Source organism: Tamandua tetradactyla, chromosome 1 (genome assembly GCF_023851605.1).
Source record: "Tamandua tetradactyla isolate mTamTet1 chromosome 1, mTamTet1.pri, whole genome shotgun sequence".
NCBI lineage: Eukaryota > Metazoa > Chordata > Mammalia > Pilosa > Myrmecophagidae > Tamandua > Tamandua tetradactyla.
The window spans coordinates 26615445-26758160 of record NC_135327.1 but is presented as its reverse complement, the minus strand read 5'-3'; the positions used below and the strand labels follow the sequence as shown (position 1 = coordinate 26758160).

The 142716-nt window shown below is 48.0% G+C and overlaps 2 protein-coding genes across 9 annotated transcripts; both read left to right on the top strand.

Moving 5' to 3' along the window:
- Positions 1-63784: 63784 nt before the first annotated feature.
- Positions 63785-94786, top strand: STX16 (syntaxin 16). 8 transcript variants are annotated; one of them, XM_077112925.1, is made up of 9 exons: positions 63785-63889; positions 64665-64730; positions 79138-79245; positions 79673-79813; positions 80829-80994; positions 82170-82261; positions 82796-82939; positions 84169-84249; positions 88844-94786. In XM_077112925.1, exons 3-9 carry the CDS (start codon positions 79153-79155, stop codon positions 88946-88948), a joined length of 822 nt encoding a protein of 273 aa, XP_076969040.1. In that variant the 5' UTR covers positions 63785-63889; positions 64665-64730; positions 79138-79152; the 3' UTR covers positions 88949-94786. The 8 variants fall into 8 exon arrangements, with proteins under 8 accessions (XP_076969040.1, XP_076969088.1, XP_076969071.1 ...); XM_077112973.1 differs by adding an exon at positions 78896-79013 and having other exon boundaries at positions 63787-64679; XM_077112956.1 differs by adding an exon at positions 72252-72263 and having other exon boundaries at positions 63787-64679.
- Positions 94787-102451: 7665 nt separating this feature from the next.
- Positions 102452-134391, top strand: NPEPL1 (aminopeptidase like 1). Its single transcript, XM_077112914.1, has 12 exons — positions 102452-102683; positions 103544-103729; positions 104306-104476; positions 106640-106729; positions 107101-107182; positions 108918-109060; positions 120032-120109; positions 127325-127425; positions 131759-131882; positions 132237-132413; positions 132969-133079; positions 133672-134391. The coding sequence occupies exons 1-12, from the start codon at positions 102534-102536 to the stop codon at positions 133828-133830; spliced, it is 1572 nt and encodes a 523-aa protein (XP_076969029.1). The 5' UTR covers positions 102452-102533; the 3' UTR covers positions 133831-134391.
- The last annotated feature ends 8325 nt before the right edge of the window (positions 134392-142716 follow it).

Sequence of the window (142716 nt, the reverse complement as noted above, 5' to 3'; positions counted from 1 at the left end):
GACTAGGTAAGGTTGGATAGCTGTCCATTCTGCAGGCCTTGTCAGAGCCTTGAGTTTGTTCATGTGCAGATGCTGCCTGTGGTCTGCTCATACGCCCTTCACCCTTTTCATGGTGGTTCCTAGAGAGCTTTCACTCTCTTTCTGGAAGGCTGCCTTCAGGCTTCCAGAGCCCACTTCATCTTCCAACATGGCAAGCAGGACGTGTCTGGAATTCATCCTCCACCCTGGGGTGCAGCCCTTTACCAGTGGCTGGAGTGTATGGGGAAGAGAGGATTACTACCCCAGCTCCCGCATCCCCAGGAGAACAAACAACTCAGAGGCAGGAACATATTGTTTCCAGAATCCACTGCAGGATTGAGTCAAAGTTACCCCCCTAGGACTTGGCTTGACGCAGCCTCTTCGCTTGTCCACTTCCCCTTCCTAGGCTTGCCCCCCACTTCCCTTCTCATCTTTCCTGCAAGTGCTGCCTAACAAATCGCTCTCCTGCCAGCCTCACATCAGGGCTTGCTTCTCATGGACTCAAACCGAGACAGCGATGTTTCACAAAGATTAAAGGTGGCATTAAGCAAAGTTGGAGGGCCGCCCACCCTGCAGGACTTGTCAGAGCCTCAATTCTATCTTGGCACATGATATGCCCCAAGAAGATGACGTCAGAGGCAGCGCGTTATTCACGTTTCTTTGTCCAGACACTGCTGTTATCCTGAAGCATCTTTAAGTAAAGGCCCCCTGACCCCCCATACCCATAGAAGATACTCTGGATTCTGCACTACAGAGAGGTAGGCGTGGACTCCACGGCACGAGGTCACAGGAACGTAAGCAGAAAGGCAGCATTTGATCGTGGGTCTCTGGACTCCTCAACAATCCTAGCTCCCTGCCCCCACCCAGCCCGCTGTCTGCGTCAGGTGTGCCCCGGGCTCCCTATACACCCTCCCACCATGGGATTTGACAGGAGGTTTTTCTCTTGACCGTTCAGAGCTGGGCTTGGTCTCCTGTCTCTCCAGGTCAGAAGCACCTGCTGGGTGAGGCTGGAAGGTTCGAGGGACCACACCCTCCCCCGAAGGTGGCGTCTGGAAGTGGCCCGGCCCCAGCATCCTTTGGCTTGCAGAGTGGATGGGGGTCTCTTGCCAGCAGTCTAGGTGCGGCCCCCTTGCCTCCCTCCAGCTCCCCACTGGACCCCAGGCCAGCCGCGCCTCCCAGCATGCGGTGGGGGTGGGCCTGGGAGGACAGAGGATCTGGGACCTCTTTTCCCTCCCAGACACGTGTTGCTCATCCATGCTACCCACCCCGGACCCGCACCCCTGCCGTCACTGACGGAACCAGTGCAGGTGCAAGCCAACAAATCATAATCCCCTGGCTCCTGGCGGGCGTGCCCCTCTGCATTGCCAGGCCCCCCGTAAGGGACTCATCTCAGAGTGTCCCCTCCGCCACCTGCCCCCGGCTCAGAGGGCCACCCCCCACCTCTGGCAGGGGAAGGAGGTCCACACTCACCCAGCCCACAGACCCAGAGCGTGTGCTGGCATGTTCGGAACCCAGACAGCCTCACTGCGGAGGCCGTGCCGCCCCCAACACCTGTCCCGATGTGACTTTCAGAAAATTTCAAACACACACAAGAGAGAGGAGGCAGGGCGAGGAGCCTCCCGAATGGGTCAGCTACCGGGGACCATCACCAACGCCCACCTTCTCTACCCCTCTACCCCATCCGGATTATTCAAAGCCCATCCCAGATATCAAATCACTTCGTCTGTACAATAGTTGGATGTGTCCCAGAGCCTGTGTTCTTAAGACTGCTCTATCCGACTCTCAGAGATCTCTCCCTCTCTTTCCAAAATCTCCCCACCAGAATAAAAGTACCATGAGGGCAGGTACTTTACTTTGCTCATCACTGTCTCTCCAATACATAGGGCAGTGCCTGGTGCACAGTAGGGCTCCATAAATATTTGTTGTTTATCTATTTTTTTAATGAAAAAAAAAATGAGATCCTCCTAAACATATTGCTTTGTGCCTTGCTGCTTTCCCTCAGCAATTTATTATAACCGCCTCTCCACATCGATAAATATGGCTCTCCTCTACCCCCATTTTTACTGCCTGCAGAGTCCTGTGGTGTGTGAATGTACTGTCATTTGTTTAACCGATTTTCTTTGGGACATGTAGGTTGTTTCCAATTTTTCATTATTGTAAACGATGCTGCGATGAATATCCTGGTTTAAGGGCCTTTGGGAATGTCCACGATGATTTCTTTAGAACCAATTCTTGGACGTGGAGGAGCTGGGTCAAAGAGTACGTACCTTAGAAAGATTGTTTTAGTATTTTTAAAAACATTCTTGATGTAGCTTAATGATGGATGGTAACCTTCATCAATAAAAGATGACCCCGCTGCAGAACCCCTCAGGTTCTGCTGGAAGAAATGGAAGTGAAAACAGGGGCCCCTGCAGAGGGCAGTGGTGAGGATGGCATGAGCTGTCAGAAACGCCCTGGGCAGCTCAGAGCCTGGCACAGAGGACACTTCCAACAGACATGGCTGCTTGGTCATCGGAGTCTTTGTGGTGGACATCTGGGAGGACGCTGCTGCCCCAGCCCCACCTCGGGCTTGCCTGGCAGGTCTTCACCCACCTTTGACTTTGAACCTTTGGGAGTCTCTTTGTTTGGCTTCAAGTCTGTGTGTGGGCCATGAGGTCCCCCTCTATGGGTCTGCTGGAATTGTAGCCTAGAGGCTAAGACTGGAAGCTTCTGGAAGCAGGCAGCATGGGTAGGAGTCCTGACTTTACCACTTCCTAGCTGTGTGGCTTTGGGCAAGTTACTAAAGCTCTCTGAACTTCAGGAATACAGCTGTAAGCCAGGATCATCCATACATGTGCTGGGGTTGCTGGGAGGGTCCGTGGATGAGGTCTGGGCGTGCTACCCACGGGGGGCCCTTGCTACCAGGCAGGACATCATGGAACCACGTGCTAGCCCTGCTGTGGTGCCAAGGGCAGTGGCATCTGTCTTCCTCCCTGGAATCTTAGACTCTCCGGGGCCAGGATTCTGTCTGTTTTGTTGTCCATGTACCCCCAATGCCTCCCAGGTCTGGGCACCAGGCTGGAGCACAAGAAGTATCGATCGGATGAATGGATGGATGAGAAACAGCCTGTGATCCTGGGGACGGACACCTCTGTCTGACAGCATCTACTCGGGGGAGATGAGAGGCGGCTATCTCATGGCAATCCTGGGAGGGTCTGAGCCTTGGGGAGAAAAGGATGACTCTTGTTTCCAAGTAGATACCGGTGGAGACAAATGGGCCAGGGAGAGCCGACGTAGTGTGCAAGCGTGTGTGTGTGTGTCGGAGCGGGGTGGGGGGGCACCCATCTGCCTGGGTTGCTAGGCAAAGGCTGTGGAGGAGAATCGATGGGTCTTTAGGGGCTGCAGTGTTTATGCGGCTCAAGGCTGGAGAGTGGCAGCCTGGCTGCAGAGCTGCCTGCGGCGTCCGTGGGAAGCTCACACCAAGGCAGGGTGGGAAACAGGAGGGGCCGGGGCTGAGTGGAAATACTTGCTCTCCCAGCTCGACCAGAGGATAACACCGGGCAGGCCACCTCCCACCAGGATCTCTGTGTCCCCAGACACATTTCTGTCCTTATTTATAAAGCAGGGCAGTGACCCGGGCTCTCGAACCCGATACCCACAGGAGATGGAACCTCAGGGCCCACCAAGACCTTAGCAGACCCTTCTTGAGTTTTAACAGTCACACCCTCTTCTCCACCAAGCGCGGCTGCCTAAGCTGCAAACCCAGTGCCCAACACAGGGCTTGGCACATAGTGTTCAAAAGTATGTGTGGAATGAGTGAATGAATGAACGAGGTGTAACCTCCTCAGTCCAACATCTTCCAGTAAGACTGACCCCGTGGCCTTCAAGATTTGGATTGTGCAAACCTGTACCTGTGCTGAACTGCTGGGGGTCACCGCACACACACAGGCACTAGCTGTGTGTTCAAAAAAGGCTCTGGAGGTGTGATGGTGGCTCATTGGCAGAATTCTCACTTGCCATGCTGGAGACCTGGATTCGATTCCCGGTGCCTGCCTATGCAAACAAAACAAAACAAAACAAAACAAGGGCTTGGAAGCCTGGGCGGTCTGGTCTGAATCCCAGCGGGGCCAGGGCTCTGCAGCGAGCCCCTGTGCTTGAGTGGAATGACCTGCCTCTTTCCCAGGGAGCCAAGGGCTGAGCCAGCCCCACCTGGTGAAGCGCGTAGCAGAGTGCCTGGCCCAGGTAAGTGCTCCAGCGGGGTTAGCTGGGCTGCTGGTAAATTACTGTGGGTAAACCAAGAGTGGGCCATGATTGTGGTCTGGGAAATGACACAGCTTGGGCTGTGCCATAATAGCCAGCATTAATGTTTCCAGCTCACCACAAAGTCATTCTCAGTTCTTCCTTAGCTCTGTGATATCAACCTCTAAAAGAAGGCCTGTGATAGATGCCCCATTTTACAGATGAGGACGTACAGGCTCACAGGGGAAGTGCTTTGCCCCAGCATTGATCAATCAGTTTGCAGCAGAACGATTCAGTCATTCGACCAACGTTCTTGCTCGAGCTCATGGCCTTCTATCCTCTCGACAGTTGCGGTTGTAGCTTTTAAGATCCCCACTTACAGATGGGGAGCTGCGTCCAAAGTGAGCAGAAGCAAGTAGCCCGATTCAGCCTGACCAGGGAGAGGGTCCCCCTGCACTCTGGGGGAGCCCCAAGGGCAAAGAGCAAACGGTTTTCTTGCTGTCTGGAGCATCCGACCACCAACCTGTGGCCTCGGACCCCCAGGCTCTGACAAGTAGCCACAGCAGTAGACACGGGGACTCCAGACATCTGAAGTGGCAGGGTTGAGCCCGATGCAGGGACTCTGTGGTGTTCAGAATAATGGTCCCCAAAGACGCCCACGCCCTCATCTCCAGAAACTGTGAGTCTGTCACCTTCCATGGCAAAAGGGACTTCCCAGATGGGATTAAGTTAAGGGCTTTGAGATGGGAGATTCTTCTGGATTATCCCTGTAGGCCCAGTGTAATCACCAGAGAGAGGCAGGAGGGTCCGAGGCAGAGAGGGAGACGGGGCGAGGGGAGCAGAGGTTGGAGTGGTGTGCTTTGATGGGGAAGGAAGAGGACATGAGCCAAGGACTGCAGGCAGTCCCGAGATGGAAAAGGCACAGAAATGGATTCTTCCTTAGAGTTTCCAGAAGGAATATGTCCTTGCTGATCCATTATCCTGAAAGACCCCTTTTGGACTTATGACCTCCAGAAGTATAAGATGACAAATGTGTGTTGCTTTAAACCACTAAGTTTGTGGCAATTTGTTACAGCAACTGGGGGAAACTCATGCAGACTCTCGTAGAGAAGACCATTTTCCACCGGTGTCCGGGGGTCCTGGAGGACATTGGAGGCATGGGGACGCAGATTTCCAACAGCCGAGCTGAGCTGTCACCTCTGGGCCATGCTTGAGTGGCCATCCATGGGGCTCTTGGCCACACCTTCCCTGGATCTCCAGCAGCAGCCAACTGCTAGTAGAGCCAGAGCTGCTCCAAGCAGTCTGCTAATTTCCCGTGTACTTCCAGTGAGGAAGCTACTTTCTGAAAAGTGAGGGAGAAGACTCAAAGGATAATAAGGGTCTCACCTAGAGCTACTAAAAACCTCTCTCTGAAAAGCTGTGAGAACATGGGGGCTGATGGCGTGCACTGTGCTCATTAGTGGTCAGCCTTTGGGAAGGGAGTGGACCAAGCTGGAATTAGCTGACTCTGGGGGTGAGGGCTCGGGAGCAGGCACTGCTGTTCCAAGAAGAGTCAGCATCACTGCAGCCTGCTCTGTCCTTGTCGTACCCTTTTTCCACCTTCGTATCCATCACTAGCATTTAGCGTGCTCTCTGCCAACTTCATTCTCTCTCAGACATGTCATCAATTCCCTAATTGAATTGGTTAGGCTTTAAACATATTGTCACTTTGCCTACTGGTTTGGTGGACAGAGCAGGGGCCCAGGAGTCAGGAGGGCCTGAGTGGGACTCTCAGCTTTGTCTTTTTCCAGCTTTGTGCTTTTGAGCAAGGCTCCGGGTCTCCGAAGCAGCCATATGCCCTTCTCAGGTTACTGGGGAGGTTCTGACACTGGCATGGGGCCTGGTTCACAGAAGGTGTCTTGTAGCTGTTTGTTGAATGAATAAGGGGGACAAGTATGTGCAGCCCTTTGCACATTGCCTGGTCCAGTGCATCATCATGAAGATGGCTGGTATGTAGCTCCCAGCTCATCTGCTGTTTGTTCTTTCCTTCCAACTCCATCCTTGACACTACTTCTTGACTGCCTACATTTTGCCGCTTGTTAGTAGGCTTTTAAAATCACCTGTGCCATCATTATTTTCAAGAAGCATCTTCAGAAGTTGGGCCTTTAATGCCAGGGAGCATTCTGTGGGCACCTCTCTTTTATATGCCAGTAACTCATGGGCATTGCTTATCTTCCTTGCCATCCAGTAGACTTGGCAGGAGCAGAGACACAGTCAAGGTTTGCCTCTGCCCCTTCAGGCATCTGGCCCTGAGCCATGGAAGCCTTTGTTGAGTGACTGAATAATGTATGGATGAGGAAGTGATGGATGGTGGAGGCAGGAATGCATGACAAATGAATGGACGAAGGAAAGAATGAAGAGTGAGCTCTGCTGTTCTCTGTAGCCCAAGTGATCTTGAAGAAGATGTGTTCTGCTATCCACAAGTTCTAAGGCATGCTCCTGGATTAGAAGTGGTGTGTGTATGTGTATCCTAAGGCCAAAATAGTTTGGAATATGCTGGTGTTCAACAAATTTAAACAGGTTTCTATCTGGAAGGGCTTCTCCGAGTTCTCCCTACACTAACAGGCTTTGTGAATCTTCCAAACGAGGGTCAGAAATAGACTATGGGGTCTATTTCTGAAGGATTGGGTTTGGGGTGCAGACTGGGGATGTGGAGGTGGGGAGGGGAGTGCTTCCCCAGGAGCAGGTAGCCAGGTAGAAGGAGCCATCCCTTCTGGCCTGGTAGAAGCAGATTGTGTTCATTCCCCAATGCTGCCATTGTAGCAAATAAGCTCCTGGCAGCAAGCAGGCCCCTACCCCTGTAACCACTCAACAGCTTCTGTAAACTCAGCTTTTGCAAACCTCCCTGGTTCTGGCCACCAGGGAGCAGCCAATCACCTCCCTCCAGCAACCAGCCAATCACCTCCCACCAGCAAGTAGCCAATCACCTCCCTCCAGTATAGCCAGTTACCTTATTAGGAAACTGCTGCCAGCAGCCAATCACCTCCCTCCAGTTTAGCCAGTTACCATATTAGGAAGACACTAGCAGCCATTTTGACTATAAATACCTTTTATCAGGTGCTGATAGGGCTCAGACTTTCAGAGACTAGTCAGCTGAGGTCTGTGGTCATAGACTAATAAAACCTACATCCTGAAACTTCAGAGCCTCTATCATAGTTCATCCTGGTTCCATGTAAGGTTCCTGGAGATTTGTATACTCATTCTTGGTTACATGTTCCAGTTCTGTTTTCATGTAACATTCCTGGAGGCTCTTGCAGAGCCTCGTTCCTCATTTCACGCTATACCATGACCAAGTGCCACAAGCTGGTGGCTTAAAGCAACACAGATTTATTCTCTCACATTTCTGGAGCTCAGAAGTTCACAGTCAAGTTTGGGCAGGGCTGCAGTCCCTCCAAAGCCTCTTCCAATTGCAGGTGATGCTTGGCATTCCTCAGCTTGTGGCCACATCACCCCAATCCGTGCATCCACCTTCACGTGGCCTCCTCCACATACCATTCCTTTCTTAGTTCTCTCCTCTTCCGGTAAGGACATCAGTCACTGGACTAGGGCCATCCTAAGCGAGTATCAGCTCATCTTAACTTGCTACATCTGCAAAGACCCTATTTCCAAGTAAGATTCCAGATGGACATGAATTTGGGGGAGGAACTACCAGCCCAATTTAGAGCTTTCAGAGAAGCAGGGGGCAAAGGCTCCTGCTGGCCTGAGCCGTGTTACCTGTGCAGCCCCAAGAGGGTCAGCAGCATGTCCTATCCCGACCTCCTAGTTCCATAACATCCTTGGTGGCTCTCAGGGGTGAGGACTGTTGTCGTTAAAACAAGTGTTGTCAGTCAACAATGATCGAGCAAAGTGATTCTGCAGGTTTTTATTTTTCTTCATCTTTTGTCCCTGCTGGGTCCCTGCCATGGGCCTTAGTTCCTTCTAAGAAAGTGTTCATCAAGGGTTAATCCATGAAGTCACTTGAAGACAAAGCCACTATTCCCTTCTTAAAGGTTAATGTGTTTTTTCCAGGAGTGTGTGAGTGGAAATTTCAAGTATTCCACATTCTTCATTTAGCTGGGCAATGTCCTGAGCTCCTCTGGAAAAATGAGCCTTTGAAAAGCCAAACTGAGAGCCCCAAGCAGGAGGAAGGAGTGCAGTGGGGTGGCCAACTGCCCTGCAGGAGAAACCAGCTGACTCACTTAAGCCCACCCAGTGGGACCTCATGAAATCCACAGTATATGCCTCCAGGAAGAGGGAAGCGATTTGGTCAAGGACACAGGGTGAATCATAGGCTCAGGGGTGGGAGCACCTTGGGCCCCCCAGTCCCTGCCTCTGCTTCCCTCCATGCACCAGCTGCTTTGGGCTCTCTCTGCAGCCAATCACCTCTGCTTGCCCATCTCCCAGAGTCCTTGATTTGAGATGAAGCAGAGGCACCGTGCACAATTCCAAACCCCAGCTCGGGCCAGCCCTAGTGTCAGAGGGTGGTGTTGCATGAGCCACCATTGCTCTAGGGGTGCCTCCCCTGTGGTTGGGAGAGAAAGCAGTTCTTGGAGGCAGAGGGCTGAGCAGGCAAGCACCCCGGAAGGGGCATCGTTCAGGCCTGGCATAGGTTTTCCAGCACCATGTTCCCTGCTCAGTCTGCCATGTCCCCTAGTCTTAGCTTTGCAGAACTCCTGCAGGTCACTTCCACCCCTGGCCCAGGACTTCCTTTTTGGTTTAGGATTAGCAGACTATGACCCACTGGCCAAATCAGGCCAGTACTTGCTTTTACAATCAAAGTTTTACTGGAGCACAGCCAGGTTCACTTGCTTGTGTATTGTTTGTGGTTGCTTCCACACGGCGATGACAGAATTGAGTTGTTGTGACAAAAATCTTCTGAGCCACAAATCTGAAAATATTTGCTCTCTGGCTCTTTGGAAAACAAGCGTGTTCACTCCTTAGATGGCTGTTGTGTAGTCATCATTAGTTCACAGGAGTCCTCAATCAGTATCAGCTGTAATGATGACTGTTATTATTATCCTGTAAGGTCTTTGGGCAGTTAGAATACACTTACTCGAGTGCCTCTGTGGGATAAACCAGTGAGCAAGGCCAGGGCCCTGCCCTCAGAGAGTTGTCTGCTGCACCTCCTTCTCAGAAATGACCAGGGCACAGAACCTGGCACTTACAGCGTGGGGGTGCAGGTGTGGGGCTGGGGGCTGTAGATTGGGTATACACCAATGAGAAAAGGGGTTCCCTATCTCACAAAACAGAATCTATTAAGGATGCTGAGGCAGATTTGACAGAAACAACCAGTATCCCAAATAGTCAAGGGTACTGGTAGAGGGAAGGTCAGGTCAGAAGTGGTATTGACCAATTTGATCAGGAGATGCTGTGTAATTAATCCCAGAAGCCTGCCTAGAGGAGGTGGACTTTTAATAATGCCATGAACACAAGGAAGAGGGGTCTCCTCCCTAAGCCTAGTGGTGCATCCAAGAGAGGCTCGGGGTAGGACTTTGGTTCTCCCCCAACCTCCATCACTCTCTCTGTGGAACTGCCTGCTGGTTTTGCCTTCTTCTATAGTAACAGAATTTTAGCTGGCCGCATGGTCAACCAGAATAAAGACCTCAGCTGTCACATGACTGATTTTGGCCAATGGAAAGGGAGCAGGAGTTGTGTGAACCATTTCCAAAGCACATCTTTAAAGGCAAGGGGCAGGCCTACTTCTTGCCTTTTTATTCCTTCCTGCTCGTTGGAATGCAGATGTAATAGCAGAAACAGGAGCAGCCATCTTGGATCATAAAATGGAAGCTGTGGGGACTGGGGAATACAGAGAAATGAGGTAGAAGGGACCTGGGTATCTGATGATTGTGGCACTATCCTACCAAGGCTGGACATTTCTTACCTAAGCAAGAAATGAATTTCTGTGTTAAGACACTATTATTTTGGGTCTCTCTATTGTAGCAACCAAACTATAATCTGAGATACCCCCAAAGAAACCCAAATAAACATGCACTCTAGATAAAAACAGTAGGCTCTTTATGCAGACAAAGCTCCAAGAGAAGAGCCCTAGCCCTGCAGCTTCTAGTACTTTGAAATTCTGGGGTCTCATTGCTACAGCTCTGCTTTCTTAGCTGAGTGTCCCAACAACCACCCCCCTCTGACTGTGAGTCCTTCTGCATCATGCCGGCTGTGAGCTCCTTCACCGCTGACAGATCTCAACATGCATTTGTGGATGGAAGAAAGATTGAAGGATAATACAGGGGGTATTCGGCCAATGAAGGCCATTGGAGACTTCCAGTTCTCGGCATCCCCTGACCTTCATCTTGGCCTCCCTCCCCCGTCTGCGAATAGGGGCAGTCCGTAGAGAACTCAGGGTCAGCTGTGCCAAGGGGCCACTGGGAACAAAAGACTGTAAGGGATTGCAGATGGAACTGCCACGATGTCAGAATAATAATTCGAGTCCCTGTTCGCCTGGTCTCTGTCGGGTGAGGCTGGCTTTTCTCAGTGATCTCAGCTTTCCCTCTCCCAGCCCCATTCCCATAAAGTCACAGGAGCACTACCAGCTAGAGGCCGGCCAGCCAAGGACCCTCTGAAGGTAATCGACTGTAATAAAGCAATGGCCTTAAGTTTGGAAAGCGTCATTTGAAGCTTAGAGTCTTCATCCCCGGTAGTCCGGTTAATCCAGAAAAGCCTCTGACTTGCCCCAGCCATACCAATTATCTCTTTACTCCTGTGCTCCTGTTCTCTGGGGCCTGTCTTGCTGTTTAACTTGCAGCCATGCATATGCTTCAGACTCCATGACTTTACTTCCAGCCAGCATGCCAGCGAAGGTTCCTGAGAGCAAACAAAGTGCAAAATACAAAAGATTTGGCTTAAACCACGCACGTCCATACACAACAAGAGAAATCAAAGAAAGTCCCCATTGAATGCCAAAGATCATTCGAGAAGGAGGAGAACTATAATCAGGGAGAAAATTTAATATGCAATACTTCATGTTGGATTAAGTGTACCAAGCAGCTGAAAAATGAGGCAGTAGATAGAAAACAAATGTTCAAACGTCTCCGTGGGTGACCTCCAAGTCTCCACCAGCTCCTGATTCTTCAGTCATAATTCAAGTAGGTTGGCCTGGATATAATGGCTTGGCTGGTGGAATTCCATGATCTATCAGCGGTACTTCCAAGGCGGTCAGTGGTTCCTTCTATGGAGCCCAGCAGACTGACATGTTTCTCTAGCAGGATGGACGCCCACATCTCTGTTTGGCTGGGCAGAAAACTACCTCTAAGCTCATCTTTCCAAGAGCTCAACTCCATGTGGGCAGAGATGGGGGGCAGGTCGGGGGAAGGCAGGGAGAGTCAACAAAGAGCAGATGCTCTGAAGGAGCTTATCCTGGAATGGGAAGGGGCTGCCATCTAGGTGACTTTGGCATAACCGGCCTTCAGCAAGGGACCTTGTGTCTGTCTGCTCATTAGTCCCTCTATTCATCTCATTCATCCAACTTTCAACTACCTACCCACCATTCAGCCAAGCTACCGCCTTGATCAGTTGTTTGGAAACTTCTAAAACTCTTTAGGTCCTAAAGAAAACTTTTGGTTTTCCTCCCTGGTAGACACCTTCTAAAATGACTGCCAATGACCTCGCCCCTCACCCCTGCTGTTCGTGGCCTTGCAGGATCCCTTCCTCCCCTTGAGTTTAGACCTAGTGATTCACTTCTAACCAATAGAATACAGCAAAAGTGGTGGGAAGTCTCCTCCGAGATGAGGTTACAAAAGACTGTGATTGCCATCTTGCCCTCTCTCTAGCACTTCGCTCACTGGGAAACCAGCTCTCATATAGTGAGCTGACCTCTGGAGAGGCTCAGGGGACAGGGAACCCTCAGTCTCACAGCTGCCAAGGAGTTGAATCCTGCTGACACTCAGGATTGGTCCTGAGTGGTCCTGAAAGTGGAGCCTCCTCCAGTAGAGCCTGGAGGTGACAATGGCCCCAGGTGACAACACCACTTGCAGACTCATCAGAGACCCCGAGCCAGATGCACCCAACTAAGCCACACCCAGACTTCTGAGCCACAGGAAGTATGAGATAATAATATGTGTTGTTTTGGTCCTTACAGTTTGGGGTCATTTGCTATGCAACAATAAATAACTAACACACCTAGTCTTTCCCATGTCATAAAGCAGTACCCTGGCTACCCAGTTCCTGGAGCTGATCCATCAGTGTGAACTATTGGCTTTATCTCTAAAACATATGCCCGGCCTGTCTCCTTCTTCCCACTTACCCTGCTGCCGTCTGAATCCAAGCCAGACTCACCTCTCACCTGCACGCCTTTATCAGCCTCCTGACTGGTCTCCCAACTTCCACTCCCTCCTGCCCCAATTCATTCTCACCAATGGCTGGGATGCACTTCCCTGCTTCTAACCCGCCCAGGGTTCCATGCCCATGGGATGAAAGCCAAGCTCCTCCCATAGCCCTTATTTTTTCCCCATCTGCTATCCCCCACCCCTGCCACCTCCTGGCTCACCCACTCCAGTCCCCCAGGACTTCCTTCTGTTCTTGCCTGTGCCAAGCTTGTCTTCACAAAGGTATCTGCAACTCCTTGACCTAGAACAGCTCCTCGCAGCTGTGTGAGCTGCTGCTCGCCCTCCAATTCTCAGCTCAGCGTCCCCTTTTCCATTTCTCTCTAGCACACGAGCCTGTTTTAGTGTCATGGTAGAACTCTCACTATGTGGGATTACCTTGACTGTTTGTGTACATATCCTCTCCCTCTATAAGGTCACGTGGCTCCCGCAGAACTTTATTTTCTCACTGTTCTGGAGACCAGAAGTCAGAAACCAAGGCGTCTGCTCCCTCCAGCGGCTCTAGGGGACAATCTGTTTTCTTGCTTCTTCCAGCTCCTGGTGGCTCTGGGTGTCCCTTGGTCTGTGACCACGTCCCTCCATTCTCTCATTCCTGTGGCTGCACGACCTCCGCTTCTTCCCCCTCTCTCTCTTATGAGGACACTCACCACTGGATTTAGGGCCAACCTGTGTAATCCAGGATGGTCTCCTTCTAATATCGTTAATTACAGCTGCAAAGACCGTTTTGCCAAATAAAGTCACATTCACAGATTCTGGGGAACGTATCTTTTGGGGCTCACCATACCACACACCACATCTTATTGACCACTTCCAACTGTTCCAGATCTTTCCGGGAGTTCTTTATAAGTGTTTGTTGAACGAATGAGTGAGTGAATCCACCAATTAGTTCGATGGTTCAATGCTTTTCCTCCTGGAGGCCCCACCCCCAGACTTTCTGATCCAGTGGGTCTGGGGTAGGGCCTGAGAATTTGCATTGCTAACAGGTCCGCAGCCATCACACCTGCTGCTGGCGGGGGGCCAGGCTCTGAGCACCCCTGCTCTGGGAGATCTATTCTTCCATGCAGCCATTAGCAGGACCTAAGTTATAATTCAGATTTCACTTTTCCCCTTAAAGAGCTCATAGGCCTCCAGCTTCTCCCAGCTGTCCCTGGTCATCCTTGTCAAAGCAAAAAATGGATCTGATTAGCAAATTCTTCATCAAACAGCTATGTACCTTATGTCCTCCCTGGGAATAATTGAGTTAAAACAGCTGTCTGGAAAAGACTGTATAGAACCTCGGCCAGGAGGAGCAGTGCCAGGTGGGAGGTGGGTGTCTTCCCAGGTTCTCTGAACTCACATCTCTGAGGCCACACCTGGGAGGTGTGGCTGACCCCATGGGCTGGCCCACTACTACTCCAAAATATAGAATGTCTGCTTTCTGAGGCCTGTTTTCTACAGAAGAAAAAAGTGCAGGCTATCTCAAAAACAGCATCTAAAATATGAGTTTTTAGCCAAGAAGACTCGAGGTGATGTGGGGCTCTCCCAGGGAGACCAGCTACCTTACCTGGGCTTTTGCTCAGTGATTCTCACTTCCAGCCCAGCAGTGGATCATTTTAAAGTCAGGTTTATCAAGGGCTAATTACCTAGATTCAAGTTCATTGCTTTTTAAGTATACAGTTCCATGAATTGTGTACAAAGGCACATGAACTGGCAAGCACTGCATGATCAAAATACAGAACAGCGTCATCACCCCTGAGTCCCCAGCAGCCCCTTTGGAGTTAAGCCCTTCCCCCACCCCACTCCACTGATACGTTTACTGTCTCTAGGGCTTTGCCTTTTCCAGAAGTTTCCATAAACAGAATCATACTGTATGCTGCTTTTGAGATTCATCCTTGTTGTGTGAATCTACAGTTTGCTCCTTTTTGTTGCTGAGTAGTATTCCATTGTACACATGTACCACAGTTTGTTTATCCATTCCTTGGCTCAGCGACACTCAGTCACCTCCAGTTTCGGGGGTTATAAATAAAGTTGGTACAACTATTTGTGTGCAGGTTTTTGTGTGGGCAGTTTTCATTTCTTTGGGATAAATGCCTAGTGGGATTGCTGGATCATGTGGTAAATATGTGTTTAACTATATAAGGAACTGCTGAATTGGTTTTCAAAGTGGCTGCACAGTTTTGCATTTCTATTTGGAGTAAATGAGAGTTTGGTTGCTCAATATCCCCACCTGCTCTTTGTTCTGCAAGAATTTAAAATTCTATCTAGTCTGTTGGAAGCGTAGCTGTATCTCCTTGTGGTTTCCATGTGGATTTCTCTGGTGACTGATGGTGTTCAGCTTCTTTTCTTCTGTCTATTAGCTACTCACACATCTTTTGTGAAGTGTCTGTTAAAAGCTTTTGCCCATTTTCTTAATTGAGTGTTTTTTTCATTGTATTATAACAACTATTCATACATTCTGGATAAATGTATTACCAGATGTGGGTTTGGCAAACATTTTGTCCCAATCTGTGGCTTGTTGTATTAGTTATCCATTGCTGTGTAACAAATTATCCCCAAACTGTGATTACAATGATAAACATATATTAACTCCCAGAGTTCCTGGGCGTCGTGGATCAGACTCAGCCTGGCTGGCTGGTACTGGCTTCGGGTCTCATTGAGGGTTGTGATTAAGATTTCATCAGAGACTGCTATCACCTGGAGGCCAGGATGGGGCCACAAGGGCTGCTTTCAAGATGGCACATCACGGGGTGCTGCTTCTCAACAGGAAACCTCAGTTTCTCCCCATGCGGCCGTTCCCAGCTGCAGCTCGAGCTCCTCGGAATGTGGCTGCTGGCTTCTCCCGGAGCGAGCATTCCAAAAGAAGGCAAGGCGCGGGCAGAAGTCTGTCCCACAAAATCCTATTAGGGTCACTCAGGTCAGCCCTATCCCACGGAGGAGGGCCCCACTCGGGGGCATGAGTGGCAGGAGGTGAGGTTCTTTGGCAACCACAGTTGTGTGTTTATTTTCTTAACAGCATCTTTCAAAAAGCAGCCTGGGAGCAGTTGATTCTCCCTTCTGAGCCTGGCGATAACAATCCCACCCTCAGCGGGTTCCGTCTGGGAAAGCACGTTGTGAACTCACCCCTTCCCTCAACCCCACTGTCTTTCAAAGTTGCCATTCGGCTCTTAGAAGCTAAACTTCAGCTTCTCCCAGACCCCAAGGTTTTCATTCTCTGACTTCTTTATTTACTGAGATGCTCCCACAGCCCCAAGCTGTTCCCGGTGCTAAGTGCAAATGATCCAACAGAGGACAAAATAAAGTTCCTGCCCTCATAGAGCTTCTCCGGGGGGGAAATGGATGAGAAGGAGTCACAATAGGATCTGTAGCCCAGGTCGGAAGCAGGGCCAGGCACTACACTTCTCATATAATCCTACAGCATTCCGGGTGGTGACCACCCCTTGTTCTGTAGATTTATAGAGGCCCAGAAAGGTTAAGTGACTTGCCCAAGGTCACACAGCTCATTAAGGGAAGTCAAACACTGGGTGGTCTGATTCTCACCTCTAGGAAGAAAGTCAATTTCTGAAAAGTCCTTAAAAGCCAGAGAGGGAGTGTGGAGTGGCCTGGGGTGGGTTCGGTGCTGTATCCCAGCGGGCAGGAAGACCAGCCTACAAGCTCTAGCATTGCTGAAGGGGACCCCTTGGTGCCCCCACAGCTTCCTCCTGACACACACACACACACACACACACACACGCACACACACACACACACACACACACAAGCCCTGGCAGGGCCTCTGACCCCTTGGCCTCCAGGCAGGGAATTGACCAAGTCTCATGAGCAATTACATTTCATACAAGATAAGAACTGTCCAGGAGATGCTTAACAAGATTCTTTCTAAAGCTTGGATTTCTTTGAGTTGGAACAGCCAAGGGGCTGTGTTGGGTGTGTTTTCCCGTTCCCAGGAACAGGCTGATCTCCGTGAGTGGAAGGAAAACAGAGCAGCTGCTGCTTGTGCCCCTGTGAAGGCATCTGGCAGGCTTGGTGGATTCTGAGCTCACAGTTTCCTCTGCTTGCTTCCCCCCAGCCCCTCAGCTTTGCCAGGCCAGCTGCAAGGTGCTGCTTCTCCCTTAGGAGATGCCCTGTATTGGAATCTGAGCCCAGATGGGCCCTGTCCACCAGGAAGGCCTGCCTGGGGCACATTCCAGCCAGCTTCCAGGCCTCCTCTGCCAGCCCTCCCAGAGGACCCTCCACCAAGCGTGCCCTCTCTGAGCCTCAGTCTCCTCACGTGTGCAAGCCGGAGGTGGCCTGAATAGGGGACCTAGAGCCAGGGCCTCTGCCGTGTGCCTTCCTTGGATGCCCTAAGGACCCGCCCATTTGGGTCCTGAAGGGCTGTCATTGGGAGCGTCCTTTCTTGTCCCTTGGGCCCCAGTGCCTGCGGGTAGACCTGCCAGGGCCCACACCGGACCGAATTTCAGAGAAACAATGAACAGTCTTTTAGTATAAGCACATTTCAGGAAATATACTGAAAAGTAATCTGCTATTTCTCTGAAATTTGGACTTAACTGGGTGTCCTGCATTTTCATTTGCTAAATGTGGGCATCCAATTGGGGAGAGTACAGCCACCAGGAGGGTCAGGGTCGTGGGGGTGGGGCGAGGCCTCGGTATCTGCTGACCTCAGTTCCCAGGCATCTTGGTGCCTGGCGTCCTTCACCTATGCTTGGAGAAGTGTGGTCTGCGGGCCTAGGCCGGGAGCTGAGAATGGAAGGAGGAGCAGGCCTTCCCCTCAGCTCCTCTGCTGGCCAGGAGCTTCCCCCCCACCCCCCGTCTCTGCACACCAGGGGGAGGGGAGGTCACTGGAGGTGGGCAACGCAAGTGTCCTGGTTTAAAGCCCTGGGGTATTGAGTCAGGCAGCCCTGTGTTCGAATCCTGTTTCTCACTGACAGCGTGACTTTGATCAAGTCACTTTACCTCTCTGCCCTTCGGTTTCTTATAGAGAGATGAAAATAGGAGCACTTCACAGGCTCTCGGGGACAGATTGAGACTGCATGTGGAATGTGCTGAGCTCAGCACTGCACACGCAATGATTGATCATTTGCCCACAGTAATAGCAGCCACACTACTTGCTAATGCACATGGAGCCTGGCATTACTACAAGCTCCCTGCTTGCCTTAGCTCAGAGAGTCCCCCTCCCGGCTCTTGGCAAGGCACGGTCCAGGGGTGTGCAGTGCCCAGCCCCAGCAGCTGTCTGTAGCAGCCCTAGGGCAAGGCTTCATGCCGATCCATTTTGCCGATAGTGAGCCTGGGTTACAGAGAGGTGCGGGGTGCTCACAAAGCCACAGTCCTGGGGACAGCCATGCCCACACTTGGGCTTGGATATGGCCGCGGCCCCACAGCTTACCACCACATGAGCTGCTTGGGATTTGGTGGCTGTGAGAATCAGGGCGCCAACAGATTCTGCTCCTGAGAGCTAAGATATAAGCAAGACGACTCAGCCTCAGTCCAGTGGGGGACACGGGGGACAACAAAAAACAAAACAAAACCAGGAAAATGGCAGCGCACATTGTGTGTGTGGGGGGGGGACTGGGACTTAAGGCGCCAACTGGTCTGACTGCCCCACGCGGGGATGCCAGCCCAGGAGGGGGCCCAGCAAGGTTGGGGGAGGGGAGGGGACTTGTGCTGCAGCACTGGGTCTGTAGGTTGGACCTCAGGTGAGGCTTATTAAGGGACCAGGTGGCCAGCCCCTCACCTTGTGATTTTACAGGATTGCATGTGGTCTGCGGAAATGTGGGCACCCAAAACCTAATATGGTTGGGGTGTGATCGAGGAAGTGGCCCCTGGGATCCCTGCAAGCCCTCACCTGCTCTGTGTCTTATGGAAAGGGGGTGCAGGGAGCTGACATCCTTCGGACCTGGTGTCAAGCCCTGGCTTCCTTGCCAGCTGGCTCTGTGACCCTGGGCAAAGCCTTTACCCTCTCTGATCCTCAATTTATAGGATGTGACAAGTGACGATCTTAAAACCTATGTCACAGGACTGTCGTGGGCATTAACATGGGCACAGAATCTGCAAAAGACACCAAGAGCACCTGGGATCTGCCTGTTTCCTCGCCAATCTGCCCTCTGTGTTGACTCCAGGGTGATTATAAAAACAAGCCAAGGTCCTCCTTCTTGTCTCACCATACTCGCTCGTGCCTCGGGGTCTTTGCATGTGCTGTCTCCTCTGCTTCTAATGCCCTTCCTTCTCTCAGCTATCTCCTCTTCATCCTGCAGGCTCAAGGTCACACATCCCTCTACCATCCGCACAAGTGGCTCCCTGCACCTGGGTGCCACTGAACTTGTTGGAGCTGTGGTTTAATGTCTTTACTGCTAGGGATTTGACTCCTGTGTCCTCCCCACCAGTCCATGAGCCCAGAGAGGCAGGGATGATGTCAGCTTCTGCTCATCACCATCCCCAGCCCTTCACACTGGGATGTCCCTGGCAGGCACAGGGCTGGAAGGAAGCAGAGGGATGGATGCTCAGGAATTCCACGCTAAACCCTCTAGTTGCCTCTGCTTTCCTTTATTTTGTTTCCTTCCATAGAAGGCCAAGAGATTCCAAGTCAGAGGGAGGAAGGAAAGGAGGCCATTTGCTGCGTGGGTCTCTTGCAGGTTTGTGGGGAAATGTTCTCTGTGGCTTCTCTGGGCATGGCTTGTGCCAAAATAGACAGGCTCCTCGTCTCGTCCGCTTCCCGCGCCCTCCTCTCCCCGCAGTGGAGCCCTCCACGCTGCAGCCGCGCTGGCCCCAGCTCCTGGCACAGGGTTCCAGCCAAAAGAGGAGCAACCAGTGTGCCAGCCCAGGCTGACCGCGGGTGCCAGTCCAAGTGGGCTCTGTGCCGGCCTCCGCGCTCTGGGCACCTGGGGAGAACTCTGCTCAGCGGCAGGAAAGGGGATTCCCTCTCCCGCCGCCCCCCTCCTGCTTCCCCACGCGCACCCAGGCTGGGGGGGCGTGACGAAGGCACAGGGGGCAGAGGGAAAGACAAAGGGCAAAGCCCGCTGACACACGCAGTCGGCTCCCAGCTTCCTGAAACAACAGAAGTGGGCTTTCTCCCAGTGCTGGAGGCCAGCAGTCTGCATCCAAGGCGTCGTCAGGGCCGGTTCCCGCGGGAGGCTCCCGGGACGCTCCTTCCTGGCCGCTTCCAGCTTCCGGCAGTTGGCAACCTCCTCGGCCTTCCTGGGCTTGGGGCAGCCTGACGCCACCCTCTGCCTCTGTGCTCCCACGGCCTTCTCCTCTCGGGGCTTCTGTGCCTGTGTCCAAATGTCCCTCTTCTTATAAGGACACCATTCATTGGGTTAGCGCCCCCTGATCTTCTGTGATCTCTCTTAACTGGATTCCATTTGCAAAGACCCTATGTCCCAGTAAGGTCCTATCGCAGGTCCCGGGGAGACTTGGATATGTCTCTTTGGGTGACATGACATGAACCAATACAGCCATGGACTGACTGCAAGCTTCTCACCCACCAGCAGGTTTGGAAATGCCAAGGCAGGCAAAAGAGCATGCCTGGCTACGAGTATAACACGAGGAACTAAAAAAAGAGGAGGGAGTCAGAGAACAAGTATTTGTCAACATTAGCCAACGCTGGCCAAGACAGTGTTGCTAAATCTGGAGCTGTGATTTCTGGTGGGTTCTGTTATGAATCAAATTGTTCATCGGACTCTTCCAGGGCCTGGACAATTGTCACTCAGGTGCTTCTGTCTCCTGGGTGCTATGTCTCTGACTCCTGCTCACCCTTCAGCCTTCTGAAAGCCCATTTTCTTAACCCACTCCTTCAGGAACCCAAGCACAGGGCATGAGGAACAGGCCCAAGGATGTCAATCTAGGTGAGAGTTGCATTTTCCTTTCAAATGGATAAGCAGGCCTAAGGGGGATTTATACATCAGTCTTCTGCAAATTTGGTTGATGTGAGTCCATCCCAAGAGTTGACAAAATCCAGGACACCTATGAGACCTTAATTTCTGTGCCTGAAAAGATATTATCCATCCTGGGGACTTGATCTGGATATACAAATTCTCATTCCTGCATGACCACAGAAAATTGCCAATATTTAGCTTTTTCTAGCTGCATAAAACAGCAGCTTCTCATGGTTCAATCTTCCAGTGGCATCGCCTGGCATTGCTGTTGTCATCATTCCATGAGTTTCAGAGGTTAAGTGTCCCACAACACAACTTTAGGAATCAGCATTTGAACCGAGGGGGCTCCAAGGAGGTCCTGGACAACACTGGACTCCTTCTGTCCCCTCTCCAAAGCTCTGCCACTCCCGTGGTCTGGGCCACCTTCATCTCTTACCTGTCATACCCGATAGCTTCCCAGCTGGTCCTGGTCCATGTGGTTGCTTTGCTGCTCTGCAAGCCAAGAAATGCCCCTGCTTAGAAGTCTCTGTAAGGCTTTCCACCAGCCCAGAGAAAAAGCATTGCTCCAGCTCATGGTTCACAGGGTTCTCCCCACTACTCGCCCACTGCTCCCTGAGCTCAAGCCCCCTATCATGGCATAAGCTTACTCATCCCCAAAACAGGATGAAAGCAACAATCACACAAACTGCACCTATTCACTAATCCGTTCACTAGACAAATGCCCACTGGGCACCTCCTCTGTGCCCGGAATATGATAATGAGACGTCAGCAAAACCCCTACCCTCACAGAGCTTCGATTCTAGTGAGGGAGGCAGAAGCCAACCAGTAAACAAACACCACCATCTGTGTTATGCAGAGAAAGAAAAGCAATTCCAAGGGGTAGAGAGAGCCAGGGTGCTCAGGGAAGCTTCTTGGGGGAGGTAGTATTGAGTAGAACCAAAACATATCTAGAAGAGCATTCCAGGAATGAGAACAGGAAGTGCAAAGGCCCTGGGGCACACATGTGCATGGTGCACTCAAGAAATGGCAAGGCAACCAGTGCAGATGGAGCAAGGGGTGCAAGTGGAAGGGGAGTGAGTTCTGAGAGGGGACATTGGATACTCATGAGGCACAGTCCTTGGCACCAGGGAAAAACTTGAGAACTGTGGGCCTATATGATGGGTATTGTCCCCATCTTCCTAGAAGTTTTGCAGCCAAGGTGCGCCGGTTTGAAACTGTTATGTAAAGTCATGCTCTTTAGATCCAATCTCGTGAGTGCAGACATATTGTGGGTGGGACCTTTTGGTTAAATTATTTCCATGGAGATGTGGCCCTGCCCCATTCGAGGTGGATCTTAGTTAGTTTCCTGGAGTCCTTAAAATTGCTTACAGAGAGAGAGTTCAGAGTAGACACAGAGGGCAGAGAGATGAAACCAAGAGACAGTTGATTGGAGAAGCAGAAGAAGGACACCTTGGGAGATGCCAGAAACTGAGAGCCGTTTGAAACCAGAAGCCAGAGACAAGGACAGCTGACATTGCCTTGTGCCTTCCCACGTGATGGAGAAACCCTGGATACAATCAGCCTTTCTAGAGTGAAGTTATCCTCTTGCTGATGCCTTAATCTGAACAGTTTCATGGCCTTAGAACTGTAAATTTGTAACCTAATAAATACCCTTTGTAGAAGCCAGTCCATTTCTGGTATATTTTATTCTGGCAATATTAGCAAACTGGAACACAAGGTGAGGGCTCTGAATGATCCCCTGTCTGTCTGTCTGTCTGTGTGTTCGTTCATTCCTCCATTTGTTCAGTGGTCCTCCAAGCATCCACCCAGGCCCTGCCAAAGCAGGGAGAGTCAGCTGCCTGGAGCTTCCTGTCCTCCCTCTTCTTGCATGCTCCCACTGAAGGCAGCCGCGCTGCACCTGGCATTGAGGCCGCACGTGTTGGCCCAGGGTGGCGGGATCAGTATCAGGATGGGTTTGCTGGACCCTGCTTCCTTCTGGGTGGCCCAGGCTGCACAATGCCCCATTGTTCCCTGGCAGTCCCCAGGAGCTTCCTCAGGACGTGGTGGCTATTTTGGGTGCCGGCTAAAGGCCTGGATTCGCTCACTGCAAGCATTTTTCTCAGGAGGAAGGTCAGTGGGCCCCTGGCTGGGAGGTAAACCAGCCTTGCCTGGCTCCAGGTTCCCACTGAATTTCCAACTTCCTCCTTGAAGCAGAGGTGGGGACATCTATACAGCGCCGGGCAGGGGCCTGCTGGAGGCAGCGGTGCTTTCTGTTTGCAAAGGCCACCGCCAGGGCCTCCCTGTTTTGGGAAGCGCCTGTCCTCTCCGGGAGCTTCTCAGACCTCAGGGAGCCCAACCTCACACCTCCAAGAATCCAGAAACCTGGAGTCAGGAGCCGCTGAGTTAGGAACCATGCTCCAGCACACATGGCCAGGCCAAGGGGCTCAGAGCATCCAAATTCCATCCCAGACTCAGAAAACTACTTTCTTCTGGAAAATGCAAGCACGCACACATTTGCATTCAATTTCAGGCAGGCTCTAGAGCCCAGGTCAGCACAACTGTTTCGATAGGAAGTCTTGGGTGAGGGGGTGGCAGGCCCTGATTCTGCCATTTATGAGCTGTGTGTCCTAGGACGAGTTCATGAACCTCTCTGAGCCTCAGGTTCATCACAAAGGGTTCACAATAATTGTGTTTCTACCTTGTAACATTGTTGTGAGGAATAAATAGACTGTGTCATCTCAACTGGGACAGTACTGCGCCCAATGGGCCCAAAATTGGTTGGGGTGGGGGTGCCACAAAAAAAAAATCATACTCTCTGTATAAAGCACAAATATACACACAATACATAAACAGCTATACAGTCTATCTCTGGTGTTAAAATTTCAGGAGATGGGGGCTATTAGGACAAGTGTCTAAAAAGGCTCCTTAGTGGTGCAATAATTTAGAAGTTTACAAACTGATGAGGGAGTGAAAGGTGGTGCTGGAACACAGTAAGTGCCCCATGAACCTCTGCTACTTTATTAGAGGGTGCAAGTCATAGAGTCAAGGGCAAGAGCTTGGGCTAAAGAGCCATGCTGCTGGGATAGAATACATGCCCTGCCCCTTTCCGGCTGTGTGACCCTGGGCAAATTGCTTGACCTCTCTATGCCTCATATTTCTTATCTCTAAAGCAGAGATGACAAGAGAACCCTGGTTCCCATGTAGAGTGAATGGGTTAATGTGTGTTGCACTCAAGAAGCACTCAATAAACACGAGCCATTGCCATCATTTATATTTGAAACTGTTATCACTATGATTATAACATGGGAAGACTCTTGGGAGTCAGTGGTTCTCAGGGAAGGGGAGCCCTACAGGATGGCATCTGGACAAGGGCTTTCCATCCAGGACGGCGGGGTTCAAGGTTAGCCCTAATAGGGCGTGCTCCTTCTTGCTTCTGTTGGGGACTGGATTCAGTTCCCCACTCGGGGCAGAGGCTGGTGGGCAGGTGAGTGGGGGTGGGGGGCGGGGAGTGGGCAGTAGCTCAGCAGACCACTCTGAGATGAAATAAGGGGAAGCACTTTGCACATGGATGCACACTTGTGACAGCTGCAGGTATCCAGGGAATCCTGGCTTTGGAGCAAGGTGTTCTTGGTGCATAAATCTGTTCCAAATCTCAGCCTTGATCCACCCTATCTCAGCTGTCATGGGTGGGGGTGCCAGGGGTCACTTTTCAGCCACTGCACTCAGCTGCTCCCTCTCCCCTCTCCCTGAGGCAGGGAGGGGCTGGTACCTTTCACAAGGCTTCTTAGGTGGATGGTGAGCCCCTCGTTTTCCAGGTCTGGGTCCCTAGATCATGGCCTTAGGAGATGAAGGAGGTCTCTGCAAGGCTCCACATGACCCACCTGCCTCCTTTCCCACCTCCCCTTCTGTCCCAGCTGTCCCTGTTCCGCTGGGCCTTTGCACATTCTGCCCATTGCCTAGAGCGCTCTCCCCATGCCTGTGTCCGTCTCAGCCTCCACGCCACAGCTGAAATGTCGCCTCTCCTTAGGGACCTTCCATAACACCCCTACCCCCATCTAATCCCCCTCGATTCCATATCCCTGTCTCACATCCCAGGAGGCCCTGGTACCCTTGGACTGTGGGAACGAGGCCAGGATCTTTCACAGCCCTGGACATTTTTTCAGTCATCTCCATTTTTCAGCTGTGAACCCTAAGGGGGTCCCTCAAAAGTATGAGAGTGCAGGGAATCTTCTGGAACCCCACCCAAGGCTCAGGGAAAGGGCTGGCTGGAAGGGAGGCCTCAAGGTCACAAGAGGATGGCTGTCCAGGCTCCTGCTTATACATTTCTCTTCAAGGAGCATTTTCTTAAAATTTCTATTGCCTCTGGACATGGAAGCAGGGTTATGTGGGACCCAGAATTCCATTAGGCAGGATAAGCAGACTGCGTGGAAAGATCCAGATAAACACCACTGGAGGCACTAATGGGAGCTGATGCTTAGGTAGGGCCTGGAGGCCCTGGGCTCCTTGAGCACAAAGCTCTCCCACGGAAACTTCCTTCTTGCCGGCCCCAAATGACAGGTCCCTTGGAAAGGCAGCTGCCCACCGCACCCTCCTCTGGCCGGGGTCTGTGGCTGGACCGCAAATGGGTTTTTGAGACTCACCAAGGGTCAGCCCCTGTACCAGACCCCCTGCAAAGAAGCGAAGGTGAGGCCGCGCGGGTGCGTCTGGGCCCAGCCAGCGTAGGGGTGTTGAGCTTGAGCCGGCAGAGTGACTTCACCTCTCTGGGCCTCGGCTTTCCCAGCTCCAAAGGGGACAGGTGCAGGAGCTCCCAGGCCCTGCAGCAGAGGCTCCTCCATGGCCCTGGGCGATCCCAGTCCCAAGCATCAGGGGCAGGGCCAGGCAAGGCTGGGGCAGAACTCACCACGGGTGTGGAGGGGAACGTGCCGGTCTGTCGGGTGCCCTGCCGTTGTCCCCCCTGAAACCACCCGCCTGCCTGCCATGCCCACCCGGGAAGGCCCTGGTTAGCGTCTGCCAGCCAATCAGGTTAGAAACCCTCCAGACCTCCTTCCCTCATATTAAAACAGCCATGCTGAGACCCTGGGCCTGGCGCGTAGCTAGATCTGTGTTTTACAGGCAATCATCGCCGTAATCCTTCCAAAAACTTCATAACATACTTACTGTCATTGGCTCTCATTTTATAGGTGTGAAACTGAGGCCCAGCCCGGCTAGAGACTCACACAAGATCCTGCCGCTAGAAAAGGCAGTGCCAGGATTCCCACGCACGGCTTGTGCCGAGTTCTTGTTCTTTTCCCAGTGCCTCCTGCTATTTCCTTCCTTTGCTGGACACATCCAGGAGACTCCAGAGGGGCATACCTTCCTTTCTCCTCCTCCTGCTTCCATCCATCTGGGAGCCAATCTTTCCATCTCTCCCTCCAGCCCTCCCTTCCTTCCTCTCCTTTATTTCCTTCTCTTCTCCAGTGATGAGGTAACACCCTCGGCTGACACCTATCGCTAGCTCCCCGAGGGTCAGTGTGCCCCCGAGTCCCAGCCCTGACAGCAGGACCAGCCCAGGCCTGACCCCGCCTCTCCTCCAGGCAGGGGAGCCCAGAACACCTTGCAGCCCCCTCACCTGATGCCTGGCAGAGGGCATTTCCCCACACGGCTTCTTCAATCTGTGAATTAAACAATCAACAAATGAAGACACCCAAGAAGAAGGGCCCTGGGCAGCGGGAGGGGGTGCCCTCTTCTCCCAAGCCAGTCGCCCCGGGGTGTGTTTATTCTGGCGTCTGGTGAATAGATTTGCCCTGGCGAAGACGCCACCTTCTCCGCTTCCTAGGGGGAGGGCACCTTGTCTCTTTAAAGTCAGCCCGTTGTGGCCACCGTGCCTATTCTTTCCACGGGGCATCTGCCAAGGTAAATGTTTGGATTGTTTTAAAAACTGACAATATATCACTGTGGGAACTTGAGGGTACAGAAACTTTTTTTTTTTCCTTTGAGGGAGGTGGGGGAGGCGAAGGTGGAAAGGTTTTCTCCCTTTTTCTCTGTTTCTTTAGCACAAAACACCATTGGGATCGGTGCTTGGCCCCTCGGACCCAAATAAATGAAGCCATAGTAATTACATCTCAGAGCTTGTCCCCCTTCCCAGCTTCTGAGGATAGAACAGCCACCTGTTATTTCCTAGCAGAGAAACAAAAAGGAAAAGGAGGCGAGGGACGAAGGGAAGGGTAGGTGGGGACTTCCCGCAGCACACCCCTCATGTTCTCGGGTGGGCAGTTTGAAATGTGTGATCAGAAAAGAAAGTGGGGAAAAAACCCATCTCGGAATGAAATCTACTTGCTCGGAACTCAACCTGCAGAAGGGGGAAAGGGGTGGTTTTAATTGAAGAGAACAAAATGGAGTAAGGCCTGGGCTTCAGGTACTTAGGGCCCTAACGGACTTGTTCCCTGGTGCAGTGGCCGCTGCCGCCACCTCATGCCAATTATGCTGCCGACCCCTCGCCATCAGCCTCCCCAAGTTAGATGCCGAGCCCCTGGGCCGCTGCCTACGGCCCCTAGAGAAGTCCTCAGATGAGGCAGTGAGGTAGGATACTGTGGTAGTTAGATTCAGTTGTCAACTTGGCCAGGTGAACGTACCTAGTTTTGTTGCTACGGACGTGAGCCAATGGTACGTGAACCTCATCTGTTGCTGATTACATCTGCAGTCGACTAGGAGGCGTGTCTGCTGCAATGAAGGATGTTTGACTTAATTGGCTGAGGCTTAAATGAGAGAGCGCAACGTAGCACAGCCCAAGCAGCTCGGCATACCTCATCTCAGCACTCACAGCTCAGCCCAGGCCTTTGGAAATGCAGAAAGGAATCACCCCAGGGAAAGTTGTTGGAACCCAGGGGCCTGGAGAGAAGGCCAGCAGAGACCATTCTGTGCCTTCCACGTAAGAAAGAACCTCAGTGGAAAGTTAGCTGCCTTTCCTCTGAAGAACTAACAATATAAATCCCCTTTTATTAAAAGCCAATCTGTCTCTGGTGTGTTGCATTCCGACATCTAGCAAACTAGAACAGATACCCAGGCCGAGGCTGGGCCCCATTCTCCGGGGTCACTGTGGCCCAGGATGACGTTGGAGATGACTAGAAAGTTCCATGACACAAGGCTCATCAGTGTTTCTGCTGCTTACAGGATGTTTTTGTGGTCTAGACAGAGCTCCACAAAACAAGCAGAGAAGGGCTGTGAGGCTTGGCCCTAGCTCCTCCAGCCTTTATTAGCCACCTCCTCCAGGGAGGACCCCCTGATCGACACTAGGGCTGTTTCAGGACTTACCACAACTGGTACAAGAGGAAGTTCTCCTTCCTCCTGCCTGTCTCTCGTCCTCCCGGGAAGCTGGGGGCACAGCAGACACCAGGACAAACAAGCCTTTTGCCTTCCTGGAGCTCATGGTCTGGTGGGGAGAGGGACAGGAAACCAGCACCCCCAAGTTTCTCTGTGCTGTGAACCAAAGTGCAGCATGCCTTAGGGCCAAAGAACAGGGGCATCTAAAATAGTCTGGGGCGTCCGGGAAGGCCTCTCTGTGAGCCCAGAAGAAGGCCGAGCAGGGGTGAGCCAGGCAGGAAGGGGGACGGGGCTTTTAAGCAGAGGAGGGTGTGCGCAGCATTGGGGGGGCGGGGAGGAGGCCTCAGGGAGTGGGGGGGCAACCAAGAGGACAAGCTGGTATTGTCTGCTGGTGCAAAAGGGGTCTCAGGGAGATCTGCTGGGGTCCCCTGGGCTCCCCACATTCACAAACACACACAGGGAGTGTCTGAGGGCTCTGGGATGCTGGGGCTCTGGGCTGGGCCGGGCGATCCCACCTGGGCAGCAGCGTCCCTGACTGCCTCGTGGGCAAGACTGCCCTTTCTTCGAGACCAACCTGCCAGGCTCTCCCTGCCACAGGGGGCTGCTCAGGTCCTCATGTCCATACACTGGCCCCTTCTGAGACCACCCGTTCCCCTGCCGCACTCCACCCAAGCTCTCAGCGCCTGTGGGGTCGAACTGTGACCCCACATCCATCACTTGTTAATTTGAGCAGCCTTATTGAGATATTTATACATCATCTGAAGTGTATAGCTTAATGATTTTTAGTACATTTGTGGAGTTGTGCAACTGTACCACAGCTCTACTCCCTCCTTGGTACAGCCCCATCTCTGGTGCCCATTCCAGCCCAAGGCCAGGCTACATGGGCTGTTCATGGCCCTACTGTGCTCCCTCAATGTTCCCATGGCACTAGGGTGCAGCCAGGTCGCCCCCTCCAGCTGCTGGCCATGCAACCGCACACCCCCGTGGGCCCCTCTCGTCCTCCCTCCTGGGGGCTCAGCAGGGGCTGGGCCTGCACATTCGCTCTGGGGTCCTCAGGCATATGGGGGCTGAGGGCTCCCTCGAAGGCACCAAGACCATTAGTGGGAGGCCCCAGCCAGGAGGTCACACCCTCTGGGATTGCTTTCAGTTAGAGAACAGTTTCCATTACTCTCTGACACTTCCTGGCTGAGCTCCTTTGGGCAAGCTACTTGCTCTTTCTGAGCCTCAGTTTCCTTGCCTTTCAAATGGGGCTGACAGCAGGTCCTGCCCTATAGAGCCACCTTGGGGACTTGGGGGAAAGGTAACTGCACATAAAGCACTCAGCACGGTGCCCGCCACCAACGAAGCCCCTCTTGCTCTTTGCCTTTGTTTTGTGGTCCCCGGGCATGTCTGACTCCAGGCTCACCCTTGGGGCCCAGCTGGAGCTAGACCCTTAGTGTGCAGTGTTCCATTTCATCTCCTGACAGGCCTGTGGGCGAGGTATCGCTGTGGTGGCCGGGGTAAAGAGACCAAGGGTCCGAGGGGAGCAGCCAAGGCCACCGAACTGGGACATAGTGGGGTTGAACTGTGAACCTACATCCACCACTTTTATTTTTGAGCAGCATTATTGAGATATTTATACACCATTTGAAGTATATAGCTTAACTTTTTTAGCTAATTTGTGCAGTTGTGCAACTGTACCACAATCTAATTTGAGAACATTTTTATCATCCTCAAAAGAAAGCCCAAAGCCATTAGCAGTCACTTCCATCCCCCTCCCTGCCCCCCACCCTCATCCCCATCTCTGGAAACCACTAACTATTTTCTGTCTCTGGACATTTCCTATAAACAGAATCATACAGTACGTGGTCTTTTATAACTGGCTTCTTTCACTTGGCATAATGCTTTCGAGGTGCCTTCATGTTACAGCAGGTATTGGAGCTCACTTCTTTTTATGACTGAAAAACATCCAATTCTGTGTGTAGATTATATACTTTTATCCATTCATCACTTGATGAACATTTGAGTTGTTTCCATTTTTTGGCTGCTGTGAATAATACTGCTGTGTGTCTTAGTGTACAATTTTACATGGACATATGTTTTCAATTCTCTTGGGTATATACCTAGGAGTAGAATTGCTGGGTCATATATGCATAACCATCAAAGTAACTATGTGTGACTGCTGAAGTAACTGCCAGACTGTTTCCCAAAGCAACAGTACCATTTCGCATTCCCACCAGCAACATAAGAGAGTTCCAGTTTCTCTACTTCGTGGCCAACACTTGCTACTGTCTGTCTTTTTTATTCCAACCAGCCAAGTAGGCATAGCGTGGTATCTTACTGTGGATTTGATTTGCATTCATCTGTTGTTTGTCACATGTTGTGTCCTTTTCTACCAAATGAAGGCAGTCATTTTCCTTCCCCTGCTCCTCCATGCTCCCTACTCACACAAAGGCTTCTCTCCAGGTGGCAAGGTCCCTACTGAGTGGGACTTTCCCTCATCAGTAGTCAATTGACAGGTCTTCCAGAAGCGCCTGTGGTGTACCTAGCCCTATCTCAGGAGGTGGGGGTTGTAGATGAAACCTGGGAATGGTCCTTGTCCTCACAGAGCACACGAGAACCCACTCTGAGTTCTAGGACAGTGTAAGTACGTCATGGGAGAGGCAGAAAGATACCACGGAGCCAGTGTCCCTTGACGAGGGCCCCAAAAGACAAGAGGAATTTCCTAGGAAGGGGGGAAAGGCTAGGAGGCCCAGCACTTTTCCTTTCCTTTATTTAATAAATATTTACTGGCCACCATCTGGGTGCAGGCACTATGCAAGTTAGCTGAAGGGACAGAAGGGGCTTGCGGTGTCTGGCAAAGGCCAGCTCATGTTTGAGTTTGGTGAGGTCCCTCCAGCAGTGACAGCCATCCCTAAATTTCAGAACAGCTTGTGCTTGCAACGACTCTGTGCAAATCCCGGGGATGAGAACGTGTGGACATTTGTGACCAAGTGGACACATGTAGCAGCCACCAGGGACTCTGTAACTGTTGAGCACAAAGGCCCACCCAGGGGGTTTCTAATTGCTCCTGCAGCTCATTTGCAGGGAAAACTCCCCTTTCGGGCTCAGCCAGGGCCAAGAGGGACCAAGCTCTGCAATATGTTAAGATCTTGATGTTTTCCATCTTGGTCATATAAGCTTTTCAACCGTTGAGAGAGCAGTTCCATGAAGAGAAGAAGCCACTCCCCCAGTGTTTGATTTTTATGTAATGGGGTTTCCAGATTCCTTACCACCAACGCTTTTGTACACGGCAATTATTTTGTTCAAGGTCTCAGTCCTTCCCCAAGTTTAGGGCTGGAGTGTGGAGGTGTGGGGGACAATTCCTGCCCCTGGGAGACTCGGGGATTTGGACAAAGCCTGTGCCCCCATTTAAGCTCGCCCCTTGGGGTCCTGCCCAGTGCCCGAAGCATTACACAAAGTGTTGTAATAACCGCATGACCATCCCCCACATCCCACCTCACCCCCATCATCTGCTTACTGTCTTTCAGGCTGCTTGCTGATGATTTATGTATTTTCTGGATATTCAGCATATCCCGTTTCTGTTAGGACTTTTCAGTAAAAGACGAGTTTGTTTATCTTGTGTTGGGGCGTAAAAGGAGGCTTTTTTTTTTTTCTTTTTCACTTAAACTGTAGCTGCTGTGTTTTCCAAAGAGAAAATGGCACCCTGAGCAAGTCAGCAAAGAAGCCAGGCCAGCCGTCGCCAGGGGGTTTAGCCGTGTAGCCTTGGAAGGAGGGGTGGGGAGGGCCCAATCACTAATTATATTTCCAGATCTGTCCGGGTTTCAAATGTTGACTGTGTAACTTGAGACTAGTTAGGGTGATTTCAAAGCTGAGGCCCTGGATGGCTGGTGGGTGCCGGTGCAGTAACTCCTTCTCCATGGAGCCCGCCCGAGTGTCCATGCTGGACTTCTGACAAGTTTGCCAAGGCTAAGCCCCCTGAGGGCTGGAGCTAATGCCAGATTAGCCACTGGATCTGGGAGAGGAAACCAGGGTGATGTCCTGGGGTGCCCCTGAGGTCAGAGGACCCCAAGGGCAGAGGTGGCTTTGAAAGTCACCTGACCCAGCCCCTCAATTCCCAATTGGGCTCACACTACCCTGTCTTCCTCCTCAGAGGCCACACACAGGACAGAGCAAAGGAGGCCGGGCAGCTTTCCTCTGTGGCCAGCACCCGTTCCCATTTTCGAAGACCGGAAATGGGTGTGGTTGCCTCTGGGCCAAAGCGCTCAGCGAGGGGCCTTCCAGCAGTGTCCTATCCTCTGACTCCCCAGCACCTGGCCTGGCAGAGCACACAGGGGCCAACCCAGGATTGGCTGCCGAGGGGCTGCTGGACAGAGCGTGCACTCATTTCCTGGGTGGTTAGACCCACGGCTGGTGGTCCCGCAGTCCCTGTGCCATGAGACAGCGCCGGGCTGGGGTGTTGCCCCACTGCTTGTGCGCTGGATGGGCTGCTGGACCATCCAATGATGCTCTTTGTTCACTATTGATAGAGCTTCTACCTCTCCCAGGGACCCATGGCTTCTGCAGGCCTCCCCCATGCTGGGCCAGCAGGTGACATGATCCCTGCCCCTTGAGCCACCCCCAGCATCCCTCAGGCTCCATATGACAGCTGAACACTGGCAGGAGAGGTCAACAATGCCTGTGCTTCCAAAATACATTGGACAGCTGTGGAGCCCACCTGGCTTCTGTGCACACTTCTCGTGTTGGGGACAAATGAGATAGAGCAGAGCAGAGACCCCCAAACACATGTGGGTGCCTCAAAGCCTGGAGCCCAGGTCAGGAGTATTCTGGGGCAGGCTGACCTGGGACCAGGCCGTCTGCAGGACAGACAGTACTGGGGTGGGTGAGTACCAGGATGTACTTTGTTGTGAGATTAGATAAGAGGCGCAGGCCTGGGAAGGAGCTCCACAGGCAGCTGCTGCCTGTATCTGGAAGCTTCTTTCTGCTTCTCTCAGTAGAGAAATATGCTGGGGTTGGGTGTCTGCTCTTTGGATGCTTTCTTTTCCCCACAGCTCACCACTCAGAGATTTAACAGATTGGAGGAAGCGGGATAATAGTGACTTGGTGACAGCCCAATTTTCCTTCCTTCTGGAAAGGCTCTCAAATCTACTCTCATTCCTAACCCCTTCTTCCCCAGAGCTTCCCCCTACACTTCTCTACACCTCCCTTTCCAGCTTCCTTATACTTTTCTGAAAATGCAAAGGCAAATCTGAGTTTATACCATGTCCCCCAGCCACTCTGCACAACATGATTTCTATGTGGTTCTTACTGGGGGCCTGGGAGGCTTCCAGAAGGTAAACCCTGCAAGAGTCCAGGTGAAAAGCAGGTGCCCCGATGCCCTGCTCTCAGCAGGCTCCAGCCCTGCTCAGGAACAGCCACATTGCAGCTCTAACGTTGCCTCTGAGAGGCTGTAGCTCTTAATTCTGCTGGGACTCCTGAGATTCACTTTGTTTCCTTTTATTCATTTGGGAAATGGGCCCAGCAGTGCATCTTTAACTCGAAGCTCAGGGTTTTGCTTCCGAAGCCCTATAAAGGCCTTTCTGAGATGTTGCCAATGGAAAACTTTCTGGGGTTAGGGTTGGGTTGAGTTTGCTTTGGGGTTGGGATTCAATTGAAGTTAGGCCTAGGATAGGACTTATTTTGGTTTCCCAGCTGCTCAAACAAATGCCATACAATGGGTCCGTATTACAATAGGAAGTTATTGGCTTATAGTTTCAGAGGCCAGAAGACTTGCTTCCTCCCACGGTAGGTATCTACTGGCTGGCCAGCAATGTTAGGGTTCCTTGGCTTTTCCATCACATGGGAATGCACATGGCGGCATCTTCTTTCTCTTCAGCTTCTGTTGACTTCCAGTTTCTGGCTGTTCCCATGGATTTTCTTTCTGTGCCCAATTTCCTTTGCTTATAAAGGCAACCATGTCATATTAGGGCTCACTCTCATTTCACTTTGGGCACACCTGAACTGATAACATCTTCAAAGGTCCTATTTACAAGTGGGTTCTCATACTCAGATGTTGGGACCTGAACATGCCTTTTGTGGGGGGCATGATTCAAACCCCAACATGATTAGAGTTCAAATTAGAACTGAGCTGGGTTGAGTTAGAGTATATTATTTAGGATTGAGGTAAGGTTTAAGGTTAAAGTTGAACCAGGTTGGTTTGGGTTTGAATTTGGGTTGTAGTTAGAGTTAGGTTTAGGATTAAGATTACAGTTCTTCACCATAAGTACAGGAATCTTGAATAGGGTGTGTGATTTTGTTGGTTTGTCCAGGTTAGTGTGATGCTCCATTATATCCCAGTGTAATTTGGGCAGTGAATAAAGAAGCATTTGTAAAGTCTCTTTGGGGGCTAGGGAGAAAGGAAGAAATATTCAATTTCCTCATTTGGAGAATTTCTCATTCTCACAAGCAATGGGGGCAATCAAATCAATTAGCCCTCGATCTTGGGGTTCGCCCCTATGAAATTTATTCCTGCAAAGTATAGGCTAAGCCTACTTAAAATTATGCCTAAGAGTCAGCCCCAGAGAACCTCTTTCATTACTTATATGTGCCTTCTCTCTCTAAGCCAACTCAGCAGATGAATTTACTGCCCTCCCGCTATGTGAGACGTGATTCCCAGGGGTGTAAATCTCCCTGGAAACATGGGACAAAGCTCCTAGGATTTGCCAGGACCAGGTATCATGGGACTGGGAAAGACTTCTTGACCAAAAGGTTGAAAGAGAGAAATGGGACAAATAAAGTTTCAGTGGCTGAGAGATTTCAAACAGAGTTGAGAGGTTATCCTGGAGGTTATTCTTGTGCATTACATAGATATACCTTTTTAGTTTGTGGCATATTGGAGTAGCTGAAGGGAATACCTGAAACTGTTGAGCTGTATTACAGTAGCCTTGATTCTTGAAGATGATTGTATAAAGACATAACTTTTGCAATATGAATTGTGTGATTGTGAAAACCTTGCATCTGATTCCCCTTTTATCCAGGGTAAGGACAGATGAGAAAAAATATAGAAAAAAAAATAAATACTAGGGTGTATAAGGGGTTAAATATTCGGTAGTTGAAATACTAGTGGTCAATTACAGGGAGGGGTAAGAAGTATGGGATGTATGAGTTTTTTCTTTTTATTTCTTTTTCTGGAGTGATGCAAATGTTCTAAAAAATGATCATGGTGATGAATACACAACTATGTGATGATATTGTGAGCCATTGAATGTACATCATGTATGAACTATATGTGTGTGAAGATTTGTCAATAAAAATATTTTTTAAAAAAGATTACAGTTCACATTAGAACTGGGTTGGGTTGAGTTGAGTTAAAGTTGGGTTGGGCTGCATTTAGACAGGATTAAGCTAATACGGTTGGATTAGATTGGGCTGGTATTAAAGTTGGGTTGGGTTGGATTTAGAGCTGGGGTTATTAGAGATAAGGTGGAGATTAAGTTGGGTTGGGTTCAGTTGAATTGTGGGTGGAGTTAGAGTTAGGTTTCCAGTCTGGTTGAAGTCAAGGTTAATGTCAATTTAGGATTCAGATTGGGCTGGAGTTGGGGTTAGTCTTGGGGGTCAAAATATCTGTTTGGCTTTCCCTTTCCACTCTCTCCTTGATATAGAATGGGAATTTCCATTCTGGGCATGATATTCAGAGCCAAAACCAGAGGACCTTTTTTGTCAAGTGAGTTTGAAGAATATAGTTATGGGAAGTGTTCCCACTAGATGCACACAGGTAAGTGCAGGGATTGGTGGCCCAAGGAGGGAGGAGCTATGCTTACCAGGCCCAGTCCTTGGAGTTGGGGGCTGCTTTGGCTTGTCTGGAGGACCAAGGCAAGCAGAGTTGCACTTCACCGACTGTCATAACAGGGCAAGGCATTCAATTCAGTCTGTCACCAAATCAATTTTCACTTTGGCTTGCAAGGCCTGAGTCTTCAACCTTTCTCTCCCTCTATTAGTCAGAAAGCCCTCGTTGCAGCTCTTAAATGCAGTCATCCATTTCCACTTCCACCACTACTACCTAGATAGAGCCACCATCACCTCCCAACTACCCCCAAACCTCCCATCAGGAGCCCCAGCTTCTAGTCTTCCACCCTCTAAACATGGAACCTCAGCCAGGCTACTGGAAGATGACATGAACCATGTCTCTCTCAGCTAAAATCTCTGCAGGCCCATCACTGCCCACCTCACCAGCCCCACCTCTCTCACTTCTCATGTAAGTCCTACCCCTGTGTCTTGCACTTCAACCATGCTGACTTCCTTCCTCTACCCAAATGCCCTTTGGCATACATTTGCAAACTTGCCATCCTGCCCCTAGGGCATTGCTGGAAGGTTTTCAGTGGGACAGTTGGACCTAGTCTTGCCAACTCCCCCTGGATCTTTAGATAATGAGACCTGCAAATAGAGCTGGGCTCTGCCAGAAGTTTTCCGGCAGCCCCGGCTGGAGAACAGCTCAGAATATTGCTGTGGTAGCAGAATAAACCCCCCCCCCCAAACACGTCCATGGCCTAATTCCCAGAACCTGTGAATATGTCACCTTATACAGCAAAAGGGACTTTTCAGATATAATTAAGTTAAGGACCTTGAGACGGGAAGATTATCTGGGTAAACCCAATGTAATCACAAGGGTTCTTCTAAGAGAAAAGCAGGAAAGTCAGAGTCTGAGAAGGATTTGAGGATGCTCTACTGCTGGCTTTGAAGATGGGGGAAGGGGCCATGAGCCAAGGAATGTGAAGAGCTTCTAAAAACTGGAAAAAGCAAGAAAATGGATTCTCCCCTTGAGCCTCCAGAAAGGAGCACAGATTTTAGCCCAATGAGATATTGCTCGTTTCAGACTTCTGGCCTCCAGAATTGTACCATAAACTTGTGTTGTTTTAAGCCACTGTGTTTGTGTTAATTTGTGAAAGCAGCAAGAGGAAACTAATACAACTGGCTTTGGAGTTAACAGAAGTAGGTCCATATCCTGGTTCCCGCAGTTAATTGCTATGTGACCTTGAACAAGTATTTTTCTCTCTAACTTCATTTATAAAATGGGGATAAGAGTACCCACTTGATAGGGTATTTCGTTCATTCGACTCATGCTTGCTGAGCACCCACTAGACACAGGCACTGCCATGTTGATTAAATGAAATGATTAAATGAAAGGCTCCGTCCGACATCTGACCTGGAGGAGGAACGTGATACATGGCTGCAAGTGGCATGTTGGTCCCTGGTCACTGCCCACTGTAGACTCCGTGGGAAGTCTGCTCCTCTGGTCTTGCTATGGGCAGGGGTTGGGGTGGGGAGTGTTAGGTGGGACTCTGAGCCTAGGGGAGGAAGAGCAGCGATGCCTCTGGAACATGTGGGTGCTCCATTTTGGGGGGCATGGATGAGGATGTGCCATGAACTATCTCTCACCAAGACCCCTCAAGGCACCCCCCCTCTCTCCACCAGGGAATCATAGAGGCTGAGATAGGTCAGTGGGCTAAGATGGAGCAGGTAAAAAAGCCAAGAACAGCAGAAACTCCATTCAGGGAAAGGATTCCTTGTGGTCGCTGAGGTTTAACAATTTCTCTCTTCCCTCTCCTCTCCTTTCCCCTTCTTCTCTTTTCTTGCTTCTCTTTCCTTGCCTCTCTTCTCTTCTTATCTTCCCTTCCCCCCTTTTCTCTTCTTTCCCCCTTCCCTCCCACCCTCTCGCCTCGCACTGTTTTTCTTCTGTGAATAGGAATTTTGTTTAATGATTACATACATATGTGAGTTTGGGTGCATGTGTACATATACTGTTCTTTTTACTAAATCCAGCAACTAAGCCTGGCCCACTTCTAGGTGATCCAGGGGATGTTTCCAGCCAACCCTCTAGCATCTCTGAGCAAGAACAAACCCAATAAACAATGGACCCATTTGGACAAACCATCTCCCAGGCATAGGTTTGGAGCTCTGGGACCTCCCCGCTGAGGGCTTCTCCTTCTTGTTGGGGTCCCATTCCCACTTTCCTCCCAGGGCCAGAGGAGGCCAGATGGGCAGTTCCTGAGGCAGAGACCCAGGACTTCCAAGAACCCTGCAGGAAGCCTTGTTACGCCTTCTGGTTTCACAAGGTGGTCTTGGATTGCTGACGAGGCCCACCAAGTTGGAGCCCAAGAACATGAAGACTGGGGTCCCCTGAGGGTCCGGCATCAGTGTGGGGTTTCATTCAGTTGGCTTAGATATGCTGTGGTAAACACTGCAGTTTCCAAAATGTTCGGGAACTCTGGGCTTGAGCTGACTTAGCACAGAGCTTTCAGCAGCAATGAAGACCACATGACTAGACCCCAGCCTCCCCACCCCACTGATTTGCTTTCCACCTCTCCCCACTGCCAGAGTCTAGGGCCCCCACCGGGGAGTCCCACCCTCTCACCAAGGGACTAATGGACTCCCCTCAAACCTTCTCCCTGCCCCCTCTTCCCAGTGAGACACCATCCACCCCATTACCCAAGTTTAAATCCACAGTGTCAGCCTTCCCCTCTCTTTCCATCTCCTCCACAGCTAACCCATCACCTCACCTGGCCAGACCTGGCCCTTTCATGCCATACTTGTTGCCCACTCCTCTCCATGCCCACTGCCTCCCACACCCCATGCCCTCTTAGCTGCTCTCCCAAGTCCTTGTCCTTGCTAAGCAGCTCCCCAGCTTGAATCCATCTATGGTCTTCCATGCCTGTAGGATAGATTCCAGATTCCTCTTCTTGGCCAAGAAGACACTGAAATGTGGCCCCTGCTGACCTTCCTCCCTGTATCTTTCTCCATGCCATCATTGCCTCTAGAGTCAACCCCCTGACCAGCTGGGATGAAGCTTTATCTTAACCGCTGCGCCTCCCACATGCTGGTCCTCACAACTAGAAAGCACACCCCTTGGACCCCATGCCTAACACCTGACCATTTCCCCAAACTCAGCTGCTGTCCCTGTAACCTCCTCCAGGAAAGCTTTGCTTCTCAGACGAGGCCCCTGTCTATGAGTCAAAGTGAGCTCAGCCATAGTCTTCGCCCCTCCCGTGTGCAATTGCTAACTCACTCCCTGTGCCCCAGCTAGACAGGAAGCACCATGTGGGCAGAGATGTGGTCTAGTTCACTGCTGCATGGCCAAGCATCCAGCACAATGGCATGCCCTTGGGAGAGTCTCGATAAACATTTGAATGAATGAATGAACGAATGTAATTGTCTTCATCACAGAACTCTGTCCTTTCCCTTACAGAGATTTTTGTAAATAACCCCCCTTACAAAGTCCACCACCACTGCCTTAGTAGGTTGAATTGTGTCCTCTAAAAATATGTGACTTTATTTGATCTTGAGATGAGATCATCCTGGAGTGGGCACTAAATCCAATGATCTGGGGAAAGATGAAAGAAGAGGAGACACACAGACTCAGAAGGAAAGACCTGAAAAGTGGAGGAAAAGATCAGAGTGATATATCTACAAGACAAGGAACCCCAAGGCTCGCCAGCAGCTACCAGAAGCTCAGAGAGGGGCAAGGAATCAGCCCCCAGCAGCAACCAACCCTGCTGGCACCTTGATTTCAGACTTCTGGCCTTGTGAACCGGGAGAGGATCAACAGTCACCCAGTTTGGTCCTTTGTTATGGCGGCCATAAGACATGAAGACACACCTAGTGGTAACACCCCCCCCCCACAGACACACACACAAGGAGCTCCCTCAAGCCCACAGAATGCCACGCCCTCATCCCACCTGGAAATCCATCCAAATGAGATCCAGTCTCCAACCAGGGATGGCCCTGTCCCCCCCAGCACCTCCCCACTCATGGATCCTGTCCATCTTCCCCTCCCAACCACCATTTCTCTGCCCTGGGTGGTCCCTTGGAGAGCTGGCCTCCCATCTTCTTCTGCTTGAGAAGATGGCCCCACATCTATCCCCCCCTTCTGGTTGTAGCAGTGCCTTGGCTTTCCTTTGGGGCCTGCCCTTCCCAGTCTTTAATCCCTGTGTTCTGTGGGAAGTCCATGACGCAGAGCTGATTAAACAGAACATTCCATTCCCATCCATGTGGTTGACTTAGAGATGGAACGTGGCCCAGTGGGTCAGGAAATGCTATCATGGGGCTTTGGATGCAACTGATGGAAACAAGCCTTTCCAGCCAGACGGCTGAGGTGAAAGGCTGGAAGCTGGAGCCACCACAAGCCAGCACTTGGAGAGCCACCTGGGACTGAAGCCAACTTGGAGAAACTGGAGCTCAGCATGAGCATGAAGCAGAACGCTGATTGCAATTTCAGTGCCCCTGGATCTCATTGCACCTGAAACCCAACCTATTGCCCTGTTGCATTTTCATGTGACAAAAAAGACCTTTGTGTTTTCTTGAGCCATATTGTATTAGGTTTCTGTTAGCAACCAGAACAGCATCCTCAATGCAAGAAAACACCCTAAAACAATGAGACATTAAAAAACAAGAAGACATTCTGCACACTCTGTGTGCACAGAGATAGGCTGAAAAAAAGGGACACCTGGGAGGGTGTGTCCTTCCCTGGACATCTCTGACCCATGAGTTCCCGCTGACCACTCTTCCCCCTGCTGTTTGCAGGAAAAATATTAGAAAGTGAAGCTGTGTTGATCTGGGAGTCTCTGCCTTCAATCCACCATCCAAATTGCTGCTACAGTTTTCTTCCTAAAATCCCGAGCCTGTTGTGGCTCTCCATTCCCACACCACCTGGTTCCTAGCTCAGCTGCAGCATGTGTTGGCCATCTACCTGGCCATCTCTGCTCCCAGACTTTGCACCAGTGAAGGCAGGATAGAGAAACACAGACTGAGGGCTCAGTAAATGCTTATCGGAGGAACAATTTGTCGCCACAGGACACACCAGCCCAGAAAGCACAAATGTGTGCCAGGCATTGCTTCAGAGCCTTCCCGCTAGTGGGAGCCTATGAAGTGGGTGTTGACAGAACCCACTGTCCGCAGATGAGTAAGAAGGGTCAGAGCTGCAAAGCATGCTTTTCCATGGCCACACGGCTGGGATATGGGGGAGCTAGGGTAGGAACCCCAGTTCCAAAGTCCACATTCTTAACCTGGAAGGAAGAAAGGAAAGAACGAAGGAGAGAGGGAGGGAAGGAGGGAAGGCAAAAGGGGGAGAGGGGAGGGAGAGAAGAAGGATGGAAGGAGGGAGGCAAAGTGAAAGGAAGGAAGGAAGTAAAGAAGGAAGGAAGGGAGGGAGGAAGGAAAGGAGGGAGAAAGAAAGGGAAGAGAGGAAGCCCATGTCCTACCGAGCTAGGGGGGTTGAGGAGCAATTTGCACAACCTGAAAGCCCTGTGCAGGTAGGGCCAGTTGTGATTCAGACCTTCCACATCTCTCCTCGTTTCCCTTCCCAACCTCCTAGATGACACAGCCCTGGAGAGAGAGGCCACCCTGATTTTTGGGGTCCTTGGAACACTTGCCACTTGGACTCTGCCAGTGGGCCCACAGAGAGAGAAGAGGGAGAGGGCGGGCCCGTGGCCACGTGCTGCCATGGCTCTCCTGCAAGTATGGCCGGTGGCAGGTGAGGCTGGACCAGCCAGGAGCTCCAGTCCCCTGGCAACCTGCTGGTGTGCTCAGGTTGCTTGTGCTCACATATGTCTAGATTGTTTTGTAGTATGTGCAAGAGCCTATGTCAATAGCAGTGTGTGTGTCCATAGGTATGATGAGTGTGCATATGAGTGTGTGGTATGTAATGCTTGTGTGATTGTAGGTACATTTGCGTATGAGCATGCATGGGTGTGTATATATGGGTGTGAATGTGTGTCCACATGTGTATGAATATGTATGTGATAATAAGTGTGTCTGTAAGAGTATGTGAGCATCTTTGTGAGCATGAGTTTTATTACGTGTGGTGTGTGTATATGAGTGTGCACCCTATGTGTTGTGTGTGAACATGTGTGTGTCTTGTGTGTATCAGCATGCATATTGTGTGCAGTGTGTGTATTATGAGTGTGTGGTGTGTGTGAATGTTCGTGCTGTGTGGTGTGTGTAAACATGAATATGTATTACAAGTGTGTGGTGTGTCTGTACACGTGTGTGTGCATGCGTGAGTGTGTATGTGAATATGAGTGTATATATATGTATGATGTGAACATGAGTGTGTTATGAGCATGCAAGGTGTGTCTATCAAGTGTGAGTGTGGTTGCACAGTGAGGGCCGTGTCCTCCCTTGTGGGGCCCACGGGCATGTGGTGAATAGCACGGGGTTGTAGATGGGGGGCTGCATTCAGCCCCGCGTCCCCCCAGGCAGCCTCCATCCTCAGCCCCGGGCCCATGCCTGCTCGGGCTGGCAGTGGCCATGGGGAAAGGCCCCTTCCCATGGCGGAGAGGGAAGAGTGGCTCACTTGGGCAGACAGTGGACCCTGGCCCCGGCCAGGCCAGAGGCCACAGGCCTGACCCCTCGGGCCTGCCCTTCTGGGAAGCCATAGGGGTTGAGGGCTGACCCCCACCATCTTCAGTCCACGTTTGCAGGGACGTGGCCACTCATGAAGCTGACAGCCCAGTGAGGCTCAGACAAACATGTACAGGCAGGTCAGCAGGCAGGCATGGTGGTGAGAGGCACTACCTGGTGCTTCTCCACAGCTGCTCACCTAGCTGAGTTGAGGGCCATGGCTCCTTATTCCGGGGCTGGGCCAAGCCCCTGGGGTCTCCCCGTTGAGGACCGGCCCTAAGTGTGTGGGGTGTGAAGCGTTGGGAGCGGCCGGTGGAGGGACTGCCCAGAGAAGTGGACTGGATCATGCGGAAGGCATGGCTGCAAGAGCTGCATGAGACAGTGTCAGGGATGGGGATGCTGGAGCCGGCCCCATGGGTGAGGAGCTGGGCAGAGTTCTGAGCAGAGGGAACAGCCGTGCAAAGGCCCTGGTGTAGAATGTGCTGGGCAGATTCCAGCGGGCGGGGGGGCGGGTCTGCGGAAAGGCCAGGCTGGGTTCTCAGGGCAGTGGGAGGGCAGAATAGGGTTTTCAGCAAGCGGGCTGGGGTCTCTAAGAGAGGAGGAAGACAGCAGGCGGGTGGCCCTGTTGAAAACAGACCCATGCCTCCTGTCTCAGATCCTACTTCCTGACCAAAAAATGGGGAGCCTGGGGCTTACCTTGTGAGGGGGTGTTCTGAGATGCCTGCATTTACTCAGCACATGGCTCTCGCTCTCCTTAAGGATTTGCTAGCAAGGGGGTGTCGGGCACTGTGATAAATGCATAGAAGAGATTAGAAAGGCAGTGCGGTGGGTTGAATCATATCCCCCCAGAGATATGCCGCAGCCCTAACTCCCAGTTCTTCAGAATGTGACTTCACTTGCAAATAGAGTCATTGTAGATGCAGTTGGTTAAGATAAGGCCATACTGGAGTAGTGGGCCCTTAATCCACCATGACTGACATCCTCATGAGAAGGGGAGAGGACAGGCCCCGGGTGAAGATGGAAGAGGCAGAGCTTGGTGGCTGTGTCTACAAGCCACGAAACACCAAGGAAGGCCGCAGCCACCAGATGCTGGGAGTGGCTGGGAAGGGCCCCCCCACAGGCTCTGCTGACACCCTGCCTTAGGAATTCTGGCCTCCAGAACCGTAGGGCAGTACATTTTTGTTGTTTTTAAGCCTCCCAGTTTGTGGTGCTTGATCATGATAGCCCAGAAGGTTAAAATGAAGAATTCACGCTAACTGAGCACTTACTATGTGCCAGACGCAGGAGGACGGCTGTGCATGTCCTGTCTTCTGCCCTTATGATAAAGACTGCAGAGGAAGCATTTACTTACTTAGAACCCATCCCCTCTGGGTGTTTTGTCCAAATTCTCCAAAGGTGCAGGCCCCTTTGGACACATGGTGTCCCCCAGACAGAAGAGAAACCAGCATGCAGGGAGGGGGCTGGCTGCCAGTTGTGTCGTGGGGCTGGCACAGCTGGGCAGCTGGGCTCCTGGGCCCCGGAGCCTGTCTGCCCTCCCTGTTTCTTGCCTCCCCATCAAAAGTCTTTGGAGGCCAGACCAGGCAGTTTGAACTCTCTCTGGTGGGATGGAAGGACGGGCAGACCCTAAAAGCATTCTGGGCTGGACGAGGTGCAGTCTCGTTACTGGTGGCCAGTGGGACAGAGGACCTCACAGGCCGCTACTGTTCCTGTTTCTGGGAGCTTCCCCCCAGCCTGGCTGCTGGAGAGCATCCTGCCCAGGCCCCTAGAAAGTGCCCCCTCCTGAGCTTCCTCCCAGCTTGGTGCCTGAATGTAAGGGGAGTTCACAGGGTCTTGTTTTCCTCCAATAGCTCAAACAGCTGGTGAGCTAGTTGGGGATACACTCTCGCAAGGTGATTCCCGGGAGAGCCAGTCTTCCCAATGGCAGCACATTCAATGCCGACATTGCCTTCTTTGGGGACCGTCAATATATGGAGCTTATTTTTAATTTAAAAAAACAAGGCATTTTCCTACGTCTCCTTCCTCTGCCTCCCACCAGTGATCACAACTGTTCTGTGTCTGGGGCTCTCCAAATGGGTCCTGCTTGGAAATTCTACCCTCACCCCTCGACCTGGCCAGACTGCCCCATGCTTTCAGGGCCAAGCCAAGGCCCTGGGTGGACCAACAAGGCACCATGGACATCTCAGGCCCTTCCCAGACCCCGTTGTTGGCACCCCTCCGACTTCTAGGCCTGCCTTCTCCAGGGCAAGAGAATCCATTTTGCCACCTTCTTGAGTATCTCCCCACTCCGGGACAACAGCAGGGGTGTTTAAAGAGTAAAATGGGGACTGCACCTTTGGAGAATTTGGACAAAACACCCAGAGGGGATGGGGTCTAAGGACGAGAGCCCCAGGAGGCAAGCTAGAGCCGGCACCACGAAGTGCTGACTCGGCCTTGTCCCATTTAATCCCCATTGCAAGCCCATTTTCCAGGAGAGGAAGCTGAGACCCGTGTGGTGCCATCAAGACTTGACCCTGATTCTGACCCCAGAGCCTGGCTTTTAGCTCCTGCCTGGTCTGCTCCCAGCACGGTTCAACCACGCCACCGAGCGCACGTGTCCCGGCCGGAGGGGGTGTGGGGCGGCTCACTTGCTCTGATGACCACATCTCAGTGGCAAAGCTGGGGTCTTGCAGGTCATTTTATTCAGGAGGGAGTCAAGTCAGTTAGGTTTGGGGGTGCCTGAGGGGGACAGTGAGGTGGGAGGTCACAGCGACTAACTCTGTGCTGCCCGCCTCTTCTCTCCAGGCCTCTCCCGGCTCTGGAATGCCCCTTCCCTCGCGCCACACCAGCCCTGCGATCTGTCATCCGTCATCTGCTTTGTCACTGCATTGGACGGCCAGAGCGGGGCCCTGTGGGGCTGGGGGTGGCAGTACCCTGACATGAAGCAGCCCCTGGGAGCTGGGCGGGTCTTTCTGGATTGTTTGCATTTTTGGAGATGCTGGTCATCTAGCCCAAATCTGCAGATAGCAGCTTCTAACCCTTCCAGGTCAGAGTTTCCAAACAGTCAGATAACCTCACTCACAGAGAAACAGCCTGAACACATTTATAGAGAGCAACATGATTTAATGAGATAAAGCCTTGGGCATCCATGAGCCAATTTATGGTACTAGCTATGATGAAATGGCTGCTTTCTTAATAGATGCCCAAACCGAACACAATCCAGAGCCCTGAGAGCTTCAAAGAACCTTCTCAGCTCGAGCCTCTTAAAATTTCAGGCAAAATCCAAACACTTGTCAGTCTTATCTCTTCCATGAAAATGATGTATTTTTGTAATGCTGTGTGGGACCCATTTGCCCAGGGAGAGATGCCCCACAGCTGCTTTTGGGGCTCGAGGCCAACATCTTCACCCCTTTCCCACATAATGCAAACACTGAATTCCAATACCATTATTTAAAGGGGTGATTTCAGATGGGTGGTTTGTTCTGGAGACATTTAAAGAGCGGGAAGGGGAATTTCTGAAGGAGCTGGCTTCCGTAAGACTTTAGCATGAGTAGACTGGAGCCAGGGGGCAACTTGCAAAATTGAATGAATATCAGAAAAAAATTGGACTGTCCCCCAATGCCTACCATCATGGTTTCCTCCCCAGACAGTAACTCCCTCAGATGGCTGTCCCCCAGGGCCTCCTTTGAATGAGCACATTTGCCTTCCTGGGGTCTGTCTGCTCTGCCCAGCTTGGAGAAATGACTCCCTCCTCTGAGTTCCTAAAACATTTATCATCCCAACGATTCGCTGGGCAATTAATCACGGCCTGCCTTGAATACCTCTTCTATTGTTGCATCGAACAACTGTTTAACCCTTATCGGCGTTGACGTTTTTGATATCTTGTCTTTGCAGCTAGACTGCGGGGTTCCAGGGTGCTGTGCAGGTGCCCATCCATTTCTGGGCCCCTGCCCATGGCCTGCAGGCCTCTCACCCTGTCGCCATCAGGGAGGGGCCGTGTCTCCCCCTTAAGCCTTAGCACAATGGTAGAGCCACCTACCTAAAAACTGCTCAGTAAAGGGCAACTACGATTATTACCATTATTAGTAATAAGATTCCTGTTATTCTGTTTTCTCAAATATTTACTGAGCACATCCCACGGGCCCGGCAGTAAGCCACGTGCCTCAGAAACCTCTGGAAAGTAATGTCCACAAATTTCCCTGAGGCCTGCTGGACTCGAGCTGGAAAATCCAGCCTCCCGTTCCTCCTGAGGGGACGCATTTATCCCCTGGGTGAGAAAGTGTCCTTCCTCCAAGGCCTCGGCCATCTGTCAAGGACCCTTCCGGTCTGGGGAAAGGTGGTTGTTTGGGTCTGAGAGCTGTGCATGACTTTCAAAGAGTAGAGAGTTGGTAGGTGGGGGGGCTTCATCAGCTGACCCCCCAGGAAGAAGACCAGAGCCCTATTCAGAAAATGGCCAGAAGGGAGGTCAGCTGGGGTCACTTGATCCAATGGGGGTCAGCTGGTCTGGGGGAGCCAAGAGAGGCCCTGCACCACCATGGCTGCTCCTTGGAAACCTTCCCTCACGTCTCGACAGCCCTTCTCACTGGCCAAGGGACAGGGTGGCAGCCCGGGCAGGGCAGGGGGAAGCTACGTAGATTCCAGGCACTGGAACTATATCCCTATCATTTCAAATCAAATAATTATCACTGGGAGCCCTGGCCTATCTGATACAGCTCTACCTGTTTAGCTCTCTTGCCTTATTTTTCAAAGCCCCCCTTGGTCCCTGTGTGGGTGGGGGACCCCAGGAGCCCAGTGGGGTCTGCTGCAGACCTCCAGGGGAAGGAGAGCAGAGGTCTAGACCAGGAAGGTGGGGAGGGGGGAGAGAAGCAGGGGCATTCCAAGGCTTTCTTTACAGAGCTCTCTGCCCCTTCCCAGCTCCCTCTCCTTACTGGCCTCACCCCCTCATCCCCTGTGTCATGACCTCCTGGACCCCTCAATGGGGGGGGGGGTCTCCATGAGGACAGAGCCCTTGGCTGAACATCAGAAGGAAAGGGGTAGACGGGCTGTTGTGTCTCTTCTTGGTTCAGTTCAGAGGCTTGGGTTCTTCGCAGGCCTCCCATCTGTGGCCTTGTTATAGTAATCCAGTCCCTGGAACACAAGAAGACTCATTTCCCAGACTGTCTGTCATTCCATACAAATCCTAGTATTTTAAATCACGTCTCATGCCTGCCAGGGTTTATGACTCTCAGGGGTCCATTTTGCAGCCCTTTTCCCAGCCACAGCCTGTTTCAGGGGCAGCTGAGACCAGCCCCCGGCACAGCAGCAAAGGACGTGCACCTCCCCCGAGGGCTGCCGGCCCACGGACAGGGCGTCCTCTGTCAGCCCTGGGAACCGAGAAGGGCCTTAAGACGCTGTCCTGGCCCTGGTGTGCCTCGGCAGATACAAAACAAGTTTTTAAAAAACAGACAACTAAGTAAAACTTTGTGATTATCCTTATTGCCATCAAATCCAAGGCCACCTTCCCTCCCTCCAGCCCCAAAAGGACAGGAAGCAGCGCAGGGCGCTTTGTGAAGCCAGGTTGGAAAACAACACCCAGAGATGGGTCTGGGCAAGGCCCAGGGTCAGAAGCAAAGGGGGGCCCTGGCTGCGCGATCTGTCCAGAGCCAGCTGCTGTCCAGTGACCCCTGAAGGGGGTTGATAGTGGGCCCCCCCAAATTCATGCCCGCCAGGAACCTCAGACTGTGGCCTTATTTGGAAACAGGATCTGTGCAGATGTGATTAGTTCAGGGTCTCAAGATGGAGTCTGATGGAGTAGGGGGGCCCTGATCCAATGACTGGTGTCTTTCCAAGAAGAGGGGCAACCCGCAGAGGCACAGACGGGGTACGCGGGGTAGAGGCGGGTGAGGGCAGAGACAGGGGCGGGAGGGATGCTGGAACCCCAGGGGCTGGAAGAGGCTGGAAGGACCCTCTTCCGTGGGCAGCACGACTCAGTGACCTCTTGGCTTCTGACCGCCACAACTGTGAAAGAATGAACTTCTGTTGTTTTAACTCCCAAAGTTTGTGGTCATTTGTTACAGATGTTTCCGGGAAATAATACAGCCATAAGGAGTGTGAGCTGCAGCCGAGCTGGGGGCTAGGGAAGGGAGCTTTCTCGAAGACCTGCCGGCCCCACCACAGCCTTCCTTGGGACCTCACGCTCTCTAACCAGACCCAATGTGCTAGAAATATTCAGACTATTTGTTCCCATACTTCTGACACATGAAAACGCACGCCATCGTGGAAAGGGACTGACACGCCTATAAGGGTACAAAAAAGCAGGACCAGGGAGGTTCTGGAAGCTTCTCTGCTGGTCCAGTTGCCTTTCTGACTTTTTGGAGCGTGCAACACTGGTGCCTGAAGCTTCACCTTCCTCCTGGACACACAGAGCGGCCTCCTGGGTGATAACATGCCAGGGTGGCCATGAGAGGCTGCCCTGGACCCTGTGCTTAGGGACAAAATCTCTCGTGAGTCAGGGTCTCTCATGGGTCTGTATCGGTGGGTTCCAGCCCTTGGGTCACCAAGAGCTTCTCTGGAGGACCACCAAGTCCAGGCAATTACCAGCCACCAGGATGCCATCCAGGGAATTGCCCAAATGGATTGGCCCCGGGGGACACTGGCAATGTCTAGAGACATCTTTGGCAGTCACAAGTTGGGGAAGGGAGTTTACTACAGGCATTCACTGAGGAGAGCCCTGGGATGCTGCTAAACACCCGACGGTGCCCAGGTCAGCCCCCACAGCAAAGAGTGATCCAACCAAAATGGCGATAATGCTGAGACTTGGAAACCCCAGGCTGGAGAGCTTTCCCTCCTGCTTCCCTTCTTTTGAACCCCCCGCTGTCACCGCGGCTGCCCTCTTATTCCACTCTTGTGGCTCTCCTGTGAAGAAAGAGCCTTCATGCCCATCAGAGGTGACAGCAAACCGCGGTGTCAGATGCAATCAAGAAACAAAGGCAAAGAAGACACCAAAGTTTGGCCCCTGCCCGCCCCCTCTCCTCCCTCTTTTCTCTCCTGTTCCATTCTTTGCTGAGCACCCTGTTACACATTTCAAAATAAAAATGAGTGAGCGAGAGAGAATGCCAGAAAGATTCCTGCAACCTTTCCTGTCAGAGAAAATAGAGTAAAGCCAACTGGGGATCCGTTGTCATTGTTGAGAGGCAAAGAAATAACAATACATTTTTAAAAAGGGCGAGAAAGAAAATTTTCTTGACGGTGAAAACTCCCGGGAGAAGAGAGAGGAAAGTGCTAGCTGGCCTCTCTGCACATGTCATCTGGAGAAGTTCTGTAGGAATTTCAGAAAGGCCACATTCCAGGTGGGGCGGGACAGGCCAGGTGACACAGCGGGGTGGGCATAGGGCCACCCAGCAGGTGGGAACCCACAGACCTGGCTCACAAAGGAAAGGCCGACCCAGACTCTTCTCTTGGGCTATCGTTAGGAAGCCTGAATTAAAGCTTCCAGCCCGGAGGAACTTCTACTTATGGAAACCTCAGCCCTTAGCGACCTCAAACATTTCAGCACTCGAATGGGGAGCCCCTGAGGCAGCCCCCACACAAATATCCAGGATACTGGCAAGCACTGGATCAGACCCATCATCCAACCCAAAATCCTTCTTGTGGCCTGGAGACTCTATGTTCTCTGGTACGTGTCTCCTGACTCCAACCTCATCACCTCCTGCTCTTCTCTGTGCTGTTCTTTGAATGCAGCAGGCTGTTCCCTATTTCCAGGACACTCTTCCTCCAGAAAGAGTGGCTCACACCCTTGATTCCTTCAGGCCTCTGCTCAAATGCCACTTTGTCTGAGGGACCTTCCTTTCCCACCTTTCACACATGTCAACTGTCTGCTGCGAGGCAGGGACCTGGTCCATTCTGCTTGCCATCGCATCCCCAGTGGCCAACTTGGAACATCGCTTGCAGGAGCTGCTCTGCCAACATCTATTCAGGGAGTGGGTTCAGCCCCTATTCCTGGGAGGACTTGGTGACAAGGTGTTCTCAGCTGCGGGGCTCAACTATAAGCAGCAAGGGTGGCATCAGTAGATTTCCCCCAAATAGCAGCAGGATGAAGGGGCTGGAAATCTGAGCTCTGGAACCAGCCTGACCTGATTTCCGTCTCTCTCTGCCTCTTCATGAACTCAGGGAAATCATGTGACCTCTCTGAAACTGCTCCTTCATCCATCAAGTGGGAGGGCCAAGCCCTCTCCCAAGACTGTTCCCAGAATTAAATGAGAGGATTCATTTTAGGATATGAGTGCAGTCCTGGCCAACACCCTTTCCCCACAAGAAGATAGTAAGGCAGGGTGTCTTGAACAACTGGGAGCTTTTTCAGCATGAGCTGAGAGCCTGGGGGTGCTTCTTTCCAAGTCAGTCCTTTGGGGGCCACAAATTGTTCCATCCTCCATGGACCTCTCATTCTAGAAGACCAAGGAGCTGTGAAAAAGCTGCCCTCCACGTGTGGGAAACTCAATGGGAGGACTTGCACCCCAAGCATCCAAAACACCCCAAAGCCTTGTTTAGCCTTTAAACCCACATGGCCCCTTTCCACTTCCCCTCTCCAAATGTTGAGGAGTAACTGCTGGAGCTTTCTGAACTGAAGACAACAGAACTCTAAGTTCGGGCATCATTAACACGGTGCCGAAGCCAGGGGAGGAACAGAGGAGGGGATGCCCCAGGCCAGCTCCGAGGGAAAGGACTCTGCCCTGTCATCCCTCCCAGACGCTGTCTGGGCCTCAGCAGTCCCCCTCTTCCACCCCTTACCTCCCGCCCTTTCCTCCCCTCCAGACCCGCCGCCGCAGCTCAAGAGAAATGCCTGGAAATCTTCTATTGTGGGCTGCTGCCGGCTCAGCCCCCAAGGAGCTAAGAGTCCTGTCATGCCCTGGGGCTCCCTCCTATCACTCCAGATCCATCTGTTGCTGCGGAAGGTTCTCAGGGACCAGGGCCAGTGGCCAAGGCTGGCACCTTGGGGGAGAGCTGCCTTCATTTCATTTCACACCAAGCTGCACCCTGAGCCCCACAGCCCTGCCCTGAGCACGCCAGTGCCTTGACCATTCCCCATTCACTTCAAGCCCAAATGCCCTCAGCAGAGGCACCGTCCTGCCCGCTGCGACCAAGGACCCTATCCAGACAGCCTGGTCTCCCGAGATTGTCTCGCAGGCCAGTTGCACCCAAGCACAGGAGCCTGCAGTCACTTCTTGCGACTCGCCTCAGGGTCCCTGCTTCATTTCCACCACGAGGACTACCTTTTGCTCTCAGGAGATTCGTTCCTTCATTTGCTATTCATGGATTCTTTCATTCACTCAGCAAATCTTTACAAAGCGCTTGCTCTGCATGAGGATGGTACCTAAATGAATTCGGTACATGTGGCCCCACGTATTATTTGTGGTGCAGCAAAGGAGATAAGAAAGTCCTTGTTTGTGGTCCGGGCGGCTCACTGTCCTTTTTTGCCTGCCCCACATCAATCTTTCCTTCTTCTGATAAAGACATCTGATGTTCCATGGGAAAGCATGCCTCCGCCAACCTCAGGGGGACCCAGCTTCGGCTCCCTCGTGGGCTCTCGATCCAGGCTGGGCCAGGTAGAGCCTCAGCCCCTGGGGACAGTGAATGACTGGCTCAGGGATGGATGCATTTGGCCCCATTCAGGCCAGTCGGGCTGATCAGTCGTGGGACGTTCTTGGAATGACCAATGAACACAGGAACGGTGGAATCTGCCAGCAAAACTGGTCAAGGTTAAAATACCCATTTCTTTTTCCGTCAGGCTAGGAAGTCTTCCTGACAGTAAATGTTCAAGTCTTTAAATGATGGGAAAGAAGCAGCCAGTCTCCCATCATTGGGTGGATATTGACATGTCTACCCATTACTTGAAGACACACTACGCACCAAGTGGTTTCTAGAACAGCTGGGTACATTCTAATCTTCCACGTGGTTTGGCAAATGGTCTGAGTCCTTTCACCAGGCTATAAATGCTTCTCTGCATTTCTCTGCATCTGCCCCTTCCAGTCTGCACAAGCCCACCCACACTGCAGTCCAGACCATGAGCAAGGTGATTGCATCTCCTAAATAAGAAAGCAAATGACACCCACTATCCCCAAGAACCAAACATGAGAGACACTGGTCTTCGTCAGGAACGTCAGGATGGTAACTCTTCTCAGGGGCAGTCTGTGGCATGCTAAAGGGCTGCTCTGGAAGGCAAAAGAACGATGTGCAAGGCCAAGCTATGCCATGGGTGGCAGCTACACAGTCTCTAGGTGTCCCTCCAATGTATCCTTTTTCCTAGGTCAGTTAGCTGGAAATGCTGAGGCCAGGAGGCTTGAAACAGGGGCCCGAGAGCAGGGGTGTGAGAGGTTCTTTCTGTGCAGGGCCAGAAGGTCCTCTCTGCAGAGGCGCTCCGCCACTCCCAACCCTGCTTCCCAGCTCCAGTTCTCCCCTTTCATTTTTATTCCACTCCAGGCAGAACAGGGTAGGAAATTCTGTCGAATGAAGACAGAAATTCCTGATGTTGCTAATGGCATCCCAAGGAAATGAGGCATAAAACCGCATGAGTTTTTCAGCTTCACATCATGCTTTTATTGTGGGCCATGGAGAGAACTCTGTGGCAGGAGGAAGTCTGATTTCCTTGGAAATAGGGAATTCTGGTGAAGGCGTCCCAGCAGAGGGTTCTGAAGTCAACCCATGCCAAAACCAAGACATGAAATCTGTCTCTCATGCACAGACACGCACGCACATGCACACACACACGTGTGCATACACACACAAACATACTGCCAACAAAACCACGTTCTACCCCCTTCTCAAAGGAAAAACTTTCATGCGGCTAACTTTGAAAGACACCTCGACTCCAGGATGCTGTTGGAATAAAACCCAAACACCCTTCTGTGGCTTCCAAGGCCAATAGGGTACAGCTTAGTCTTGGGTTCCAACCTCACCCAGCACTCCCTGCTCTCTTCTTGGACCCTGCAGCCTGTCTGGCTCCTCTATGCTTCTGAAGCTGGTCCAGACTCATCCCCACTCAGAGCCTTTGGCCTTGAAGTTCCCACTCCTGGCTGCCCCTGCATCCCCTTAGTGTGTGCTCACATGTCATCTGCTCTGAGAACCTCTCTGAAGCATCAGTCCAAAGCAAGCCACCCTTTACAGTTTTCTCCTGCATTTGCTACTCTCTGAGAGTACATCATTTATTGTTTCTTTCCTAATTCCTCTTCCTTGGAAGTGAGCTCTGGGTAGGCAAGCCTTGCATTGACACTTGGTAGGTGTGTCAGCCACAGTTCAACTAGACAAAGAGACATAGGCAATATCTACATATAAATATATTCAGGGATTTGCCACAGTGAATTGGCTCATACACATTTGTGGTTGCTGGTTAAACCATCTTTGGTAGGCTGGTCTCCATGACTGAGGCTGGTACTTGGAGCCGATGAGCAAGGCAGTTGGCGAGGGAAGGTGGATGTCAAGTGGGGGGAGGGCAGGAAGAAGCCAGAACCCCACAAGCAAGGATTGGAGTCCTGGAGGACATGCTGACACCAGTGACAGTTCTTGCTGCCTCTGCCCTTGGTGACGGGGGTAAAGACTGAGCCCTTCATCGCAGAGCTGAACACACACTTGGCCCCGAGGCCCAAGATGCTGAAGGTGGCTGGGGGCAATGCTGCAGGAGTGGGCAGACTTCAAACAGCTGCTTCACACCAATGAGGTGAGTCAGCAGATTGGTAACAAAGCACGCTACGAAAAACGGCTGCTGCCTCCCTTGCCTTCCAAATCTCCCAAGAATTTCTCTTGTGGTCCAGTGTAACTATAACTGTTAAAGATACAAACTTCATGAAAAGTCTCCTTTTGGAGTCAAATGACACAAGGCTGAGTCATGCCCTCCCTCTGGGCTCATTTCCCAGCTCCCCTCCCTGGAAACAACCATTATTAGGTGTTTCTTGTGAATCTTTCCGGAGATAGCCTAGTCATTTACCAACAAAATGTATATTTCTTTTGCTCACCTGGAAAATAGCATACTATATATATTTTTTGGATCTTGCATTTTGTTTCTCTTAGGATAGCTTGGAGAGCATTCCAAGTCGATATATCTAGAAGTGCTTTATTCTTTTTACCTGAGGCATGGGATTCCAGATGATGGACTATAATTTACTTAACTGGTTACCTTTTGTGGGAAATTTAGATTGTGTTCAATTTTTCACTTTCATAAACAACACTGCAGTGAACATCTGTCTGCATGCCTAGATGATGCTTCTCCCATTCTACACTGGACCAACTCCTTTTTTATAAGATTTGGTATAAATATCACTTCCTTTAAGAAGCGCCCCTAAATCTCTACTAAGTTAGGTTGGCTGTTCCTCTTTGGCTCCCAGACACCTAGTACATACCTTTCCTGTAAACACTGATTGTAAGATATCAGTGTGTCTGGCTTTCTTTGTGTCTTTTTCATCCGTGACTCTCCAGCACAATTCACAGTACCTGACACACACAGTAGGTGCTCAACAAATGTTTGTGAACTGGATGAACATTAAGCTTAAAATCCTAGCTTTCAGGGAGCTCAAAATCTCGTTCGCCCCTAATTTCTTTATCCCTCCTCATTTCCTTACCCAGTCAGGCTTTGTCCTTCACAAACCTTGTTCTGCATCCTGCTGCTTCAGTTTGGCTCATACCACTTGCCCCTTTCTGAAACCTTTTCCCAACCTTAAGACAGGGGTCCTCATCTACCTCTTCTATGAAGGAAGGTTTTTGCTGAAATATCAATCGCTCCCTTTTCTAAACTGCTGCTGCCCTTCTTGTCACTTCGGCATATTTTTTTCAAGCTCCATTGCCCACTAATTGTTTCCTGTCTGTTGGCTTTGTGTCCCCAGCCAGACTGTGAGTTCTTTGAGAGCAGAGTGTCTTCTGTACCTGGTGCATCTCCCACAATGCTGGGCTGCTGGTGTAGCTATTCAATACTCCTGTACTGGTAAGTCGATCGGTTCATTCATTGATTGAGACAGATCCTGATACCGATTGCCAGAAATTATTCCCAGGACACTATTTCCAGAACACGAGTAGGTGCTAAAAGTCACAATTCTATTAATGGCTATAGTGGGAGAGCATCCCACAGAAAAATGCCTGGGGAAGTTCAGCTCCCCTCTTTGTCCTTTTTCCCCACCCTACTGAGATTGAGCCTTCTGCAAGAATGACTCTCTCTTCCATCAAGTCTTGTAACTCTGAAGTCTTCATCAGCCTGGAAAGCGTCTCTCCCTGGGAACTCCTGTACCTCCAGCGCCTGATACCACCACTTCTCGGGAGAAGCAGAACACCCGGAGAGAAATGAATGAGCTTCCCCAAGACCCTCTGTTAAGCCATATTTCCAGAGATAATCTGGCACAATTTTGACTCGATCAGTCTTTATTTCGGTCAAAAGACATGAAGCAGGCCGTGGCTGTTGCCAGGATAGTATAGTTAAGTCACATCTAATACAGCCAAAAGAAACATTTAACTGGGTTTACAACTGTACCTTGGAAGGAAAAAAAGGAGAAAGAGGGAGCAAGAGACATGTGTTTATTACTGACAGTCCATCCTCAAGGCCCAAATTGATTCAGACCGCCGAATGAGGATGAGTGGGTCTTTCAAAGGGAGGATGAGACGTGCCAACTACAGATGGCAAAATTTGGGAATTAAAAGCAGTCCTTGTCTTATAGAAGAACCTTCTTAGTAGTCCAAATACCCCCCAGACAACTGGGTTTCTGCAGGGCTCCTTTTGGGTCCAGGGAGCAGGCACTAAGACCCTGCTGGTCCAGCCCAGTCTCATGAGACTCACCTGCCAGCCCTGGGCTTCAGTGTAAAACCAGGAAACCAGGATTTGCCTCCCTGCCATGATAAACTGTGCGATGCCCCTACCCCTACCCTGAGTCTTCTCAGCTCCTGATGGGCACCTCCCTGTCCTCATTCATTCTGTCATTCACAATGAGCAAGTGCTTTCTCTGGGGCAGGCACTGGAGACCCAAAGCTAAGTGAACCCAGTGCCTGACCTCAAAGTGCCTCCATGCAGGGGTGGAAATAGACAAAAGAGCCCTGGTCTAGTTTGCTAGCTGCCGGAATGCAATCTACCAGAAGCAGAATGGCTTTTAAAAAGGGAAATTTAATAAGTTGCTAGTTTACAGTTCTAAGGCCGAGAAAATGTCCCAATTAAAACAAGTCTATAGAAATGTCCAATCTAAGGCATCCAGGGGAAAGATACCTTGGTTCAAGAAGGCTGATGAAGTTCAGGGTTTCTCTCTCAAAGGAAGGGCACATGGCAAACACGGCGACATCTGCTAGCTTCTTCTCCTGGGTTCCTGTTTCATGAAGCTCCCTGGGAGGCATTTTCCTTCTTCATCTCCAAAGGTCACTGGCTGGTAGACTCTCCTTTTTGTGGCTGCACTGTTCTCTGCTCTCTCAGAATCTCTCTCATTCTCCAAAATGCTTCCTCTTTTATAGGACTTCAGAAACTAATCAAGACCCACCCAAATGGGTGGAGACACACCTCCACCTAATCCATCTTAACAACCACACTTGATTAAATCACATATCCGGGGAGATGATCTAATTACAGTTTCAAACATACAGTACTGAATAAGGATTAGAAGAAGCGGCTGCCTTTACAACAGGGGATTAGGATTAAAACATGGCTTTTCTAGGGTACATACATCATTTCAAACCAGCACTACCCCCGCAGACAGACTGGCATAATCCAGGAGCACGTGTGAACACAGCACTCAGTACTCAGTGAAGCATTCATGACCGATACCACCCTGAGGTGGGGGGCGGGGCGGGGGGTAGAGTCTCACTGGCCTCTGAGCTTGAGCTTGAAAGGTGAGTGGGAGTTTTCCAGGAGAAGCAGGGTGGGAGTGGAGGCAAGAGGGACAGAAAGGGAAAGTATTCCTGGCAGAAGATACAAAATGCTGAAAGGAAAAACTATGGCAAATGTGAGGTATGCAGAGAATGCACAGCAGGATAGGATTTGAAGTGATGTGGCTGGAGAAGTAGTGGGAGCTTTAGACTTTCCCAAGCAAAGTTAAGGAGTTAAGGAATTCCTTAAAGGATGATGGACAGACAGATCTTTACAGAAAGGTGATTCTTCCAAGAGAACCACCTGCCCGGGAAACTGGCATTGGGGGCATAGAAACCATCTAGCGAAGAAGTTGTCCTGATTTTCCAGCAAAAGATATAAGTAGGGCAGTCGAATGGCAGTGTATGGGGAGGTAGATGGACAGTTGGTATTTAGGAGGCAGAGTCTTGACACTCTGGTCATCAGTGGTGTATTGTAAGGCAGCCTGGGCAGTGAGGAGCTAAGGCTGGTAGATGATGCCAAAGGCTTTATCTCAGGGCATTGGGTGACCCGTGGTGTCATTAGTAAAGACCAGGAATAGAGGAGGAGGCGGAGGTGGAGTACACTCGGGGGGGAAGACAATGGCTCATCGTTGGACATGTAGACTTTGTGGTGTCTGTGGGACATCCAGGCAGCTCCGTGCAACTGGAAGTTGGAAATTCACATGGAGTGCTCAGAATGAAAGGTAAAGGCTAAGGATAGAAGTTATGGAAATAGCCCATAGAGAGGTGGGACCTGAAACCACGGGAAGGTGAAGGGTAAGAGAAAGAAAAAACAGGGACAAAATATTGAGGAAAATCAACACTTGGAGGCAGAGTCATTGAGAGACTATGAAGTCATGAGCTTAAGTTGAAGAAGTCAGAGAAGTGAGTCTCAAGGAGAGTAGATGGCAATGAGTAGGGACATAGAAAACTGCAGTAGAGTGAGGAATGAAAATTGGCCCCTGGCAGAAATCTATTGCATTTTCACACCCAACATCCCTTTTCTTAGTTCCAGTACACTGATTTTCAAAAAGGTGAACTTACAACCCATTTTGTTTTAATGGATCCGCCCCCACCATCTTCACCATCCCAGATGGTCGTGTGACCCTGACCTGGCCAATCAGATGAGCACTAGTTTCTGGTCACAGCGATCGGTTTAGGGATAAAGATGTGTTTCAAGACAGGCCAATGGGAGTAGATTCTGGGACTTTTGTTGAAACTACTGGGAAAGAAAAGTGTTCTTTCTACTGGGGTTGATACACCATGAGATACCAGCATACTGCTTCCAGATATCAATTTGCTTTCAGATATAATGAGGTGAGCTGGCCTGAGAATGAAATCAACACAGAGGAAGAAAGAAATGAGAGACACAGAGAATCTCCTGTTGATATCCTTGGTCCTCTGGATCCAGCTATGCCTAGATTTTTATTTATTTGAGGCAACACATTTGATTTTCAGTTTAAAGCCAACTTGAGTTGGGTTCTGTGACTGCAACCTAAAGAGTCCTAACCTATAGAAGGCCACACAGCTAATGAGAGGCTGTCAGCTACAGGAGTTGTGCCTAGAGAAGGCTGGAGTCCAGCTCTGTGCTTGCACAGAACACAAAATGGCAATAGGTCAGTGATTACAGCATGGGAAAAACCTAGAAACGGATGAGACATTGCTTCTCAATACCTGTGAATGTGGAAACACAATGATGCTCTTTATATTTTTCAAGGGACGGGTCAGGCAGGTCAGTCCAGCTTGGCATGTTGCCTTGTTGTTCCTGCCAAGCGAGATGGTTAAGATGGGAGTGTTGATTTATTTGAGTACACATGTGTCAACATTATCCTGAAAATAAGTGGAGCGCAGATATGCTTTGCTGGCATGTTACCAAAGAGACATCTTCCTTGGCCCCCATGACCTGAAGCCATGATGTCAGACATTGCTTAAGTCTTGATGTTGATCAAGGATGGGTGCCTGAGGTGATGGACCCAGAGTCTGAGTTCTCTCCCCATGCCATGCACCAGGTACAGGACATACTTTGCTACCGACCAACTCCTGAATCTGGAGACGGAGGCAGACAACTGACAGGAGGAGGGAACAGCAATCCTAAGGCAGTTGGAGGAATAGAAGGCTAGTGTCTTAATTATCCAGTATCCTCTCCTGCAGCATAGATTTAATTTTCTCTTTCCATTCATCCATTCTATAAATGCTTTTTACACTAGACACTAGGTGGCACTAAGCCTGGAAGAAAGAGTTCACTGGGCAGAAGTAGGGAGACTGGGGGATCCTCTAGGCAGAGGAGACCACATGTGCCCAGGTCTAGACTGAGAGGCTGTCCATTTGGGTGGGGTTGTTGGGAAGGTCCTTGACTGCCAGGCCTTCATCCCAAAGGGCTCTCCACCAAGCTGAAAGAGCAGAACGCCCATATGAGAAAATGGGGGGAAAAAAATTTTTTTTTTAATGAATTCATGAGTCTGTGAGAAATCAGAGACATCTTATACTATATTCTCAAACAGCCAACTGGTAGCAGGGACCAAAGAATTAAGAGAAAGTGATGGAAGAAACACTTAAAATGGAGGCTCTTCTATCAGTTAGTTTAATTTTTTTCTGCCAACCAAGAAAAGACCGTCGTTGGTTAATGGTGGTGATGGCCTGGCTTGGTTCAGCAGGAGCACCTGTTTTCTGCCAAGCGTGGTCTGAGACCTGCTGGTGTGAGCCAGAGGGAGCTGTTTCAGGGCCTCAATCAGGCAGTGACATGATCAGATTTGTGCTTTGGAAAGGTCACTGCAGCTCCAGGGTAGAGGATGGATGGAGGGAAAGAGACAGTGGATGTCAGGAGACTGTTGCTGAAACCCATTTGATGCGAACCAGGACTTGAACAGAGGTAGCAAACACTGTGAATTCCTTGAAGGTGAAGATTTTGCTCTGTCTCCTTGCTTTTACCAGCGCCTGGCCACAACGGGACACAGCTGCTGCTAGACTTTTAGAATGCCTACCAAATGGCATTGTTTGGATATAGAAAGGTAATGGAGTCTGGGAAAAAAACTGAAATACTGCCTTACTCTAGGGCCTCTGCTTGGGAAAGGCATTGTGGCAGAAGATGGGCAGAGCTGGGAAATCTCCTAAGCTTGAAAATACTCAAGATTTTGAGAGCTATTTGGAGAGACAGAATGCAAAGCTGCTATTTCCTGAATCTGGCCAGAACTCTGCTGGTATGTCAGATCTGTGGAGATGAGACATTTTTTAGCCTTGGGAACTTTTTCTGCTTATCTTGATAAAAAATGACCATTGGCCCTCCTTTAGGATCTGGAAAGTACAAAGTTAAAATACATCCATTTGAGACCATGATGTCCCAGCTTCCACCCGAGGGTACATCATAGACCCATCTGGATTTCCAATCAACAGAACAAGAATCTTGAAAGTGTCCTTGGATGGCATCCAGTTCCCACCACCATGCCCTCCACTTTGGAGTTTGATGTGGTATCTTCCAGAGGAGGCAGAATGCATGTGTGCTTTCTATTGGCAAGACCACTCCTCAAATGAAGCACACGACCCACTTATGGAGTCCTTGTTATACGCTGGCCTGTGGAGGGGCTTCAGGAGCCCTGTCTTAGGAAAACATCTTCACCAAAGGGTGTGAATCTTGCATTTTGTCTAATCACTAACCTGTCAGGACTTGAAAGCCTTCTCCTGCCATTGTCTGTCTTCAGCAGGGAAAGCCCATGTTTATGGTTCCCTTCAGCACTGATTAAGATGGCAAAAAGACAATACAACACTTGTCCCCAAAAGTGACTTCTTGGATCATCAGCAAAATGTTAGAAAGTGGGTACAAAGCCCAAGAAACAGGACACCGAGGCTCTTTAAGCTCAGGGAGTATCACAGAATCTTATCCCAGGCCAAAAATGAGTCACAATGAAAGCTTTTAAAATATAAAACCATCAACCTAGATTTCAATTCCAAAGAAACACATACTTGGCCATGAGGGAACGCTTAAAAAAAAAGAAATCAGTCTTAAGCCACTCCACAGGAAAATAAAACAGCCAAGGAACATTCAAATAAAATGATTTACACCCTTCCCCACCTCCCCTCCAATGTGAGTCCAGGCGCCCATCGACACACTTGAAGCCAGTATGCACACTGGCTGAGCCACCCTTCTTTTCACTTAACACTATTTCACGCACACAACCCCGGGCCTGGACTGGGTTATAACTGCACAGTGAGACCCTTGGGTTGCTATGCCAATCTCATGGATTCTCCATGATTTCTCTGCTGTTGGGCTCTTGGGTTGTTTGAGGGTGGCTGTTTTGGGAATATGAGGATTTTTTTTCTTCCGTTATTTATGCGTGCAAGCACTGTTCATTTCTCTCCAAGAAATGGAAGCTTGATTGATTTCTCATAAGAATGAGATTGTCCCACAATAAATATTTAAGGCTGACCAGGAAGGGCCACCACCATCTGCTGAAACACAAGCCCAGGAATTACTCTGTTAAGCTTTCCAAGCAGAGGGAATGAATGAATAACCACCCTCTACAATATTTGCTCAGCACCTGATAGTTTACAAAGCATTTTCACTTATCTCCTTTGATCTTCACAATAGCCCCAGAGAGGTAGGCAGGGGACGGATTACAAGGATTATTAAACCCCACATTTTTTCTCTTTCTTAACAGATAAGGGCTCCACAGGCTCAAAGTCACTTGAGGAAAGTCATATAGTTTGGGGACTAAATCTCGGGTGTCTCATTCATTCATGCACATTTTTAACGTTGATGAGCTGCCTGTTCCAAGCCTGATGATCTAGCGGTGGGTACAAAGATGAATAAAACACAGTCCCCGCGTTGGAGGAAGATGGGGTTCTAGCCTGGGGAAAAGAACCAGAAGTAAACAAGTCACTGCTTTGCTTGAGGTGATGAGTGCTCAAGAGAAAGGAACAAAGTGTGGAGAGCATTTCTAATCTCATGTTCTTATTTACAAATACTTGTTCTCTGAAGCAGGAAACAGGGGGGCTTGCAGTTTGACTCAAATCAGATCTCACTATGGGGGATCCTGTGCCTGTGGGAACAGAAGTCTCCTTCATTCGGCATACATTTCCTGGGGTGCTGGGCTAAGCCCAGAAGTCCATGCACAGGCTCCCCGAATTTCCCTCTAAGACACATTAAGTCGGGGTCTCTGCCTTGATACCGGCCTCTCCATCTCCCCTGCAGGCCCCCTGCAGTTACACGCAGCGGCTGCCAGTGGCTGCGGGGTTTTGGAGCATCTTCCACCGCTCAGGATGATTTTCCCAACAAGCGCCCCTTTTTGCGCGCGTGTCTCCCCTCTCCCCCAGCTCTGGGAGACATTGCCCCTTCCTGGAAATTAATTCGCTCGGCCCAGCTCTCTGGCTTTCTCGTTTCGTTTTCTTTTCTTTCTTTCTTTCTTTTTTTGGTAATGCATTTTTGATATTTTCCCCCAATATTTTTAAAAATTAATTTTTAGTTACACAACCAATGGACAGAAGCATTCTCCTTTAAAAAAAGAACGTATTCTGTCACCAGCAATTTCGCTGAAGCCCCTCCGGGGACCCCGGCGCTGCACCCGGGTCTTCCGGTACTTTCCATCGCAAAGACTCTAGCGGCTCACTGAGCATCAGCGGCTCGCCCCTCGCCAGGCTGGGAGCTGTTCGCGAGCCGCGGATGCAGGCTTTGTGCTTCGTTTTGCTTCGCTCCTCTTTGCAAGCCCAGACCTTAGCACACGGCAAAAGCTTGGAACAAATACACGTGTGTGTAAAGTTGAATTCAGAAGCAAGTGTATGAATGAGGGCCTGCATCCAGATTCTCCAGGGCCTGTTTTTTTAAAAAACAAAAACAAAAACCTCCCTTCCGAGCCCTGCCTCGCAGCACCGTCGTGGTCCCGGCTCCGCCGGGAAGAGAAAACCGTCCCTGCCCGTGTCCCCGGCCCCGCTCCCCGACCCCGACCCGCCGCTCTCGGCTGCGGCCCCGCGGCGCCCGGCGGGTCGCTGGAAGCCAGGCGCTGGGAACCGCCACAGGTCTCCTCCTCGCCCCTGCTCGCCATACTCGGGCTCGGGCTGCTCCGCGCAGCCCGATTCCGCTCGCCCCACAAGGCAGGCGGCATCTCGGGGCGCAGCAGCTGCCCCCGACCGGGTTTGCAGGAAACCAGCGCCGGGGGTCTCAGCCTAAGGGGAGGAAAAGGCGGGCGCAGAGGTCCCCGCCTGGCCAGAGCTAAGGGGAGCGCGGGCCCCGGGCCCGGCCCTGCAACCGGCACGTGCGGGCCCACCCGGGAGAGAAAAGTCGTAGGTTTTTCTTTTGGGTGGGAGGGGGGAGGAAGGTGTCAAAGTTTTCGGGGGAACTTTTCCACTTCAGATTCCACAACCCTGCAGTGCCCCCTACAGAAAGTGGCAGCTGGGGCGGGCGGGGGCCCCTGACCCCCGACTGGCTGCCGCGTCGCTGGAGGCCGCGGCCCAAGCGGACCTGCAGCTCGCCCTTCCTTTTTTTTCCCCCCTTGTTGTTTTACGGATAAATCTTTTTTCAGAACAGAAAAAAACCCGAGCGAGCCGCGCCGCCGCCTGCAGTGGAGCGTGCTCGGCCTCCAGAGGCAGTCGTCTCCAACTTTTCTCCTCCTCACTCGCCCGCACGCCGCGTGCTCAGCGAACTTAGGCTCTGCGGGCGCCCAGATTTGCCTGCCGCGCAACTTCCACTCTTAACTGTAGGCGCCAAGGCCCCTGGCACGAGTTTGCCGCCTGGGGCCCACACTTTCGAGGCTCGGGCCTCCATGTTCGCCCGCTCCTGGTCCCCGGGCCCGCTCGGGGAAGGGAAAACGGGGCGCCCCGGGAGTACCCCGGGAGAGAAGGCGGAGCGCTCCCGCGCCCGGGGCTGAGGGACTGGGAGCTCCCGCGCCCGGAACGTTGCGAGCAGGGCTTATGAGTGTCGCAGGGGGGCACTCGCGAGAGACGGACAGGAAGAGGGCCAGGGGGAACTCCAGAACCCGGGACCACAGCACGGAAACGGCCCGGGGCAGAACTGCAGTCAGATCCCGGGATGGAGGGAGACGGAGAAGAGGAGTGAGGAGGCCGGGAGGCAGGCCCTGCTGCCTTCCCGGAGGCCGGCAGCCGGCTAGCAGTGGAGAAGCAGGCCGCCCAAGACGGGGGGAGGGGTCAGGAGTTCGGGCCCGGGCCGTAGCAGGCCCAGACACAGCTCAAGAAGGGGGCGCCAGGCGCCCTGGAGTTCATAGCCTAGGCCTGGCTCTGATTGCCTTAGGAGGCCTAGGCCAGGCCCCTGGTGGGGAAACTGAGTCAAGGCCAGGTCTTAGGGCACGGCCTAGACGCTCAAGAGCCACGTTAGGGGTAAAGGGCAGAGATCCTTGAGGGTCTCAGGGACTAAGGGGGGTAGGGGGCTTCAGGGCCTCCCAGTCCAGAGCCGGATTGGCGAGTTAGACGCTTGTAGATCCAAGGTTGGATTGGGGTGGGGGTTCTGGGACGTTGGCTCGCAACGCAAGGATTGGGGGGATTTAAGTGCTTGGAGATCGAAGTTAGGTCTTGGGTAGGGGGAGTCAGACAATTGGAAAGCCTAGGTGGTTATTTGGGGAGGGGTCTTTGCGCCAGGACGAAGCGCAAAGCTGCTCCTCTTTGGCTCCAGGCCTGAGAGGCCTTGTCAAGAGAGGCTTCTGTGCTGGGTGGGCCGGGTTAGGCCAGTCCAAGAGAAAGAAAGTGAATAAATCAGGATTCTAAGTGGGCGGGGGGCCCCTGAGAGGGGGGTCACAAAGGGTGAGACATGGCCACCAGGCGTTTAACCGACGCTTTCTTGTTGTTGCGGAATAATTCCATCCAAAACCGGCAGCTGTTAGCCGAGCAAGTGAGTAGTCACACCACCTCCAGCCCTCTGCATTCACGTAGCATTGCTGCGGTGAGTCTCCCGGCGGCGTCTCCTACACACGCACCGTGTGCACTGCGGCTGTGTCTGTCTGTCTGTCTCTGTCTGTCTCTCTGTTTTTAAAAAAAGAAGATAAGACTAAGAATAATATGGATATGCAAGGCCTCTTGGCTAGGGTCCCTGGATGGGGGAAAACCAGCATTAGGCCCTTGCTCCACCTCTGCCTTGCCCTCTCTCCTCACTTCCGCAGCCCTCCCAGTCCCCCCTCCCGCCTCCCCATCGTCACAGCACGACCGGCTGCCTCCAATTTGCATATGTTGTAACAGTAAGATTTGGAAGTGTGGAGTCTTTCGGAAGGCTTTTTGTTTGATTTGTTTTGCATCCTCTTCCCACCCCCATATTGGTCCTAAGAGCTGGATTACAGGACCAACCGTCCCAAATCCTTGCAAGTGAGCTCCTCCCTCCCTGAAAGGAGGAAAGAGGTTTTTCCGACCGTGGTCTTTTAATGGCCTCGCAGCCCTCTGTGTGGTCGTGTTCCCTATGAATAATTGCTTCACTGTTTTTCCTGGGGGCTCGTGCTTGTGAAACAGTAAGGTGCTAGGCCCTTCAGTTTTCCATTTCCTAGACAGGAAATTCAGCTTTCCCTTCGATTCGAACTTTTTTTTTTTTTCAAAGCATGGTGTGTATGTGAAAATTAACCTCCAAAATAGCACTTTTTTTTTTTAATTAACCTGAAACATCAGCCCAGCAAGTAGTCTTTTGTAGGGAGGTAGGAGACAGAATAGTAATGACTTTGTGTTTTGAGGGGGGCTGTTTTCCTCTTCTGAGTGTCAGTTTCCTGCTCTGTTAAATGAGGGGTGGGTTTGAGTGATGTATACATGATAACAATTCTTAGCTCTCTGATATCCGAAATGGAAGAATGAAGTTGTGAAACTAGTCACAGTAGGGGGAAGACAGGCGAGGTTCGAATAGAAGCAGTAATGCGGAATGAAGGAGTCATCCCAAGACCAGATCCTTGGAGAGGATACTTGATATATACAGCTTTGGGAATCTTACAGTTATTTCACCTTTCAGGGACTGTAGTGCCTTAATTTATTTTTCTTTATGATTTTATCTAAGTGCTGCAGAAAAAATTGTGCCATGTGTCTTGATTATTGACAGAGAGGGTCTCTACAAAGACAGTCTTTCCTTTCACTAAGCCACATGTGGAAAATGTCTTTGACCATATTACTCATGGAGAAAAGGCTATTTTAAGCCTTTGTCAGCAGTTTCAGGAATAAAATTAAGTAAACTCAGGTCAAAAAACAGGAACAGTGTGTTTGAGTTTTTATTTAGTTAAGAATTTGCAGGTTTTATGTATTTATAGACTGAAAGAAATTTTGTATTATACTGAGAAAAGTGTAAAGATGTCTGTTAGCTTGGAAATGGGCTGGTTCCACTGCCAATTTTGAGAATACCCTGAAATAAGCCAAGAAATAAAGGGTAGAAATGAAAAGAATAAAATTCCTCAGTGGAACTTTAGTTTTGTTAAATAAGAAGAATTATATGTTCCTTAATTGGCTTGAGGTTTTTGGCACCTCATGGAGGAAGAAAAACTCGGGTTAATGCTTCTAAGGGCTATCTGGTTCAATTGATTGAAAAGATACTGTTTGCTTTTAAAATTTTAATTACATAAGATTCAAATTCTTTTTTTTTCTTTAAATCAAGTCAAGATGGTTTAAAGACCTGGTGTCTGAGCCAGGCGGCTCTTTGAAAGTGCATCTTTAAGTCAGATCGCTTTTAACAGTGATTTTCTGTCAGACAATTTAAAATACGTGAGCTAATCAAATAATTAAAAACGGATAGCTGAATTATTCAGTTTGAAAAAATTGATATGTCAAAAAATGCACAAATACATTCAGCTAACAGACAGTTTCTTGAGAACAGATTTCTAAATCAAACCATTTTAAAATAGATATGCTTAAGTCAGAACATCAAAAAAAATTTTCTGTATAAGACATACGTTTTAAAATATTGCATACTTATATTAGTCTCACCATTTAAAATCTCAATTCATTAAAAGCAGCCAGGTCATTTATAATACTCTGGTAGTCAGTTCAGACTATCTAAAAAACAGATTTTGCTCTCAAACAAAAGTAATTTGCCTTCATTAGAATTGAAAAAGAAAACATGCATTTATATACCTTAGTTCTTTTCCTCAAAAAACATGAGTATGTCATAAAATTCTAAAGCAAATCTATACTGGAGAATTCAGGGGTGAGGTATATCTTCAGTTTATTTACACATGGATCTCCAGAAACACACATACACGCACATGATCAAATACCGCAAGATGTTAATGTGTCTAAATACAGAGTATAATTTTTTCAACATTTCTGAAAGTTGGGGAAATTTTATACTAAACGTTTTGGGGAGAAAGGCATATCTAAGACAGTTTTTAAAAACTGGAATAACTCTTGCAGTGTTTTTCATTACATATCTAGCTCATAAAAAATGTAAAAACTTCATCTTTGACTTAGAAATTTCAAAATCCATGTATCATATCAGACAAAATTTTATCTTTCAAATTTGAGTATGGGCTTGGTATTAGATGATAGTAAGAAACTTAATTAATTATAATTTAATTAAAGGTGTTAATTTTGTTAGGCCCACTGAAATGTTTAGGGATTAAATGTCATGATGTTTGTAACTTAATTTTAAATAGGAAAAAAAATAGAGGAAACAAATAAGGCAGAATGTTAACAGTTAAGTCTCCTGAGGAATATGTGAGGAGACATACTATTTTCCTCACTTTTCTGTATGTATGAAAAATTATAAATATGACTTTAAAAGAAATTTATGTCATAATTAAAATATGAGGACGCTATTTATAAATATATAAGTACAACGCAGGTAACTAAAAAGAGAGTAACCTAACGGGAGATTTTACTTAAGTAAACAAATCATAACCAGAAATTTTAAGTTCCTAATTAGAAGCAAAAGCTGTAGAAACTGATTTTGCTGTGAGTGTGTCTTTGTTCTCTCCCAATTAAAAACAAATACCCTTAAAGTAATGGATTTTTTTAAAAATTACAACCTGAATTTTTACATCCTTATTTGAAGACAAAGCTTTGGAAATTGATTGCAGTGTATGTATATATAGGGCTAGGGGAGTGTTATCTCACACATCTCAAAACAAAGCACATCTAAAACTTTGTCATTCAAAAATTTTAATTTGTATTTTCTACCTCCTATTTTGAAGAAAAAACTAAAAAGTTGGTTAGGGGAGTGGGTTGTTCTGTGTGCCCTTACATTCCTGCTAAGACGGTCTGCGGAGCTGTCAGGCAGAAATGTCACAACCAAGCAGGAGTTCAAGGAATCGGATGTGCAGTGCAAAACATAGAAAATCCCAGGGGCCAGAAGCAGCCTAAAGGTCATTTGTTCCAGCATCCCCATCTGTGAGAACCCCTTGCTCTGTCCTCAGGCCTCCCTTGCCCAGCCTCATTCAATGATGGCAATAGAAAATTCTACCTCTTACTCCCAAGACCACTCTGCTTGTATTAATCCCACTATGCCTCAAATATGTCTTCCTCCTGCATCCGGTGTCTCTCATCTTGCCTCTTCGTCTCTAGTACAGGAAACCCATAGCCTATGGTAACTTCATAGCCCTGTTCCCCCACGCCTTTTCTAGGTTCAGCAGTCCACATTCAGAATGTATGGTTCAGAATTTTTTCCAGTGAATGATGTCTAGTTTTTGTGTCATTTCAAAATTTCATCACCAAGAACTGAGCACAATTCTACTTAATTTCTGGTTGTGTTAATATTACTGAAACTAATTGTGAAAAATTACTGGGGTTTGATTTTAAATGATCAGTAATATCCGTTTGTTATTTTTTCACAGGCACTCTGGTTTTGCCTCAATTTTGTGCACCTACAATGTTTATGCCTCAAGGCAGCATGAAATAAAAGAGCACTTGATTCAGTCTGAGAATTTAGGTCTTAGTCCCACTCTGCTGCTGATTTAGAGTATGTCTTTAGGCCAGCTTTTAATCTCTTCGGATACCTTTTTGCCTCATTTGTAAATTGAGGGGTTTGGATTAAGTGATTTCTAGTGGCCCTATCAATTCCATATTGTGTTCTCAAGTTTTGTTTTAATTTGTTGTTTCTCCTGACCAAAACACGTAGCAACCTAGCCTTAGCTTTAATTTGGAAAGAGAAACCCACACTCAACCATGTTGTTGTGGCTTTTGGCCATGTGTTACTGTCAGAAATCCTTAGAAGTAGCCCAGTTCTGGGCAAAAGTAACTTTAATGGTAAATCAGCCAAGCACAGATTTTAAAGCAGAATTTCATCCAAGCAGTTGCATGCAGCTTGAGTTTAGAAAGCTGAACTGAATTTACAAATAAATAATCAGTGGGGAAAAAAATTTAAGTCTTAAATGAATGAATGAGAAGTAGATATTGAGTTGATGTTACGATCTGATGAGTTGAGGTGTGAAGTGTAATTTCCTTGGCTCTCCTGGAATGGATTTAATGCAGGAGTCACTTTGTTGGTGTTTACTGCTTGATCTGTATACTCTGCTTTAAAATAATGTATTATCTATAAATGGAAGCTAGAGTTAATTGGTCTTAGATTAGTTTGAAACTAGCACATTATTTTTAATAAAACATGGTATATTTTCAGAAAAAAGGAAATTAAGGATTAACTGGTTATAAGGAATTTGAGGTCCTTATTCAATCCCAACTATAATATTGGTTAAAATTTATTGAGTGCTTACTGTGTTCCTGGCACTTGGCTAAGCCCTTTTCACATGTGACCTCATATCGTCCTCACACTGCTCTGTGTTGTTTTCCTGACACAGATGAGAAAACTGAGGCTTAGAAGCATTGGTACACTTGCCCAATGTCATCCCTCGAGAGAGGTGGCAGGGAGCTGAGACTGGAATCCATGCCAGTCTGTCTCCGGAGCCCTGTGTTAACCTACTGGCCGCACTGGTATTGGCTGCATTTTCCAGGACTTATGCGGCAAGTCCTGGAAAATGGAAGAACCTATTGTTTGCATTTTTTTTTCTTACAATAGGATAACATCTTTTTCTATCTCACTTTATAGCCTTACCTAGGCAATTTGAACTTGGATACTGAAAGTTCTAAGTTTTAGCCCAGGCTGAGTCTCTGGAAAATTAGTTCTCTATCTTTAGAATCCAAGTATGAAATCATTGTATATTTCTCTTTAGATCTGTTTGCTTTTCTGCTTCTAGAGATTCCATTTGAGCAGTGAGGCTTACTTGAGAATAAGGGTACTTTGTTGGATAAAAGTGAAGCAAACTTTTATTTTGGCAGCAACGGAAATAAAGTAAACATCACTATAGCATAGATCCGTATTTCCAACAATTTTGCTCAACTTTTCCAGACTTCCTGAGTAAACACAGATGGGTTTCCACTTATTTTTCAGTTTTATGTAGAAAGTTCTTTAGACTATAAATTCCACATGCTACTTGGAGTTTTCAATATTTGCTTGATTGCATGCCATTGGCAGGTCAAAAACCTCCATTTAGACATTATAAAGATTTAGAAGGTGATGATGTGTGGTAACGTGTTTTCATTTGGCTGCATGTTGGTCTTTCCTGATGGTGATTCTTAATGTTTTAATTCAGGTCATGACTAAATTTTCTGGTAATTTGGTGGCAGGGAGAGTTTGAAAGCCTTCTATTTTAAGTAGTGAAATGAGGGGTTCTTTGCACAGATGACCTTCTGAATTTAATTCTTGATGTGGTATGGTAGTAATGCCCATCACAAGTAATTCCTCGAAGTGTGAATTAAGTGAGAGAGGCAGGAGGATAGAGTGGAAGGAGGCCGGGACAACTGGGTCTTCTCTAGCTCCCATTAGCCGGTTTTGTGACTTTGGGCAAGGTGTTTATTTACACATGCTGAAGCTGAGTTTTCTTATTTGCGAAAAAGAGATTTTTCTAGTAGAATGCCATGGATTCTGAATTCACCTCTTAGCAACTAATTACTAGTAGAAACCAAGAGATCAGGATGTGTTGCCTGGTTAATAGTACAAGAAGACGGGCTCACACGTAGCACAGATTTTAACCCTGGTTTGCAATAATGCTTTGCTCAGAGTTTAAATGCCAAGGAGCCACTGCAGATCGGGAAGAAATTGTACAGATTAAGATAGTGGAATTAAGACTTCTGCTTTAAGTCTATTTTATTAATAAAAGACTTCAGTGCTCTCTTGCTGAAAGTGTTAAGCTTTTTAAAAATAAAAAAAAAAATTTTTTTAAGTAAAAGATAAACTAGATTTCCATTTGACACTATCTTCCCCATTAATATTTTCTAGTACTATATGGCAGTGTGTGTGTATAAATATAGTTCCCTTTTTCTCTAATAGCAAAGGGTAGAAAAAAATGAAGAGGACTTAATTTTTATATGGAGGAATGTTGTTTGATGACATTTTTATTGTTGTCATTATTTAATAGTATTTTGGCCCTGACAAACCAATTTCATTTGCACTATTAAAATTTTTAAATAAAGAAGCTATGTTTTTTTTATTTTTCTAAATTTACTGCTAAGTGTAAAAAAAACCAACACAGTTGATTGTTGAAATTTACCACTAATTATTTCACTAATCAATACCATAAAAAAAAAAAAAGGAGAGGGACATAGTTGTTTAGATGGTCTTCGTTAGTAAATATCTGTTCAAAAGATAGAGTTCCATGTTGATCTAAAAAAGAATCTTAGTTTTAAATTGAAACAATCTTCTGGTTGCTAAAACTGCTGCTTCTCTATTCCCTTTTTTAAAAATCTCTTTCCACTTTGTTTTATTTTGTTTGCTTGCTTTTATAATAGCTTTATACATAACTGTGTGCTTTCTAGACTAATAATTATATATGCCAAGCAAATGGTATGAGTTTTTTCTTTTATTTTACCACCTGTGTCTCTCTCCTGGGAAGAGTGGTTGGTTTTCAGCTCTCTATTACCAGGGATAAAGCCGTGTCTGCGGGATTTAATTTGTATAGACCTTACATATGTGGTCTCTCAAATATTATCTGAATGCAGTCATAGCGGATTTTTGTGGGTTGCCCCCTTTTTAAATTTTGTTGCATTTGCAGGGCTGATTTATATTTTACAATATACATTTTTTCACACAATGAAATTACATTTCAGCTTTGCTCTCTCCTTTTATCTCTCTAAGGGAAATTTAGGAAATGGTATTGTATGTGATATTTAATGTTTCTGAAATGAATTAACATATTTTAGTGAAACTCAAGTAAGAGTGTTTTATTTGTTTCTATTGTATTTTAATTTTTACAACTACTTCTGTTTTATCTCATTTGCTAAAACAACCACAGTTAATAAAAATGAAAACATGTATTGAAGTAGTTTTTAAAAAAGAAGAAACAGAAGAGGGGTCATTTTGTTAAATGCCTTGGTTTATGGATCTTTATTTTTAGTCAATTTAGAATTGCTTGATTGTTGTTTTCTGAACTGACCATACCTTCTCTGTCCGTCTGTCCCCCTCCTTTTTTGCTCTCCCTAACTGGCTGGGACTGATGGGAGCAACATATCTCTTCAGGAGCTGGATGAGGTATTGTGTTTTGAATATTTCTGCATGTTAGGTAATTTTACTGTTTAGAATGATACCTTCTTTAGTCATATAAAATGCCAACAGAGCTTATTGATATTTTAGCACTTATTTTGATTACTTATTCTTGTTGTGTTTAATACTTAGCATGAGTTAATGTATTTTTACACTTTGTTGAATTGATGACTTAGTAGGGTTTAGGAATATTTTTTCTAACTCTTGGGAAAGTGTCTCAACTTTGGAAGCAGTGAAGGGTGAACATTTTCTCCCACTTGAAATAAGCCAGATTGGTTTTAGGATTATATATGTGACGTCCTCGATGCCTGAGAAGTGAATAGTGAAGCTCCTCAGGTGGAATGCAAAGGGCATGACACCTGTGCCAAATCCCAAATTCGAACGCAAAGGGAATGACACTCAGCAGGCACTTACTGAGATAATCATTAGGTGGCCCATGTTCTGCCCCCTTTCAGGCAACAGAATCTGGCCTTTTCATTACACATTAGCATCTCGCCCAAAAGGTGGAGAAAGGACATATTCACAGCCCCTTATTCAGTAACTCTAATACAAAGGTTAGGAGATTGAATTCTGGTGGTTAATGTTTGTGTGTCTCTTATTTGTTTCAGAGATGTAAAGGTAGAAATACTTTTCCTGAGGGTAGACCTTTTAAAAAGAGCACTGTGTGTGTATGTTTGTGTGCTATTTTGTTTGTTTTTATTCAGAAGTATGAACCATGAGCTGGGATTAGGATCAGTGTCTTCCAAACCAAGAGGATCCAAACTAGTAGACTAAGAGCTACCTGTTAGTTCTAAAAACCTTAACTAGTTAATAATAGCAATAGATGGGCGCAACCTACATATCTTCTGTTGGGATTGATTAAATAAGTTCTGTAGCATCTCTGTAATGTTCTGTAGCTGTTGGAAAGAGTGAAGTCCATCTCGAGAGCTGTAATAGAATGAGCACCCAGAGCATCACTATATAAGAACCAAGCTGAATCAAACTTGTGGATAATGTGATTCTTGCTTCTTTTTTATTTCTTTTCTTTCAGAAAAATAACTCACATTTATACTTGAATATGCTGAAAAGATATATGAGAAACTGATAATAGTGGATGTCTCTCAAAAAAAAAAGCTTGGGGTGGGAGAGAAACTTTTTCATTTCAAAACCTTTTTTTAGGTTGGATATATATATATATATTTTAAACCATGTATATGTATTACTTTTATCTTTTTTTTAAAAAAAAGCAAGGCCTTAGTTTGTGACCCTCATTACCAGTACCGACCTTGGCACAGGTGCTTCAGAGATGGGAAAAATCATAGCAGCACACAGAGAAGGTAGTGGCAGTTGCCGCAGGTAGATGTGTTGACCAAACTCCAAAGTGTTAAGATTTGGAGCCCTAAAGGGCAGCCACCTTTAGAATAGATGCTGCCCCTTATTGAAGAGTTTGAAAAGATGAATCTCCAGGTATGACCCCAAAAAGGAAGTGTGATGGGGGAAAATACCCAACAATAGAACAGCTTAGGTTGAAGAAGCATTTGAATTCTTTTACAACAGTAGGCACACAAGGGTCAGAATTACTTGCTGTCATTTGAAACCACTTGGCAGCCTCTCCTACTTCCTCTTCAGGCAGTCAGTTCTAGAAGCTAAATGCCCACTGTGTGAACTGGCAGCCCCTTTTGCTTTTCTCATACTTAGTTTCAGGGTTTTTTAAAGGGGGCTCTGTGTTCTGTTATCAGAGACTACATATCAGAATGCCCATGTTCCCTTTCCCATATGTTTCATGTGTTGTTAGAAATATGCATTTGAACTCTCTGAACTCAAAGTCATAATGTTTTTCATTTGGGCACAGGGTCACCTTATCCCCTGGACCATTTCTTGCACCCCTTTTAATCCTTTATCTGGCACCATTCTATTTTTCGTAAAGTACAGCTTCCAAAATTCTGCATGACTCGTGTTTTTTATTTACCAGCTCCTTGTTCATTCATTCACACCACACAGTTATTGTTGATTTTCAATCAATAAATAATATGTATTGTCTACTACTGAGTGCCAAGTACCGAGCTAGGAGCTGAGGATGGAGTTGGGGGTGGTGCTCAGTGGGTTGTTACCCCAGGCTGCCGTCAGGCTTGGGAACAGGATAAGTGCCTCCCAGCTCCCCCATCTTGGCTAACTGGAGGGCTGCACCCCTTATTAGTTGAGACCCAAACCATCTTCCCTGACTACTTCCCTTGGACCTCCGAGGGCAAAGTCATTGATGGCTTCATGCCTACTCAGGGACTTACTACCATCTATCCACATTTGTTGGTCATTCTCCTACTCAAAACTGAGTAGTAAATGCTGTACCTGCGAGGTGCTACTGTTCATTCTTCTCCAGAAATGCCAAATAAGATGTTCTCTGAGGAAGAGGCCCACCTACCATTCATTTTCTCATCTCATTTGTTTTCTGTCTAATCCACTTACCCTACTTTGACAAGTAATCTCCCAAGTTTTTGGTTTTTTAAATTCTAAATAGGAACTGTAAAAAATTACAAAATATAAATGTCAAGCAATATACAAGCTACAAAACCATACAGAATAGGGAATGCACGGTGATGTGGCAGGATTTGGGGGAGACCACAGACCTGGGCTGGAATTCCAGTTCCAGCACTTGTGCTAGTGATTTAGCTTTGAGAAAGCATCTAAACCTGTCTGGGCTGCAGTGTCCATGTTTGCAAGATAGGGGACAGTGCCCCTCTGAGTAATTGCTGTTGGGATTAAAATAGATTGTATCAGTAGCCAAGCTTAGTATAGTACTGACCAAAGACAGGTAGTTATTGCTCCCTCCTTTTTTATTTTTAAGGATTATATATATTAGTTGAGAAAAAAGGAAAATTGATGAAACTAGCAACATTTATATCTAAATAGTGTGATTCTCTACTTTTTTTATTTCTGTATTTATTTACTTTTTGTTTATTTTCAAAATACATTTTGAACATTTCAAATCAAAGAGAATAAGTGTTATAACACTTAAGTGATCACAGGTTAAAGAAAATATAGTACTGACATTCCCTGCTTCTCTTTTACCCATAAGCTTGTTCACTCTGTCAAAAAACTCTGAGCTTTCCTAAGCTGCCCATCTATTAGAGAAGTCACCCAGCATCCCAGGCCTAGGAAGTTATGTGTGTGCTCATGTGCAAATGAGAGCTGCCAGGCTGAAATTGTCAGTGTCCCTTTTGGATTTCTAAAATGTCCATTGCCTCAACAACCCAGAATTGTCAGTATTGTTTCATATTATGCATTACAGCCAAACTTTAGTTCAGTTTTTTTTAGATGGTGGGGGGTTAGAGGATGTATCTCACTCCTGCAACCTCTACAGAGGCTTTGCCATTTCCTTCATCTTACAGTACACTAAATCAACCTTCTTATAATGGCAGGGTTTTATAAGAGTAAGAAGGCCATATACTCTTAACAGCAAGATTTATAGATAAGAGAGTGTGTATGTAAGATAGAGTGTGCACAAGCATGTGTGCGTGTGTGTGCGTGTGTGCTCCTTCCATAAATGAAGAATTTGTCCATACTGCTTGGTATTTAGAGAATATCGAAGTCTGAATAATGTCAATGTCTAAAAGGAATTGGGATCAAAAGATAACTTCAATGACACCAGCAAGAAAACTATTTGGTTGTACAGCTTTGGGCATCTGTTGGGATTTTCCTGCCTTCATTATAAGGTTGAGTTAGATTACTGTGGGTTAGGACAGGCACACCCCATAGTTCAGGGAGGGCAGAGCTACAAATCAAAGAGAAGATTTCTTAAATGCTTAATCCTTATAACTGCATTTTTGTAAGTTATCATCTTATTTACAAATCTGGAAAGGTTTTTGATGTCTGAAGCACAAATTCATTTAAGAAAAGCTTCAATAGCCAACATCATTTGTTTGGCCTGGGAACAGAGTTGAAATTCAGCAGGGATAAGTAATAAAAAATAGTTTTTTGAAGGTCTGTATTGAATAGGGTGGCAATTTGAAAACTGATACATTACTGGATTTAAAAAAAAAATAAGACATTTTCAAATGGGAAGTAAGATTTCTGAATTTGAAAGTGTGATTATTTTCTACTTAAAAGGTATTTTTATGTTCATATTTGTTTCCATTCAAAGTAGTTGACAATTATCTTCGATTATGTTTCCCCTTCCCAGAAGGGCTGTCTTTGTTTTTAATAGTACACACTGTGACATAGATTACAAATCCATACCATTAAAAGAAATGACACACTTGTTCTCAATAGGGCCACATTTTGTTATCATAATGAGCTGTTGCTATCAACTCTATCATGAAGGGGACAAATTATTCCCTATTTTAAGTTTGCAGTTCCAAAAGATCAGAGTTATTTTATTGGCAGAATCCTGATGCGACATGTAGGAAAACTAATGTGAGATAGGTGGGCTGATACCTGCCCCTCATGTAGGATCTCCTAATTAGCAAACTTCCTGAGTTCTCTTAAAAGAGTGTGTTCTCCCCAGTTTCAATTCGCATGTAGTTTTGGGGGAATACATTAATGAGTGAAAACAAATGCTGCTTAAAATAGTTGAATCCACTTCAACTGACTTTCTAATGGTTTATAATTTCTCATTTGTTCAGATAAATTGATACTAATCACAATACATACAAATTTAGATAGTCACAGAGAGATACCATCTTTCTGTGTTTATTTTAATTTGATTTGTACTTGTAAACATAGAAAATAAGTGGAAAATAAGATCATGGGTTTAAAAAACTATGAAATCACTACAAATAATACAAATGATTAAACTATTAAAGCATGGCATGCTAATATAATATGGTGTGTTAGATAATAAACTGGCATAGTGGAAATTCTATAACCCATGAAGAAATGCCTTAGAAATTTTAGTTTTTTGTGGAGTTAGAAGTTCAAGTTCTGTTCCAAGCAAACCACAAATCCAAATCCACACAAAGCACCTGCAGTGAACTGGGTATGTGGCATGTACCCCTCCGTGTATCCTCCACGGAGCTGCCCACCCCACTTTGTTGACTGTAGCAGAATTTCTGAGGAGTAACTAGTGATGCCCATGATTATCTGCAGGCAGGCCCTCTTGTGTATGCCTGCTTTAGAGAGGACGAGGTGTGCTCCTCATCGTATATCATAGATGGTCAGCAAGATGGGCTCCTTTTTATTGACACTCCTTTTCTCAGCTGGAGCCTTGTAACCCTGGAAGCAGTTTGTGGAAACTGGATCACAGAAATATGTTTTTCTTTGTTGGTTTAGTCTGTTGTCCTTATTTCTTTTCTTAGTAAATTGCAGTTATACTTCATGTACCTGCCAGAGTGATTGGCAGCTTGTGAAGTGGACAGGGCTTCTGGAGTCACCTGCTAGCTTTGTGACCTTGGGCAAGCTTCTTCACTCTTCTGAGTTCCAAAGTCCTCATTTATGGATTGGAATCTGAGTTCCTAGTTCATCTAGGTTTTGTGAGGAGTAAAGTCAAATCCCCTTGATTAACTCTTACAAATAAACAAGCCAGAGGTGGTCATGACTGAGCATGAGCCCTTCAGGTATCCAGAGTCTGGACAGTGCAGTGCTAGGAGTCAGACTATTTGTGGAAGAACTGAAACTTTGCCAGGGCTGTAGGGACTCTGAGCAGTTCATCACTGTGGCCACCATCGGAAACACAGGTGCTCTAGAGCAGGGGCAGGACCCAGACCCAGGCTAGTGAGGGTGGGGATGCCAGGCACCAATTTGCATTTAAGGAATTTTGCTTTGAACTCTGTATTCAGGATTTAGGCCTTAGTACTTGAAGAATTCTTTAGATTTAGGCTTTTCCTTATATTTTTTACCCTTCATGTGTAGATGTTTAATCTTTGCCTTCTTATTTGTCTATTGTTAGAAAAGAAAACAAGTATTTGCTAAATGAATGGAAAAATAAACAGATAAATGCAGGGAGGGAAGAAAAACAAGACACATTTTTCGTCCATTTCTACATTGTGATTTAGAAAATGTGCTAAGTCTTACCTTTAAGGTATATAGACTGTTTTCCATTATTTTTTTAATCCTAAATTGGATCTTTTGAAACTGGCATTTCTTAGCTCCAGACGGCACCACAAGATCCTTGCAACATGTTCGCTGCTTTCAGGCAAGAGAACAGCTTAACCCAACCCAACCCATGATTTCCTTTCCATTCTTAAAAGCTTTCTAAAGCAATGTGTTATAGAGTTGAAGTAAACAATAACTATTGATATCACTTCAAAATAAGTGAAAATATTGCCAGTGGGCATTTAACTGAAGATAAGAAATGACAGTGTAAGATTGCATCTTGATTTTAAAGATTGCTTTTGCCTAATGTTGAATAATTTGCTAACCGTTTTAGGCCCTTCTTTCACACGTTTTAACACATCATTAATGGTCTTGTGACTAGGAGAACTGGATTAGCCCAGTTTTCAAAATAAGCTAAGTGTATGTAAGCAAATCTTAGTACTGTAAGAAGTTTTGTATTCTTTCCCTTTATAGCCTAGTATTTTTGGGTTTTTTTCCAATTTGTGTCTGATCACAATAACTGTTGGTTCATACCTTTCTGCTACCATAGTGCTAGAACTAAGAGATCTTCCTTTTAAGGATCTTTTGTTGACTTTCTCATTACATTTCCATAGCCAGATCAAGTCAAATTCATGTTCACAAGTATGTCCAAGGAAGTTAAGAGCTGGTGCATGAAAAGATAGGAAAACAATTCCAAATGATAGCAGTCCCAAAAGCAAGTTTGTAATACAGGCAAGTGCATTTATTCCTGCTTTTTTCTATCTTTTTAGGGAACAACATTTAAAAGGAAATGAGAGCATGTTTATCTAAATTGAACTTGAATAATTGTTTTTAATGTTGCTTTGTTTCCCTGCAGCTTGCTGATGACCGTATGGCTCTGGTGTCGGGCATTAGCTTAGATCCCGAAGCTGCAATTGGTGTGACAAAACGGTTACCTCCTAAGTGGGTGGATGGAGTGGATGAAGTAAGTTGAATGTTAGTTTCATGTTATTATTATTTTTTTAAGTTATGTTGAAATTAAAAATATTTTAAGATATCTTCCATAAAAATTAATTTAGCTAAACTTGAATATGTGTCTCTGAAGGTACTTTAGCCTTAAGTTTTTTCAGTTTACACACTGCAAGAAAAGGCTGTCTGAGTATGTATGTGTATTAATGATTTCGGCTTTAGTCATTGGTAGTGATTGCCTGAACTATTCTAAGAAAACAAAAAAAACATACAATCAAGAGAAGTGGTATTTGAATTTCTGGTAACTTGAATTAAAAGTTGCTCTGCACCAGCAAGCCTGCAAGTTTGTTGGACTGTATTTTGTCTCCTGAGTGTAGCTGGTGTCTCTGAGGCAGACAGACCTGCCAGGCTTCAGCAGAGCTCTGGTGATTTCATTTGTTTAGATACAGTATGATGTTGGCCGGATTAAACAGAAGATGAAAGAATTAGCCAGCCTACATGACAAGCATTTAAACAGACCCACCCTGGATGACAGCAGCGAAGAAGAGCATGCCATTGAAATTACCACGCAAGAGATCACGCAGGTAAGGATGGAAAATGGTGGCTCCAGGTCGAAACAAACATTTTCCAACATCCAGCCCCCTCAAGGTTGTCTCAAAGACCATTGTAAAGCTATATTAAGTAATAAGGTATCCCCATGCTAAATCCGATTGACATGAAGTTTCCTGGAGTTTCAGTTCCCAACCTAAGCTTCTAAAAATGACTTCAAGAGACCTGTAACTCCTCCACTTATCAACATACCTGCATGATGTCTTGAAGATGTATGGGCCATTTTTCAGTTATTGGTAGATACTACTATGGATTGATGAAATGAAAATTAATTTCAAAGCCTTACTGAGTTCAATCATTTGATTTTAAAATTATGGTTTCTGTCATATACTAGTCCTTGAAAAGATTTTTATTTGAAAATATGGTCTTCATAATTGGAAAGGTTGGGAGCTCTTGCTCTAGCCTGAGTATATTAGCAACCTAGAAAAACTTAGTATTTTTGAAAAAATTCTTATAAAATATTGTTTGACTTTTTTTAAAGGATGACTAGTGTTTACGTTTTTCATTTGTTTAAAACTCTGGGGTGCTAATTAACTGAGGAATCTTATGTGGTTCTCTGGTAAAAGCCTTAAGGTGTTAGAATGTTTGAGTTCAGGCTCCTAACAATTAACATTGACCTGATACTCCTTTAAACCTGGGCCTCTCCTGTTCTCCTCTGTGAAATGGGAATGATAATGGGGATTTCTGCCATAGAGGGTCCTGCTGGGGACTGAAGGAAAAGAATTCAGTGACCCAAGACTCTGTGGTGTCACCACCTAACAAGATGTGTGCAGTCCCTGGCACAAGGCAGGCCTCATGCAGCATCTTTTGGAGCTACTTAAACCTTTCACGGTGTGCACATTAAGGCTATGCTTGCTTTTCTCTGTGTTCTCTGTAACACCTTGCGTGAACAGAGTGTTTTATTTCTCACTTCAAACCTGGGGCTTTGGGAGCATTAGTGGAGAGTTTTCTTTGCCCACCTGGGTGTGAACCGCAGGCTGCTTCTTCCAGCTCTTCCACAGGGGCCAGCGTGCAGTACGGGCCCTGCCCAGCCGAGCTCGTGGGGCCTGCTCCGAGCAGGAGGAGCGACTCCTTCGCAATGTCGTGACCTCCCTGGCTCAGGCTCTTCAGGAGCTGTCCACCAGCTTCCGGCACGCACAGTCGGGCTACCTCAAACGTGAGTGTCTTGGGCCCATCACAGGGATTTTGAATAATACAAGTTCCCAGAGCTAGAAGGAAGGAACTTCTTTTTTTTCCTTCTTCCTTTCTTTGCTACTCCTCCATTTAGTCCTGTCCCTTCTATTTCTAGCTTTCGAATACATTCACACCTTGTACTACAAAAGAAAGCCCTGCCAACACCCCCAGACCACCATACCACCCTGCACATCCCCCATCCCCCCCCGCCCCCCGCTGCCTCCTTGTGAATCCCCTCCCAGATGCCCTGGGCTTGGATCATTGTAAAAATGAGAGGCTAGGGGTGAAGGGCAGCCCAGGGCAGGTTGAGGCTGTGGGAAGGGGCACCAAAATAGTTACTCTATAAGAAAACAAAATTTATTGTATTAATCTTGAGGAATTTGAAAAGTCAGTTTAGCATATTTGAAAAACTGTTGCTTTCTAGGTGTTGGGGGTGGAGGATTTACTGCTTATAAACAGGTAAAAATAGTTATCACATTAAAGCCACATATTTGCATAACAACTAAAGTATTTGAGAGTACCTGAGAACCTTTCCTGGGAGTAGCTTGAACACTTCCTTTGTTAGCACTACAATTTGCTCCTCTTATCTTTTCCTCCTAAATGTTCAAAGCCACATTTCAGCTACATCCTCATTCAAATTACCTGGAAACTGAGTTGCTTTTTTCCCATTGTAGTCCGTAATCCCCCCCAAACACATTCTCCCCCAAATCCCAGTTCATCCTTCTGATAACTGGCATATTTATATTTTAGTTGTATTACTTATAAAATTTTATTAGGGCCATTTGGAAGTCTTACTAGATGCTTCTCAAAAGAAATACTGATTTTTTAAAAAAAAATTTTAATAGCAGTTGGATTAAATATTACTATTTCATTTATAAAATAAATGGTTGTTAGTAGAATTTTTGTCTTGGCATCAAATGAGAAGGACACATTTGCATTGTTGGCTTTGTCCTGAATAACCCAAAGTGCTCGCATATTGTTGCCTGTTTACAGTCCTTGACTCTTCTCCCACCCCCATTGCAGAGGGGCTTCTTTTAAAGCTCCTAAGAATATCCCCATTTGACTGTTGAGTTTTACTCTAGATTTCCCCTTTTAATGGTGGAAGAGTAATCAGGATGGTTTACGTGTTCAAGTAAAGTGAATTCCTATCTATGATAGGCATGAAGAATCGAGAGGAAAGATCTCAGCATTTTTTTGATACATCAGTACCACTAATGGATGATGGAGAGGATAATACTCTTTATGATCGGGTATGTGAAGGGGCTGCAAATTTACTGCTGTACATTTGCACTTCTTTCTGTTTCTTTTCTTTTCAAAGACCTTGTGCAGTCCAAATTTTCCCCGCATGTCCATCGAGTAGTTTCTGCAGCACCTGAAGAACAAGCGTGGTCATGCTTCTTCTGAAAAGGCTGCAGGGGGACCTTGACACTCTGCTCTCTAAAGTCTTCGGGAATGCAGTCCGCACGTGTCTCTCTTAGAAAAAACCCAGAGCAGTGCAGGGTTTTGCCACTTGGTCCTTATATTGCTGCAGATTTGGGATTTTCTCCTCATCGTCTTTGGGCTAGCCCAGGCCAACAATGCTTTAGAGCTTACTTGTTTTAGTAATTTGAATCTTTGCTGTTAGGGAAAAAAATCTCTGCCTATTGAGGACAAAATGTTGTTTCTGTACTTTATGGAAATACTTTCAGAATTGATTTTATTTAAATTAAATTTAAAATGGTATACCATAGTGTTCCTGAAGAAAAAAAAAATCTAACCCATACACTCTGTCCTTTTGTTGCTAGGGTTTTACAGCTGACCAGTTAGTGCTGGTGGAGCAGAACACGCTGATGGTGGAGGAGCGGGAGCGGGAACTCCGCCAGATTGTTCAGTCCATCTCTGACCTGAATGAGATCTTTAGGGACCTGGGAGCAATGATTGTGGAACAGGTGAGGGGCTCCACTGTTCATAGCAGTGGGTTTGCCTGCTGTGATGTCTACTCCTTCTCCAAACTTCTTTGATCCTGCACTCCTTCCGGGAAAAAAAAAAATTAAACCCATGCCCCTACAGTGTATGTCTGCAAATTATATACTGTCATTCCATAAAGACATATCAGTAAACCCTTTTTTTAATTTAAAAAAAAACATAGATAGTTTTAATATTCTCTACCTATTTCCTGAAGATCCTCATCCAAGAACCCCACTTTGGAAACCTGGTTGATTCTGACTGAGCTTCACAGTGATTTTGGCAGTACATAAGAGTTCCCTTCTAATTTTGGTGGGTTATTGTGTAACGGCAACTGGAGTCACTAGCTTTCAAGTAGAATTAAACTGTTTGTTCACCGTTAAAATCTGATTAGGGTATTTTATTATCTTGCCAGCAGGGATTTATGTCCTGATCCCCTCCCTGAATCCAACTGCAGAATGGAGCGTTTAGGCTATGGAAGATCTAGTTACACTAATTACTTCAGCGGTTTCCAATGAGCCGCTATCTCTTCTAATGTCACATGTTTCCATTAAGAACCCTGGTCTACCATACAGCCCAGTGGTCCCTCCTTCCTCTTTGAATGAAGAGATTACTCAATTAAAAAAAAAAAAATTCTCCTTGAGGTAAATTGTTAAATTTTTTGATGGTGGACTGGAGCTTAAAGTTCTTTGCTCTGACCCATGCAGACCTGTGGTCACGTTTATAGAAGTGACAGTTTGTGGATCTCATCATAACCAGGTTTAGTTGAACTGACATGCTCTGATTACTTGAATCCAAGTATTTAAGTAGCAAAAAAGAGTGCAAAAGCTAGCCCTTCGTTGCCAAGAGCCTATCTCCACTGAACCGTGTATTTTTTAAAGCCCCTGTAAGTCTGAATGTGGCATATCCTATAGTGGGTAAATCCAAAGAAGAAACCTCAATTTGTCAGTATTTCTTTCTCATGAGCTAGACTTTACTGTGACTAGCACAGCACTCTACCACTGAGTGCCTAACACTGCTTGATGATGGACTCCAGAGGTTTCATTGTGTACCTTTACAACAGTTTCATTGTGTACCTTTACAACTGTTTTACTGTTAAGTAAAACAGATAATCCTGTGGATAATGATGTCTGCAATTTGCATATCTCATTTTGGAAGTTCCATGTTCCTAGTTGCAGTTGTTGATTGCCTGTAACTGTCATTTATTATTCAGGGTACAGTCCTTGATAGAATTGACTATAATGTTGAACAGTCCTGTGTCAAAACCGAAGATGGCTTGAAACAGCTTCACAAGGTAATAACACAGTGTACAATAGCTGAAAATTTTAGGAGCTATCATCAAATATCATTTGTTAAGAGGATTCTCTTCCATCATAACTGTTTTAAGCATTCGTGTTTATTGTCAGCTTACATTATGGAAGTGAGATAAAAATGCGTGATATTATTTTATTCACAGCCAAATGTATGGGTTGTTGCCATTTTATTGCAGTTAATGACTTCAGGTGTACCTCATACTTCAATCTGAGATTGCTGAGAACTGTATTCTGTGACAGAATTTTCAAAGGGATTGGGGTTTTCTTCCCTCTAGAAAATATTTCATCTTTTCTGAGTCTTCCTGTTTCAGAAAATCAATAGAATGGGCATTTGCTAAAATATGCATTGAAAATCTGTTGTGCTTGTTACTGCTGACTCCAGCTTCTCTTGTTGTGACATATTTTTGATGAGTTGCTGGTAGGAGAATAAAGAAGAAGATAGAGTAGAGGGGTTATTGTGACATATATTGTTATGAAGACGATAAAAAATCTAATTTTCCCTTTTAATTATCACAGCATATCTGTGTATTACCTTGAGAAAATAGAAGTTTGTTGAAGTGAGCACATTAGCTCGCTGATTTTTTCTTGATAACATGGCTATTTCAGAAATATTTTTCATGGTATTTGTTCATTTCCTTGAAAAAATAAATGGAAAGCATCTTAAAAATCTTGTAATCAGTTATGGGACGCATATGCTTAACCTGTTGAGGGTGCCTCGTCTATAATTAAGTGCCTGTTTTGTTTAAAAGGAACATCATAATGCACAAATACGATCAATTCTGTCCATTTCCAGTGGTGTTTCTAGCCATAGAATGAGTGTTTTTCCGATTTTCACTAATGTGCTGCTTTGTCATTTTTCTGAAACCAGTCGCTTCCTATAGCAGAGATAGCCCCATCTAATAGTATCAGACTTACAAAAAGTGAGACTATGCAGAGACTCTTCGCTGTTTCTTCCATGTTAGAGAGAGGCTCGGGGATCTCAGTGAAGAGAGAAGGCTTGCCAGGCCAGCGTAGAGGGCCTGGGATGCTTTTAGGTTGATTTGGTTGCTAAGTCCTGTGTGTTAAAAAAGCAAAAACTAACTTTAGTTTTCCACTCTGTAATAACCACTTTTTTCTTTTAATGCAATTTTATTGAGTTATATTCAAATACCATATAATTATCCAAGGTATACAATCAGTGGTTCACAGTGTCATTATATAGTTGTGCATTTATTATCACAATCCATTTTTGATCATTACTCCAAAAACAATAAAAATATAAATTAAAGTGAAAAAGAACACCCAAAACTTCCCATTCCCACTATTCCCCTTATTATGTATTTACTTTTTGTCTTTATTTTCTTACTCATCTGTCCATACCCTGGATAAAGGGAGTGTCAGTCACAAAGTTTTCAGAATCACACAGTCACGCCTTAAAAGCTAGGTAGTTATACAATAATCTTCAAAAATCAAGGCTACTGGATTACAGTTCAATAGTTTCAGGTATTTTCCTCTAGCTACTCCAATATCCCCCAAACTGAAAAGGGATATCTGTATAATGTATAAGAATACCTCCAGAATAACCCCTCTACTCTATTTGAAATCTCTCAGCCACTCAAGCTTTATTTTGTTTAATTTCTCTTCCCCCTTTTGGTCAAGGAGTCTTTCTCAATCCCTTAATACCAGGGCCAGGCTCACACTTGGGAGTCAGGTCCCACTTTGCCAAGGAGATTTACACCCTTGGGAGTCATGTCCCACATAGGGAAGACAGCAGTGAGTTTGTTTGCAGAGTTGGCTTAGAGAGAGAGGCCACAACTGAGCAACAAAAGAGGTTCTCTGGGGTGACTCTTAATTATAAAGTAGTTCTAGCTTCTCTTTTGCAGGGATAAGTTTCATAAGGGCAAGCCCCAAGATCGAGGGCTTGGCCTATAAATTAATAGAATTTAATTGCAAGAATATCAGGTCTTCCCCAGATGGGAATGTTTAATATTTCCACATTTTTACCCAGTCCTCCAGGGGACTTTTTTATCTTCTGCCCAGATTACTCTGGGATGTATCAGAGCATCACACTAACCTGTATAAACCAACAAGATCTCACTCTCTATTCGAGGTTTCATGTAATTATGGTGTTTGATTAAAGTGACCACATAAGATAAATTAGATAGTGTGCTACAGAAAATTTTGTACCAAATAAACATCTCCTCCTTTGGTCTCGCACAGAACTTGAAAATTTAAAATATAGTCAATATAAAAAATATATATATATAGTCAATATCATCCTTTACCCTTTAGTTGGATTTACCTTAGTCCTAACCAGAAAAGCTTCATTCACATTTCTCATTGAAGCCTGATCTCTTTTTGAGCTTTTTTAAACTGTTACTGTATGGGGTAATACTGATTTTCGTAGCTGCAGAGCTCCAGCTCTGAGTGTCAGGTGTCATGAAGATACCTGAAGTTCCAGGAAATGACTGAGTTATATGCAAAGAGCACAGCACCTCAGAATTTAAAAATAACAAAATAACCAGGTTTTAATATGCTGCTGAGTTATTATGCATTATTTTTGAAGTTTCTTAAATAAAAACTAGTAAAACATGTTTTGGAATATAACAGGTAAAGGGAAGTGTATTCTCTGCAGGAATGTACACATCTAGAGGGAACTAAAAATTTTGTTTTATGTTCTGCTTTTTAAATCGTTTTGAGTGGTTTTAAAGCACATTATTGAGTATCGGTTTTTCCCTCGTATACTGGGTTACTCATTAGAAAAGTGAGCAGGCTCTGTCTTATCTCTCTAGTTACACTGCTGTGAGCAGCACAGGGCCATGGCATGATGGCATGATCCACAATTATTGAGGCCTGGGGAGCTGCTTCCTGCAGACCAGACTCAAGAGGGTCTTCCTGTGGTCCTGCTATTTCCTCCGATGCTTGCTCCTCCTGGTGGGCGGGTGGGTCCACTTGGGAAACAAAACTGCCAATCACAGGGTTGGCTGGGAATGTGGACACTGAGCAGAAGAGAGCAAGGTGGTCTTAGTAAATATTTTCCCCATGCTGCCTCTCCTCCTCCTTCACCATGAAAATGCTAGTGTCTGTGAAAGGAGGGGCCTCCAGTTCTCCTTTTATGGGGTGGTCTGTACCAGTCACCAGGGATGCAGACATTAGCACCTCCCTGCCTGATGGCCATCTCTAATCTACAGGGCTGCCGCTCAGCTTCTAGGGTATTGTTTCTGGGTGAAGAGATGTTTAAGGTAGGGGATCCTTATATCCACGTTGAGCTTTTGGAGGTTCCTCTGTGGGTGCCATCAGTAGTATATGGAAAAGTTAGTGCAGGTGTGTTCTTTCTGTACATGGCATCCATGGGCTATACCTGTCAGTTTTTATTTCCAAAGATAATTTTTTTTTTCACCCCCACATGCAAGGGAGATATAAAACGACCCTCTTTGGGGCCATCCATATGTAATGGAACTGGTACTTCAGCCAGTTATTTCATTTCATGGTAGAGAAACAGTACATTTATCCAAAGAATTGTGTCCGAAAATGAGGTTTTACTGAAAGCATATGTCAGTACATTTGGTAGAAGGAAAACCTAGGAGAAGCAGGTCTATTGGGATCTGAAAGCATTAATTTTTTTTTCCATTCTACATATATAATCAGTAATTCTCGATATCATCACATAGTTGCATATTTATCATTTCTTAGAACATTTGCATCAGTTCAGAAAAAGAAATAAAACGATAACAGAAAAAAAAAAGATTATACATACCATACACCTTACCCCTCACTTTCATTTATCACTAGCATTTCAAACTAAATTTATTTTAACATTTGTTGCCCCTATTTTTTATTTCTATTCCATATGTTCTACTTCTGTATTGACAAGGTAGATAAAAGGAGCATCAGACACAAGGTTTTCACAATCACACAGTCACATTGTGAAAGCTATATCATTATACAATCATCATCAAGAAACATGTCTACTGGAACACAGCTCTACATTTTCATGCAGTTCCCTCCAGCCTCTCCATTACATCTTGAATAACAAGGTGATACCTACTTAATGCGTAAGAGTAACCTCCAGGATAACCTCTTGACTCTGTTCGGAATCTCTCAGCCATTGACACTGTCTCATTTCACTCTTCTCCCTTTTGGTTGAGAAGATTTTCTCAATCCCTTGATGCTCAGTCTCAGCTCATTCCAGGATTTTTCTCAATCCCTTGATGCTGAGTCTCAGCTCATTCCAGGATTTCTGTCCCACGTTGCCAGGAAGGTCCACACCCCTGGGAGTCATGTCCCACATAGACGGGGAGGGTGGTGAGCTTGAAAGCATTAATTTTTTACTTTTCCTGCTATCCTTAGTCTCAGTAGGAGATTTCAAACAAGTGCCTTAGTAAGTCCAGAGTAAATAAGTGGTTCCATGATCATGGGACTTTTGCTTCATGTTGATCGAATTAGTTTGAATTGATGGGTAGATTGTAACTGTGTCACCTGTAGCAGAGATGCCCATCACTGTGAATTCAGAACTGGAAACCTAATACTAGAAACAAGACCTGATTTTGGATTTTTGGAAAAATTACTGCCTTTTCCCCTCTCCTCTTTCTGTAGGCAGAACAGTATCAAAAGAAGAATCAGAAGATGCTTGTGATTTTAATATTATTTGTCATCATCATTGTCCTCATTGTGGTCCTGGTCGGTGTGAAGTCTCGCTAAGTGGTGTTCTTGTGGGTGCTGCACATGTGAACTTCTGGTGTGAGTGCTCAGCCTGCACCCCCTGGCTGCCTGCGGAGGCCCAGCCTGGACAGCCTGCATCTGGGCAGGAACAGCTCCATCAACTTCCTGCCGCAGGTCACCCTCGAGGAAAGGGGCTGGGCTTTGACTTTTCCTTCATTGTGAAGAATTTAAGAACCTTGATACTGCTGCAGAATGGAGATTGGGTTCTGTGATCAGTTATAGTATATATATATATATATATATATTGTTTTAAAAGAAAAGAGAAAATGAGTTGCAAGTTTACAGGCTCATGCAGAAGCTATTAAATATTATATGTGTATATGCTATTTTTTTAGTAATCATGTCTGAGCAGCATGTTAAAATAATTTTTGGAAAATATTTTTTTTTAACTGTCTGGTTTTTAAGAAATTTGGTACCAAAAATTTATGAGCAGAGGCAAGAATGCCTCTTCATCTTCTCTACATATTTTCCAGTTGAAAACAAACTGAGAAGTCCTTTAAGAATTTATAATCCATTCCCCATTAACTTAATTTAGCTTTTCCATCACTGTTAATGATCGAGAGTAACAAAGTGTGAAAAAATAAGAAACCATCATTGATGTTAATTAACACATTTAGATGGGCCAGTTAAAACAGCTTCATAAGTTTAAATTAATTGTAAATGGTGTATTTTTCATTTAAAATTTTTGCACTGCATTTTCTACTGTAAACCAAAAGGGGTTTCTAAGCAACACCACCTAAATTTTTTAAGTTGGTGATTTGAACTAAGCTCACATTAAAAGGAAGCTTGGCAGTGTCATGATAGTCACCAGACTCAGGCAGTGTGTGTGTGTCCCCATGGCTATTCCCCGGCAATCCTGGTGCAATCCATTATTTATTCACTAACTACATAATGACTGTTCAAATCAGACTCCATTTAATGAGCTGTGAATTTACATAGAGACCATTTTAAATGGGTCACCCCATTTAGGATTTGTGGATCTCAAATTATTAACCAAACATCACTCCATTTCAAAGTAAAATATTCCACCAGTGGTTTGATTTATCATCTCTTCCATGGCCACTTAGCAATGCCTAGAGATTAGACATGCTTCTGAGGGTTGTGAACGCCTTGACTAAGGAATCTCTTGTATATGTGAGCATGGGTCAGATCACCAGGGTAGGACTTTGTCGTTTACTTACCTGTTATCAATACGGTGCTTGGCTAGATTCCTGGAACTAAAGAATAATGTGAAAGTGATGATAAATTTGAAAAATGAAGAATGAAGTCCTTGTGTTAATTGGTTCTGAGACAGTGGTATACTTGTCATGGTCTTTGTGTGACTATTGATGGCCTTCTACTGTTTATGCCTTTCTTAAAAAGTCTAAGAAGAGCATAGCCACATTAAATATGGTATGTTTTATTTGAATCAGTCATGATATTTCTCTCTAGAATTCACCTTAAAGTTGTTTCTAGAATTGTCAGCTCAAGTCCAAAGTATAGCGATATTTGCGTTGTCCCAACAGATCATGGCCTTCACACCCAAACCCCCGCCACAGCCTTCCCTTCCCAAGTTGTTCATACTGCCAGGTAGCCACCAATTTTCTTATTACTGACTTGACCTTGGAATTATCTAAATGTGTTCCCAGCATTTCCGGAAGTAGCATGGTGTTTCCTGACCAACAGTTATTTATTAGCAAAGAGGGTCAGAGGATAAGAATCCAGGCCCTCCTCCTTCACTCCTGCGAGGTGGGGATTCTACAGAGCTTCGGGATATCAGCTCTTTTAACCCAGTGGTAGGGACTTTCAAAGTTAGAAAGGCTGCTCTTGGGAGTAGGGCTGTTCAAATTAGAGGTTTCCTTCAAAGTCAGTCTGTGATGGCAGTACGGGATTGCTGTGCGGCTTCTCAAAATGAGTTTTAGTAACCCCTGAAGGAAACACCCTTTAAGAAAGAAGTACCATTTATTTGTATTTATTTTCAGAATGTCTAGGGTTGGTTTCTGCCTACCTCATTTGGGTAAAATAATGGATCTGATTAGAAATTGTTTTAAGGATCTCATGTGGGGATGGGGGAACTGTTGCCCATTTTGACTGAAACCAGTGCAGTGCCAGCTCTGTATTGTCGTAGCCCTGGTGTCAGAAGACACTGGCAGCAAAGAATGGCCTGTGCCCCAACTCATTGGGGCCCTCCAAACACTTTTTTTCTGTTGAGCCTTTACATAGGGAAAGATCAGTTACACTTGAGGAAGCAAAAGAAAATTAATAACCGAGTCCTGGCACCGCAGGGTGATTCTTTTTACCTGCATATAGCCATTGTCAGGCTGGGGTCACAGCCCCCTCTGTGTCCTGGGGTGGAGAGGAGCAATGCAGGAGTTTACTGTTATTTCTTCAGGGAGCCTGCTGATCTTTCCTGAGATTGTAACTGAAAACTGTCTCTGTTTTGTTAATTGTGGGATAGGGTGGTGGTGGGGTCAGCTGGCTACACAAGGGCTTGGGTGAGGAAACAGAGTATGTCTAATTTAACGGATTTACCACTTTCTCTGCTAATTGAGAGAGCATTATTTATTTGTTTTGACACAAGCGCTTTCAATGTTTTATCCTAGCTAATGGCTTCTTAAAGGTAATAAAAACCCTTCCAACCTAATTGGTCAGATAAGACTTTTTTTCTTGTATGCTTAAATACAGCAATTAGTGAAGTGCTTCTATCCAAAATGACTTTTTTTTTGTCCTTTTTTTAAAACTAATTTACTGTTGCTGGAAACTTTTTGTACAATAAAGCAATCACGAAGATTAAAGAACCTCCTGCCATCCTAGTATTAATTTTGACGATGGGGTCCGTGTTTTCTTCCCATGTGCTTGTGTTCAGAGAGGGCCAGGCCTGTTTTGTGGTCGCTCAGGCTGAGGACAATTTGTGTTGTGCCTGAGGCCTTTAGCCTCAGTGTCTGAAAGTCCATCTGTCTCTCTAAAGGAGGTTTTCAAAGAGCCCAATCTATTTGCTATCCAGTTACAAAAAGAGAAACTGCCTAAAAACCAAATAATAATTTTTTATGTAAATATATGCTTTATATATATATATATACCAAGAACCATTTGGGAATTTTCAAATAAAATTGTAGCCTGTGTGTTTCTAGCTGAGAAGTACCTCTTACACACAGGTTCTGGGGGACTTAGATTCCTATGTGAGTGAAGTTTGCTATCCTGTTATACTGGAAACTTCAGGAATAGTGATTGCCAGTTGAGCTCAAAGCCAAGCCTCTATTTCCCCTTGAATGTGTCCATCCCGTGGTTCTCAAAGGCTGGGATGGCTCCTTGTTAAGAAATAATAACTTTTATATGTCTGTGCACAAGGTGGGAGATATGGTCTTAATGTCACAATGGGGTATATATTTTTTTAATTAGACACCAGAGTCTATATGTACAAATAAGAGTTGTCTTTCCAGGTAGACATCTTGGCAAGCTCTGTACTTAGTCCTGAGATGCCACCGTTGCTTAGTTAATAATCTTCAGAGCCTGGTGATGAACCACACAAAGGAAGCAACTTCTGTTTATTATACTCTGACCTTGTTCTTTGACTAGAAATTACATCCTTCAACCTGCTTATCAGCCATGCATGACTCTTTCCAGAAATCAAATCCCCCCTCAAAGGATATATGTTTTACCCTAGACTTAAGGAACGTTCTGGCCAACATTAATAACATAGAGGAACCTCTATCCTGATGGGGGCTGCTGCATTGTGCACGCATGTTAGTGTATAGGCTCTATGGGGTGGTATTTAAAAGATACTTTGTGTGTTTCTTGAGTAGTGACCTCATGGGTTATATTCCTGACCAAGGTTTCTGTGACCCGTTTAAATGGCACTTCAGGTGTATGCAGATACAGACAGAGACATGGCCTGTTCGGAAGAAAACTGAGCACACTTGGATGTGGCTTACTTGGAGGCCTGAAAGTGGGGGGACCATGTCAGCTGTCTCCCTTGCATGCTCACAGTGACTGTAGGAGAACAGGTTGTAATTTACCTAGCCTGATCATAACTCAGATTTTGAATAACCTAGAGTGTGACCTGGTCTGTCTGCTGTAGTTGTATAGCCACAGTAAAATGACTACCAAGCCTAGCAAAAATTTTATCTAAATAGCAATAGCACATTATCCTACATCCTGAGTTGTGTCTGATCATCAGGATCCCTTATTCTAGTCAAAACATGGAAACCACCTGGAGAGACCTGGCTGAAATGTCTTTTCCCAGAAAGGACACTCACTCATTAGTTGCATGTAGGGAGAATGAGACAGCATGAAGAACTCTTGCTCTTTGGTGGTGGGAATTCATCAATGAATTATTGTAAAATTCCATTTCTTCTAAGATTTAGGTAGGTGGTCCTGGTTTGTTTGATGTTAGCTACAATTTAGAACTTAGCCCTGCACATATGTATAAATGCTGCCTTGAATTGTGGATATCTGTGGATATCAGTATATATCAAAGCCCTTGAAAGCTTCTAATTGTCTCTCAAAAATTCTCTTGACAACCCAGGTGCCAGCCGGAACCTTTTTGCCGATGTTTTGCTTAGTTTTGTTTTGAAATTGAGCAAAAGCATCCCCCTTCCAAGTGGTGGTATTGGAGCAGGGTAGGTGGCGGGGAGTTGGTGGGGTAAGGTGGGGTGGAGGGTGGGGTGGTGGGCGCGGTGGTGGGCTGTCTGAGGAGGAGCCCTTCAGCTCCAAGGGGAGCCTTTCAGACTGAGAGCTCAAGCAGTCTCAGATACTGGGTGGCAGTCAGCCAGGTGCCATTTGCAACTTGTCCCCTGACTCCAGGCCACCCTCCAGGCAGTTCTCCTGTTGGTCTGCGACTGAGTTTTCTTATAATACAAAGAGACATTCCAGAGAGCCCAATAGCAGAGACTCACACGCAATTATCTGATCAGTTGAGGCCAAAGAAAATAATCATTTGTCCAGTTGTCCAAATTAGCTCTGTGGACTGTCCTGGACGCTGGGGATAATTGTGTGGTCCTCCAACTTAGCTCCGTCATTAGGCTAAAATGGACAATTCAAATGAGACACCATTCAACACAATGTACGTTTAAATTGGGCTTATTTAGACCACTGGGTTTAGCATTTTGTTTGTCAACTGTTTTTCTGTAATTGCTTTTAGCTAATCATCTAAATTTCACCATTAGCTTATCACTATTCCTCTCATTGTATAGACATTGAAATAGAGGCAAAGGGCTTGATTTGCATCATTTGGTCTCAGAGGAAATGCTGAGGGAATCATGTATTTTGTAACTTTATATTCTTACCCCAGACACCATCTAACCTTCATTTTCATCAACGACTGGGAATAGGGAGCCTCCCCCACCCACACTGCTAAGCACCCTTGTTTCCAGATGGGGAAACTGAGACTGCACAAAGGCTGGCCAAGGCCATATGACTAATCTCCAGACAGTACTGCTTCGACCTTCTACCATTTTAATTGTTCATTTCATTCCATAAAATTAAGTGACCTTCTTCAAGAAAGATTTAATGGTCAAGATGTGATTGGTAAAAGCTTCCTCAAGGATTTTTTTCTTATTACAAAGATTAGACCAGATTGAGGCTACAAGAGATTTGTGAAGAGTGGTATGTCATTATCCCCAGTTCAGTTTTCGTGTAATTGGTGTGAAGAGATTGCTGCTGACGAATCTGTTTACTGCTGAACAGGAAATAATGATTGTTTTGTGACATGACTTGGTGTAGGTACATGTATATTTGTGGTTGTTTATAAAAGGTATATATGTACATAAAACACTAACCAAGATGGATAATGTCATTTTAAAGTTGTAAATAATAAAAAATAGTCTTGAGCAAACCTGATTTCACATTTGCCTGAGAATGCAGTACTTCATTTCAACACTGCAATGGCTAGAAATGGATTTTTTTTTAATCCAATTAAGCCTCAAGGTTGGTTATCCATTTGAAAGGTCGGATGAGTTAAACAATGACAGTACCTTCAGTTCATGCTAATAATTAAATTTACACAGAACTTCACCTTGCACATCCCTACCTCCATAGAGTCATACCGCTTGTGTTTTTGCACAACAGTGAGCTAGCAAAGTCGCCAGCAGTGGGGCAGGTAGACCAGCAAATGGTGAACACTTCCTTGCTAAGTCCCCAAGCTGGCTACCATCCCTGCCACCCCTCCCCTCAGATTTCTAACAGACAACTGCCCCCAACAGAAATGGTTACTGCTCTACCACCTTCCCTTTCCTGTGGCCCCAAGAGAATTGGGAAATGGAAAGTAGCCTCTCATTAAAGAAAAAAAAAATGAGGGATCCCTTGGTGTAGAGACTACTCCGTGTGCTTCTGAGTTTATAAGTAACGAAGAAGTCTTAAAAATAGTACTTATAGTGCATTTTTACTATGTGTTCCAAATGTGTTAAGAAAAAGAATTCAGAATGTCTTTTTATGGTTCTGGTAGGTAATGTTTAAGTATTTCTGAATTTATGAAGATGTTAAGAAAGACCACAGACCTTAGTGGAGTGCTTTTTATGCTGTTTGGGCTAATAATGTTACTCACGTTTTAGAAATCACTGGGAAGGAATAGCTGATCTTAAAATTCTCAAGTTTAGAATTTTTAACTTGTGTTGAAATATAAGTGAGGTTGCTTCATTTCAGTACTTTTCAGCCATAACTATGAACCAGTCTAAAATATGGAACCTTCCACATTCAATGAGGAAAAAATATTGAATTTTCTTTTCATTGCCCTTAAAACTAACAATCTCTGGTTATTTTTTCCTTCCCCCACCCTTCCCTCACACAGCTTATGCCAAAATTCTCATTCACAGATTTATGATTCTTTTTATTTTTGAAAAAAAATCCACATTTAGATACTATAGATAGGTGTAGCTGTATACAAAGGTATTTCAGGAAAATAAAATGCAACTCATTTTAACTGCACTAGGGAAACATACTATTTAAAAGGATCCTATAAGTCAAGGTTTTCCCAAAGAAAAGATTTCTTGATCAAAATAAATGTTTACCTGCTAATTTGCTTTTCTATAAGTCTCCATTTTCATATGTTAAATTTGCTGAATGGAATGTGGGACCACGTTTGGTCCAGCAATTATTTCTCTTCTCTTTCCCATAGCCACGCTCCCCACCCCCGAGCTCCAGTCCTCAATATGCCCTTGGAAACTTTTGCAACTACAAAAAATAATTTTGCCTGTGTTCAAAAGTAAATAGGAATATTGTTCCCAAGACATGAAGGGTCATTACTATCTTACACTGTGCCCTTCCTCGGAGAATTATATAGGCTGCTTTAACCACAGGAGCCTCAGAAAGCAACCAGTTCAGTCCCCACATCTTATCAAAACTCCTAAAATCTGATGTTGGAAGGAACACTTTTGGTTGTGAGTAAATGGTTCTGGTAGCACATTAGTATTAATACATCCTCTCATTCCACTGGTATCAAAGTTAAAAACAGTACTTTTGATGAGGTGACAAAATGTTTTTCAAGCAAAGTACAAAAGATCACATGCAGTACGCTACCTCTTGTGTAAGATCCATGAATATATATAGTCTTATTTTTGTCAAAAAGAAACAGGGAAAATAAAATTTGATAAAAACGGTTACTATGGGGGTGAGTGGACAAGGGGTGTAAGGGAAAGAGTGTAAGACTCCTTGGAACATTCTTCCTTATATGGTTTTGACTTCTGAATTATAGAACTGTTTTACACAATCAAAAAATAAAATGTAAAAAAGATAAATCCTAACATGGAATACAAACAGAAATGAGCCTAAATATATATCAAATTGATGAACCATACCCAAAAAATCAAGTTTTCATGTGTCAGTGGGAGATACTCTAAGAACAAATGGAATAAAAAAGTCTTGAGCTTTGTGTAGGAGGTTTGTTATCAGGGGTGGTATTAGTGGTGTGGTTTGTGGGTTCTTTGGTGAGTATTTTAGAAAAGAACCAAGGACTGTTTGTGTTTGGGTGACCCAGAGCCACTGTGGGAGAAGGAGACACAAAGATGGGATAGGGGCAGGTGAGGAAGAACCCTGTAGTGGGGGCTTGGAATGGAAGGGACCAGCATAATAGAAAAAAGCCAAATCCTGTTCTGTCCTATGAAAGGATCTAGAAGCAATGACAGCCAAGTAGCAATGAGTATACATACCACCCAGACCCAGGTTTCTAAATCCAGAGATCTTGGTTTCTAAATAATCATTGCCTCCAGCAAAAAGGAGCCAGGCTTCCTTGGAGAAATGTTGGACTCCAGATTGGGAACAGGGAAAGGACAAAGTCAGCCTGGAGATCATCTAGATCCAAACAGCACAGAAGTGCTAAAAAAAATGGAGGGATCACGTGAAAAGGACATAGGAACCAGTCTGACAGGGCTCGTGCTAACCCTACTGGAACCCTCAGAGCAGTGATTCTGAAAATGACATTCCTACTTACATAAAGGGGGTGGGAGGTTAAGGCCAACTTCGTGGTGTGCAGCCAGTCAGTCCCCAGTCCTCTTTCCTGAAAAATTTCAGGTGATGAATGTAGAGAGGATGCTAGAGCTAGGAAATCACCATTTTCCAACCAGCACTGATTCAGGCAAGGATCATCATTGGATACAAAAGCCCTTGGGACAGAAGTTGGGCAATGACATTTGAGCAGTCCCAAAGGATTACTCCACAGACTAAAGTTGGAGTTGAATATGATTCTATGAATAATACAGGAGGACAAGTACCTCCACCACGGAGAGGTCTGGCAGACCCCATTTACTCTAATATACCTAACTTCTTCAGTAGTAGGAGATGCGTAGGTTATATGCCTCCTGACCAGATGCAACAGGAAACACACAACATGCATTTTTGCCAAAAACATTTAACCCGAATCTAATCTTGAAAGAAATGATCAGGCGAATCCAGACTTTCTGTGAGATGCGTCGATGTCACAAAAGAAAAAGGCTGGGATGGTTCTGGATTTGGTCGAGGAGACCAAAGAGACTTGACAACCCCATGCAAAGCCCAATCCTTATTTGGATCCTGGATTTAAAGAAGAAGAAAAGTCGTGTGGGACCTGTTTAGGACGATTAAGGAACTTTCTATGTTGACTGTTGTATTAGTTTGCTAAAGCTGCTGGAATTTGCACTGTACCAGAAATGGAACAATTTTTATAAAGGGAATTTATTATGTTACAAGTTTACAGTTCTAAGGCTGTGTAAATGTTCAAATTAAGGCATCCAGAAAAAGATGCTTTGGCTCAAGGAAGGCTGATCTGGGAAGGCCGACATCTGCTGGTCCTTGTTACCAGTTCATTGCTTCCAGCTTCTGATGCCAGTGATTTCCTCTCTAAGCATCTGTGGGCCTTCACTTAGTTCCTCTGGGACACAACTCTGGGTTGTGGCTCGCTTAGCATCTCATGGAAAGGCACATGATGATGTCTGCTGGGCTCTGCCTGCTCCCTCTATCAGCACTCCAAACATCTGTGTCTCTGTCAGCTTGGAAGCAACTGTTCTCCAAGCATTTGCATCTGAGGTTTCTCCAAAATGTTTCCCCCTTTAAAGGACTCTAGTAAACTGATGAAGACCCACCTTGAATGGGTTGAGTCACATCTCCATCTAATCACAAGGTCACGCCCACAATTGGGCATGCCACGTCTCCATGAGATAACCTAATCAAAAGTTTAAACCCTAAACCATAGGTCTGGCCTCACAAGATTGTATCAGTACTAGAACATGGCTTTTCTGAAGTACATAATAGTTTCAAACAGACATTTCAGTATATGTGATTATACTGTTCCATTGCTCAATTCCCATGGGTGTGACCACAATATTATGGATATTCTTGTGGTTATATGAGTTATGCTTCTAGGAGATAGACAGTGATGTGTCCAGGGTTAAGTGTCTGCAACTTGCCTTCAATGGTGCAGAAGTACATATGTGTATATAGGTCCAGGTAAAGGGCATACAAGTGTTCGTTGCACTATTCTTCGAACTTTCCATAGGTTAATTTTTTAAATATGAGTTTGGAGTGAAATGTGCTTTTCATTGCAATTAGCTCTTTTTCATTCCTTCAGGGAGTATTTAATGCAAGCCTTCTAGGTGGTATGCCTGGTGTGATATTTACAAAATGGAAGTGAGGCTCTCCTTGACACACAGGTGTGTATGATGTGATGAGGTAAGACGCAAACATACACAACTTTCAGGGAGGGCCATGTGAGTGCCCACATCTAGGCATCGAATGGGACTCACTTTCAGAGAAGCAGGGCCTCTCCCTGTTTCATCTGGGTGTGTGAAGCAGCAGCCCATCCTTAGCCAGGATGGAGCCCTGCCTTTCATGTTAGTCTTTTGCTTTCAGTTACCCATGAGGTCAAATCCAAATTCCATGGCGCTGTGTCCAGTTTGCATCCAGCCACCACGAACTTTTGACAGCACAGGAACAGAAGACACCCTTTACTACTTTGTATCTTCATATGAACAATTCCCTTCTCAGGGATCAGACTGCCTGGCACACTTCTAGCCTAACCCTCACTTGAGATCCAACTTTCATGCCCCATCGTAGTTTGAGTACCTTCCTAAGTCGGTCTCCTCCCACTGACTGGGTCTTACTGCTATAGATGCCACCTCCCCTCCCCCACCCACATATACATAGTTGTGTTCCCAAAGCTTGACTGCCTAGGGCTATTCAGAAATGGTATTCAATTAAACTTTGTTGTATGAGTGAATGAAAATATCAGAAATTATGAAGCAAGTCCTCCAAGGAAATGAGCGTTTTATTCTTGTATCAGATATGCTAGAATATGGGAACATCATGGGGACCAGGTGAATCCATGTAGACATTAGGAGATTTTGTACAGATGAATTCTGGCATAAAATTAAGATAGAAGTGTACATTTCATGTACCTAGAGGCATTTGATATGATGTGATCACAAAATGTGTCTTAGAATTTGAACTGTACCCAAAAAATAAAAAGAGCTTCCTAATAGGTTCTGGGAACTTTATTCTGATTTTTTTCCCAGAAATTGTTAATCTTTTCCTCAACTCCTATGTCAAATCTGAATACCCGGTTGAGTGTGGAATGAGTTTCAGGTCATCAAAAGTATAAGTTACTTCTTGGGTTGCACTGAATATCTGGTGAGTTGTTTTAAACATTAGTTTTTTAAAGAAAATTAAATAGAGGTGGATTTTTCATTGACAGTGAAATATATACCAAGCCGTGGATTAATACCTTCATAAAAATTTGTCTAAACAAAGTGCTGCTCTTCTTATTTACGTTGACGTCTGTAAAGTCTGCAGTGAAAAGGGGAAAGTACTTTCCTGGAATCTATTTGTATCTGTCACAAGCTCCATCTTGAGGAAATTGGCAGGCATTTGAAGTGGAATAATTCTTTAGTGTTCTGTTTAGTTTGGAATTCTTCTATTCAAGTGTGGCTTGAAACGAGAATCACGAATATTTGCTTCTAACAAAACTCTGACATTTTCTCTTGCTTTGTATCTAATAAATGCTCAATAAATGTGGCTGAATTCAATCAGCTTGCTCATCCTTTCTTGGGGGCTGCCATAATTATCCAGTTAATTCATAAATAAAGAATTCTAAATAGAAAGAAAGACTCTCCACTGACAGTCTTTTCTCCCCTCTTCCGGCCACAGAAGCCCCTAGAGTGGACCTGAGACAGCCCAGTCCCCCCGCCATCCCTACCCCCTATCCTCCTGGCACCCTCTGTTCTAACCACGCTGGTTTTGGAGCTCCCTGGACATGCTCTAACTCAGTGTCTTCTCCCCACGTAGAATGCCTTCCCCTGTCCTCTCTGCGGGGAGGAAGTCCTATTTCATCCTTAGGGCTCGTCTCTCGCCATCAAGGGAGATGCCCCCAGCTGTCCCAGTGTCTGCTAGAGCACCACGCACCAGCACCAGACCCACTGGTTTGCGCCTGTTTGTGATGTATTTGCAAACAGGAAAAAGCAATAGATCTTCACACCAGCTTGCTCTTCGTACCCTTTACAAATGTGTGAAAACATTCAGCTGCTGGAAAGTCTTTTGAAGAAAATAAGATCCAATTAGCATTGACATCTATGTCAGGAAAGCTGAGGGTTTCGATGGAATTCCTTTTACTCAGTCAACAAGTATTTGGGGGGCACCTGCTCCGTGCCAAGCCCCGGAGGAAACGGCGAACAGGCCTGTTCAGGACAGGTACTGTTGAGGATACTGTAGTCTAGGGCAGTGTTTCTGAGGATCTGCTGGTGCCAGGGACCAGGGCTCGTTGTGATGGGGAGACAGTGAGGGACTGGACAGGGAAGATGGAGGATGGCCTGTGGGTGGGCAGCAAGCCAGGGAGAGGGACGACATGCCAAGAAGGCTAGGGAGTTGGCTTTGCCATTATTATTATCTTTTTAAGGTTGATAACAAAGAGGAAACTCAAAATTAGAGGAGTGGTATAAGGAACTAGCTGGAGGTAAGAGAGGACTACCAACCCAAGGCCTGGCCCCGGCAGGTTGTAGGCAGTTTGGGGTAACAGATTTGTATTTTTAAATGACTCCTGGGTAGAGCTGTCCCAACTGGGATCACCATTCCCCAAACCTTGTATTTCAGCAGAAGCCAGGACCTTCGCCCACGACATCCCCATGACCCACCAGGCACCTCCTCTATTCTTACTCACGGCTCCTCACTACTCACCATACCCATCTAGCTGCCAACCAGGTGCCCCCCACCCTCCAGGCATCCCTCACCAACTGGTCTTCTGTCCTCTCTGAGATGCGGCAGAGGTGAATAAGGCTGCCTTGTAAATCACCCCACTGCTCTCTCATCTCCTAAATGAACTGGGGGGCTGCCAGGGCAGCTTGTTCAGACTGCTGCCAGATGACCCTTCTTAAAGGGGTGGGCTGGGAAGGATCCCACACAACCAGGTGATGCCTGGATATATAGTTGGCTATCCCGGAAGCAGCAACCTGGACAGAAAGCAACATTCCTGTAGCCTCTGGAATCCAGGGCCAGATAAAGGTCAAGGAACCCATGAAGTGATGAGTGTGCCGACACTGCTTGCTGTGCCAGGTGAGCTTCAGGAGCTAGCACGATTCAAGAACCACCAAAGTCTTAACTTTCAAGAGCTGAGCATGGGGCTGAGAGCAGCCCCGCTGCAGGGTCTGGGGTGGCTCCTCTCAGGAGCCTGCTGGAGTGGGGCCAGAAGCTGCTTGGGGTTCCTCAGGACGGAGAGAGGTCAGCGTCGCGAGGGTCTGCTGGTGGCCAGCTGGGTTATGGGCCAAGGATCTACTTGGGTCTGACACGGGGCCTGATCTGTACCCAGCCTGCCAGGAGCAGGAGTGGGGCCTGCTCAGATTTAGGGCTGGGGCTGTTTGAAGCTCGGGTCTGGCGCGGGGCCTGCTCGAGCAGAACACGCTGGGGACTGGGGCCTGCCCCGGGCCCTCCAGCCCTCCTGGCCCCGGCGCCCCCTCGCGCCCCGGGCGGGCCCTGCACGTCTCGCGAGCGGCCCAGAGCGGCGGGGGAGGCGGGGCCCGCGGGCGGCCGGGCAGGGTCGGGGCGGCGCCGAGCCCGGGCCGGAGCGGGAGCCGGAGCGGGAGCCGGAGCGGGAGCGGCTGGGCCGGGGCGGGGGGCGCCGGCCCGGGCGGCGAAGATGGCGAACGTGGGGCTGCAGTTCCAGGCCAGCGCCGGGGACTCGGACCCGCAGAGCCGGCCGCTCCTGCTGCTCGGGCAGCTGCACCACCTGCACCGCGTGCCCTGGAGCCACGTCCGCGGGAAGCTGCAGCCCCGGGTCACCGAGGAGGTGAGCGGGCCGCCCCGCCGCCGCCATGCACCGCCCCCGCCGGCGGAAGAGGAGGCCCCGGCGGCCGAGGCCCGGGCGCGGCGATGGCGGCGGGGAGGCCCGAACGGCCAGCGGATGCCCCGCCTGCGGCTCCGGGCCGGGCCGGCAGGGCAGCCGGTTGGTCTCCCCGCGCCCGCCCACCCCGAGGGGCGGCCCAGGGCGAGGCCCTCACCGGCCTCGGGCCCAGCGCGCCCGGTTCCGCGGGCCACCTCCGGGCTGACCCCGCCGCCGGCAGGAGCTCCGGCCAGCCCCAGGCGGCCACCGCCCGCCCAGCACCGCCAGGGCCCGGGCCGCCTCCTTTTAAGACCCGGAAAGACGGGCGTCCGGCCCAACGCAGTATGCGGGGCCCCTGCCCGGGGAGGCAGGCCGTGAGCCCCAGTGTTTGCTTTCATGTCACCCAAAGCCCTGCACCCCCACTTGGCCCCTGCCCAGTCCTTCTCGCCCCTCGAGGAGAATAGCTGGGGGCACATGGGAGCCAGTCTCTCTAAGGAACTGCTGTTACCATTACCCTGCCCTCCGGAAATTCCTGTGGCAGCTTGCTACCTGCCCTTCCTTAAGAGACACCCGGCCCCTCCTTCTTAATGGAAACCAGCCAAGTCCCATGAGTTCAGGTTTTCAAGTGTTTGAAACAAAGCGGCCCCCAAAACGGCCTTTTAGGTCCCGACTGCATAATCCCACACTGGGGCAGAAGAGTGGGGCAGCAGAGACAACACACTCTCAGCTCTAATGAGACACAACTCATCTCCTTCATGCCCCCCCGGAAACTGCTTCTGCAGCCCCTTTGGGAAAAGCCAGCGCTGACTCTCCCCTTCTCACCCTAGCTCTGGCAGGCCGCGCTAAGCACGCTCAACCCCAACCCCACGGACAGCTGTCCCCTCTACCTGAACTGTGCCACCGTGGCGGCCCTGCCCTCCCGGGTGAGCCGGCACAACAGCCCCTCGGCCGCGCCCTTCATCACCAGGCTTGTGCGGACCTGTCTGCCCCCCGGGACCCACCGGTGCATCCTGGTGAGTGCTTCTGCCGGTGGCGTGGGCTGCGTGGTCTGTGCGTCCCTGGGCCATCATGCCTACAGCCGTGGGAGCAGTCAGCCCGCGCCCCTGTAGCACAAAACGCTCCACACCCTGCAGCGGGCCTTCGCCAGTGATTATCTCCGAGGGCATCATCACCCCTGCTTCGTGGACGGGGAAACCAAGGTCCAGAGAGACAGAGATCAGTGTGGGTGCAAATCAGAGACTCTGACCCAGATTTCCTGATCCCACCCCTAGCATTTGTCCATCTGCGCCCGGCTTCCCTGCCCTGTGAGGCAGGAAGCAGCCTGTGATGGGCCACAGTTTTCTTTCTCGGCCCGTGATGCGGTCTCTCAGCCCATTCAGTGGGCCCACCAAGGGTGGGGGGTGCTGGCTGCTTTGGCCGGGTGCACCTGTGTCCAGGTCTTGTCCCCTGTGGGGTGAACACAGGGCCTCGGACCCAGCCTGGGCGCTCACCAGGGCCTCCGGGTGGTTGTGCCCGGTCCTCCCTCCTGCGCCCCAACCCTCCCTTTTGCCCCTTCAGCCCAGCGCTGCTTCTCCCTCCCTGTGCTGCAGATGGTGTGCGAGCGGTCGGACATCTTTGCCTCGGCCTGCGCCCTGGCCCGGGCCTTCCCTCTCTTCACCCATCGCTCCGGGGCTTGGCGGAGCACGGAGAAGAGGACTGTCACTGTGGAGTTTTTCCTCATGGGACAAGACAACGGGCCGGTGGAAGTGTCAACTTTGCAAGTGGGTAGCTGGAAGTCACATGTCCCCATGCCCCCAGGGGTGGTCCTGGAGTTTCGAATTCAGCTCTGATCGGCCAGTGACCCTGGAGCAGCCCACCTGGGCCAGGCTGTTTGTGCTTTAACCCTCCTTCCTCTGGTCACCTGCAGGTCCCCTGACCTTGACCAAGCACTTTTACACAGGAGCCTTTACTGGACCTACATAGTGATCCTTTAGAGGCGGGCAGGGCCGCAGCGGTTTCCTCTGCACAAGTCCTGGGCAGGCTGATCCCAGGCCCCTTCCCCAGGGCTGTGGTCTAGCACTCCCTCCTCCGGCCCCCACGTCGGCAGCCAGCACCTGGTCTCCCTTCCCTTCTCCTCCCTTGAAGCGCTGCTTCGCTTTTGCCTTGGAGAAAACTGTCACCTTCGGTCCCAGGCAAACTCCCTGTGTCTGGGGCCTCCTCTCCTCTATCTGGAACATCCCCGCCCCCACCCCCTTGGCCTGCGTTTGTCATTGCAGAAGGAGAGAGATTTCTTTCTCTACTTCTCCTGGGCTGTGCACAGAGGCCCTTTCTAGCTTTTTTTTTTACCCCATCGTCTTGGCTTCTGAGCCAGGTCTGACCCCCGTGTAGCCTTTACAGCCCCTGCCTTTCCAACCCCTGAAGCCTTCTGCACCGCCTCTTTTGTCCTGTTGAATGGTATGATGTAATTCCTCGGTCCCTTTTAGGGTCCCAACCTCTGGCTTGGTGCCTGGTATCCAGCAGGTGCTGGGATGAGCGAGTGAGTGAATAATCTCCTTTTGCAATGGGCAAACTGAGGCATGGCAAAGTGAAACTGCTTCCCCACATCATGTACCTGGGACGCATCTCCTGCCTTCCCCTGGGGTGCCCCCTGTTCTCTTTACACCTTGGTGCAGATGAGAGTTGTATGCTCCCTGACGCTTGCAAAAGGGAGCTCCTGGGCCTCCGTGCAGGCAATTCTGTTCTTGTGAAGGCACTTCCTGTACAGAGGCAGTGCCTGCGCCCCTCACCCTGCGGGTCCTCCGGTGAAAGCAGCGCCCCCTCTGCACTCACTCTCAGACAGGGACCCTCGCCCAGCGGCAGATGGCACAGGCACAGCTTATATCCGAGCTCTCAAGCCCCAGGCCCCTACCTTGGAGGCTGTTGCGTTTAATTACGTGGGGGCAGGCAGAGGCTCGGTGGAGAGCAAACAGGGGTTAAGAGGCTGGCGGGTATGGACCCGGAGCTTGACCCCCACCACACTGTCAGGCTGGGAGCAGCCATGATGAGATCCATGTGGCTCACATCCCTGTAAACCTGAGCTGCTCATTTCATATCATCTCTTGCCTGTGAGCTAGGAAAGGCAGCTACACCAGCCTGACTGGAGCTTCTGAGGCTGGGGGTGGGTGGAGGGAAAAGGAAGTAGGCTGGGGGTGCAGGGTGCCATCAGGGCCAGCTGAGAGCCAAGCATTGAGGGCACAAATGCAGCAGAGAGAGGCAAAGAACTTCCAGGATCAGTGCTAAAGGCAAAGTCAGATACAAGTTCTTTGTAGAAACTGTGAGGGGTGTGGGGCAGCATTTCCAGGACAAGGCGTGACATCCGTGTTCATGCCGTACCCTTCTCTGAACTGGCTCTGCCCAAGCGCCTGAGGCTCAGAGTAGCGCCTTGACCAGGGTCCTGCTGCGTCTAGGCACTGGCCCAGGGCTGCTGGCCTGGAAACCGGGATCTTTCTCGGAGTGTTTCCCTTCTGCCCCACTGCCTAGAACCCTGTGGCATCAAAAGACAGGAAGCAGGGGCAGCTAGACCCTGTCTGGGAATCACAGGTGAAAGAGACCTCCCCAGGGACCGGAGGGAGACATCACCCAGAGGCAGGCTCCAGGGCTTTCTGCCTGTGAAGGTGGCCAGGGTGAGGGGAGCAGAGCATCCGCTCATGTACGGGTCTGGGACTGTGTGCAGGTCTGGGGTCGTGTGTGGGAGGCTGTCCTGAACACTCTGTCTGCAGCCTGGAGGGGTGCAGACCCCCAGGGCACAGGATGAGCGGTTGCCGGTCTTGCTTCGCCCTCTCCCACCCCCCACTGTGTGCCACCTGTCTGGGCAGCGTGGGCCTGGAGGCCACCAGGTTCCTGGGAAGTGGACTTGCTTCAACTAGGTCCCCAAACCATAGCAGTGGCTCTCGGCTCTTTTCCAGTGCCTGACCAACGCTACAGAGGGCGTGCGGCTGGCAGCCCGGATTGTGGACACGCCTTGCAATGAGATGGATACGGATGTCTTCCTGGAGGTCTGTGGCCCCGTCATGCCCATCATGGGGGTGGGCCCGGGGGGGCAACCCTGGTCCAAGGACAGCAGTGGGAATTGTGTGGCAGGGGCAGTGTGATCCAGGCCATGCTTACATGGCCTCAGCACGGGGCGCAGGGAAGGCAGGCCTCGCTTCCCAGTCTCCTCACCGTCCCAGCGTGAGCGTGAGCCTTCTCTCCTGGCCCAGTCATGCTCAGAGCCACAACCCTCTGGCTTCCAAGGCCAGTCCTCCTATCCTCAGCATTGTCAGCGCACCTCTGGCCCAGAGCCTTGGCCTCTCTGGAGAGGGGGTGCCTTGATTTACTTCACCTTCATGTGTCCTTGTGCTGTTGTGTTTTCTATGAAAACGTCCAGGAGATTAAGAAAGTTGGAAAAGAGGTGGGGATCATCCCAACCATCATCCGAGATGAGGAGCTGAAGACCCGAGGGTTTGGAGGTGGGTTGGGGGCTGCTTCCCTGCAAGCTTGGGCCCCTGGGAGTGATCGGGACACCTTGGGGAGTGGGGGGTGGAGGGGCTTCTTGGCTGCTTCATCCCAAACTCATCCTGCTTGCAACCAAGAAGAAATCCGTCTGTCCAACCTCAAGGCCAGACCCTACAAAGTTAGACCATCTCGGAGAAGTGAGATAGTGGTTCAGATTCTGGAAACCTCCTGTAATCCAGTTCTTCTCCCACTTGCTACCTCTTCAGCCCTAGCACAGGCCAGGCCCTCACTCCCTGGACTGGCTCAGCAGGGCCTGTCTGTCTATCTCAAATTCAGGTGTTTCACAGGGCCTGTGCATGGCTGGGTTCTTCTCTCTGGAGTCCTTTCCCAGAAGGTAGTTTTGTGGTGAGCACTGCCTTCTCCTATAGGTCTTGGCTCAAACTGTACCTCCTTACAGAGACTTTCCCTGGTTTGCCCAGTTTTGCCATCCTCTACTCTCGGGAACTGGAGGGCCAGCAATAGCTGTCCTCAGCTTCCTCAAGGTTCTTTCAGACTGGCCAGGGGAGGGCCACTGTGTTAGGTTTCTATGGCTGCAAAATGGAGCACCCAAAACACAGCAGCTGGAAACAACATTGATTATCTCACGCTGTCTGTGGGTCAAGGATTGGGTGCAGCTGAGCTGGGTCTTTGAGCTCAGCATCTTTTATGAGGGGGTGGTCCGGGGCAGCCAGGGCTGTGGTCATCTCAGGAATAGGCCCCCAAAAGGCTCACTCGCAGAATGGCTGACAGGTCCTAGGCCCTCACTCGCTGTTAGCTGGAGACATCATCAGTTCCTGGCTATGCAAGCCACTCCTGGGTGCCACTTGCCACCTAGGACCTGGCTGCCCATAGAGTGAGGCAAGCCAGAAAAGCCAGTCTTTTTGGTAATCTAGTCCCAGAAGTGACAGCCCATCACTTTTTCCATCTTCTTTTAGTTAAGAGTGAGTCGCTAGGTCCATCCCACACTCAAGGGAAGGGGACTACACAAGGATGTGAATTTGCAGAGGTGGGGGTCTCTGGGGGCCATCTTAGAGACTGCCTATCCAAGACACATGAACCACCTACAAGTGGAGGAGGAGGCCATGTCTATCAGGGAATGCTTCACGGAGGATGTGACATTTGCAGTGGGTCTTGCGGGGTGAGTAGGAGTTTGTCAGGTTGCATTACTCCTGGCTCTTTTTATGGTTGCCATTATTTTTCAGTTCACTTATTGGGGGACCTTGAGGCATGGACTTCCCCTACAAAGAAGGTCATGGTTTTCTTGAGAAGGCAGGCATGTACACCAAACAGTGAGGCAATGGAGATAGGAATGTGGGAGCGTGCTTGAGAAAGGGTGGAGTAGTTTGAGTTCAAAGAGTGTAGGGAAAGGGGGATCAGTGTGGGCCTGACGGCCTTAAAGTATTATCTAAAGTCATTTCATTCTGCAGTTCTGTTCTGTTCTTCCTGGAAATGATACATTAGTTTTTTTTTCTCAGAGGGTTTTCTTGCCTAGTGTTGCTTTGCATAGAATTCATCTGCAATCTCAGAGCACTGGAATTCGTTTGTGTTCCCACGCTGGGGAGGTGGGGGGAGGGGGCAGCAAGGTCCCACAGCCAGCCCTGCTCTCCAGAAGGAACAGCCAGACAGCCGGCCTGTACAAGGTGCTTCTGGGGGCTCTCCGCTCCATTCCCTCTGAGCCTAACCAAGCCCCTCTTACCACTCTTCCCTTAGGAATCTACGGTGTTGGCAAAGCTGCGCTGCATCCCCCAGCCCTGGCTGTGCTCAGCCACACCCCAGAGGGAGCCACCCAGACCATCGCCTGGGTTGGCAAAGGCATCGTCTATGACACCGGGGGCCTCAGCATCAAAGGGAAGGTGAGGGCTGGGCTGGGCCCACCCGGTTCTTTTGGGGGTGTCATCAGAAAGCTATAGGGTTTCTGGGAGCTTGGAGTCAGGGATGTGCCTGGGGGGAGCCAGGTTCAGGAAAAGAGCCAAGGGCGCCGTGTTCCATTCTGAGAAGTAGACGAATGTGTGATAGGTCGCCTGGTTTTTGTACCCACACTTCAAACATGAGCCTGGAAACAAAAAATCCAGAAGCCCAGAGAGGCAGAGTTTGAGGAATGATTTGTCTGGAGGAGACCAGGGCCAGGGAGGGGCACACACTCCCCAAGCCTGTGCACAGTCTCCACAAAGAGCTTGCTTAGCAGTTTTCCACATGAGACCACACAGAAGGATGCATCCTTGACCTTGGTAAGTGCCTGGGAGCATTCCTGAGACAAGGTCCTAGAAGTCACTCCTATGGGTGACAAAGAGCACTGGAATGTCACTCGTGACCCCTGTTTCTGTCCGCCCTGGAAATACCTGCTCTCCCACATACTCAGCATAGACTGGGAACTGCTGTAGGCCGAGAGCTGACCCCAGGGACAGGAGCAGCACTCCAGGCCCAGAGTGGGAAGGAGGGCCAGAGAGTCGAGACCCCTTCCTCTGTCCACAGCCCACTCTTTGGAACAGCTCCTATGCACCAGGCCTTGTGCTGAACTCACAGGAGCAAAGAGTGAGAAGGCTCCAGGAAGGACCAAAAGTGTGAAATGTTATGGCCCAGCAGATGTGGAGGAAGATGCTCAACCATCCCAAAGAGCAGCCCCTGGAAGCGAGGAGAGGAGTTAAGGTCATTCACAGCAAATGTCGAAAACCGGCAGCCTGCATGACTCACACATGTGTCCTATTGGCCCAACTGGTGCTTTAAAAAATTTTTGAATTAGTTACCAGCGTTTGAAAACAGGAAGGATTTTCACAGAAGACTGGATTTCTGGCACTAGTTCAGAAGATCCTGTGACGTAGTCACTGGGCAGCATTTAGCTTCCTCTGAGTGGAGTCTCCACTAGAGACAAGACTTGTGTTCTCCAGTTTGCCACAGACCCCACCACTCCCTATTGTCTCTCTGACATCAAGCCTGAGTTTCGTTTTTAGTTAGAGTGGGGATTGTGCTGCTGTCTCTTATACCTCCAGTGTGTCTAGCATCTTCACTATCTAGAGTGGATGATCATTGAATTTTACATCCTCCCTCCTGTAAACCAAACATATTTTTCAGGACTAATCAGGAAATACAACTTACAACTAAAAATAATAATAGTTAAGACACATACACACAAACACAGATGGTAAATCTCTTTTATTGAATTCTATAATAACCATGCCAGTAAAAAAATAAATAAATATTACAGGACAAAAAAGGAAAACATTAATGGATTAATGCTTCTAAATTACGTTAGTACAGTTTTTTTTTTTTTAATGGAAAAAACCACATGCTTCTGAAAAGTGGATGAAGGGGGCAAGATGGTGGCATAGTGAGGTATAAAATTTAGTTCGTCCTCCAGAGCAGCTCGTAAGTAGCCAGGAACTATACAGAACAACTGCTGGGACTGCATCAGTGACTGGAAATACAGCATACACTAGTCTGGACCAGGTGGACCAGTTGAGACCCCACACAGAACTGTATGTCCCCCAAGCTGTGGAGGCAGGCGCCCCTCCCCCATGGACACAGCAGGCTGGTTTCCTAAGGGGAAAAGAAACAGACTTTATTAGTAGCAAGGGCTTAACTCAACCAGGCTCCAGTTGCAGAATTAACAAATTCTGACTACTGAAAACAGGCTCCGAGCACAGATAAACCTGAAATAAGCACTAAAGAAACCAGGTATTTTTGCCCTGCCAGAGAGGGGGCGGGACTGACAGGAGAAAAAAACAGCAACAGAGACTTTTTGAGTTGGACAGAACAAAATACTGAAAAAGGGCTGGACCCCAAGAAAAGGGAGCACACAGAGACAGGTCATAGGGCCAACTCAAGCTCTTGTTTGGTCAACCAGGAGAGCAGGGTCTGGCTCTGAAAAGACTTTTTTCTTTTTCTTTTTTTTTTTTATCTCTTAAGAACTCATTAGATAGAATTGCAGATACCCTCAGGCTTCAGCACTGCCTCAAACAAGGGCAGAATATAAGGCATGTCTGAGAGACTTAAGTAACTAGCCAGGTGAGAGGGGTTAATTCTCTAAAGGGCTTATCTTCCCCAAGAGAAGGGTGGCAAGGTCCAGCTCAAGTCGAGGCCCTCTGTCAGGGAATTCAGGCCCAGGGACTGGAAAATAGCCTCAGTCTCAACCACACCCTTGGCAGGAAGAGTCTGTTGAGATCAAAGGCACCACATCCCTGTACACTGCTGGGAAGCTGTGGGCAGACAAGCACCACATGCTGGGCAGGATAGGAAGAGCATAGTCTAGAGGCTTCATAGGAAAGTGTGACAGCCTACTGGGCCTCACTCTCAGGTACTGATGCTAGCTCCTCTTTCCTCCTGAGAAGTGGGCCTGTCTGGCCTGGGAAAATCTGACTGGGGTCGATGATATCTGAAGAGACCCTCCTTGAAAAAAAGGCTCCATATTGGCAGGGCTAGAAACAGAAAAACAAGAACTGAAAATTCCAATCAGTTAAACAGAACCTGTGCTAAAAGTCTAGAATAAGTTGAACTGAATGTCAAAGAACAGACAGAGGACAAAGCCATCCAGCAAGAAAAAACTCTAGGTAAAAGAGTGAAAAGAACTTCCAGAATAAACTCCTTAAGGAAATCAAATGCCTAGATACCAGTAAAAAATAAGTCATAACTAGGAAAATCAAACATATGGCCCAGTCAAAGGAACAAACCAACACTTCAAATGAGATACAGGACTTGAAGCAACTAAGTCAGGATGTTTGAACAGACATGGAAAATTTCATCAAAAATCAAATCAGCAAGTTGAGGGAGGATATAAAGAAGACATTGAGCAAGCATAAAGAAGAACTTTATGGAATGAAGAACTTACAGAACTTACAGGAATGAAGGGAACAATAAAAGAGATAAAAAAAAAAAAAACCCAACAATGGAAACCTACAATAGATATGAAGAAGTGGAAGAAAGGATGAGTGAACTAGAGGATCTGAAATCCAACACACACAAAAGAAAATATAGGGAAAAGAATGGAGAAAAAGGAGCAGGGTCTCAGGGAATTGAATGACAATATGAAGCACATGGATAAACGTGTTGTGGGTGTCCCAGAAGGAGAAAAGTAGGGTAAAGGAGCAGAAAGACTAATGGAGGAAATAATCACTGAAAATTTCCCATCTCTTATGAAAGGCATGAAATAACAGATACAAGAAGTACAGCATACCCCAAACAGAATAGATCCAAATAGACATACTCCACGATGCTTACTAATCAGACTGTCAGATGTCAGAGAGAAAAAGAAAATTTTGAAAGCAGCAAGAGAAAATCCATCATATACAAGGGAAGCTCAGTAAGACTATGTGTGGATTTCTCAGCAGAAACCATGGAGGCAAGAAGGCAGTGATGTGATATATTTAAGATTCTGAAACAGAAAAACTTCAAACCAAGAATTCTATATCCAGCAAAATTGTCCTTCAAAAATGAGGGGAAGATGAAAATATTTTCAGATGGTCACTGAGAGAATTTATGAGTTAAAGACCAGCTTTGCAAGAAATACTAAAGGGAGCACTACAGTCAGATAGGAAAAGGAGAGAGAGGTCTGGAGAAGAATATAGAAATGAAGACTATCAGTAAAGGTACAAAGAGAAAAGAAATAGATATAACATTTAAATCCAGAAGAGAAAATGGTAAAAGAAAGTACCACCTTTATAGTAATAACATTAAATGTTAGTGGATTAAACTCCCCAGTCAAAACACATAGACTGGCAGGATTGATTGAAAAACAGGGCCCATTTACATGCTGTCTACAAGAGACTCACTTTAGATCCAAGACAAAAATAGGTTGAAAGTGAAAGGTTGGGAAAAGATATTTCATGCAAACAACAACCAGAAGAGCAGGAGTAGGTATACTAATATCTGACAAATTAGACTTCAAATCTGAAACAATTTAAAGAGACAAAGAAGGACTCTATGTATTAATTAAAGTAACAATTCAACAAGAAGAAATAACAGTCGTACATATTTATGCACCAAGCCAGAGTGTTCCAAAATAAATGAGGCAAATACTGAAAGGAGAAGTAGACAACTCTACAATAATAGTTGGAGACTTCAATTCTCCACTCCTATCAATGGATAGGCCATCTAGACAGAGGATCAATAAGGAAACAGAGAATTTGAAAATAACAATAAATGAACTAGACTTAACAGGCATTTACAGAACATTACACACACAGCAGCAGGATACACCTTTTTCTCAAGTGCTCTTGGATCATTCTCAAGGATAGACCATATTCTGGGTCACAAAGCAAATCTCAATAAATGTTAAAAGACTGCTATCATACAAAACACTTTCACAGATCATAATGGAATGAAGTTGGCCATGAACAACAGGCAGAGGGCCACAAAATTAACAAATAAATGAAGGCTAAACAACATACTCTTAAACAAGAAAGAAATTGCAAGAGAAATCAATGAATATCTTGAGGCAAATGAGAATGAAAACACAACAAATCACAATTTATGGGTTGCAGCAAAGGCAGTGCTGAGAGGGAAATTTATTACTTTAAAAGCCTATATTAAAAAGAAGAGAGAGCAAAAATTGAGGAATTAACTGTTCACTTATAGAAGGACTGGAGAAAGAACAACAGACTAACTCCAAAGCGAATAAAAGGAAAGGAACAACAAAGATTAGAGCAGAAATAAATGAAATTGAGACTATGCAAACAATTGAGAAAATCAACAAAATCAGAAGTTGTTTCTTTGAGAAAAATCAGTAGTGTCACAGGATCCTTAGCTAGATTGACAAGAAAAAAAAAAAAGACACACAGAGAGAGAGAGAGATGCAAATAAAATGAGAAATGGAAGAGAAGACATAACCACTGACCCCGCAGAAATAAAGGAGGTAATGAGAGGATACTATGAGCCACTATATGTTAATAAACTAGACAATTTAGATGAAATGGACAACTTCCTAGAAAGGCATGACCAACCAACATTGACTCGAGAAGAAATAGATGCCCTCAACAAGCCAATCACAAGTAAAGAGATTGAATCAGGCATCAAGAAGCTCCCAAAAAAGAAAAGTCCATGGCCAGATGGCTTCACATGTAAATTCTACCAAGTATTCAAGAAGAAATTAGTACCAATCCTGCTCAAATTCTTCAAAACTTATACTTCCATATTGCTAATGGCTGTGGTACCAGATGGTAAAGTGTCTGTTTTTGAGACTTCTGCAAATGTTAATGATTTCATCAAAATTGATCTTCTTTACCTGTTTACGTTCAAGAGACAGACAGAAGACAAACAAACAAACAGACAGACAAAAAAAAAAAAGACAGACAGAAGAGCCTGATTTGTAAGTCTGCCTTCACTCAGAATTGGTCCAAGAATGCTATCAATTAATATTAGTTTTGAAGTTTTTCACAGGAAGCAACAGATACAAAAATAGTTAGGATCATTTGGCAGGTATTCATAAAAATCCCATTTCACAATAAAATCCAGAAATTGCAGCACTGACCATGTCTACAGTTCTTTGGGATCAATTCTAGTAGCTTTCAAATGTCTCTGGAGTAAGAAAACAAACGCAACTCCAAGTGGTCCTATGGAATGGCAGGATAAAAGGGACTCAAGTTCTCTGTCTCGACTTTTACAGTCACCGCTCTCATTGCTTTGAATCTACAGCTTCAGTGCAGAACTATGTAGTATCACAGACATTGGAAACACCAGTTGCAACTCAATTGACCCAAAGAACTGTTAGGAACTTGTTTGCAAATGAGTCTATATGTGTAGGCCAATGATGGACCTGGTGGTTATTTACGTCCACACAGAGCGAGTTTGTTAAAGATTAAGTAATAAAAATAGGCGAATTTTAAACTTTAATTATATAATTAAAACTCAGTAGTAGTCACAGCAATTGTCAAAACTTCGACTGACAATAGATTTTGGGGGGAGGGATATTTTGTCACTGGCATTGTTTAGAGATGCCAGCACATGGTGAGCTTAAAAAGCAGACTGACTTTTAGTTGGTCTTCTACTGTTTGTAAATTCTCTACCCCTGATCATCGGTACCTGGTGCTGGCAGCTTCCCCATCCCATCCTGTTGCCCACCACTGCAAGCCTTTGAGTTTGGCCTGGGAGAATTGTAGACTCTTTTCTCCTTGGATCAGATGCTTGTTATCAACAGTGGCTTTTTGGAGAGCCAGAGTGAGAAGCAGGGATTCCTGGGAGTTAGTCATTTTGCTGGTGGTACAACTCTAGTCTCCTGGGGGAAACACGGGTGAGCTTGTTCTCATCTTGCTGGGCTGCAGGTGCACCTGGACAGTGGGGCACTCCTGGCACAGAAAGTTGGCCCACATGGGCCTTCCCTAGGAACCCAGCTGCCCAGCCTCCAGGGGAGCAGTGGGTCTCAGGGGCCAGATGGGAGCCACGGGAGCTACCTGAGTGTAGGGCATTTCCTGGGGTTCCAGCTCATCTTCTGAAAATGAGGCAGTAGGCTTGGACCCTCCTAGGCACGCACTGGCCTGCAGATCCTGGGACATACAGAAATGCCCCAGTACCTTGGTAAGAGCAGATCGGCACGTGGTTTCTGTCTTACACAGGCCTGCCTGCCCCCGCACTTGGAGCTGCTCTCTGTCAGTTCAGGGTGAGCCAGTCACCTTTTACTGAGTCCTTCCTGGGTGCCAGGCACCAGCCCGGTGCTGGGCTGGGCCCTGGGGCTCCAGCGATTGACACAGGGATTCAGATCCTGCCCTACAGGAGCCCAAAATCTCCCCCAAAGGCCCCAGCTAAGCAAACGGGGCAGAAATGGTCCCTGTGCAAATACACTGCATGGCACAGAAAACTCCCCAGTTTACAAGAATGATCACAACTCTATTTACAAAGATCTCGAAGTCAGATCAGGGCCAGAGTGGACTAGCAAACATTTTAGTCTTGGGACTCCTTTACACTCTTAAAAAATATTGATCCTAAAGCAGTTTCCTTTATATGGATGATCTCTATTGATAGTTATTGCATTAGAAATAAAAACTGAGAAATTTAAAAGATAATTACTAATTCATTTACAAATAACAGTAGAAATCCATTGCATGTTAACATAGCATAGTTTTAATGAAAAAATGATTGTATTTTTTAAAACAAAAAAAATTTAGTGAGATGAGTAGCATTGTCGTAATTGTCTTACATTTTGCTCTTTGGTGTCTGTCTTAAGAGAGCACAATGGTGTTCTCATATAATACTTCTGCATTTAGTCTCTTATGATGTGTTGTCTTAGGTAAAATATATTAAGAAAATCTGGCTTTGTGCATATATAGTTGGAGAAGAGGGAAATATTTTTATAGTCTTTTCAGATAACTGTGGGTATTATTCTTTGGTATTACACCAAAACTCGTCGAGTGGTGGTTTCTTAAAGGTTAGTTACAATGTGGAATCTGCAACCAGATCAGTGAACATTGTACTCTGCTACGTTAAAATCCACTGATCTCTCTTGCACTTTGCATGGATGATTCTGTAATATCATTCATGGGTCCTTTGGAAAGTCTTGGTTCATGGAATAAGGCACAACTTCCAAGTTTTGACACATTTCATTACCTAATATAAAAAACTCACACTCATTCATCTCAACACCCATCTCATCGAAAAAGTCATTGAGTATTAGCAACTTGCCACGGTGGAGGATGAATGGCTCCAAAGTTCGGATTTTTGTTTAAAACCTCAAATTTTGTCACTGGCAACAAAGAATGTCAGCTGTTTTCCTAGAAATGATAGCCTTATTTTGTTCGTTTTTGAGAAAATGTATGCCAAACACCCAAGTCTGGGTGGCCACCAATTGTCCACCAGTCGATCTTTCAAGTAAAAATAACTTTCCACGACATACATGCCTCGTTCCACTAAGAACCTAAACGACCCCACAGGTACTTTCCTCTCACCAAGCATTGCATTTCAATAGGTAGCATTTATTCACACAAAACATTGAAAAAGCTTAGTGCAAGGGTGGAGAGGTTTAAAAATAGTTTTGCTGCTTCTGGAAGGGAATTCTTAAGTGAAGATGGCATTGTCTTACTTTACGGAAATGCATAGGATGAGGAAAGCAATGACGACAGGCCAACACTATTTGGTCCCGGCCGAGGTGCCAGCTTCCCACCTGCCCAATTGCTCACCCGTCAGTGCCAGTGTCAAGCCAGTGAAAAAGGCAACAGTGACTGAGTGTTACTGTGGACACAGTTTCTTTTATGAAATGTGGACAATGTGCGGGGAGTTTGCAAAACCTTCTGTGCTCATATGAGTTGGCTTTGCAGGGTCAGCGTTCGCTGGGGATGTGCCTGGACAGCGGTGCCTGACCGTGTTAGGTGGAGCCCTTCCGAGACATTTTTCTGTTAAGGGCCATTTTGCAGATGGTTTGATTCCAGATGTGAGGCCCTGCTTTTCAGTTTAAACAACCTGCGCTCTTACAGATTCTGTCAGAAGACATGGCTTATTTTCCATTGTGCTAGATGAATTTTCACTCTAGGTTTAATTGTAAAAGCAGCCCTGTTTAGATTTAAAACTACTTTCCACTAAAATTAGGGGCTTGGTCATATGGTAAGGGTTCAAAAATCACTTGATAAACTTCTGACCCAAGTCCTTCTATCTGATGACCTGGTGTTAATTTAAAATGTGAACTTGTCGTTGGAGTTGGGTTCCTATCAATGTGAAAATGTTCAGCAGCTCTCAGCTGGGTTCTGGGCCCCGTGTGGGGAGGCTGCCTCCACGTGGGCTTTCTGGGGGACCTGTCTTAGCCGTGGGGCTGTGGCCAGGGGGTGAGGTGATGGGGCCCTCACAGGTGGGGACGCCGGTGTGACCGTGGTGTCTGGGCGTAGTTCCTGCCACCTGAGCAGAATATCAAAGACAGGGACAAGCACAGAGCTGAGGACAAAAGGGTCATTGAGGCCAGACGAGGAATGCTTTAAAAAAAAAAAGTTTATTGTGGCAAATATATATCTTTTTAGCGATTTTGAAATGTACACTTTTCATTTCAAAAGTGTAATGCTGGGCAACCATCACAGCTGTTTTGAAAACTTCTTCATCACCTCAAACAGAGACTGTCCCCCCGGAGCAAAGTAGATGGTGAAGGTGTCAGCCAATCCCCTGGGCTAGGGTAGGCAGAGGCGGCCACAGGGGGGTGGCCCGGAGGCTCCCTTTCAGGCAGGGCTCCAGCCATGGGAGAGCTTTCAGAGGCAAGGCGGGCAGGACGCAGGGGGCCAGGCTCTGAGGAGGCTGGGTGCAGGCAGAAGGGGCGGCAGCTTAGGGGTGGCCCGGCCTGACGTTAGAGATGGAGACACCCCCGGGGTGCCCTGGAGATGGGAGTGTGGATGTGGGAGCCAGAGGGGCAGGTGGGAGTGGGCCTGGGGCAGTGCAGCAGGAAGAGGCCTGGAATAAAAGCTGACCCGGGCTACCAAAGAGCCGTGGAAGGAGAGTCAGGGAAAGATGAGGGAGGTGGAGAGAGGAGACCCAGAGGGTGGCTTGGGAGGGCCGCGCTGGGTGGTCAGCAGGCCTAGGTTTGAGTGCAGCCCCCAAGGGGCACAAGGGGCCGGGGGCTTCAAGAAAGGAGGAGAGGCCGTGCCCACTGCGAGACGCTCAGGTGGGAATGCGAGAAATATGGGCTGAGCTTGGTGGTGGCAGTGCTGCTGAGCTGTGAGCCAGGGATGGCCCGGGAGTCTGGTCTGGGGGTGGGGGTGGTAGGCGGGTGGTCAGGAGCTTGGCCAGGAGGGGAAGGGAAGGGAAGGGAAGAGAGGGTGTCTCTGTGGACGGCTTCAGGATGTGGCATGCCAAGCAGACTTGGCCTAAGAGCGGAAACCAGGGACCAGGGAGAGGTGGGCGCTGTGGGACAGACAGAGCCATCTGCAGAGGCTGCAGGAGAGGGTGCAAGTCCAGTTCGGGGAGACAACTTCGGGTGATCTCCAAGGGGTGGAGGGAAGCAGGAGATGAGGAGTCCTGAGTAGGTGTGGGGGGTCTGCAGGACAGACATAGAGTGTTCACTGGCTCCCCGTGGCGTGGTGGGTGTGAGATGGTGCAGTTGGAGCCACTGTCATGCCAGGGGCCCATAGCATGTGGCTCTCAGCATGGGAGCTGGAGCTGCCAACGTGGACAGGCCATCAGGCCCCTCTAGGAGGGCTTGGCAAGGCGGGGACCGCAGCTGGGTCTCAGGCCGGCCCCCACCCCCCACCCCCACCCCAAGCACAGCGGACCTGCCATGCATGGTGCTTATAAGCAAGACAGGCTGCCAGCAAACATCACCCTCCAGATTTCGTATCCCAGTCCCAGGTCCTGGGAGAGACCCAGGAGCCCCGACAGCCACTCAGAAGCCTGGTCCAGGTCCTCAAGGTGTCACGGAGGCTCAGCTGGCCTTGGTTCTTCCTCAGAGACTGGGTGGCACAGAGAAAAAGGTGGGGAGGGACAGGTGGCTGGCCAGCCATGGGACAGGCCAAGGTGCCCACCCTCGGCTGCGAGTGGCTGTGACCCCTGCGGGAACATGGCCGCCGTGCAGAGGGGCAGCTGTGTCGTCCTGTTACGTGCCCCAGCCCCAGCCCACCACCCACAGCTCTGCTATGAAGATCTGATGAAATAGCCTCATCCCCCTCATCTGTCCCTGTTGGCCAAGGAGACATGCACTGTCCCTGTCCATGGCTCCCCTATGCTCCTGGAGAATGCCCCATCTGACCAGTTAGAATTTTAGGAGTTCCGTGGTCGCTAAGGGGTCCAGGCATGGGGTCCACACAGGATTGGGGGAAGCAGTGGGCCCAGTGTACTGACAGGTTGTGGGGTGATGGGTTTGGAGGGACAGCTGCTGGCGGGCTTGGCACCCATGTGGCTCACCCCCTCTCCGGCCCCTCTGTGTCCCCCTGCAGACCACCATGCCTGGGATGAAGCGGGACTGTGGCGGGGCTGCAGCCATCCTGGGAGCCTTCCGAGCTGCCATCAAACAGGTGAGCAGAGCCAGTGAGCTGCAGGGGTGCCCCGCACCCAGGGTCGGGGGGGCTCGTTTCCCTGCTTTGCCGCACCCCAAGTCCTCCCTCCTCTGGGCACCCATGGGGGATCCAGGGCTTCCTGCCTTCTAGAGGCTGTATCCCTCCCTCAGTATTTGCCGATGGAGAAACCCGAGACCTTGCAGGCCAGGCCCTGGATGGAGCTGTAAGCCCAACAGCCTATGGGTAGGAGATCGGTTTCACGTGGTCTCGTCGAGGTTGGCCCTGCTGCACCCCCGACCCCCACTGTCCTCTCCTCCCTCGCCCTTGGCCTCCTCCCTACCTGCCTTAGCAGATGCCCCAGAGCTCAGGCTGGGTGGGCCATCCCCGGAGCCCCGTGAAATGGGGGATAAACATGGCAAGTGTTGTGATGGCCATGCCCCAGTGCCTAGGAAGCAAGGCCCCTCTGCCAGGAGGGAGGCCAGGCTTGGGGGAAGCTCTGCAGGTGGGGCCTGGGCAAGTCCACCTGGCGTGGGGACAGCAGGCTGCAGGACAGGCCACAAGGCCTTGCTTCCCGTCCTCTGGCCTGGGCACAACCGCTGTTGTGACGACATAGTAGGCTTGTCTGATGCCGCTATTAAATCTTGAATGTTGGTCAGCAGTTTTCCATTATTTATCTCTGCATCAAATATCAGCCCTTGCCATCAGCTGTAACTTCCTCTCAGTGCCTGCTCCATGCCTGCCATGGACACACCGTGGGTCCCACTGTTCTCATTTTCCTCAGGACCTGTATGGCCCCAGGGGCTGGGGGACTGTGGCTCCAGCTTCTAAGGGGCAGGGGGTGGGGATGGCTCTAGGGGAGCCTCCGCCTAAGGAACCAGCAGGCAGTGTTTTGTTTTGTTTTTTAATTTTTACATTAAAAATAAATAAATAAAGCAAGAAACAAATACAAACATTCTTAACATATGATCATTCCATTCTACGTATGTAATCAGTAACTCACAATATCATCACATAGTTGCATATTCATCATCATGATCATTTCTTAGAACATTTACATTGATTCAGGAAAAAAAGTAAAAAGACAACAGAAAAAAATTCATACATACCATACTCCTTACCCCTCCCTATCATTGATCACTAGCATTTCAATCTACTAAATTTATTTTAACATTTGTTCCCCCTATTATTTATTTTTATTCTGTGTGTTTTACTTGTCTGTTGATAAGGTAGCTAAAAAGAGCATCAGACACAAGTTTTTCACAATCACACAGTCACATTGCGAAAGCTTTATCATTATACAATCATCTTCAAGAAACATGGCTACTGGAACACAGCTCTACATTTTCAGGCAGTTCCCTCCAGCCTCTCTATTACATCTTGACTAACAAGGGAATGTCTATTTAATGCATCAGAATAACCTCCAGGATAACCTTTTGACTGTGTTTGGAATCTCTCAGCCATTGACACTTTATTTTGTCTCATTTCACTCTTCCCCTTTTTGGTCAAGAAGGTTTTCTCAATCTCTTGATGCTGAGTCCCAGCTCATTCTAGGATTTCTGTCCCATGTTGCCAGGAAGGTCTACACCCCTGGGAGTCATGTCCCACGTAGACAGGGGGAGGGTGGTGAGTTTGCTTGTGTTGGCTGGAGAGAGAGGCCACATCTGAGCAACAAAAGAGGTTGTCTTGGGGGTGACACTTAGGCCTAATTTTAAATAGGCTTGACCTGTCCTTTCTGGGGTTAAGTTTCATATAAACAAACCTCATGATTGGGGACTCAGCTTATTGCTTTGGTTGTCCCCATGGCTTGTGAGAATATCATGAATTCCCCACGAGGGGAAGTTGAATTTTACCCCTTTCTCACCATTCCCCCAAGGGGACTTTGCAAATACTTTTTTACTCACTGTTCAAATCACTCTGGGATTTATTGGGGCATCACTCTGGACAAATCTACAAAATCCCATGCCCTACTCAAGGTTCCATGTACTTATGGTGTTCAGTTAAGCTGTCCACATAAGTTATATTAGGAACTGCGCTAGTCAAAATATAAATTCTGTACCAAATAAACGTTTTTTGCTTTAGTCTCACACATAAGTTAAAATTTTAAAATATTAATTATCATCTATTTTCAACACCCTGCAGTAATGACATTCCTTTGTTCTTCCTCATGCAAAAACATTTTTAAATTTGTACATTTAGTCACTATCATTATACTCCCTAGGCATTCCTAGATTACACCATCTCAGTCTTTATAGTCTATCTTTCTTTCTGATTTCATTTGTGCCCCCAGCACTCCTCCCTCTATCATTCTCACATTCAACCTCATTCAGTGTTCTAACATAATTGTATTATAGTTAGGTAGTATTGTGCTATCCATTTCTGAATTTTTACCATCAGTCCTATTGAACAATTTGTATGCCTTCAGCTCCAATTACCCAATATCTTACCCTGTTTCTATCTCCTGGTGGTCTCTGTTACCAATGAAATTCTCCAAGTTTATTCACTAATGTCAGTTCATATCAATGAGACCATACTAGTATTTGTCCTTTTGTTTCTGGCTAATCTCACGCAGCATAATGTCCTTAAGGTCCATCCATGTTGTTACATATTTCATAACTTTATTCTGTCTTACAGCTGCATAATATTCCATCGTATGTGTAAACTACAGCTTGTTTAGCCACTCATCTGTTGATGGACAGTTTGGCTGTTTCCATCTCTTGGTAATTGTAATTATTGCTGCTATAAACATTGGTGTGCAAATGTCCGTTTGTGTCCTTGCCCTCATGTCCTCTGAGTAGATACCTAGCAATGGTATTGCCAGGTCATATAGCAATTCTATACTTGGCTTCCTGAGGAACCTCCAAACTGCATTCCACAGAGGTTGTACCATTTTATATTCCCACCAACAGTGGATAAGTGTGCCTCTTTCTCCACATCCTCTCCAGCACTTGTCGTTTTCTGTTTTATTGATAATGGCCATTCTAGTGGGTGTGAGATGATATCTCATTGTGGCTTTGATTTACATTTCCCTAATAGCCAGGGAAGTTGAGCATCTTTTCATGTGGATTTTGGCCATTTGTATTTTCTCTTTTGAGAAGTGTCTGTTCAAGTATTTTGCCCATTTTGTAATTGGGTTGTCTGTCTTTTTGTTGTTGAGTTGAACAATCTCTTTATGTATTCTGGATACTAGACCCTTATCTTATATATCGTTTCCAAATATTGTCTCCCATTGTGTAGGCTGTCTTTTTACTTTCTTGATGAAGTTCTTTTATGCACAAAAATGTTTAATTTTGAGGAGTTCCCATTTCTTTCTTTCTTTCTTGAATGCTCATGCTTTGGGTGTAAGGTCTAAGAAACCACCTCCTATTATAAGATTGATAAGATATTTCCCTACATTTTCTTCTAACAGTTTTATGCTCTTAGATCTAATGTTTAGGTCTTTGATCCATTTTGAGTTAATTTTTGTATAGGATGTGAGATATGGGTCCTCTTTCATTCTTTTGCATTTGGATATCCAGTTCTCTAGGCACCATTTATTGAAGAGACTGTTCTGTCCCAGGTGAGTTGGTTTGACTGCTTTCTCAAATATTAATTGTCTGTAGATGAGAGGGTCTATATCTGAACACTCTATTTGATTCCATTGCTCAATATATCTAACTTTATCAGGCAGTGTTTTTGAGGGAGCCCCTGGCCAAGGGACCAGAAGGCAGTATCTTTTGGGAGCCACTGGTTAAGGGACCAGCAGGCAGTGTCTTTGGGGAAGCCCCCAGCCCAGCAGGCAGTGTCTTTGGGAAGCTGCCGATTACGGGATCAGCTCGTGGTGACTCTGCTGTAAGGAGGTGGCAGGTACTTTGCAGCACCTGTCAGAGGTTCTGTGTGCTGGGAGTCTGCCCGTGACAGCACAGGGCCCCACAGGTTCTCCAGACATTAAGACTCTCGTCACCAAGAACAGATGGCAGCTACACTCTGGTCTAACCAGTGTCCCTGTGAGAGGAGGCTCCCCTCGGGCCAGCACCCATAGAGGCTAAAAGCTCTGCAGGTGGGAGGGGCAGGAAGAAGCCAGGACAAGGGCATTTGGGAGCAAAGTGCTTATTAAAGCAGTGAAGTGCCTGCCGACCACCGTCAGGGGTGCCACCCGTGCTACCTGGAAAACTTGGTCCTTAGGGTAAACTTTACAATGCAAAACAAAACCCAGAACATCCTGGCAGGTAGTTTCTAATTCAGACTGGTCATCAGTCCAGCCCGGCTCCCTGCCATTAGAGGGGTTGACTGTTGTCATGGCGCATGGAGCAGGAATCCTGGGAGAAGCAGGGCGCTCGGTCTGCCTGGAGCTGAGGGCTGGCAGAGTGCAACCCTGCCAGAGCGCATAGGCCCCTCCTAGCAGGGCAGGTGGCCTTCAGTCCACGGCCTCCTGCTTCCCCTCACAGCCCCTGCCTGCAGAAGGGCCTCCTCTCAGGCTCAGCCCGGGTAGAGCCACATGCTGTCCCAAGACTGTAGGCCTTCCTGGAGCAGCGGCCACCCGCAGGCAGCCTCTGTGGGAAGGATGCAAAAGGAGCCTGTGTCACCCTTTTCCCTCTCTGGTGGGGACTAACGAGGAGCCATGTAGACAGGCCTTGGGCGAGCAGCTCCCAGTGCTGCCACCTGCCTTTCCCACCCCTCCCAGGCCGCTGGTCTCCTTGGTGGGTGAGCTGGTCGGGAAGCCAGCCAGGGGCCGCGGTCCCCATTGCAGGGCTCTCACTAGATAGCGCTCTCTGAAGGCAGCAGCTGCAGCTTGTTGGTGCGCCGTGGAGAAGTGATTTTGGAGGGGTCACGTGGCTGGCTCCCTGGGGCTAGTCTTTGCCATCCCACCCCCACCTTCATCCCTGGCAGCTGGGCCCTGCTGGCTGGGAAATGCCCCAGCAGGTAGACTCTGCCAGACTCGAATCCCGCTCACTGGAAGCCACTTGGCAATAATACCAGTTCACCAGCTGGCAGCAGTGAGTGGTCTCAGCCTCCCCGGGACCTCTCTACCTCCAGGGGTGCCACAGCCATGCTGCTGGAAGGGTGCTGAGTCCCCTCCACTGCCCCGCCATCCCCGCAATTACCCCAGCCTGCTTAGCCTCGACATCTCCTTGTCAGTCACTTGAAAAGTGCCACAACCGAAGCTACAAACTAAGTCACGATAGCAGTGGGGTATGGCCACAGAATAAAGCCAGAACCTTCCAGGCGGGTGGGGGGTACATCACTGAATGAATAAATAAATGGTGGGGTGTGGGCTGGGGAGAAAATGATTTCTTCCAGTGGAATCCCAGTTAATAATGGTAGAAGGAAAGATGGAAACAGAAAATCACTATTGAGTGAACGCTGTAGTAATACTAGCTGATTGAGGTACCAATGAGCAACAGATATAGAAATTGGTGTGACAAGAGGCAGGCTACAGAGATGGTCTCCAAGGGCTTCCATCGAGTCAACGCAGGCCCTCCACAGTGGGGGGACTGGCAGGGGCCGTGGGAGCCACCAGCATACACGACGCCACAAGCGCTGAGGGCGTGAGAGACAGACAGCAAGGTTCAGACCGAAGGATCCTCAGGAGACCAGACGAGAAAGTGCTATGTGTGGTCCAGTTGGGTCCTGCCCTCGAGAAGGATGCTAGTGGAACAAAGGGTGCCATTTGGGTAACACCTGCAGATAGCAGTCAGTGTTCTTTCTCTAATCCCAATTCTGGTCTTTGTGCTACAGTTATGCAAGATGCTAACATTTTGGGAATCAGGACAAAGGATATCTGGAACCTGCACTATTTTTCCAAAAATTTTTTGTAACTTGCTGAGATTTTCAAACTGAAACATTTAAATATTTTTCAAAGGAGCGGGCGCTGGTATCCCAAGACCTGGAGGTTGGGCTGTGGCAGGGTGGCCTCAGGCCCTGGGGGTCCCCTGGACTCTTATAGGACCCAGCCCAATCTTAGCACTGCTGCCCAGGCTCCCAGTTCTGGCCTCCCCTTCTGTGAGAGCAGCGGGTCCCATATACACGGTAGAATCACTCTGGGAGCGTGGGAAGAGTGGGCATTCCTGGAGCCACTCCTGGGAGTCTGAGTCCCTCACAGTTCGAAGGCCTGGCTTTGAGAAGCACTGCTTAGACTGGCTGCCTCTGTACCCCGTTATCTAGTGGCATAAGTCCAGGATCGCTTGCCCAAGGCCTGCACCCTGGCCTCTGAGCCAGTTGTCTCCAGCCATGGTCTCCAGGTGCACCAGCGACCCCTGGGCGCCCTCAGAGCTGCAGATCCAGAAGCTTGGCAAGGGGTGCAGGGGGTATAGCGACTCTGCCCAGTCAAGTTTGGGAACCACTGGCCTAAGCCCACCAAACCCCCCTCCAACTCCTACCCCCCATGCCCTCTCCTGCATGTTGCATTGCTGTTTCCTCTTCTCTCTTTGGCAAATGTCTGTACCACTTGGGCCCAAATTCAATATTCCCCTCTCTGGGGCGCTTTTCAGGGCTCCCTCTTTTGTGGGCAAAGTTCATCTTTCTGGCCTCAGTGGCTTGGAACCCCTGGGGGATAATTCCTTTTATTCCAGGGGTCATGCGGTCATTGCTTCATTTATTCTTAGCTCCCCACCCCCCATCCCTGTTGGCCATAAATTGCTGGAAGCCTGGGACAGGGATGGCCAGACATGGACATGCTAACCAAGTGTTAGGGACCAGGGGTCCTCAGGAGTGGAGGAGACAGCTGCTGTCTCTGCCTCACTCTGTCTGTCAATCTGTCTGTCTGGGGCCCTCCTGGCTCCCCCACCACCACCACCACTAACAACAACCTGTAACTGGCACCTCTGCCCTCTTTCTTTCTATATATATATATATATGTATATATTTTACTGATACATCTTTACACACATATAGTCCATACATGGCATACAACCAGTGGCTCATAGTGTCATCACATAGTAGTATATTCATCACCATGATCATTTTTTAGAACATTTGCATCACTCCACAAAAAAAAAGAAAAAGAAAAAACTCACACATCCCATACCCCTTACCCCTCCCTCTCATTGACCACTAGTTTTTCCATCTACTCAATTTATTTTAACCTTTGTCTCCCCTATTATTTGTTTATTTTTAATCCATATTTTTTACTCATCTGCCCCTACCTTAGATGGAAGGTGCATCAGACACGAGGTTTTCACAATCCCACAGTCACACTGTAAAAGTTACATCGTTATGCAATCATCTTCAAGAATCGTCTGCCCTCTTTCTTGCCAGGGTTTCAAAGACAACCTCCACGCCGTGTTTTGCTTGGCGGAGAACGCGGTGGGGCCCAGCGCCACGAGGCCTGACGACATCCACCTGCTGTACTCAGGAAAGTAAGGCGCTGTCCCCCAACCTGTTCCCCGCCTCTCCCCTCACCTGTTCCCTCACCAGTCCCCAGCTGTCCCCCTGCCTGTCCCGCTGCCTGCCCCCCCACCTGTCCCCCCTCCTGTCTTCTAGGCATACTGGCCCTGTTGTTCGTACCCTTGGCCTCTACCTTCTCAAGGCCAGGGCTGTGTCGTTCCCACCTGAGCCAGGTGCAGGGTGGAGACGGGGATTGCAACCCCACCAGCAAGCCCTGCCCACTGCAGCCCCGTGGGGAAGTCTCCAGGCCAGAGGCAGATCCTGTAGGAAGGACCCCTGTGACGAGAGGCCCTGGGCAGCTGCCAGGCTCCCCCCACCCCCTCTTCCCCCACCCCCTGGCCAGCAGGTGCTTGTTCATGGAGTGTCCAGGAGAGTCCAGGGTAGCTTTGGTCCAAGTGGCCCAAGTCACCTGCTGGAGTGCTGGGTCCCCACCGGCTACCTGGCTCAGGAGCTCAGGGGAGGCCTATGCTTAGGGCCAGGCCCTCCCACACCTCTAAGCTTGACATGCTCAGGGTGCTGGAAGCCCTGAACCCAAGAGTTCCTGCTTCTGAGATAGAAAGCAGATTAGAGATTATGGGAGAGGGAGTGTTTGTAAACATCTTTAAAATATACTAAATAACACTAAATTAATACATTTAGAAAGAATAATGAAAAAAGAGAAAGACACTTATGTATATTTTTCTTCTTAGAACTAGACCTCTTTCTTGTTCAAAACAAGAGGCAAACAAAGTCAGTATTTACATAAACAGATCCTTTAATTTTGTTTCTCACAATCTTTTTCTGAGGGCTTTTTTTTTTTTTTTTTTTGCATGGGCAGGCACCGGGAATCGAACCCGGGTCTCAGGCATGGCAAGTGAGAACTCTGCCACTGAGCCACTTTTGCACCGCCCTCTCACATTCTTTTTGAAAGAGAATATTTTGAACCATAAAATGTAAGATAGTGAGGACTTCTAGAGTTTTTATTCTTTCTGTAATAGTGTATGGAGAAGTCTAGAACATGAAAAATACTGACACTGAAGTTTTTAGATTGTTTCAAGTTTTGAAATCTTAGCAACTCTCCTATGATGCTAATTTTTAATTGAACAAGTCATTGAATACAGAAGGTAAACTTCTGTTAGGCATCTTTATAAATTGCATTACACAATTATTTAGTTGATCAAATACTAATTAATTTTTTCTTACTAGGGTATTTTTAAGGTATTGCAAGCTATCATTTGATAGGTACATACTCAAAATTGGTCATTCTTGAAATAATACTTTCAGAAATGTAGCCTTCTGCAACAAATGAAAGAAAATAAATTAAAAATTCCCTGCTCGGGGACCCTCCCAGCTGTGGGATTCAGTCTTGGACCATTGTCTTTTTCTTTTATTTTGAAATAACTTCAAACTTATACAAAATTGTACAAAAATAATACATAGAACTCCTCACTCAGATACCCAAGTTTGCTGTGAGCATTTGCTGTTTCATCCTATTTATGTATCTATTTCCTAAACATTTAGAGAGCAGGTTGCATGCATCGTGCTCCTCAAACACAGGTGCATTTTCTGAGAACAAGGACATTAAATTTATGTCACCACCTTACAGTACAGCCATCACAAAATTTAACATTGATGGAAACATGCAGTCCATATTCCAATTTTTTCATCTGTCCCAATAATGTCCTTTTGGGCCTTCTCTCCTGCGCTGTTAGGTCCAGCCCGGGATCATGTGCTACATTTCATTGGCACTGTCTTCGGTTTCTCTCTTTTAAATCATGGGAACATATATACAATATAAACTTTCCCATTTCAGCCGTTTCCAAAGCTACGATTCAGTGGCTTTTGTCGCTTTCACAATGTTTAGCTACTGTCACCATCATCTAATACCAAAGCTTCCCACCCATCACCCCAAACAGGGTCTCCACACCCATTAAGCATAACTCCCCAGTCGCCCTTTCCCCGCCCCTAGTGACCCAGACTCGACTTCCTGTCTCTGAATTTGCATGCTCTCGTTATCTCATAGAAGTGAAATTATACAGCATCTGTCCTTTTGTGTTTGGCTTATTGCACTCAACATGATGTCTCCATGGTCCATCCATGTAGTAGCATGAATCAGGACTTCATTCTAACATATTCCATTATTTAGAATCACATTTTCTTTATCCGTTCATCTGTTGGTAGACACTTGGGTTACTTCCATCTTTTGGCAATTGTGACTCATGCTGCAGTGAACATATGTGTAAAGCATCTGTCTGAGTCTCTGCTTTCAGTTATTTGGGGGATTTACCTAGAAGTGGGATTGCTGGGTTGTATGATAATTCTACTTGCTCTTTTGAGGAACTGCCAAACTGTTTTGCACAGCTACTGTACCATATTACATTCCCACCAACAATGCACAAGAGTCCTTAGATCTTCCACATACTTGCCAGCACTTATTATTTTCTGTTGTTTTTCTTTTTAATAATAGCTATTCTAGCGGGCATGAGCTGGTATGTCACTGTGGTTTTGATTCACACTTCCTTAATAACAGATGACATTGAATATTTTTTCATTTGCATATCTTCTCTGGAGAAATATCTGTTCAAATCCTTTGTCCATGTTGCAATTGGTTGTTTGTCTTTTTGTTATTGAGTGGCAGGTTCCTTTATATAATCTAGATATTAAACCCTTATCAGATATATGGTTTCCAAATAATTTCTTCCATTCTGTGCATTGACTTTTTTTCACTTTCTTGATAATCTCCTTTGTTGCACAAGTTTGTCATTTTTATGTCCACTTTATCTATATTTTCTTTTGTTGCTTGTGCTTTTAGTATAAAGTATAAGACTCCATTGCCTAATACAAGGCCCTGAAGTAATTCCCTTATGTTTTCTTCTAGGAGTTTTATAGTTTGAGTTCTTATATTTAGAGATTTGATCCATTTTGAGTTAATTTCTGTATATGGTATGAAGTAGGGGTCCATTTTTATTCTTATGCATGTGGATATCTGATTGTCCCAGCACCATTTTTGTTGAAGAGACTATTCTTTCACATTGAGTGGTATTGGCACCTTTGGCTATAGATGTGAAGGTTTATTTCTGAACTCTGAGTTCTGTTCCATTGAATATTTTGTTTTGAAATTTATTGCTATTGGAATTTTGATTGAGATTGAGTTGAATCTTTAGATCACTTTAGGTAGTATTGACATCTTAGTGATATTGTCTTCCAATCCATGAACATGGGATATCTTTCCATTTATTTATGTTTGTATTTCTTTCCATAATGATTTGTAATCTGTGTACAAGCCCTTTGCATCATTGGCTAAATTTATTCCTAGCTATTTGATCTTTTAATTACCATTGTAATGGTTTTTTTTATTTTTATTTTATTTTGGGATTGTTCATTCTTAGATATCTTATCCTTTCAGTTGCTGTTGTAAATCAAATTGTTTCCTGGATTTCCTTTTTGAATTGCTTATTGCTGGTGCATAGAAACACCATTGATCTCTTTTTTTGGGGGGAGGGGGGTGCTTTGATCTTGTACCCCACCACTTTGCTGAATTCAAGTATTAGTTCTCATAATATATTTCTTATAGATTCTTTGGGCTTTCCAAAGAATTCATATCATCTACAAATAAGTTTGGTTTTTCTTCTTCCTTTCCAGTTTGGATGTCTTCCATTTCTTTTTCTTGCCTAGTTGCTGTGGTTAAAACTTCAGTACAATATTGAACAGCAGTAGTGAAAGCATACATCCATGCCTTGTTCCTCACCTTAGGGGAAGGCTTTCAGACCTTTACCATTAAGCATAATGTTAGCTGTGGATTATTTCTTCTTGGCTGTGAAATGATGGCAGCTAAAGAAGTGGGGAAAAATGGCACCCCAGAACTAAGATTAGGAGACTCCACTTGCTGCTACCCCACTCCTTGCTGAGGCCTGTTAGCTGGGTGACCCTTAAAAAGCCTCACCCCATCACCTGCTTCCTCCTCTGGGCATTTCCCCAACCCATTTCATACCATTGCCGCTGCAGCCCTATCCCCCCTTTTTCAGATGGGGAGACTGAGACGTGGGCTTGGTAAACAGCCTGCCCTGGCTCACAGCTCTCAAGTGTCAGGGTGGGAATTTGACAGGGAGGCCTTTGCTTTTGTCTCCAAGTCTACAAGGTGCAGGGAGTAGGGCATCCCTGCACCCTGGGGGATTGGGTGAATCAAGGATCAGGCTCAAGGCTCTTGTGAAAAATACCCAGGACCTGCAGGGACAGGGGCTCTACGTGGGGTCTTCCCAGTTAGGGACTCACTCCAAGGGCCCCAAAGAGCCCCATCCCTGAGCCAGGGTCTCGCTGCTGCACCAGGACTGTGGAAATCAACAACACCGATGCCGAGGGCAGGCTGGTGCTGGCAGACGGCGTGTGCTACGCCTGCAAGGACCTGGGCGCCGACATCATCTTGGACATGGCCACGCTGACGGGAGCTCAGGTGGGCCCCACCCTCAGGCCCTGGAGAACCCAAACCCCCCTCAGTGCTGGACTTCTCCAGGTGGAGAGGCAGGCAGGGCTGCGGGGTGGTGGCGGTGGTGGGCTGGCTGCTGTCCCTAAATCTTCGTGACCTGGGCCGACCCAGAGACGAGCCTGTGGGCTCCTAAGCAGCTCAAGCCCAGTGGGATCTGGAAGCCAGACAGGACGCCATCGTCTGTGTGCTTGATGTTCAGTGCTTCCCTCTTGTCTCCTTCTTTTCTCTCTTCGATTTGTTTCTCTCGGCCTCTGTTGATTCCTTTCCATCTATCCCTGACCCCGTCTCGGGCCTCTGCCCCTCCTCCTGCTCTTCCCCCAGGGCATCGCCACGGGGAAGTACCACGCTGCAGTGCTCACCAACAGTGCCGAGTGGGAGGCCGCCTGCGTGACGGCCGGTCGCAAGTGTGGGGACCTGGTTCACCCGCTCGTCTACTGCCCCGAGCTGCACTTCAGCGAGCTCGCCTCGGCCGTAGCCGACATGAAGAACTCTGTGGCGGTGGGTCGGGGGCAGGCGCCCTGGACGTGGCCCACGTGGGACGGGGTGGGGGAGGACAGACCCTGGCTTCAGGGAGCGTCCATGCAGCCGGGAGACAGGGTGCCCGCAGAAAACAGCCGCAGTGCGAGGAGGGTCACCAGCTGACCCACCAGGAGACAGGGTGTCAGGGCCACAGACCTGTGACCTCCTAAAGAGGGGCGCCTTTAGGAGGGCGTGTTTGAAGGGGCCACGAGTCTCTGACTGGTCTCCCTGGCCGCCTTGGCCCGGCAGCCACCAGGGGTTTCTCTCACATTCTCGGGTCGATTCGGTTCTCCTCCGAACCCCCACACGCTCCTTCCCTGGTTCTAGGCTGAAGGCAGACCCCCAGCACCCCCCCCCCACAGCCCACCCCTGGCCTCCGCCCCCTACACGAGGGGAGGTGGCTCCCGAGATGTGGGGGAGCAGGCTCAGGGGGGACCCCAGTGGGGCCCAGCTGCAAGCAGTCCCTACATCTTAGCAGCAGCAGCCTCGAGAGGCAGCTGTGTGGGTCATTGTCCGTCTGCCTCTCTGCCCCAGGACCGGGACAACAGCCCCAGCTCCTGCGCCGGCCTCTTCATTGCCTCCCACATTGGCTTCGACTGGCCGGGGGTGTGGGTGCACCTGGACATGGCCGCGCCCGTGCACACCGTGAGTGTCCCGGCTCTGGGCCGGGCCCCGCGCGCTCCGGGGGCTGCTGTGCCTTTAGGCACCTCCCCTGGGCGCCGCCCCCTCCCCTTTGCTGGGCGGTCATCCAGTCCTGCTTCCCCACCACCCCCTCCTCACCAGCCTGGCCCCGTCCCCACGTGCTTACCCTCTGCCTTTCTGGAGCCCCTCTCTGGCTCTGGGGCTGCAGGCTGAGCTCGTCAAACACATTCTGTGTGTGGGTCATGCCACTGTGGCCCTGCCCCCAGCCAGCCGTGGTCCCCCTGACCCTTGGTATCATCTCCCAAGGGAGCAGGGTGGCTCCTCAGCAGGAGGCCCCAGGCCCTTGGACTCACGCTTACCCACTCCAAGAAGGGCTGTGGGCTAGGGGTACACAGGGCCATGCCCACTGCCCACCCCCCACATGCTGGCCCTGAGGGTGGCAGGACTCTTTGGGAAGACGGGATTTCTGGCTGCCTCTCCAGGACCCCCTTAGGAGAAGGGGGCGGGGCCTGAGCAAGGGCGGTGGTGGGGACACTCTGCCTTGGATCTGAGGGCCCTGCCTGCCCAGGGTCACTCCCTGCCCCTCTGCCCACAGGGCGAGCGAGCCACAGGCTTTGGCGTGGCCCTCCTGCTCTCGCTGTTTGGCCGGGCCTCCGAGGACCCTCTGCTGAACCTCGTGTCTCCACTGGGCTGCGAGGCAGGCACAGAAGAGGGGGACGTGGAGAGGGACTCCAAGAGACGCAGGCTTGTGTGACTGCCCGGCCCTCCTTGGGAACCCTTTTACCTCACTTTGCACTGATGAATTTTAAGCAATTGAAAGATAAGACCTTAAGTGCAGGGCTTGGTTTGTGTTTTTGTTGCAAACTGTTGTGATAATGGAAACAGCTTGTTCTCCCACCTGGACAACAGCTGGGGCTTGGTGGGGGCCACAGGGTGGGCAGAGGGTGGGGCTTGTCTCCGAGTTGCCCATAGGCCTCCCTGTCAGTGTCCACGGGCCGCTCCCACCCTGGGGATTGTGGGATGCCCCTCGGGGTCCCAAAAATGCATGCCCCCAAGCTTGGCCCCGACCCCCAGCTCCCTGCCCAGCCCCTCTACCTGCAGGGCGCAGGAGCCTCCCTACATGTGGCCCGCCCTGGGGTAGTGGCCTTGACCTCTGGCCCTTGTCACAGCCAGGAACGCCCCTCCCACCATCACCCTTTGGAGCAGGCGCAGGTGACCTGCTTCTGTGGATCCGAGTTTACAGAGAGAGGAGGCCTTGTCCCGGCCCTGCAGAACTCACTCGAGGTTGAATTAAATGCAGCCATACTGCACCGCACGTCGGCTCTGCATCCTCCTTCCTCCACCCCCTGAGTAGCACCGGCTGTCCGGTGATCTTTCCCCAAACCGTGTCTGAAGCCAGAAGGACCTGGACAACAGCTGGGGCTTGGTGGGGGCCACAGGGTGGGCAGAGGGTGGGGCTTGTCTCCCAGTTGCCCATAGGCTAGGCTCAGCTCATCTCCCTCACTGCTTGGCCCACAAGGGCTGTGGGCCTCCAAGCAGATTATGGGGCATGGGCCTCCCACGTCAGCAGGTGTGCCGGGCATTCCCTGCCTGGCCCCTCCCCAGGCCCAGCCCGAGGGACAGTGATGAGGCTCCTGACCTCCCCAGATCCCAGCCACGGTGCGGCAGGTGAGGCAGGCTGGGTGTCAGTGTGGCTGCAGCCCTGGTCACTGCCCACTCCTCTTGTCTTCTGTGCCAGGGCGCTGCCCTCTGTGCTGGATCCTGGGGGCCAGGCTGCCACACCTTCCCTTGGGGACCAAGGGGCAAAGGCTGCAGGCCCACATTGCTGGGGCCATGCCCCTGGGCACCATGTCACCTCCTCCCAGCCCAATGGTGCTTGGGCTCTGCATCCTTTCCATCACCCTGGAAATCAAGGAGACTCTTCCTGCCTTGGGTCCCCAGCAAATATTTTTTAATTGCCTGCTGTACGCATGAGACCAGGCACCAAGGATCTCCCCATCTGCAAACACTTCCCCCAACAAGTTGAACAACCATAACTGTGGTCACGAAGCTGGGATGCAGGGCCGTGGCTGAAGGGTCCAGGAGCCTTCACAGGTCATTTGGCCACCTAATGGCCTTGGAGGAGAGGGCTTGCCAGCCTCCCCTGAAATGCCTGGAGAAGGCAGAGGCTGCTGGGGCAGTCTGGCTCTTTCCCAGGCAGCTGGGCGCCATCCCCAACCCTGGCCCAGGGCTGCCCCTGCATGGCTGCAGAAAAGGAACTGAGGTCCCCCCTTGTGTGGGCATAGGGCAGCCTCAGGGCAGGGCCCTAGCTGGGGACCAGCTGCAGGCTCGGCCTGGCCCGCGTGCAGGCATTGGGGCAGCCAGGGGATGAGCAAAAGGCGTTGATTCCACAGGGGCCAAAGGGCTTTAGGATGCAATGGTTGCTTCCCCTGGCCTTGCCCAAGTCCCGGCAACAGGGTCACTGGGCGGCTGGTGGCCAGAAGCAGGAGTGGACCCTAGCGCATCCATTTGATCATGGTTCCCAGTGAGCGGTATAGGAAGACAAGTTTGGCAAAGAGTTACTGCTCCAGCCCCAGCCCCAGCTCGCTCGCCCAGCTCTTGCGCCCAGCTCTTGCGCCAGGAAGATGTCCTGCAGAACTTCAGCACATGGTCCATGCTGAACAGCTTATTGAGCATGATGGAGCAGGGATGCCACGGAAGTACCCCTGGATAGACTTAACCACCACCATCAAGACCAACACATAGAGCCCCACGACGCTGGGGGAGGCAGGCGGGCAGTGGCACGGCCCCCACTGGGGGCAGCACAGGCAGAGGAAGAGGGTACACTCTGCTGCTGCTGGGCCGCATGGCCTGGGGCAAGCAGCTTCCACCAGCGCAGCCTCTGTTGCTCCTCTGGGGCACCGGTACCCCTTGGGTTTACGGGACAGGCCCACACTGGTTCTTCATTTGGGTTCTGGGTGGGGTAAATATACTCCGAGATGGGGTCCCCTCGGGAGTCAGGCTTGGCTTCCACCCGTGAGCAGCAGGACTTCTTCTGGGCCAACTGGGGCCTGGCAGGCAGGCTGGGGAGGGCGGGGCAGTCACCAGCACCTTGCATGGTGCAGGCAGCACCCCTGGCTTCCCGGGTTTCTCAGGGAGCTCTGAGAAACAGAAAGCGAAGCTGGCGCGGTAAGTTTCCTAGGGGTCAGGAAGACGGCTTACCCAGCCCCTGCCAGGAGCCCCAGGATCTGGGGCCTGACTTTGTCACTGCAGACCACGAGTTCCAGGCCCTGGTTCTGATGACGGCCTGGCAGCCACTCCTGAACCAGCCCCCACTTGGCCACAGGGCTGCCCACCAGGGAGTCGGCGAGTCCCAGCCGCACCGTGGCGTTGTGGAGAAGGCCTGGCGGTCCACATCCTGTGGTGTCTGGGTGTGGGCTGGGGGAGAGGGGAGGCATCAAGCCGCATCTTGGGAGAGGGACCCCAATCCAGGCCCCGAGAACTGGGAGAAGCACTTCTCTGAAGGGCACATCTGTCTGCATCTCCAAGGTGGAGAAGCCAAGAGAAAGTTCAAGCGTCAGACCGTAAGGGATGCTTTCCTCGGTGCAAACCTAGGACCACCCAGGCACTCAAGGTGACCGAGGCAGGGAGCTGCCTCTGACAGGCCAGTGATGGATATTTAGGGAAGTGATGGCGTGATCAATTGGATTGTCACCTGACTCTCAGGCGTGCCGAAGAGGCCACTGAGCCCCAATGAGGAAGGGGCCTAGTGCCCATCTCTGTGGGTCCAACCCCTGGCAGGACACTGGGCCCTGGGAGAAGGACAGCCTGCCCCACAGCCACTCAGACCCCAGACTTACCCACCAGCCCCTCAGGAAGACTATACTGATGTTTACAGCCCTGGCCCTGGGAAGGGACAAGCAGGTTGTCTCTCCTGCTGCCCTATCCCGCTGACTCCAGCAAGCCAGTCTCCAGAATGACCGACTATGTGTGTCCTTGAGTACGTGTTTAAAATGTGGCTGTGCCTCGGCCATCCTGTGGGCATTAAGGCTTGTGGCATGTGAGCCCGTGGGCCGCTGTGCAGGAACGTGTGCCATCCACAGGTGCCACACGGAGCGGTGAATCCCATGCCCCTTCCCTGTGGGATGGACATGGGGACGCAATGTTGAGCCACCCCTCTGTTCCACTCCCACCAAGCCCAGGTCACAAGAAACCGCCCTCCCCACTTCATGCCCCCCAAGCTTTCTGTCTGTGTTACTGAGCCTTTCTGTGCCACCAAAAATTGGGGGGAAATAGACTTACGTCAAAGAGAGAACTCAAAAGGAACGAAATCATGTTTCAATTTGGGAAATGCCCACAGGTCATTCAGTGGCCTTAGAAAACCCTCCCCTCCCCACCGCCCCACTGCCAGATTAATTACCCTCCTTGCAGCTGCAAACAGGAGCTGGCGCTCCCCCACCCAGCACAGCATGACCTTGCACCCCAAAATGCACCCCTCCTTCCTGCTCTGGTCTCAGCCAGCATCTCCCAGTGGTCCAGCGGGAATAGGGACATGCACCCTAAAAGACCCCAGGGGCCTCATGAGCACCTCAGTCTGCAATCTCAACAGCCCCCCATAAATGTCTTTGAACTTGAATTAACCGCAGTGATCCTCCGCCCCGAGCCTCGGTTCCGACCGTAGCCCCTGTGAACCGATGCGCAGCATTTCTGGTTGCTTGGTTGTTCCTTAGCAAAAGGTTGTTTGCATTTGAGATTCGGCAAAAGCGCACACTGCATTTGGCGTCCTCTCCATTCAGGATTCAGCAAGTTGTTTTCCTGTCTGCTTCGAGTCCTTGCCTCAGATGAGCCTCCGACAAGATAATGTATTAAAAGCCCTTGGAAAAGAACCACCCCCGCACCCCCCTCCATACACACGCGCGCGTGTATGAGACTCCCAGCCAGCCGGCTCTCGGGAGGCGCACACTGGGCTCACTCAGCCCTCCCCAATGCCAGCCCAGCTCTCGAGGGGACAGGTCCATCCTTGTTCCCCAAGGTTGGGGTGGGAAGGTGCAGGGGCTGTCTCCAAAGCCCTGACAGCCTGGGGCTTCTGTCTCCCCTGGCCCAGGGGCCAAGTCCAGCCTGCAGGGTCTGGGGTGAGGGGTGCAGGGAGGAAGCAAGTGGGGGCTTGGAGAAGCCGGCCCTCCTTCCAGGGCGTAACAGGTGCCCACCCACATCCAGCCCATGGGCCATCTTTTCTTCCTTCCCTGCCGTCATCCTCTGGGCTTTTGGGATCAGGCCAGAGAGCATTCTTCAGGCAGAAAAGCAAAAACAAAAAGCTAAAACTAAAAGCTCAGAGGCCTTATTTACCTTCAGCGTGGGCACAGTTAGAGCCCGAGGAGGCCCGGAGCTGAAACTAGCAGGTCTACTGGCTGCCCCCTTCCGCCCTCCTCTAAATCAGTCCAAGGGTGGCCAGGGAATCACGGCTAACTTTGTTTTCAGAGACTACTTGTTTAGTGCCCGAAATGCTTCCTTTCTGCTAATGGATGGGTGGATTTCTGTGGCATCCACAAGTGTGCTCAGCCCACGCAGTGAAGGCCTGAAGCAAATAATGTTTATTGAAGCAAATAATTCCTCATCAAATAATGTTTATTAAGCGCCACCTGTATGCGACCCCTGGAAAGTGAATCTCTCTATGGGAACGACTTTCCCAGCCTGAGGTGTGTGAAACCCAGCTTCCAGCAGAGACAATTTTGTGCAACGCGAAGGGGGAGGCAGGCAGAGCTGTCCTGCAGGCGGCTGGGACCTAGGCCCCCAGCACCCAAGGGGGCTCGGTGAACAAGGTGCATGTACCGTGAGCATCCGGCTGGCTCACCTTGCGCCATCTGCCAGGACATTCACTGAAACAGCTAGCATGTGATAAGCGATTTGCCATGTTGTCATTTTATTCCCTCTTAAGCAGATGTCTGAGCTCAGGCTCTGTGAAGTTAAGGTCCATGCCCAAGACCGAACAGACGGTGGGTGAGAGCAGGGGTCCAACCCAGGAGATCTGAGTAATCTCTGTCTTCCAGGCCAAGCCCTGACCTCTGGAGACTTTTCCTGCAGTCCAGGGCCCAGGGCAAGCCATCGGCAGCTGATCAGCAAGTGCACAAATACTGCCTGATGGAGGATGGAGGTGGGTCCACAGATGGACGAGGTCGTGGGGGGCCACAGATGTGCAGCTGTCCCTGGGCTCATTCACTAGCCAAAGACCCAGGGAGCTCTGTGTGGCCCCGTGTTCAGGGCCACGGTTTCCTCATCTGAAAAGCACAGGAGCCTGCGACAACCCCCTGCCTCCACTGCTGGCCTCCTGTGACCCCAGGGCCAGGATAGTCCAGTATGCAGGGCACAGGCCTTGCAGTTGGCAGAACTGGGTTCAAATCCTGACTCTGCTGCCTTTACAGCTGTCAGACCTGGAGGCAGGCAGTGCCTCCCCTGTGTGGTGGGGATACTGACACATTTATGAAAGTGCTGCCTACACAGGGAAGGCAGTCTTGGTCTTCCTCTAAACCACCCCCCACCCCAGTTACTCTGGGCTTTAGGCGTCACTGGGAGAAGGGGGCACCTGTGCGGGCTCCTTCCTGACGTGCGTTAGCATCTGGACCAGTCGCCCGCCTCTTCTTATCAGCGTCATATACCGAGTGCCTGCTGGGTGCCTCCGCGATCTTGACCACGCCTTCTTGACCAGAGACCCATTCCTGGAGGGAGGAGGGTGCAAAGCAGGACCCTGATACTAACTGTTGGTTCAACATTAGAAACTCACCCAGTGTAATTCACCGTATTAAAGAAGAAGATGGCATGATCATTTCAATAGCTGCAGGAAAAGCTTTTGACAAAACTCAACATGCATTTATGATAAAAACTCTAAGCAAACTATGAACAGAACGTTCTAACCCTGGTAAAGGGCATCTACAAAAAAAAAAAAAAAAAAAAAACCGGAAGAAACAACAAAAAACACCAGAGTTAACATCACATTTAATGGTGAAGATTTTCCCCTGAAGATCAAAAAGCAAGACAAGGATGTTTGCTCTCACCACTCTTACTCAAAATTACACTGTCTTACAAGGGCAATAAGGCAAGAAAAGGAAATAAAAAGCATTGGCAAGGAAGAAATAAAACTGACATAACTGACTAAATAGAAAATTCCAAAATCCCATTGGAATCTGCAAAAATGCTCCTAGAATAACAAATGATTTTTAGTAAGATTACAAGATAAGATCAATATACAAAAACCAATAGTATTTCTGTATATTAGCAATGAACATTTGAAATTTTATTTTTAAAAATCAATGCCATTTACAATAGCACCAAAATAATGAAATACTTAACTATAACAGAATATATACAGGACCTGTGTGCCAAAAACTGTACAATACTAATAAATATTAAAAGAAGACCTAAATAAATAGAGACACTGTATTTCTGGATTGGAGTTATCAGCATTGTTAGGAAGTCTGCTCTCCCCAAATTGATCTATAGATTCAAAACAATCTCAATAAAAATCCAACAAAATCATCTGGAGATAATGAGATCCAGATATGAAAAGACAAAGAAGTTAGACTAGCAAAACAATTTTGAATAAGAAGAACAATGCTAGAGAATTCACCTGACCTGATTTCAAGTTTGTTATCAGACGACTACAATCAAGAGAGCATGGCGCCAGTGAAAGGACAGATGCACAGATCGGAGGGCAGAGCGGTGAGTTCAGAAACAGACCCACACTTACATGGCCAGCTGATTTTTGACAGAGGTTCCAAGGCAATTCAATATGGAAAGAAAAATCTTTTCAGCAAATGGTGGAACAATTATATAGCCGTATGCAAAAAAAACAAATCTTGACCATTCCTCACACCATTTATAAAAACGAACTCAAAATGAATAGATCATATATACCCTTAAGAGTCAAAACAATAAAACTTCTAGGAAAAAGACAACATAGGGGAAAATATTGCTGATCTTGGTTCAGGAAAAAAATTTAAAATAGCATACAAAGCCCATGAAAAGGGAAAAAAATCAATAAATTGGACTTCATCAAAATTAAGGATCTTGCTCTTCAAAAGGCTGATATCATACAATAAAACATCAAGTCACAAACTGAGAGAAAATATTTGCAAAACATATCTAAAAAAGGGACCTGAATATAGAATACATAAAGAACTCCTACAAGTCAATAATTAGAAGACAACGCCCCAAAAAGTTGGCACAAGATTTGAATGCACGCTTCAGGAAAAATACACAGTTAAGCACATGAAAAGTTATTCAATATCATTTTCAGCAGATGATTTCAAATTAAAACTACAATGAAATAGCATTATCTGCCAACTAGAATGATTAACATTAAAAGTACTGATCCTAAAAAGTTGGCATGGATGTGGAGCAACTGGAATTTCCATACACAACTGGTGAGAAGGTAAAATTGTACAAGTATTTCAGAGAAAGTTTAGCAGTTTCTTAAAAAGTACCTACCATTCCAGCCATTCCATTCCTTGATATTTACCCGAAATAAAGGAAAACATATGTCAGTACAAAGGCTTGTATATGATTGTTTATAACGGCTCTCTTTATGATATTCAAAAACAAAAACAACTCAAATGTCTACCAACAGGTGAACTGATAGACAAATTGTTGCATATCCATACAATGGAATCTACTCACAATAAAAGGAACTAACTATTGATACATGCAATAACATGACTGAATCTCAAATAATTATGCTGACTGAAAGAAGTCAAGCAAAAATGAGTGTATGCTTATGGTTTTCTTCACACACAAAAAATTCTAGAAAATATAAATAATCTATAGTGTCAGAATATCTAGAATTGCCTAGGGCCCAGTTGAGTGAGGGACAGATGGATTACAAATGAGTACAGGAAAACTTTTTTGGATGATTGTGGTGATGATTTCAGGGGTGTATAAGAAGATCAAAACTCATTTAAAAATCCTTAGTTGACCTCTGAACTCTGTGAAGAGACTCTAAGGAGCTGAATAGCAAACACTGAAGGGATGAGAGAACTGAGTAAAGATTTCAGCTGACACCCACCTAGAAAGAGACAGCTTGGCAATTGTGTTCCACCAAATTAAGGGGGGGGGGTGTATCAAATGCCTTGAGCTTTCACATATCTGTCCTAAACAAGAGCAAAACCAAACTTCCACAAGGTCAAGATGATCAACTATACGTTAACACCTGTGCTGGTTGGAAAGGAAGTACGCCCCCTAAGAAAAGCCATGTTTTAATATAAATCCCATTTTATAAAGGTAGAATAATCTCTATTCAATACTGTATGTTTGAAACTGTAATGAGATCATCTCCCTGGATGATGTGATTTAGTCAAGAATGGTTGTTAAACTGGATTAGGGGACGACATGTCTCCACCCATTTGGGTGGGTCTTGATTGGTTTATTGGAGTCCTATAAAAGAGGAAACATTTTGGAGAATGAGAGATTCAGAGAGAGCAGAGAATGCTGCAGCACCACGAAGCAGATGAGAGAGAAGCCCTGGCAGCGATCCTTGGAGATGAAGAGGGAAAACTGCTCCCGGGGAGCTTCATGAAACCAGAAGCCAGGAGAGAAAGTAGCAGATGATGCCATGTTCACCATGTGCCCTTCCAGATGAGAGAGAAGCCCTGGCTGTGTTCACCATGTGCCT

Coding starts and splice junctions, on each gene's coding strand:
- STX16 (XM_077112936.1), top strand. CDS start 64,599: ATGGCCACCAGGCGTTTAACCGACGCTTTCTTGTTGTTGCGGAATAAT. Junction 79,814..80,828: donor CCACGCAAGAGATCACGCAG/GTAAGGATGGAA, acceptor TGCTTCTTCCAG/CTCTTCCACAGGGGCCAGCG. Junction 82,262..82,795: donor ATAATACTCTTTATGATCGG/GTATGTGAAGGG, acceptor TTTTGTTGCTAG/GGTTTTACAGCTGACCAGTT.
- NPEPL1 (XM_077112914.1), top strand. CDS start 102,534: ATGGCGAACGTGGGGCTGCAGTTCCAGGCCAGCGCCGGGGACTCGGAC. Junction 102,684..103,543: donor AGCCCCGGGTCACCGAGGAG/GTGAGCGGGCCG, acceptor TTCTCACCCTAG/CTCTGGCAGGCCGCGCTAAG. Junction 107,183..108,917: donor GAAGACCCGAGGGTTTGGAG/GTGGGTTGGGGG, acceptor CTCTTCCCTTAG/GAATCTACGGTGTTGGCAAA.